Source organism: Ahaetulla prasina, chromosome 3, assembly GCF_028640845.1.
Source record: "Ahaetulla prasina isolate Xishuangbanna chromosome 3, ASM2864084v1, whole genome shotgun sequence".
NCBI lineage: Eukaryota > Metazoa > Chordata > Lepidosauria > Squamata > Colubridae > Ahaetulla > Ahaetulla prasina.
In genome coordinates this window covers 40126721-40270899 of record NC_080541.1, presented here as the reverse complement: position 1 = coordinate 40270899, position 144179 = coordinate 40126721, and the positions used below count along the sequence as shown (strand labels likewise).

The 144179-nt window shown below is 37.6% G+C and overlaps 1 long non-coding RNA gene across 1 annotated transcript; it reads left to right on the top strand.

Annotated features, from left to right (window-relative positions):
* Positions 1–49013: 49013 nt before the first annotated feature.
* Positions 49014–108754, top strand: LOC131196061 (uncharacterized). Its single transcript, XR_009154616.1, has 3 exons — positions 49014–49159; positions 104536–104601; positions 108568–108754. It is a non-coding gene; the product is annotated as an uncharacterized LOC131196061 (long non-coding RNA).
* Positions 108755–144179: the final 35425 nt, after the last annotated feature.

Sequence of the window (144179 nt, the reverse complement as noted above, 5' to 3'; positions counted from 1 at the left end):
CATTTTTAGTTTTATTGATGAATCATACTCTCATTTGGAAACCAGTTTTTAATCATATTTGTTCTTTGGCAAACAAAAACTATAAATATCTTTTAAAAATATGTTTAAATAATTAAAAAAAAATATTTCACGTAATGAGTGCATCTGTTTTGTGTAGACTATGTGCAACTAGACTATTATATGCATACTAGATCTCAGGAAGAAGGATTGTAGTAACCCTCTGTATAAGATATTTCAGTAATTTTTTCAGCTAATAAGATATCTAATAAATTAGTCAAAGAAAATCTGTTCTGTTATCAAAAAGTTTTCTTCTCTATGTGAAAAAGTCTTATATCTAATTGTCAGGACGGCTTTGCATTTTTTAAAAACGATGCTTGGGCATATGTTATGATGAAACTATCACTATCCTCCATTATAGATATTCTCTTTCATTCTGTACTTTCCCTGCCTGGTCATTTTGTAAGGAATGGTCCATAGGCTACCTATTCCTAATTTTAAAAAAAGGAAATTAACTAGGGTTGGTGATATAACTGCTAAAAGTTCTCGGTCTAACCCTCAGCTCAGTTATTATAGAGATTGGAAATTAGATGATTTCCAAAGCAAAATGGAATGAAATGAGAAAAAGAACCTATTAACTTTTCTCTCATTCTAGGTTTTTCTAGAGACAAAATTGTTGATAGGCTAAGACAGTTTACATGAAATCAAGAAACAGCCATTTAGTGATGATCTGCTGATTAAAGTGCAGGTGTATCCTTCAATCATAAACAGGTAGTAGCTGATGAAAAAAATGTGGGGCATTAATGCTTGTGAGTGCTAAGAACCAAGAAGTATTAATCTTCTTCTAATTTTTTGTAAACTGAATGCCCTTTCCTTTTGGAAGGATTCTTGTTTTTAAAAATGGACTTAATCAGTGACCGGATAACCTGTTCCAGAAAATCAGTTATATAGGAAATAAATTCATTGTGGAGATCCACAAAAGGTCCATCTATTCTCCATAGTTCTTATTTGTCCAGCTATCAAATTCTTACATAGATCCTTGTTCCTCTACACAGAATTGCATAGTATGAATTTGCACTGTGATTTTACATTCTGAAAAACAGCCCACTTTTGACTCTGGATCCAAATCTAAATCTTCACCCAGAAACTCAAATATTCAAATAATAATTTAGTAAACTCGCATGCTGTCCAACTCTCAACCACACTGAGCAGCTCACAACAATCAAATTACAATAAAATAGTTCCCTTCTTTGTGGCCATTACACATTAAAAATTGCTAGAACTTATCCCCCACCCTTTATTTGGCAGAACAAAATGAAATTTGCCAAAACAGTAACCTTCAGAAGGGTGAGATATGCCAAATGTCTCATGAAGCTTTATAATAGGCATCCAGTAAGAATCATGGATGGGGTCAACCCTGATTGGAAAAACTGTAGAATGAATAATTTGTTAGTTTCATCATCTTCATTTATCATTATATTTGCAGTGAAACATTGATAAAAAAATTCAGTATGAATGTATAGGCCTTATAAATAGTGAGCACCCATAAGTATCTAACATTCAGAAAGAGAACAAATGTATAGGCCTTATAAATAGTGAGCACCCATAAGTATCTAACATTCAGAAAGAGAACAAATAAACCTTAAATGTGAAATCTTAGTTTATCATTAATCAGAAGAAGAAGAGGAGGAGGAGGAGGAGGAGGGAGAAGGAGAAGTGGAGGAGGAGAAGGAGGAGGATAATTATTAGTACTGGCATTAGTAATAGCGCTAACTTGATTCAGTACTATTGATCTTTTTATAAAGCTAGTATGGTAAGATTGGTATCCTAAAATCAATTGGCATAGACAATTCACTTCATATTAGTATTCAATAAATGAGACAATTACAATGGAATTTATTTTATTTTTTATTTTTATTTACTTAGGAATGCTTTCAGATGAGACTTTGCAATTCTCAGAATTGTCTCTATTCAAATGCTGCTGCCTTGTTTGAAGAGTTGAATAGGCTCTTTTCTACTACTGGCTTACCCGAAACCAAAGCGAAGTTGTGCTTCTTGCCCCCATCCTGTTGTAATTTGTAGGTGACCCATTCTCCAAATAAAAAAGCAATATAGAAAGGGGGGTTTATCCCAAAGTTTGGCAACTGTGCTGGTATTATACTTACAGATTTTTAAACAAATATCAATATTGCCTTAAAATAGTATCAAACAATGCAGTCTACTTTGCTAATTTCAATACTCCACTAATTTGTTCTACTGTTATCTGTAGAGCAGATCTTGTGGTTTATTTTAGTAGTCACCAAGTTGGATACTTTTAGTAACTGGAAATCAACTAGAGTTAATTCTTGATTAGTTTTTAGAATACTGTATACCACATTTTTGTTAGTAAGTTAAATCAATCTGTGTTGCTGAAATATAATCAAGTGAGAATCTGCCTTTTTTCACCGGGAGTGCCAATAAGAAAGTATGGAAGAAGTCTGAAGGTCTTTGCCATTTGACTTTCAATTGGATGGGGAGCAGGTGAATCTTGTTGGATTTAACATTATGGAAACTTCCTATTAACAATGGCTGAAGATATGTTTGGGAAAAGAAAGTGGACAAGCATTGGTAACACCTGCTATATAGGAAAGTTCAATTTTGTTACTGTCAATGCATGAAATGGGGAATTGTGTCTCTGTTTGATAATGGAACCTACTGAAACTGTCCTTAAAATAGTTATGGTGTAGGGTTGGCATGCCTGTTGATTGAAATATCTAAATATATATATCACAAACAGTAGAAATAAAATCAACTTTGATTATATACATGCACAATCATTTCTAACATCAGTGCTCAAAATCATAAATTTGATAGCATTCAGACCTTTCAGGAGTTTATTCCTGTGTGTGAAAGTTATTAACTGATGTCATTGCCCGTGGCAAAACATTTCAAGTATTCTTTAAATCAAAACACTTGCCCACCATTACTGAAAAACTGTACATTAAAACCTTGCAATCAAATCCACTCACCCACTGTAATGCACACCAAAGCACTATATTCAGTATTAGATTCCACCTTTTTGTTGCTGTTTTGTTTTCCCTAAAGGCTGATATTAATGGCATCAGCAGAATGATGCCATAACAGTAACTGGTATCAATAATAAATTGGTTATTGGTTCATATTTTTACAGCCTATTTTAATTTTTACAAAAATGATTCAGATAATCTTTGTGTTCTACCCTGTTGGCCCTTGGTTAAGGAAAACATTATTTTATGTCAATTTTTTATGAATTTTTCAGGAAACTGAAATTGATTTACACATTTAATCTGATCTAGAAAAGAAATTATGATAAAATTTATGTATTGTTCTGAGCGGAGCACCAGTTTGAGGTAGTGGTTAAGGCATCAGACTAGAAACCAAGATACCAACAATTCTACTTCCTCCCAGGCAAAGCTAGCTGGGCGATCTTGTTATGGTCACTTCTCTTAGCCCCTAGGAAGAAGCAGTGGCAAACCTCTTCTGAAAATCTTGGCAACAAAACTGCAGGGACTTGGCAATGCAGTTACCAGGAATCAAGACTGACTCAAAGGAACAAACCAAACCAAAAATGTTCTGCATACAAGATTGATGGATTGCATGCCATCAAGTCATTGCTGACCCCTATCAACCACATGGCTAGATTTTTCTAAATAACAACTTACTCATAACCTGGCCTTTCAGGACTTCCAACAGTCCTGGTCATCCTCTTCTTTTTTTTCCTTCTACTTTTCCCAGCATTACAGCCTTCTTCAGAGAGCTAGGTCTTTGCCTAATGTCTGAAGTTGGACAATAGGAGACTTGGGGCTTATCCATTCTAGTGGTCCTATTGTCAAAATGAAGTAGCAACTACTTTCTGAGGACATAAATTATGACATCCACTTTTTCCCACATCCCCTTCCACCACAAATTCAATCACTCTGTCTGTTTTCCTGCTGCAGTTTGCAACTAGAACTGTTTCTAGTATCAACACAGTATCAACAGTAGAAACCTTCAAATTTCTAGGTTCTATCATATCGCAAGATCTCAAATGGACAGCTAACATCAAAAACATCATTAAAAAAGGACAACAAAGAATGTTCTTTCTGCGCCAACTCAGTAAGCTCAAACTGCCCAAGGAGCTGCTGATCCAATTCTACAGAGGAATTATTGAGTCTGTCATTTGCACCTCTATAACTGTCTGGTTCGGTTCTGCAACCCAACAAGAAAAACACAGACTTCAGAGGATAATTAGAACTGCAGAAAAAATAATTGCTACCAACTTGCCTTCCATTGAGGACCTGTATACTGCAAGAATCAAGAAGAGGGCCGTGAAAATATTTGCAGATCCCTCGCATCCTGGACATAAACTGTTTCAACTCCTACCCTCAAAACGACGCTATAGAGCACTGCACACCAGAACAACTAGACACAAGAACAGTTTTTCCCCGAAGGCCATCACTCTGCTAAACAAATAATTCCCTCAACACTGTCAGACTATTTACTGAATCTGCACTACTATTAATCGTTTCATAGTTCCCATCACCAATCTCTTTCCACTTATGACTGTATGACTATAACTTGTTGCTGGCAATCCTTATGATTTATATTGATATATTGATCATCAATTGTGTTGTAAATGTTGTACCTTGATGAACGTATCTTTTCTTTTATGTACACTGAGAGCATATGCACCAAGACAAATTCCTTGTGTGTCCAATCACACTTGGCCAATAAAATTCTATTCTATTCTATTCTATTCTATTCTATTCTATTCTATTCTATTCTATTCTATTCTATTCTATTCTAATGCTCCTTCAGGCTGGAGTCCTTTACTTTCTTACAGGCCACCTCCAGTGGTTGATTGTGTGCTTCACAGACAAAGAAATGTGTCCTTAACTGAGGAAATAATAGCCGTGATTTTCAAGATCTTATTTATACCAGGATTACTTAGGAATTTTCAAAATGCAAACTTTCACTGGTATGAAGAAACTTGTCCCCAGCTCCAACCTAGAATGTCACAGACATCAAGAGAAGGCAGGAAAGAGCGTGAGGGTGATGGGATACTTCAGCTGAGCAAAGAGGAGTGGTGTGTAGGGTCTAAGAGCACCAAGAGGAAGAGAGTTGCTGAGATGAGTCATCTGCTACACCTATATGTCAACTTGGGAGAGTTGGAAGACATCTAGATTAGTTCCAATAAGACAGAAGGGTACAAGGAGCTGAGGTCGCACAGTGGTTAGAATGCAGTACTGCAGGCTACTTCAGCTGACTGCTAGCTGCAGTTCAGCGGTTCAAATCTCACCAACTCAAGGTTGACTCAGCCTTCCATCCTTCCGAGGTGGGTAAAATGAGGATCCAGATTGTTGGGTACAATAGACTGACTCTGTAAACCGCTTAGAGAGGGCTGTATATAAGTCTAAATGCTATTGCTAAGGAACATTATTTTTTGCTCTATCATACCTTTATTCGGAGGAAGGGACACAGTATCTTCATCATCAATTATAAGGAAGATTTAGACTGTGTTGCATTTCCAGAGCATGCTCAAGAAAGTCACATGTATATTCATGAAAATGGATGGAGCTTTGACTGCATTTTCATAACTGTCATCTTACTTTCTTTTTCTTTTCACCTTACTCTCTGGACACCCCTGACAGATCTTTTGTGAATCAGGGGCATGACCGAGGAATGAAAAATCTTAGGATCATGTGAATCCATTTTCTTCGCTTATTTGTGCATCTCATGCTCTTCAGGCTGCCTTTTTTTTCTCTTTTCCAACATTGGTACTTCAATCTTAGAAAGTTGAAGGTTTTAGAATTTTATCTGAAGGTAGAAAAGGAGATCTAAAATCAGTCACAGCTCTGTTTTTAAATCTGGGAAGGGGTTTCTGATCTCTCTTCCTGAAATAATAGAATCTACTCTTAAAAAAAAAAGTAAATGATATATTTTTGGAAAAGAAGTAATTCGTAATGGAAATTAGTTTGAATTTTGCCTGTTGAGTTGTATTTATTGGATATACTATTAATATTTGGATGTTTACCTTTGTCTGTTATGTATTAAGAATTTTTGTTTATAACCAAGTACTGCAATTATCTGTTACAGTTTTGCTCCCACCAATAGAAAGAAGTGGGATTGTGACAGGAGGAATTTTCGGAGAGTAATTTTTCCTTACTTTCAACTTATATGGTTGGCAATATGTATTGCATTTCTTTCCACTGAAGTGTTACATAATTGAAAAATGGGACAACGATCAATATACAATACACAGCTTGCTTCTCACAAGCCTTGTGAAAGTTTAACGTTTTTTTAACATCTCAACTGAAGTTCTTTCTAGTTGTTCTACATGACAATTACACCACAGATTTTTGAAGCATCTCACTGATTTATAAAACATGTATTCTTAACAGAGAGTAATTAATTGGAAAAGAATTTTCTGTGTTTGCAAGATTTGACCTTGATGTTGCTTTTGTGGGTATCCAAGCAATTATTCCAGAACACTAAGATGGAATACAGTAGCAAGAAATAAAAAAAAAGAAATAGTTGACAATTGTAGCTTAACAGTATTACTTGGCAGGGTTCTTTTAATGAGGGAAGCCATACAATAATTAAATCCTGACATACAATTATGAAAAATATCAGGTAACAAGTCCACTACACAGTATAAAAATAAGAAAAGACATTTGCTGAAAATTTGCCTGATGCTCTGTCATCTGAGACCATTCTTTATGAGTGCAGGGTGAAGGTCAAGGAGGTATCTCAACTCCATCAATCCTTTGGACAGTTACAAATGACCTTTCACTTTCCATAAGACATTCAATATTCTGAATTGGAGGGATGCATTTTTCTGTGTTTAGAAAATGGCAAAAATGAAACCTTTCAGGCTGCATAAGGTATCTTTACATCTAAATCTTCTCAGCCGCTCATTCATTCCTGATTGGTGTTAGAATATACTGTCATATATCACACATAGCGATACCAAATTTCTTTGAGATCATTTTCTCTGTTTATTTTTATGAATCCATAGATAATAAATGCTATGCATATTTCTGTGTAAATATAATTTTCCACAAAGTAACAGGATGCTCTTTTCTTCTTTCCATCTTTTTAACCAAGGAAGGATCTTTATATAGCTAAACTCAAGTTTCTCAGTCACATTATGGCTTTCCTTGTGGAAGGATGAGCTGCTGAGGAAAAGGCAAAAGCACTTTCCTGATGTCACCACTTCAACCTTGTAAGTAACATGACTGTATCTTAGACTTTTAGGATACTATGCTACTATCCTGGGTTTCTTTGCACTTCAGAAAAGAAAGGTGTTTGGAATGATTTACTAACATTTGTTTTGACCTGTTAAGTGTTGCATATGTATCATACTGGGAAGAAAGCAAGCTGGCCAGTTCTGGGCTGCAAAAACTAGATTAACACAAACTCAGTTCTGCTATCTGGTGCTGATCCAGATGTTTACAAGTCAGACCTGGTAGCTAGAATCTTCTGTGGATCATACTTGGAGTTTTGTTTGAGGGAGACTTGTTTCCTGCATTTCTGCAGTCATGCAATCAAACTGTAGCTTAATCTTGTTTTGCTCAGAGACAGAAATACTCTCCTTTCCCACCCATGTGATCTCCCAATAGCTTATATCCTCAGGAACTATGAATATACATTACACTAGTCACATGTTAGAATGATCTGATGAACTCCCCACCAAGTGCCCAAATCATTGCTCAGTGTGCAATTTCTCCTGCACCTCATCAGATTTTGACAGTAATTTTGGTGATCAAATTATCATTTCATCTTATGAAATATTCATAAAAAAATAACCATAGTAGCATTGGTCATAAAATAGCACAGGAAGATGATCTTATGTCACATATGCTGATATTGTATTCTCTAAGGATGTGCCTTCGCTCATCTGACTTGGTTTCTGTTAACTCTGTACATCAAACAGCATTTTAAGCTAACTCCATGTTTGTGAAAAGAGAAACTCTCTAAATGATATTTTTACCATTTTCTGTCTATGAAAGAATGTGTTCACGCATTATACGTATCTTAATAGATTTGCTTTTAATAGCTTAATTTTATATGGAAAGTCAACAATTATTTGCTTTCTTCTTCTTAGTAGTTCTGAAACAGTCTTAACGCACCTCTTTATAATCTTTTTACTAAATAGAACCCATGCATCATAGACAAACTCCCATCTGAGATTATAACTTAAGGATAGGCAGAATTTGTTTCTTTGCTTTTTTTTTAAAAAAAATACATTTGTTCAAAAATATATGCATGCATTTATTTCAAAACACAGAATTTTTTCTATATAAAAATAATATTAACTACATAGTCAATTTGCTAATACTTCTATAGCTAGAATTTACAAATAGATGCTGAAATACTTAGTTCTAACAGTTTATTTTAAAAAATTGTATGGTTTTAGAATCCAGTTCTCCAGCCAAACTGTTACTTTAGATCAGTATTTAATTGAATTAGAGGTAGATATATGGGTACAATTTATGGATCCAATATTCAAGTGGCTTCTCCTTATATGAATAGAAGAAACAAATACAGATAAAGTTCCATTTTGCATTTGCTTCAATTTTCCCCATTATGGCATTTTGTTGTATGAGTTTTACAGGAATCATAGCATTGTAAGATATTACAATGGATGTAAACATACAAACTAAGAATTTTTTATTTTGCATACTCATGTGGCATAATCTAAACAATCTGAATTGAAAATAATGTCTCATTCAGTTCAAAGATGTTTACTCCGTGCAAAATTAGGTTTAGAATTAAAGTTACAATTAGCAGATAAGCTTAGAAGTACAATCATACTTATGCAGGTTGATTGTAGATAAGAAGGAAATGTAAACATAATATGAATTAGTTCAGAGTTATACAAACAGGCTTTGAGACTACATGCAATCTCTAATAGTTTTATTACCGAATAATAATCTGAACAGAGATTACATTTAAACGTATTTAATTAATTTAAAATTAAATTAAATCCGATGTTGTTTTTCTCTTGGCCTAGTCCATGCCTTTATTCTACATTGCCTATGTTGGCAATTGAAAATGGTGGCATACTAGCTATAAGTCAAGAGTGGCCAGATGCAAAAAAAGGTGCTTATATTTGAAGTAAGGAAATAGGGTAATGAATATTTTACTCCTTACCTAGTAGAATTCATTTCAGCTCCCAAAATTGTTTTGGGAGTTGAAATTGTTTCAGTTTCAAAACAAAAATAATCCTATTGTTTCCTTTTGTTATATCCAATTAATATAGTTATTACATACTCATACTTATACATATGCTTATATATTGTATAGTTATTACATGCTTATGCTTATATATACTGAGTGACAAAATAAAATAAATAAATAAAAAATAAAACTAAGATGACACACTGTACATGCTCAATATGTGTATGATTTAAAATATTTATTTTTGTATGCATGCTAAGAAATTCTTCTTTTGGGGAGAAACTATAACTCAGTGTTATATTACATACTTTGCATGGTGAAAATTTTGGATACAGTAATCAAGATCTTCAGTTAGTTCTGGAACTCTTCATAGAAAGAGAAACCCCTTCTCCAAGGAAAGTCATATTATGTCCTCTGAGAAGGATAGATATAAAGGGCTGGAATCTTGGGAGCTGAAAAGCATGAACACCTTTAATTACTGGATTACTAAGAAGACGCTGCTTGACTGGTAAATGTTAACCCATTTTATAATATTTTAAAGACAGGTAGTCCTCAATTTACAACAGTTCATTTAGTGATAGTTCAAAGTTACAACAGCACTGAAAAAAACGGCACTTTTTCACACTTACAACCATTGCAGCACCCCCATGTTCACGCGATCAAAATTCAGACCCTTGACAACTGACTAATATTTGCAGTGCAGTTGCAGTGTCCCAAGGTCACGGGATCACCTTTTGTAACCTTCTCACATGCAAAGTCAATGGGGCAACCAGGTTCACTTAATACTTGTTATTAACAACTGCAGTAATTCAAGTAACAACTATGGCAAGAAGGGTTGTAAAATGGTGCAAAACTCACTTAACAAATGTCTCACTTAGCAACAGAAATCTTTGGCTCAGTTGTAGTCATAAATCAAGGATTACATGTAGAACTTCTCTCTCTTTTTTCCTCCTATGGTCAATAATATCTTTTCATTTCTCTCTAGTTTTTCTCTTCCCTTTCTCTTCTGGTAAATACACACACACACAGACACAAATACACATATTCCTACACATACATTTGCATGTTATCACAGAAAGAAATTTCTGCAATTAATTTAAACTGGAATTGGCAAACATAAATTCACAAAATTAGAAAGATGCACATAGCATAGTATTTATGCTCTGAGTTCACAGCATGTCCCAAATAATCAAAACAGTCTATGTTACATTTAAACCAAATGTTCTACATTTATAATAAGATGTTTCAAACTAATAGTGTTTTTGGAATCAAATCTAAAACATTATGCATATTCCAAGCAGCTTCCCATTTTCTTATCAGTTCTGGAAACTATGATGTTGGTAGCCTTTATAACAGAACAATATGGCAGAAATATTGATGTGCGGTGTTTTCTCAGTCTTTATTCTTTTATTATTTCTCAAAATGCTTTCTTTCTTTCTTTCTTTCTTTCTTTCTTTCTTTCTTTCTTTCTTTCTTTCTTTCTTTCTTTCTTTCTTTCTTTCTTTCTGTGAATCATCAGGTAGGCAACAAAGAACTGCTCTGTAGTTCAGATTCTGCAAACTATGGTTTTAAAAACATTTAGTGAATAGAGAGATAATAATGTCAAGTTAAAGGAATGCCATTGTGAGCCTTTCTTTGGTTTGATCTCACCAGGGCTACTGTGAATAGTTACATAGCTTCTAAGATTGATTTCTAAAACCAGCAAATAACTAATGATAAGATTTGTTGCCTCTTTTTTAAATAATGAGTCGTGGACATGTTTAAACAAAATAGAGTAACAATAATATTGGCTTTAAGAACTAGACTGCTGCCTATCCTTCATCTGGGTCATATTTAAAGACAAGAAAAGATCCACAGAAAGCCAAAGGTAACTTGCCAGAAAAAGGAAGCAGAATTGCTATTTGTTCATATTTCATTAAAAAAAAAAAGAACATTAAGAAAACTAAAGCATGAATCAGAAACTAGTTACTTATATCCTATTGGGGCCTGTCTGCCTGCTGCTTCGCTTCCCTGCCATAGCCTTCATCATGCAGCATGGGGGGAAAATGAGCTGCTTCTACAACAAACAATGTCTTACACTTATTTCTTGGCAGCCTCTGCAATTTTTGTGATAGGAGAAACTGGAGATGGGAGGGATAATCCCCTCTATGGGTATTTCAGACCACACAAATGTTATTTGGTGACTGATAATTAGTTTTTTTTTATTGTGGGGGGGACTTCCTTTGGAAAGCAGAATGAGAGATCAACAATGTACCTGAAGGACAGGCTTCTTTGAGTATTTTCATGAAACCTTAAGCAACGTATTAACCAAGCTGATAGAGAACTGATTTACGAAGCTGATGTGATTGTATCTGTTCCCATTATGGCGATGGTGGTAGGGTTATTGTTGTTGGTGTTTTATGTAGTGGAATTTTTAATGCTATCACTTGCCCATTATCACCATGTGTGAGTTGGGCAGCCATATAAATTTGTTTAATAAACTCCATTCCCATATTCTACATATGCTCTTCTGCCCTATGTTCTCAGTTCCATACCTCACTGTTTTGAGTGGTTTCTCTCATATTCCTTTGTCTATGAATAGTGCTATTCTGGCAATCACGCGTGCTTAGAGCATGTGGGGCAGTGGAATGCACTTCAGTAGTTCTTTTCAGACATTGACCTGAATTCATGAGGTCTCACATCTCAGGAAGAAGTAGGATGCTTCTGCGAGCATGGGAAGGAATGGATCTTAAAAAAAAATTACGTTGTTCAATATCAACTAACATTGATAAAAATTGTGCATTTTAAATGTACACATTGACTTCACTTTCTTAACTACATAAAAGCTATACAACACCACACCAAACAGCATAGAAGTAAGACATGCCCATTTATGAAGTGCTAATTAATGTTTCATTCTCTGAGTGCCAGTTTTGCTATCTAGCTTATAAAGCAAGGCAGTCAAATGAAAAGTGGCATTTTAATGAAGTTACACGTGTTAATGTGGGACCCATGCCAGTATGCAAAATCAACAGGAGCCAGGCCAAGATGGCTTATTTAACTGATCACAGAACATTTATGTTGGCACATCTCCTTTATGATCGACATGGCAGTTGTTATTATAATAACATGGTCATGTGGAAATTTGCTTCTAATAATAGATATTTTATCCAAATTAAAAGAATCCACGTACATATATGGACATGCATGTGAACACACATGGCACACATAGGCAAAGTTTAGGGAAAATATTTTAAATAGTCAAATGAGAATAGAATTGCCACTATGTCTTGTGACATTAATGTTGTTCTTTTGTTCATTCTTCTGTATTCATGACCCATCCTTTCTTCATTGAATTAAGAATGCCTGATCTGATGCCCTTGCATTTTATCCTGATGAAAATCCTATGAAATTGGATGCTCTGAACAACTATGTAAATGTGAGGAGAAAATCTAAGCTCAGCCCATATGGAAACAGATATCTCAATTATTTGCTTTTATAAGGTTTAAATCTTAATTTGACATAGAATAAAACATAAATAATCCTATAGCAATTTTAAGCAGCCCCCAGGTTGATGGGAGGAGGCAAATGGGCACATCTGATGTTTTGAAAATATGTTATGAATATTCAAGAAAAGAAAAGCATTCAATTGTCCGATTATACTATTTTATTTTCTAAAATAACATAGAGATCATATTTTGAAATTTGTGTTTCTAAACAATTTAAAATTGGGTAAGGTAGGAATGGCATCAAAAGAGGTTTTCTTGGGCACACTGGTATCCTATGTTTCAGTTTGGAGATCCCAGGCATATAACATATCCATTCTTTTGAAGTCTTGATTGTCTTCGAGAATTGTCAGTTAAGCATTATTTGGTCCACTATTACTGTTTCACGTTAATGAGGCTAAATATGTACTTTACAGTATGAGAAAGCATTGGAATAGAAAATGTATTTATTCTTCATTATTCCCTTATCTCTGGCAACTACTTGTTTATGTCATTGCTAACACTCATAAAATTGTTCTGTATTACATGAAACCTTTAGATAATTCAGCTACATTATAAGATTGAAAAGTATTTTATTCAGCAAGAATTCTTATGCAGCATCTGTCTGTCTGTCTGTCTGTCTGTCTGTCTGTCTGTCTGTCTGTCTGGCTATCTAGCTATCATCCAGTTTTAGTCATCATATTACAAATAAAGATGTTGACACTTTGGGAAAAGTACAGAGAAGAGCAACTAGGATGATTAAAAGTCTGGAGACTAAAACATATGAAGAAGGATGTAGGAACTGGGTATGACTAGTCTAGAGAAAAGAAGGATTAGGGTGACATGATAGTAGTATTCCAGTATTTGAGGGACTGCCACAAAGAAGAGGCGGTCAGCTTATTTTCCAAAGCACAAGAAGCAAGACAAGAAAAAATGGATGAAAACTAAGCAAGGAGAGAAGCAACCTGGAATTAAGGAGAAACTTCTTAACAGTGAGAACAATTAATCAGGGGAACAGCTTGCCTTCAGAAGTTGTGGGTGCTTCATCAATGGAAGTTTTTAAGAAGAGACTGGATACAGGCACTTGTCTAAAATTGTATAGGGTGTCCTGCTTGAGCAGGGGGTTGGACTAGAAGAAATCTAAGGTCTCTTCCAGCTCTATTCTGATTGAAATCTATCTTTATATAATTAACAGGAAATACATTCATGGTAATTTTAACACTATAATGTAAGATTAAAATCATCAACATCAATAAAAAAGGAAATTATATACTAAAAATAATTTTATAAAAAATGACCAGATTCATTGAAAGTCTGCTGCCAACCATCCAACTTAGAATACAGCCAAGAAATGTTGAATCCATAATTTGGCAATGGTATGACAACCTGAAACAATATAAATTATTGTTTTAATTTTTGAATATATTCCTATAATAAGAAAATTGTCATTTAATTATTTATTTAATCAAATTGATATAGTCTTCCATTCCCCAAAAGGAACTCTGAACAGGGTACAACAATAAATAAAACAGCAAATATAAAACTGGTAAAAATATAAAAAAATCACATAGTAAATAACATCAAAACAAAAATACTAACCCTAGGCGAGGGTAAGATTAAAAATGGCTCCCTCAGCAACAGAGCCATCAGGACAGATCTCCAATCTTCTTAGAACCCCTGGCCTGGCAGCATAACCAGGTCTTGAGGACTTACTAAAAGTGAAAAGGGATGGAGCTAATTTTCAATCTTATTTCAGGGGGAATAAAGTTCCGTAAGGCAGGTGCCACAGCAGAGAAAGCACCTCTCCTGGGACCACCAGATGTAACTCCCTAGCTGATAGCATGTCTTCCCTGCAAGATATTATGGTGTACCATGGAAAGATGGCCCCTCAGATAACTCAGTCTAATGCTATTAAAGATTTTAAAGATTAAAACCAGCACCTTGAACTGGATCTAGAAACAAACTGGCAACCAACAGCAATAGCACTTAGACTTATATACCACTTTACAGTGCTTTACAGCCCTCTCTAGGCGGTTTACAGAATCAGAATATTGCCCCCAACAATTTGGGTCCTCATTTTACCCACCTCTGAAGGATGGAAGGCATTGAGCCTGGTGAGATTTGAACTGTCAACACTGAGCCTGGTGAGATTTGAACTGTCAAATTGCAGGCAGCTGGTAGTCAGCAGAATAGCCTACAGTAGCCTACACAGTACTGCACTCCAACCACTGTGCCACCGTAGCTCAATACAGTCCATGGAGCAGAGGAGTAAAATGCACTACCCTAGGACTGCATATAACTTCCTGCATTGCCACATTCTACACCAGCTGAAATATCTTGTTAGTTGTTAAGAGCAGCCCTATATAGAGGCATTATAGTAGTCCAGTCTGGAAGTGACAAAAGTGTGAGTGATTGTAAGCAGTCCTGGCAAATCCAGGTACAGATGTAGCTAGCACACTGGATGAAGCCATGCAAAAACTTTCTTACTAATGACTGCCATTTCATTAATCATTAGTAAAATGGAGTTGATAAGCAAGTCTAGAAGGAGTCTAGAAGGATCTCCAGATTGCACATATTTCTGTGTTTGAACAAAGCACTTGTTACCAATTAACCTCAGTCTAATATCAAAGGGAACTAATTTCATATTATTTAAAACAACCATCTGTGTCAATGTTTTTCAATTTCAGCAGTTAGTGTGAACATCAACTCCTAGAATTCTCCAGCCCATATATGATCTAACGGTTAGGACACCAGGTTAGAAAGTGTAGACTGTGTGTGTGCGTGTTTGTATACACACATATACTTCTTTCAACTTCCTAAAAATGCACTACTGCAGTGGTGGGTTGCTACTGGTTTGCCCTGGATTGCATGAACTGGCTTGTGAAAGGCTCCGCCCACCTGCCAGACACTTATGCACATGCACAGAAGCATCACGAGCATGCCCACGAGCGAACCGTTAGCGATGGGTTTTGAAACCCACCCCTGCACTACTGGCTTCGGAGCCTCAAATGTTCCCTCCAAAAATATGCAAGCTATGATGCAACTTCAGAAGAAGTTATAGAATCAAGGTTCCAACATTTGAGTAACAAGTGCTTGAGTTGCATAAGTTGTCAAGAAGCACTCCAAGATAAACCACAGTGTGTCTTACAAATTCTACAAACAGTCTAAAAACAGTCTTTTCAGAATGAATGTGATCCAATATTTTTAAGGTTCAGTTTACCAACTAATGTTAAATTTGTTTGTCTGGTTGTGTTCATTCAGTATTCTGGCTTTTCATAGAGTATCTCAAGGTGGCATACATAATACTCTTCTGTTCCCCCCCAAGTCCCCCACTCCCCCCAAACCTGTAAGGAATATCAGCTAGTGAGCATTGGCAGCTAAACTACTATACCATATTAGCTCTTTCATAATAAGTGTTATTATTACAATATGGAAACCATTCTCTGTACAAACAATATTTACCATAATTTCAATAAAGTTAGATAAATCTCAAAATGAGCTGGAAAAGGAGCAGAATTCTGAAGTTCCAGGCTCCAGCCAGTAATGAAAGCTAGAATAAATCCCTAATGATGAGCCTGAAATTGTGGGAAGTTAAATTCACCTTTCATAACAGATAATTGTGATTTGTATAATAAGAATCTCTCAAGATGGCCCTGCCAGAGAAACATATTCAATATCCTGCACAATTCATTTAAAACACTGTGATGAAATAAACATGCAAGGACCTCTCAAAATGTAAATCAACCATGGAGTTATATTAATCTTAATTGCATTTATCTTATTCTGAATACTCCAAGGGATTCTATACCATCTGTCAAGATCTTCTTTCATTTGTATCAAAACAGGATATGTTCAAATTTGCTACTGATAAAGTTTCCCTGGGAATTGTTCTGCCAAGATAAACAAGGGAATTGTAATGCAGTCTAAAAAGTCTCTTTCTTATTACTTTGAATAGACACATACAAAAAGAGTAGCGAAAATATAATTTAATGAAAGTTTTAGGACACAGAATCATCAATACACCAGATAACACTGTGGAAAAGAAAGAAAACCAGAACTCCAATTATTATAATTTTTGTCATTGACTATTTTTTTTAATAATAAGATTGTATCCTCTGAAGTAAAATACATGAGATTGTAATGACAAAATGAAGGAGAGTTGTGGCTGGTGACCCAATTCCAAAGCCTTCTTCATGGTTTTACATATTTATATTTCATGATTAGAATATCTTTATATTTCAGTATTTGAATCATATCTCTTGTACATTTTATTCCTATTATCCCAATAACAAAAGAAAACAAAATAGTAAGACTATGCTCTTTATATAAAAGGCCATCTCAAATAAGACAAAATATTTAGAACAGATTGGGATTTACTACAGAGGTGACAATTTACTATGAACATGTCCTATTGTTTTTTTAGCATCTATTTGTATTTTTGTGTTGGTTTTTAGCTTTTGATATGGTCAAATGACTATTATCAATAAGGTTTCTATTCTATTTTTTAAAAATGCTTTGGTTGTAGTTCTATTTCCACATCTAATCCATATACTTTTTCCCCCTCTTGATGCTATGTGATAGTCACCGTTTAGCTTGTGGGATCATTAGTTTTTGCTATTCAGGCATATGCACCTTTTCAGATAATTTCATTCCTAGAAACACTGCATCATAGCACTGCATCATTGCTTGGAGATTATTTCTCCATGATCTACGCCCCTAATTCTTCAGATTTGTGCTCCATTTCAACTTGGAAGAATAATATGATAATGGGAAAAGAGCAATAAAATTGAGTGCAATGGCAGCCAGGTTGCTATCCCTCCCTCCTCTTACAATCAGTGGCAGACATAGTGCAATTAAACTCACCAGGTATTTTGGGGGGGGGGGTGGAATTATTTTCCTTTTCCTTCATCCCTTTAAACAGAGAGATTTTCTGATGGGGAAAAGTATCCACTTACTTTAAGCCAGGGGTCTCCAATCTTGGTCCCTTTAAGATTTGTGGACTTCAACTCCCAGAGATCAAAGCTGGCTGAGGGACTCTGAGAGTTGAAGTTCACAAGTCTTAAAGGGACCAAGGTTGGAGATCCCTGCTTTAAGCAGTAGCAAAATGGGAAATGACTGAAATTAAATATTTTTAAAAAATATTTACTGTTTAACATCTAAATGTTACCCTCAATTCATTTTTTTTTTTTTTGCTATACTTAGAACAGAAAGTTCTGAGTATGTTATTTCCTGAATGCTGTCTTCAATGTTAACAAAAAAGGGGGAAAATTAAAACTTTTGTAATTAAATTGATTTTTAAGTAGGGCAGTGCAACATATTGCTTATACCTTTTGATTTCTGAAGAGTTTTTTACAATCTGTATAGCTATGTTTGTTTCCTAGAAATCAAGTTTTCAGGATAAATGTATTGTACATTCAGTGCAGCAAACTTCAAAGATTGTCTCTGGAATTTGGAACAATAAGCTTTTCAGTATAATTTTAACAAGAGGTAATTAAAGTAAGCAGTGATTTTGACATCTTCCATTTTGCCAGGGAGAAAAGATTCTGACATAGCCCACTTTGGAATGACTGAAGATATGTATGATGCTCAGTGTCAGCTTTCTCAAATAAGCCAGACAGAAAACACAACTATATGGACTATATCTATGTTATTGTAAGCTTACATTAATAGAATACTGCAAGTTTGAAAGAACAAACTTCCCACTTCCCACTTTTAACTTTAATTAGGGTAAGTCCTTCCTAAGGGTTCCCCCACTCCCCCCGCACCCCGGTTCCTGCATCTCTTGTCTGATGGTTTCCTAGGCAGCATCTCCTCTCTCCTTTCTTCAAGGTTATCCATGCATTCCATTACATTAGTTCAATTCCGACCATTAAAGAAAGTGTTATTGGAAGTAAAAATAAATAAATAAAGAGTACAGAGATAAGTACAGAGAAGAAAAGCAAACTCTGATTTTCATACAGCAATCTGATACTTCTCTTGGGATAAGTAATAAAATTTAAAATAATAAACATTCTCATTTAAATAAAACCTCAAGTCTATGTGTCATAAAACCTAAGTTCACAAACAATAGCTATGTTAATCTGTTGCAGCCCAAAATCAAAAGGACTCTATAACATCATCCCATACCTTTATTGTGGCATAAAATAATTGTGGGCAATTCTGTATGGGCTGATGCTGGAAATGCCATTCTCAGCTGACATGAATGCCAAAAAGGCGAAAAGGAAATGATTGAATCAAATGTCATAGCGTGCAAAACAGTTTGAATAATGTCTGAACTACTTCAATCTTAGCAATAATATTACTGTATTATTAACATATTAATTTGTAATATTACCAATAAGTTACTGGTAGCTACAATATTTGCAGTAATTATTGGTAGAAATATTACTAGCAATAATATCAGTATTACTTTTTTAAAAAAATAAAGGGAAATTTGCTAAATGTCTGTGTGCGTAGATGTATATGGCATTTTGTAAATTTATCAAAATATGAATATATTGGAATGAGCTGATACTACGTTTTTTCATTAGTGCCTGAAAACGTACTACATATCTTTTGGTGTGCACTGCATATCAAATGCAGTCAAGTTTTAATTGTTAAAAATTCAAGAAAATGAAGGAAGCATAAATGTCTACAGAGTGAACTATGTGAACAGTAGGCAAAATAGTAATGATGATGATAATGATGAAAAAAATAGGAAAAAAGCAGAGAGCAGAAAGATTGATGAAATCATGCTGAGAAATGAACCACCAACTAGAGCATGAACAGAAGATTCATATAAAACAGGTATTATATACTTCAGTGAGAACTCGGAGATTATTGTAATACTTTCTGCTCTGGTTATTTATCACAGCAAAAGATAGTTTTATTTATTTTTTCAATCTAAGATCTCAAAATGTTAATAAGAAAGAAGTTGTTATTTCAACTATAATTTTTTTCTCTTCAACTAAGAAAATATTAATTCAATCAAACCAAATTTTAACAAACTAAACAAAATGGTTTAAATCATGAATTTAACTTAATTTAATTATTTTAAAATTAATCTGATGCTGTTTCAATCTCATTCCATGCTTACCAGCACAATTCCACAAATCCAATTATTTTGAATTATTTTGCTCCTGATGTATATAGTTATCCTCAGAATTATAAGGAGCCAGAATATTTTTAACAGTGCCAATATAGGCTTTATTTTAATATTTAGGCAACTATATTAAAGCAACCCTGAGCTCCTGATTGCATTAATGCCATGATAAAAAAAAAATCCAAGCAAAGTCAATGGGGAAGCCAGATTCACTTAACAACTGTGTTACTAACTTAACAAGTACAGTGAATCACTTAACAATTGTGGCAAGAAATGTTGTAAAATAGGACAAAACTTAGTGAACAAATGTTTTACTTAGAAACAGAACTTTTGGGCTCAGCGGTGATTGTAAGTCTACAAGGACTACTGTATACTTAATACTCCTGCCTTCCCCATAACAACAACTCTGTTAGATGGGTTTGCTTTTGCTTTCATGGTGGATCAGTGAGGTATCATTGTAATAAAATATATAGATACCATGATGTTTCGAAAATTGCCTAGCAGGATGACCTGATAGCGGCTTTCCTAAGAGAACTACTAATGCCCATGATAGTATTGTTAGTGGTCTGCCTTGAGAGTACATACATACATACATATATACATACACATATATACATACACACACATACACACATATATATATATCAGGGATGAAATCTAAAAATTTTCCCTACTGGTTCTGTGGGCGTGGCTTAATTGTAAGGTGACTGAATGAATATGGTCAATAATAATAAATAATTATGGTTAATAATAACAAATGTGGTCAATAATAATAAATAATAAAAGTAATAAAGTATACAAAACTTAGGAGGCACCGGTCTACTTTCTTTAAAAATAGAGGCCCCAGTCTACCAATTGCCTTTTACTGAAAGGCACCAGTCTGCCAAGTGCCTTTTTTTGGCAGGCACCAGTCTACCTTCTTTAAGGTAGTTAAGTTCTTTGGACCCAGCTGTATTGGCGAACTATCGTCCAGTCTCCAGCCTTCGCTTTTTGGTTGTTGAGAGTGTGGTGGCATATCAGCTTCCCCAATACCTGGAGGAAACTGTCTTTCTAGACCCGTTCCAGTCCGGCTTCAGACCTGGTTACAGCACCGAGACGGCTTTGGTCGCGTTGGTGGATGACCTCTGGAGGGTTCGGGACAGGGGATGTTCCTCTGTCCTGGTCCTGTTAGATCTCTCAGCGGCTTTTGATACCATCGACCATGGTATCCTGCTGCGGCAGTTGGAGGGATTGGGAGTGGGAGGCACCGTTTATCCGTGGTTCTCGTCCTATCTCTCTGACCGTTCGCAGACGGTGTTGGCAGGGGGGCAGAGATCGACATCTAGGTCCCTCACTTGTGGGGTGCCTCAGGGGTCGGTTCTCTTGCCTCTCCTGTTCAACATCTATATGAAGCCGCTGGGTGAGGTTATCCATGGTTTCGGGGTGGATTATCATCTGTACGCTGATGATACTCAGCTGTACATTTCCACCCCGAACCACCCCAACGAAACTGTCGAGGTGATGGACCGGTGTCTTGAGGCCGTGCGGGTCTGGATGGGGAGGAACAGGCTCCAACTCAACCCTACCAAGACAGAGTGGCTGTGGGTTCCGGTGTCCTGGTACAGTCAGCTTACGCCTTCGCTGACTGTGGGGGGTGAAGTTCTGACCCCCAGGGGAAGGGTGTGCAACTTGGGCGTTCTCCTGGACGATCGGCTGTCTTTAGAAGAACATTTGACGGCCGTCGCCAGGGGACCATTCTATCAGGTTCGCCTGATGCGCCAGTTGCGCCCCTTTCTTGACCGTGACTCCTTATGCACGGTCACTCACGCCCTCGTTACCTCTCGCCTGGACTATTGCAATGCTCTCTACATGGGGCTTCCCTTGAAGAGCACCAGGAGGCTCCAGCTAGTCCAGAATGTGGCTGCGCGGGTAATTGTGGGAGCATCACGTTGCTCCCATATAACACCTATCCTGCGCGGCCTGCACTGGCTGCCGGTAGCCTTCCGGGTGCAATTCAAGGTGCTAGTGCTCACCTTTAAAGCGCTCCATGGCTTAGGACCGGGCTATTTATGAGACCGCCTTTTGCCACCGATAGCGTCCCAACGACCTGTGCGCTCCCATAGAGCGGGCCTGCTCTGCGTGCCATCAGCCAAACAGTGCCGGCTGGTGACCCCCAGGGGGAGAGCCTTCTCTGTGGCAGCACCGACCCTATGGAATGAGTTACCTCCAGGATTACGCCAACTTCCCGACCTCCATACCTTCAAGCGGGAACTGAAGACTCTGCTATTCAATCAGGCGGGACTAGCCTAAATATTATTTTAATTTAATATTTTAGTTTAATTTAATTTTAATTGAATTTTAATTGTATTAATCTATTTATAATTTTATATTCTAAGGGTTTTATATTGGTCTCTTGACCGTTTTAGTTTAAACTGGCCGGTTAAATATTTCATTTTAAATGTATTTTAAATTTGGGATCTGTATTGTGGACCTATGTGTTTTAAATAAGGCTGTACACTGCCCTGAGTCCTTCGGGAGAAGGGCGGTCTAGAAATCTAATTAATTAATTAATTAATTAATTAATTAATTAATTAATTAATTAATTAATTAATTAATTAATAAATAAATAAATAAATAAATAAAATAGAGGCACTGGTCTACTAGCTGCCTAATAATAATAATAATAATAATAATAATAATAATAATAATAATAATAATAATAATAATAATACTTTAATTTGTATACTGCCCTTCTCCCGAAGGACTCAGGGCAGTTTACAGCCAAAATAAAATACAGCAGCAACGCATACAATACTAAAAACAAACATTAAAAAGCTTATTCAATTTGGCCCCATTTTAAAATACAATCAACCCTATAAAATTAATAAAAATTTAAACCCATAAAATCAGCTAAAAAATTTAAAAATTCAAGCCAGTCCAGCAAGACGGAATAAATAAGTCTTAAGTTCGCGGCGAAAGGTCCGAAGGTCAGGTAGTTGTCGAAGTCCAGGGGGAAGTTCGTTCCACAGGCTAGGAGCCCCCACAGAGAAGGCCCTTCCCCTGGGAGCCGCCAGTCGACATTGCCTACAGCACTGATCAGCCTTTGAAGTGCCGCGGCAGTCATTTAAGGCCGTTTGCAGCTATATCACCACCGAGAGCTTCAGGGACAGAGAAGAGGAACAGCGAGGCAAGGCAGTGGGTGGGGCAGGGATTTTTGCTACTGGTTCTCCGAACTACCTGCCCCCATCGCTACCAGATCGCGTGATCCGGTCCGAACTGGGAGCATTTCACCCCAATATATATGCTCCTAGAAGCACGAAACTATAAACACCAGCCTGAAGATGACGAATGAGACTTTGTCGAAACGCCACCAAGACACTTCCAATTTTACGCGGGAGAAAACCCGAATAACCAAAGATCTACATACAAACACCCGCGAAAACCTCAGAAAACAAATATATATATAAAGAAAATAGATGAGATCTTGCTAAATTACCAAGCTTCCTGAAATGTTGGTATTCTGGCTTCAATTATTATAGTTTAGGCATTTTCAGTCAAAATATAATGTGAAAAGATGGTTTTGCTCAAATTTTCATATGATTTCAAGCAAGAATTGAATATTTGATTCAATAATCCCCACAGGCTCCCATGGGCGTTGCATCATCAGTCTCATCTTACTCAGTGTTCAAAAAAAGCTTTCCATGATGATGGAATGGCTTTCATTACAAAAATGTTGGGAGCCGCTGCCACAGAACACGGGTATCAAACTTGCGGTATCACGTTGTTATCACATGATGTATCGTGACTGTTCTGACCCACCTTAGCAGAAACAAGAAACAGATTCCTTGTCATGAAAAACCCCTTTTATTTTCCTCTTGTGAATTAATTGCATTCACCCACCAAAAAGTCCAGGCATTAGTCCTTCAAGGAATTAACTGCAGTACAGACCTTATCAGTTCCTTGTGATAATTTCAAGGCCATGAGCTCCCAGATGAAAGGCTGCAAATTAAGTTCTGACAAGCAATCTTTGTGGCACGAAATGCAATGAGCCAAAATCTTCAGAACTATGAACTGTTGTCTCCTTTCACAACCATTCCCCTTTCTTTCTATTTATTCCCCAGCCAAGGAGGGATCATTCAGCATCCACGTGTACTTTGCTTTTTGAGTCGACTCCTGTCCTCCGTTGTTGTCCTCTCCTAACTGCTCTGCGCATATGTCCATCTGGATCAGGCCCCACCTGTTCTTCCTCTTCGCTTATCTCAGCCTCCAAAGGCAACTGCCTCTCCAGTGGCTGAGAAATTTTGGATGGCCCTGGCGCTTATTTCTGCGTCTGATGCAGAGCATCCATCAGATCCTTCCCCAGACTTCAGAACTAGCTCTCCCCAACCTCCTCATCATCTGAGTCTGCCACCAGCTCCTCTGGCAGCTGGTGCGCCACAACAGTGATATTTTCCCCCTTCACAGAGATGGTGTGGGTGTGGCCTGCATGGGACGCATCCTGGCTGCAGGCTCCAGATTGATACCCCTGCCCTAGATAAATGCCACAGTAATTTCAGTTCATCATAGCCTAATAAAATAAAAAGAATTAGTTTGTCAGTCTCTGTAAGAACTTGCTTCTGGGCTGCAAGCTGAAATAAAGTTTGAATTTCAGATCAAAGAGCAATTATGATCAGAGAGCAAAAGTTGCTAACGTAGACTAGGAAAGCCATATTAATCTTGCCAGATATACATAGTTGCAAACAGCAGCCTTAGTTTGAAATTAACTTTAAAAATGAACTTGGGTGGAATGGATGCAGTCACACTCTGACTGTTGTGTCTTGCCCGCCCTCAGAGCAGCCGGGGCCTTCTTACCTGCTCCCGCACACTGAGGAATGTATGCCTCCCGGTCCCAGTCCTAGCTCCATGCCCACACAAACTGCAGAAGGAGAATCTCCCTGCCCCAGCCCTGACTCCATGCCCAGGCAAACGGAGCAGCTAGACCCCTCCCCCTCCTCCACAGCAGGTGAGCCTGAGGAGGGTTTATTACCAACAGCTGATTGGTGTGACCCTCGCATCAGAAGATTGGAGAGGCGGAGGCTACAGAGGGAAGGGAGGGGCAGGCCTTAATGAGTGCTGAGTCATGGAGCCACACCCCATGGCCTATATAAAGGATCTACTTTCTGGCAGTCTCTGAGTCAGGCAAAAGTCAAACTTATCTTGCTGAAGTCACTTACTGGTCTCCTGCCTGCTCTGAGGACTTTGCTAGGACTTTGGGCAGAGCTGCAGAGGCAAGCCTGATTCGGATTTCCCTGACCCAGCTGTCAGCGGAGGAGTGGGACACGACACTGACAGTACTAGTGTACCTGACTAATTTATGCTATTGTAGAAGATTGTGCTATCTTGCTACTTTACAACTTCATAATCTGCTTTAGTGAGCTTCACCTGACTCTCTCGGCTAATACAATCCTAAATCCCCATTTGATGTAACTTGCATTTGATCCCTTGGAAGTAGAATTTTTCCAAATGCTTTGAAGACTATACTACCATAGTAGCTACAATCACTTCCTATGCATATAATTCAAAACTAGCTGCCTTCCCTGTGGGTTCCTTTTTAGAACATTTGGATGGGTTTACTAAATATTATATTCCCCTGGAAAGTCCTCTCCTTCTTGCACTTGACCTTCACTTCACTGCTATACCTTTGACTCCCTTGCATTTCTCTAACCAGACTACACACCTACTCTGTTGGGTGTTCTGAAACGTGATTTCTGCAGGATTGCTTAGTGGCCCTTCCAACTAGCCTATAGATTTTACCCTATACCAGTGATGGCGAACTTTTTCGGCACTGAATGCCCAAACCAGAATGTGCGCATTGGGATGCCAGAAACCCAAAGACCAGCTGACCGGTGCGCATGCACATGTTAGAAGCCAGAAGAGCAGCTGGTGATGGCACATGTGCCCACAGAGAGGGCTCTGCGTGCCACCATCATGGCCCTATACATAGTAAACTGTATTGATAGTTCAACACCTTTTGATTAGAGTTGCTAGAGGCTCTAATAAATTCATGGGAAGTTATTTTGTACTCTGAATTTCACATGTATGGTTAGTAAGTTCTATTCTACAGTCAAAATTAGAACTTAGTATACATCTGCTTTGCATCATCACGACCAATGCTCTCCAAGGATTACTGGAGTTGTAAAATATCCAAAGATTTTGAAGTCTGGAAAACATAAGTATTTATTTTCTTTCTTTCTTTCTTTCTTTCTTTCTTTCTTTCTTTCTTTCTTTCTTTCTTTCTTTCTTTCTTTCTTTCTTTTCCTTCCTTTCTTCACTCCCTCCCTCCCTCCCTCCCTCCCTCCCTCCCTCCTTCCTTCCTTCCTTCCTTTCTTTTTTCTCACATTCCCAATAAAACAAAAAAACCCAAAACAAAACAATTTTTAAAAGTGAAATTTATTTACTTTTTAAACAACCCTAAACCAAACTAAAATGACTTAATTAAGAGAATTAAAATGTACTTTGTATAAGAGCCATGGTGCTACCGAGGTTAGAATGCAATAATGCAGGCTAACTCTGCCCACAGCCTGAAGTTCAATTCTGATGGGCTCAAGTTGGCTCAGCTTTCCATCCTTCCAAGGTCAATAAAATGTGGACCCAGATTGTTGGGGGCAATATGCTGTAAACCACTCAGAAAGTCCTGTAAAGCACTATTGGGCAGTATATAAGTTTAAGTGCTATTGCTATTGCTATAATTTCATCTGCTCATTAAATAAATATGTTTGGTATATTAAATTTGAAAATTTGAAAGTGGTTAATTTTGATAATGTATATAAACTCTATTAAAATCCCATTGTAATTGGAGTTATAAAATACAATACTGATATTCATATACTGAGTCTAGAACTATTTACCTTTCAGTCAAGGAATATATGATATAAGAAATTGATTTGATACCTGTTGTAAACCAATAAATCCGATTTTGCAAAACAGCAGAAATCTAAAATAACTTTCACTGGATCAGTAGAATTTAAAGGCATGGTAGATAGCTTTGGTTAAAAAACTAACACTACCAAAAAAGGGTGTTGAAAATCCTACTATATGAAGATCATATTTATTTAAATCTAGTCATCTTGCATTAGCTGTGCTTTCCTAAGCAATTATCTTTCTTAGTACAATTATCATTCCGAACAGAAATATTGATTGTGGATGTTAGGTTTTATTCATATAAAATACACACGCACACGCACATTCCAAAAATTATTCCATGTGCTGTTTCACCTTATGCCATCCCAGACCTCCATGGCACCTCTTGCATACTTGCAAGCACTCCTAGGAACCTTTCCAACTCTTCATGCATCATCACTGACTGTTGCAATTCCTCTCATATACCCCTCTGAACCTCATGCATTTTTACTGACTTTGGAAACACTTCCCAATCCACCCAGTATCTCTAATGTCACCCACATACCATTTCTGATGCACACACTCACTTACTCACTCTTCCACCCAAGAGCTTGTAGCTTCTTGCTGACTTCCTTACTGACTTTCTGCAAGGTTCCCACAAACAAAGTAAACGGGGAAGGTTACAGGAATTAGGGGGGGAGGGAAGGAAGGAAGGAAGATTTCTGATGCTCTGCCAGTTTTTAATGCTTTTTTGCCCACTTATGATCATTCTGTTTCTGTTTAGGTAAATAAATATCTCTGAAATGATGACCAAACACAGCATAGGTTGTCTAGTTCAAGGGTTTCCAACCTTGGCAACTTTAAGACTTGTGGACTTCAACTCCCAGAATTTCTCAGCCAACTTTGAAGTCCACAAGTCATAAAGTTGCCAAGGTTGGAGACCCCTGGTCTAGTTGAGTATAAAAGCTGACATTCTTCAAAGGCACTAGAATTAGTTAAAAGATCCACAGATATTAATATTTTAATAAACTGAACTTCTTATCCCTTTATATAACATCCTGGTAATACTTCAGTACTGATAGATTACAATTCCTATATCCAAATACTTAATGTATTCATATGATATATATCTCTATTACAATAAGCATCCACAACCAGTCTCTGGTAATACAGTAGGAAAATATACATATTAGTACCATAAAGTGTTTAATTGGCATCAATCCCCCCTCTCAAAATCATGCTTATTCATTCCACATATTTTTTTTGTTAGATGTAGTCTTCCTTATTTTGAAGTTCTACTAATTAAGCTATATTAATATGGCCATTTTCCTGTAGATTGAATACATTGTAGCTTGTACAATGGAACTGTCAAAAAAGGCAAGTCTAAGAAATTGCAATTTGGCTGCATCGTGGAATCCTACAAAAGTATTAAAATATGACATTTGAGAAGGAACTAGGTTTTTTGCATGTTGAGTTATAAAGCAGAATTGGAAAATTAAGCAGTCAATTGAAGCCCATTCTTTCCAAATGCAACATACACTTCTGTGGGTGTTAATTTATTCTGAAAGTACATAACTCAATTCAACAAAGTAATAAAAAGTAGCTTCATTATATCACTAGTAGAAACTTTTTTTTAAAAAAAAAGTCATAGTAGTAGCACTGTATATTTTAAATGATGTATTAATTTATTTAATATTGTAAATAATACCAAGTAGCTTTGTCCCCAGTGAATGAAACATCCTCTAAGAAATCCTATACTTTGGTCTTTCCCAGAAGATTCTTTTCTGGCAAGTCTTTGAAATATTCTCATTGGGAATAAAATAAAACAGTTACTCTTTTATCCAATTTATAGCAATTGTTGGAAATAATGTAAGTGAATTCGTCAGCATATTGCTGTTTTTTACTTTGTGCCTACCTGAAATATTTTCAGAATGGTTCACATACAATCAGTATAACCAAGGCAGTCATTTTTAGCCTGTATAAAAGGAAAATAAATTATGTGGATGAAGAAAATAAAGTGGATACTTATACTTTAACAAGTTCAAAATGCAGAATCTGATGTTATGTCTAGCTATCTAAGAAGGCATCTCAGTACAGACCTTCTTCCAGAGTATTGTTACTCTTAATGTTTGCATCCTTACAATATCATATTTTTTCTTATGACTGTTCAGAGTCCAAACTTCAATGTATGACTTGAATTGTGCAACATGTTGATCAAAGATCTAGTGTTAACATCCAAGCAATGTATTAAACTTGGTTAATTTTAATCTTGTATTGGCCTTTTTATAGTTTAATATTATATTTATAGTTGAATATATTATTAGCCAACCCATTGGGCTAATTTATGATTCACAAAATTGTGAAAAAAATCTCAAAATGAGTTTTTTTCTGATCTATTTTAATGGGTGCTTGCTGCAACCGTACTGTTTCATTTCTCATGATAGAATTATTTTATTTTTATTTATTTATTTATTTTATTTGTCATAACAGTATATATAAGCATAAGCATGAAATAACTATACAATATATAAGCATATATATAATCATAAGTATGTAATAACTATATGAAATTGGATACAATCAAAGGGAACATTAGGACAGGAACGGTAGGCACGTTGGTGCTCTTATGCACACCCCTTACAGACCTCTTATTTATTTATTTATTTATTTATTATTCGAATTTATATACCGCCCTATCTCCCAAAGGACTCAGGGCGGTTTACAGGCATATAAAACATCAATATCAATATACAAATTAAAATAATCCTTAAAAAACTTATTCTAGCGCCCGAATTATTAAAAATAGAAATATAAGTATCAAATATAAATATTAAAATCAATTTAAAACCCCTCTAAATTTAAAAATCTAAGCCAGTCCTGCACAGATGAATAAATGTGTCTTGAGCTCGCGACGGAAGGTTCGAAGGTCAGGAAGTTGACGGAGTCCTGGGGAGTTCGCTCCAGAGGGTGGGAGCCCCACAGAGAAGGCCCTTCCCTGGGCGCCGCCAACCGACACTGCCTAGCTGACGGCACCCTGAGGAGTCCCTCTGTGAGAGCGCACGGGTCGGTGAGAGGTATCTGGTCGCAGTAGGCGGTCCCGTAGATAACCCGGCCCTATGCCATGGAGCGCTTTAAAGATGGTCACCAAAACCTTGAAGCGCACCCGGAAGGCCACAGGTAGCCAGTGCAGCCTGCGCAGGATGGGTGTTATGCGGGAGCCACGAGGGGCTCCCTCTATCACCCACGCAGCCGCATTCTGAACTAACTGCAGCCTCCGGATGCCCTTCAAGGGAAGCCCCATGTAGAGAGCGTTGCAGTAATCCAGGCGAGACGTCACAAGGGCGTGAGTGACCGTGCAAAGGGCCTCCCGGTCCAGAAAGGGGCGCAACTGGCGCACCAGGCGAACCTGGTAGAACGCTCTCCTGGAGACGGCCGTCAAATGATCTTCTAGAGACAGCCGTTCATCCAGGAGGACGCTGTTGCGCACCTCTCCATCGGGGCCAATGACTCGCCACCGATGGTCAGCCGCGGATTTAGCTGACTGTACCGGGATGCCGGCATCCACAGCCACTCTGTCTTGGAGGGATTGAGCTTGAGCCTGTTTCTCCCCATCCAGACCCATACGGCCTCCAGGCACCGGGACAGCACTTCGACAGCTTCGTTGGGGTGGTCCAGCTGAAAAGTACAGCTGGGTGTCATCTGCGTACAGCTGGTACCTCACACCGAACCCACTGATGATCTCACCCAGCGGCTTCATGTAGATGTTGAACAGAAGGGGCGAGAGGATCGACCCCTGCGGCACCCCACAAGTGAGGCGCCTCGGGGCCGACCTCTGCCCCCCTGTCAACACCGACTGCGACCGGTCGGAGAGATAGGAGGAGAACCACCGATGGCGGTGCCTCCCACTCCCAATCCCTCCAACCGCGCAGCAGGATACCATGGTCGATGGTATCGAAAGCCGCTGAGAGGTCTAATAGGACCAGGGCAGAGGAACAACCTCATCCCTGGCCCTCCAGAGATCATCCACCAACGCGACCAAAGCCGTCTCCGTGCTGTAACCGGGCCGGAAACCGACTGAACGGGTCTAGATAGACAGTTTCATCCAGGTGTAAGGAAACTGATATGCCACCATACTCTCAACAACCTTCGCCAAGCGAAGGTTGGAGACCGGACGATAATTACCTAAAACAGCCGGGTCCAGGAAGGCTTCTTGAGGAGGGCCTCACCACCGCCTCTTTCAAGGCGGCCGGAAAGACACCTCCACCAAAGAAGCGCCAGAATCGCCTGAGCCAGCCTCGGTCACCTCCTGCGTGGCCAGCACCAACCAGGAGGGGCACGGGTCCAGTAAACATGTGGTGGCATTCAGCCTCCCCAACAACCTGTCCATGTCCTCGGAGCAACAGGGTCAAACTCATCCCATAAAATGTCACCAAGACCACCCTCAGCCGTCTCACCCGTATCACCGCAATCTTGGTCCAAACCATCCCGGTTGAACGATTTTATCGTATAGATAACCGTTAAACTCTCAGCACGCCCCTGCACGGGTCATCCCGCCCCCTGGTGTAGGAGGGAGCGGGTCACCCAAACAGGGCGGCTGGGCGGTTATCTGCCGATGCAATGAGGGAGGAGGCGAGCTACGCCGCTTCCTCAATGCCACTAGGTAAGTCCTAGTATAGGACTTCACTAGTGTCCGATCAGCTTCTGAACGGCTAGACCTCCAGGAACTCTCTAGGCGCCTTCTCCGCGCTCATCCTCTCAGCTCCTCGGAGAACCAAGGAGCCGGTTGGGACCCGCGCCGGTCAGAGGTCGCAAAGGCACGACACGGTCTAAGGCCCCGCCGCCCGCTCCCAGGCCGCAACAAGTTCCTCAACCGAGCCGTGAGCCAGACCTCAGGAAATGGCCCAAGCTCCGTCCGAACCCATCCGGTCCATCAGGCGCCTGGGACGGAACCAACGATCGGCTCCGTCTCCCTGCGGTGGTGAATGGCGGTCAGAAAGTCCAGGCGAAGAAGAGAGTGATCTGACCATGACAAAGGTTCAATGACTATTTCCTTTAAGTCCAGATCTCTCAACCACTGACCAGAGACAAAAATCAGGTCCAGAGTGCCACCCCCAATGTGAGTAGGGCCATCAACTACTTGGGTCAGGTCCAAGGCCGTCATGGAAGCCATGAACTCCCGAGCTGCCGTCGATGACGAGCCGGAAGATGGCAAGTTAAAGTCCCCCATGACTAAAAGTCTGGGGGTCCCAACTGCCACCCCAGCCAGCACCTCCAGGAGCTCGGGCAGGGCGGCTGTCACGCAGCAAGGAGCCAGGTACGTGACCAGCAAGCCCATCTGACACCTATGACCCCACCTCACAAAGAGGGATTCACACCGCAATCTGAGGTACAGTGGTCTCCCTCGGCTCTAGACTCTCTTAATAACAACCGCCACCCACCACCCCTACCCTGGGCCTCGGCTGATGGAATGCACGGAAACCCGTGGGCACATCTCGACCAGGGCACGCCTTCAGTGCCCAACCAGGTCTCCGTAACGCCTATAATATCCGCTGCACCCCTGAATCTGATCATGTATTAGGGGGCCTTATTGGCCACGGACCGTGCGTTGCATAACATCAGACGAAGGCCCAGGCTCTGAGGGTCTTGACCATCCGGGGACGGGAGAAGGAGGGGATCGGGCGCGATCGCCTGCAGACATCGAGCGCCCCCAAAACGATGCGGTCCCCCTTCCGCCATATCTGCCCCTCCCACTTACCGTGCAAATGGAACCACCTCACCAAAAGGAACGAATCCCCCTATAACCTCCGAACCCATTACTAAACCGCCACGAGCTGCAAGGACTGGCTCCCCACCCGCGGGCTACTCCCAATACCCGCCTAACCCTCCCACCCCCTCCCGACGGGTTCTCTCCCCACCACGAATCCTCCCCTCCCAACTCTTAAAATCCCCATTAAAACTCCCTTAAAAATTTCTTAAAACAACTAATTAAAAGCCCCTAAGCCTCCTATTTTTAGCATGCCACCTCTCGGGCTCCAAAGCCCGTCCTCAAGGTGGGCCTCGATAGTATGGAGGGCCAAACCCGCGAGAGGGGCGCCTCGCAGGGCAAGAAGGTCAGCCAGAACGTCGCATCACCAAGAAAGTCCGCAGGAGGCCCATCCTGGGCCGGTCAAGATGGTAACAGATGATACAGTGACCACAACCGTCTGTCAGTCAGTCCTGATGGGAAGCAGTCAATAGTGATCCTCGTGGGTAGAAAACAAAACCACTCATTCAGTCAGTTCGCCACCCACCTATAAATAGTCAGGTGGACTAAGGAAGAAGGAGAGGGGGCGGACCGATGGTAGAGATGTTAAACAGGCCGTCCGCCACCTTGAAGCGCCGAGGTAGGCCGCCACCGCCACCTCCGCCCGGCCGTCGTCACCAAAGCGCCCCATCGCCGCCAAGATGAGGCCACCGACATCCCCCCCCAACTAGGAAGGGACGCCAGTCACTCCACCGACGCCAGACGAAAAAGCCAGGCCGCCACCGCCGCCAGAAAACCAACAAAGGCCGACGGGGGCCCGGTAGGCCCTCCAGATCTCCACTGGGCCTCCTCCGGGGCTCCGGGGCCTCCTCGCCCCTGAAGTCGCCTGCCCTCCATCTTCCTCCACGACTGAAGCCTCCTCCATCAGGGCGGGGATCTAAGGGGCCCAAGATGTCAAAGGCCCCGCCGCCGCCGCCGCCCCCGCCGCCAAAGTGCCAAAGGGGCCGGCGGCAGCCAGGCAAGCCGCAGACCGCCCAGCAAGCCGCCCGGCTAGCTGCCAGGGCCGCCACTGCTTCCTCCCACGGGCGGGGTCCAAGGGGCCTGACATCAGTGACCCCGCCGCCGCTGCCGCCGCCGCCGCCGCCGCCAGACCGCCGAAAAGGCCGGGCGGCAAGCCGCGATCGCCGCAAGCCGGCAAGCCGCCCGCCAGCCGCCATGACCACCGCGGCAGCAGGACGCCCCGGGGCCCCCCCCACCGCCCCCCGGAGTCGCCCTGCGCCAAGTCACCCCTCCTCCGGGTGACTGGAAGCTCCTCCATCAGGTCCGGGGGCCCAAGATGTCACCAAGGCCCCCACCAGAACCGGACGGGCCCGAAAAGGCCCACTGCCGCTCCCCCGATCAGCAGGGCGGCGCCATCTTGGACATGCTCAGTAGGCCAGCCTACTCTTAGGAATGGGGTGAGGTTCAGCAGTAGACAGTTTTTGGTTAAAGCTTTGGGAATTTTGGGAAGAGACCACAGAGTCTGGTAGTGCATTCCAGGCATTAACAACTCTGTTACTGAAGTCATATTTTCTGCAATCAAGATTGGAGCAGTTCATATTAAGCTTAAATCTATTGTGTGCTCGTGTATTGTTGTGATTGAAGCTGAAGTAGTCTTCAACAGGAAGGACGTTGTAACAGATGATTCTATGAGTTAAACTCAGGTCATGTCGAAGGCAGCGGAGTTCTAAATTTTCTAAACCCAGGATTTCAAGTCTGGTGGCATAAGGTATTTTGTTGTAATCAGAGGATTGAAGAACTCTTCTTGTAAAATATTTCTGGACATGCTCAATTGTATTAATGTCCGAAATGAGATATGGGTTCCAGACAGGCGAGCTGTATTCAAGAATTGGTCTAGCGAATGTTTTATATGCTCTGGTTAGTAGTGTAGTGTTTCTGGAGAAGAAGCTACGCAAGATTAAGTTTACAACTCTTAAAGACTTTTTTGCGAAGTAGTTGCAGTGGGCTTTAAAGGGGTGGGGATCATCTACAAGGTAATGACCATCAAGCTTGTATTTAGTGTTCAGATTCTTTTTTCCAATGTGTAAGACAGAGCATTTGCTGGTTGAGATTTGGAGTTGCCAAGTTTTTGACCATTCCAACACAAAGGCAAGGTCTTTTTGAAGGGTAGCTGTATTGTTGGTAATGTTGAATAATTTAACATTGTCAGCGAAAAGAACACAATTACTTATAATATGGTCACAGAGATCATTAATGTATAATATGAAGAGTGTTGGTCTAAGAACACTGCCTTGGGGAACGCCACTATTGACAGGAACAGGATTTGATAGGGCATTGCCTATTTTGACCATTTGTTGTCTGTTTGACAGGAATGCTGTTATCCAGTTGTGGAGGGGTCCAGAGATGCCTTAGGATTTTAGTTTTAGGAGAAGTTTGTCATGTATCACAGAGCCAAAAGCTTTACAGAAGTCTATGTAAATTGCATCTATTGCTTTGCTCTTATCAAGATTTGTGGTCCATATGTTTTTGCAGTGAAGAAGTTGTAAATTACAGGATAAATTTAGCCAATTTTGTTTCTTCGCCAGAGGGATTTTTTTTTTTTTGGATTGGAGCTTTTTTATTGATATGGGTAATTTGTTTTTTCTGATTATGGTGGTTTGTGGTACATAGAGGTTAATGATTCTATTGACTTCAAGTAGGAAAACTATGTAGTGCTCTTCAGTAGTGATACAGGATGAGAATAGATTTTGCCAGTCAGATGAGAGGTTGACGTTTATAAGGTCATAGTTGGCTTTTTTGAAATTTCTAGATTGGATTACTATTATTATGACAATTTTTCTAAGGGCATATATTGAGACAAAAGTCTATCATGCTGTGGTCGCTGTTGGAAAAGAGTTCTTTTATTTGTAGTCCATAAATTGAGTTTGCGTTGTTGCAGAAGATGAGGTCAAGGCAGTTGTTGAGTCTTGTATTGTTAGTTACTAGTTGATCAAGACCTAGATTTGTAACAGCATTGTACAGAGTAGTATGGATGGGTTCAGTTGTATATTCATTTGTTATCCAGTTAATAAGAGGTAGATTGAGGTCTCCCAGGAAGATGAGAGAATATGGGCAAGAGGTGGCCCATGTTAGTAGTGTGGTTACCATCTTCGCATGTGCGATGTTGTAGTCAGGGGCTCTATAGCATAGCAAGAAGCGAAGTGTGATTAGATTAGATTAGATTAGAGTGTGATTAGAGTGGGTAACACTTTTTTCTGCCTCCAATAATTTAAAAAATATAAATTATAATAGAAATGTAAAAGAAGAAAGCTCTACCAATTATAAGGGAACTGTTTATGTCCCTTCTTTATTCCATTCCATAGTTAAAAATGCATATACCAGAGTTCATCCAACCATATCTCCAGATTTGTTGAAATTACAATTTTCAGATACAGGTGGAGGGCATCATGACTGGAAAGACTGAAAGATACGATAGCATAAGAATAGAAAAAACAACTGGAGACCAGTTGAAACCCGCAATTCTTTCTTCAGCAAAGAGAACGTAAGTCTTTCCTCTTCTAGGGGCTGGTGCAGGGGTGAAATCTAAAATTTTCCTACCAGTTCAATGGGCGTGGCTTAATTGGTGAGTGTGGCTTGGTGATCAGGTGATTGGGTGGGCATGGCCAATAACAATAAATAGTTAAAATAATAAACAAAGTACACAAAACAATAAAAGGTACCAAAAACTAACTTTCATACTTTATACACATACGAAACACAACACAACACAACAGACTCACACACAATGTAAAAGCAGCTGCACTTCATCCAAAATGGCCCCTGCAACAAGCAGGAACCTCACACAGCCACAAAAAGCTCAAAACCCAACTTTTACACTTTACACACACAACGCAACACAATACAACTGACTCACGCACACACACAAAATACCACATACAGTTTTGTGAGATTTTGTATGTTTGTGTAGCTAGAGTGAAACACTACAGAAACACACCAAATCTCAGAAAGCTGCACAAATATTTTATTTTATTATTTTATTTTATTTATATTTTTCGATAAAAACAGCTAAATTTAAAACTTCCTTAACTTTAAATTGCTATGTCCTAAAAAAACAACACCCAATTAACTATTTCTTTAAAGCTCTCCCCCCCCTCCCCCAGTTACTTATCCAATTCAAAGGACAAGACAGGCAGATTGAGTTGCTCACCAGTGAGATGGATTGCAGGCAGGCAGATTAAGTTGCTAGTTGATGCAATTGATTACAGCAGCCGAAGCAAAACAAGGCAGCGAGCGAGCCTGAAAGAAGCAGCAAGTTGCAAAGTAGGCAAGTGGGGACCGGGCAATTGAGTGGGCTTGGGCAGGGGTGGGGGAGGGATTTTTGCTACCGGTTCTCTGAACTACCTGCCCACATCGCTTCCGGATCACCTGATCTGGTCCGAACCGGGAGCATTTCATCCCTGGGCTGGTGGTTTTATATTAGAATTTAGAAGGAAGTAAATTGGCTGTTTACTTCTTTCATAAGAGATAATTAGATATCACTTTCTTCTTCTCCTTCAGACATGTAGAATATCTTCTTGCACTATGGGATACAGCTAAGCCACATTGATTCTTCTAAATTTGAAGCAGTTAGTCAAAATTCCTAAAAAGACTTTTTTCAGTTTGCCCAGTGCATCCTTAATCTAGACTACACATAGAAGGAAAAATGATTATAAAGAGGCTTAAATATGGACTACTACTTCAGTTACTGGCTGAGACTGTGGATAGTGCTCTGAAGTGTTGTTGGTTGAGTTATTAGCAAGTGATGGCAAAGTTTACACAAACAATTCTGAACACAGGAACTCAAGCAACATAGCAGATTTCCAAAAGGGCCAACATAGGAAACTATTAAACCGTTATCATCCCAATAGTTAGATTAAACATCTTCTTGTTCAATAATCATTGCAAGCTTTTCATACTAATAATATTTGATATCTTACTATCATCAATTTTCAATTTCCAAGGATAGTTTCTGGAAGAGTCCTTTTATACCAGTCCTTATTGGGCTTGAAAATTGATGATACTGTTGATTGTAATATATCAAAATTTCCCATAATCTAGAGGGTTTTTTTTAAGGCCATTACCCTGAAGAAAATATTATAACTAAATACATATTGTGTGCTTGGATGGGTGCTGTCATAATAAATGGCAAATTTAGTCACCATGGAACAGTTTACTTAGCTATTCTGTAACAGTAGAAGATTCAGTATAACAATCTTGAGAATTGAGCTCAAGATATGCACTTTTGCCAAGCATCATAACACAATCTGAACAACTATGGTTACTATTCAATGTCTATTGAAATCTTCCTTTGTAGGTCTGGCATATCATGCCTCTTTTGGCCTTGCAAAGAATCAGTGGATTACATGATGACTTGCAAGACAAGACAATCAAAACAAACCCCAGGAAAAAAAATCAAATGGAAAAAGAGAAAAAGAATGTAAAACAAGTTCTATTTAAATGTTTGTTTCTGAGAAGGCAAGCTGTATTATAGTGAACAAATGTCTCAGGTTCTCACAACAGGAAATTTAAAATTGCTCTCATGCAGGTGAGAAATTCATTTTGTCCTCTGTTTCTTTTTTATTTTGGTTCTTTAAGATCTTATGATTTTTGGATGTTTGCTTTAATACATGTTGCTTCTTGACTATCAATCATGCAAAGTTGTTTGATATGGCTCTTTTGTGCTTAGTATATATAGGAAAGCCTGGATAAAGATGATAAGTTTTTGTTTTTGTTTATTTTAGGTGGTGGGTCGTAAGGGTATCAGATACGATAAATAAAAAAGGCAAGAAAAAAATTCAGATCCATAAAAGCTAAGGCAGAGGTTCTTCATTTTGATAGGCTAGGCTAGGCTAGGCTAGGCTAGGCTAGGCTAGGCTAGGCTAGGCTAGAATAGAATAGAATAGAATAGAATAGAATAGAATAGAATAGAATAGAATAGAATAGAATAGAATTCTTTATTGACCAAGTGTAATTGGACGCACAAGAAAATTGTCTTGGTGCATATGCTCTCGGTGTACATAAAAGAAAAGATACATTCATCAAGAATCATATGGTATGACACTTAATGATAGTCATATGGAAACAGTCAATATAAATTGTAAGGATACCAGCAACAAGGTTACAGTCATGCAGTCATAAGTGGAGGAGATGGGTGATAGGAACCATGAGAAGATTAATAGTAATGCAGACTTAGAAATTAATTTGACAGTGTTGAGGGAATTATTTGTTTAGCAGAGTGATGGCATTCGGGAAAAAACTGTTCTTGTGTCTAGTTGTTCTGATGTGCAGTGCTCTATAGTGTCGTTTTGAAGGTAGGAGTTGAAACAGTTTATGTCCAGGATATGAGGAGTCTGTAAATATTTTCACAGCCCTCTTTTTGACTTGTGCAGTAGACAGGTCCTCAATAGAAGGCAGGTTGGTAGCAACTGTTTTTTCTGGAGTTCTAATTATCCTCTGAAGTCTGTGTCTGTCTTGTTGGGTTGCAGAACCAAACCAGACAGTTATAGAGGTGCAGATGACAAATTCAACAATTCCTCTGTAGAACTGTATCGGCAGCTCCTTGGGCAGTTTGAGCTTTCTGAGTTGGTGCAGAAAGAACATTCTTTGTTGTGCTTTTTTGATGACGTTTTTGATGTTGGGTGTCCATTTTAGGTCCTGAGATATGGTAGAACCTAGAAATTTGAAGGTCTCCACTGTTGATACTGTGTTGTCTAGAATTGTAAGAGGTGGTGGTATGGGAGGGTTTCTCCTAAAGTCCACCACCATTTCTACGGTTTTGAATGTGTTCAGTTCCAGATTGTTCTGGTCACACCACGAGGATTATAAAAACTCATCTGAAAATGTCAGAATATACCTGAACAGCTTAGACAATAAGTATCTGATGATTCATAGGAAGCAGAAAGTGATAAAATATATGGCTTGTAGCATCTTGGAGATTAAGGAGGGGCAGTTCATCTTTTGTTTGATTCTCATATCCCAACAAATGAATCTTTCAGGCCTTTTTCTCCATTGGTATCTATGTACCTACACACCCGCAGCATGTTTGCCAACCTCCCTCTACATGTGCATGATGGTCTTCCAAAATTGACTAAAGGATAAATTAGATAATATTAGCAATAGTTTACCATGTCCCATAGCTTGTAAGGAGGCTCCAAAGAGGCTTATGATAAAAAAAATAAGAGATGAAGAAAAAGTACCGTAAGTTAAATAGAGAAACCATATTAGGCAAAATTTTAAAATAGCCTTTCTCAATGTGTGAACTTTAACCCTCAGACGCATTGCTGAAGATTTCCCAAGTTGAAGAATACATATCTGAGAAAAGTCAGTTGAGAAGACTGATATAAAAAAAACAGAATATCTTTTGATGCTGAAAATAAAGTAAGATTGATTACAAGGAAGATGCAGAGCAGAAACCAGACATGACTCCTTCTTAATAATTGATTATTCTAGGGCGAGATTAATGCTTGGACTACCACAACTGTACAGAAGATCAAGTTGAGGAGATGAGACTCCATATATTTGCTTAGATCCGGTCTAGAAACAATTAGGAAAACCTCAGGAAAGAGGTTATACACGATTCACAAATGTAGTTATATTTCTGAATATGTGCTGACTTTAATTGTCTTATTGGGTGATTCTATATTGTCTTACTACGTAGTTCTGTCGCTCAACTGGAATGCTCCAACAACCCCATTGCCCTGTGGCACTACTGAGGGTAGCATGATATTCATTCCTTTCCCTGATTCCTTGTAAGACAGTTACATTTGTTTCTACTGAAAGAAACACCATGCGGCAACCATAGATCTGCTTCTGAGCGAGTGTCCCAGTTGGGATACTTATTCTCAAATAATTACTAGGCTCCTTCCTATTTGTACACATGGATTGCAGATGTACAAAGTCATGCTCAAAGATACAGAAGAAGAAGAAAAAGCAATCAGAATCATTGTGTTCATGTTTCGCTCACAAAAGTTAAGTATATGCAAGCATATTATTATTCAATGTTCATTTTAAGAGGGGGAAAAAGCAACACCACTTGTACATTATGGAAGGGATAAGAAGGGTAAAAAAGCCAGGCTTAACAAAATTCTGAAATTAGCTGTATTGGTGGTCCTTGCAGAATGCCCTTAGAGAGAACTTAACATCTTTGGAAAGGAACTTGATTTCCACATTGATCTTTTTATTTACAGTGTCTTGAAGTCTTCCCCATACACATGTCTTTGGCTTGTTAACAAACCTTGTCAGAGGGCAGAAAATCCATTAATCTTTGCACACAAAGTAAGAGCATTTTTTCCCCCTTTCTATAGTCTGTTTTGCTTTTCTCTGTGAAAGTGCACTGCTGTTATTACCATTTACACCAGCTCAATTTTTGGTGTAGGAAAACAAAACAAAACAAAACAAATAAACAAATTGTTTGGTTGATTTTTGTTCCTTTATCTTAATAAATGTACCCGGATATATGTGTGTGTGTGTGTGTGTGTGTGTGTGTGTGTGTGTGTGTGTGTGTGTGAGAGAGAGAGAGAGAGAGAGTGAGTATGTACGTGTGCAGTGGAGGCAGCACCTGAACAACTTTAAATGATCTTTGAAACTTAGCAGAATTGAGTCTAATAAGATAGACAACCATTTATTAATAGCCTCACCTTGGAGTGTACTTAGAGGTAAAACAGAAACTAGTAAAAATAGTATAATATTGGTATAATATGATTTTAGCACTTGGCCCAGCCAATACTTTATTTGCTATATTTTGTATTACCTACTTTTCTAAGATATTGTTGTATAAACCATAACATGTGGAATGAAGAAAGCATAATCTTTGTTTCCATCTCTTCCCTTTTCAAAATACAACAATCTTTTTTCCCCAGTGAATTTGGTTTGAAACAATTCCATATTGTTGTTATTAATCATTAATCATGCAATTGTAGCATCCATATCACTTTTTTTATTTTAAAACTTTAGTGAGGTGAATTAAATTAAGTCAACTAATTAAAACAGAATAGAGAAGGCAAAAATTATGTTTTCCTTAAAAAAACAAAATAAAGCTGGTAGTGAAGGCGCGTTCTGTGGATCTATTCAGTCCCCTGAGCATCCTGACAAATTGGAACATTCCGTTGTGCATCTTCTATAGGTCTATCTTCTATAGATGATGTCTAGAAGAATGATAAAGATGGGCAAAGTTAATTGCTCTTCTCCAGATCTCTACAGGAGGCAAAAGGGAGGGAGATGTCACATGCATCATGGAAAGTACACAAATTATTCAATTTCTATCATTTATGCAATTACATGACACACAGCATTATTGTGGTTTCTAATGAACAACTATGTATGGATTGAATTTTCATGGTATAAGAATAACTGCTTGTCCTTGCGTTCTATAACAACAACTAAGGATGCAATGAAAATAACTAGCTTAGATTTAAATAATGATTAGACAAATTTTTGGACTATTTGGCTATCAGAGATTACTAGGGTTAACTATTGCTTCTGACTGGCGTGTGGTAGGCCACTGCGAGAATAGACATTTTTTTTCTGATGTATTTTTTCTTCAAAGCCAAAGGTAGGTTTTTCCCCCCTTATACAGCTGCTTCTTTCCTTGTGTCTCATTTATGATATCTAAGTATAGTATGTTCTTAGTCTCCCTGTGTGGGATTTCACTGTATGCAAGTGAAAAATGAATATAAGAAATGCACACTGGTAAATTAGTGGTTTAACATTCACCATCTGTGTCTCACTTTTGTAAATGTGGATTCAGACACCTGGGCTCTGTTAGCTGATAACTCAGTTGGCGAAAAGGACCTATCTGGCTGTTACCCAAATTCAGATAGCTGATAAGATGAACTGAAAGAAACAAGAATAATATTAACGCATGACAAGGACACTATTTCTACAAGAAACCCTTTCTTAGTGCAAATCATTATCTATTTATATAATGATATTAGAGCCTCAACACTGAAACTGCAGGAATCCATATGCACAGAATAAATTGTTGGGCATTAGATGAAGTCATAGGACAGAGGTGATTTGTACCTGACTCTCACAAGATAGGGCTTCTTTTCCCTTGTCATTAATAAGTTTTAGGACTGTGATCTAGCAACACAGATCACAGTCTATTGGAAGATGAGTCTTTAGTTCAATCTTTCTGCAGTTTCCAAAACATCAATTAGCTATTGATGCTGCCACTAGATTTACAGTGGGGAAAACTTTTTCAGACTGACAACTATTATCAATATTAATCAATATCCATGGTGCAGCATTCTTTCTTAACTGGAATAAGAAAACAAAGGTGAATTACATGGAGTAGATATTACCTGACTCTGTCTGCCAAAATATCTGCAAAGTATCTAGAGCGCTTGTGCTGTAATAACCTTCTCTGAAAGCATCCTCAATCAAAGAGGGAGTCAAACTATTCTCCAATGCACCTGAGGGTAGAACAAGAAGCAATGGGTGGAAACTAATCAAGGAGAAGCAACTTAGAACTAAGGAGAAATTTCCTGACAGTTAGAACAATTAATCAGTGGAACAACTTGCCTGCAGACGTTGTAAATGCTCCAACACTGGAAATTTTTAAGAAAATGTTGGATAGCCATTTGTCTGAAATGGTGTAGGGTTTCCTGCCTGGGCAGGGGGTTGGACTAGAAGACCTCCAAGGTCCCTTCCAACTCTGATATTATTATTAATATAAATAGAAGCTTGTCTTCTGTCTGTATCCAAATTTAGTCTGAGGAAATAACGCTTTCTTCTCTAATACCTTTGATTTACTAGATCCTGTAACTGTTTTAAAGTTGAAGGGGGGAAACCCCTTGCAATTACAAATCTTGTGTATCACATGTGCTTTAACTCCTGCATTTGGTGGTGGTAGGGGAACAATGCACTGTTAAAGGCAAGGCAGATTCTTCAGGGTTATTTTCTATTCTAAACTAAAGCTCCACATTACTTGCAGAGCAGCATATATTTGATCTTTTGTAGAATCTACTTCAGGAGAGTTCAACTTCTGAGATTGCATTAACATTCTTCTCTGAGGATATAATAGGAGTTAATTGCATTCTCACTATAGATGCTAAAAACTTATTTGGGGGGAAAATGTAAAAAGGCATTATAGTATTTCTCTAGTGGAGTCTGAGAACCAGAAATGACAGGTTTGAAATCCTGACACCTGAAATACATGATCATGAAAGCAAACAACTTACTGAGATAGAAAAGTCTAGGGAAGCTCTTTGCAAGCACTGAATCTAAATGCAGGAACTTCTGCCAGAAATAGAATGTGGGATGTCCTCATCTAGAATGGCAGGTGGCACAGCTGGAAATGGACTTTGCAGGTGCCAAGAAACTTTGTAGTAAGGAAGATCGAGCATGTCCTGACAATGAGAAAAATGCGCAAAACAGAAATCACTTTTAAAGTGCAAGCAAATGTATGAGAAGCTGGGATTTGCACCATTTAAGATATCAATATTCTCTCTGTTCGTATGCATGCATGTGTGTGAATTCCAAAAGCAAAAAGAAAACAAAAATTTGTGCTGTCTAGTAACTCAGGGTGTATACATTTATAATCAGGCATCTATCTTTCCTTCTTCCAAAGAAAAATTGCAAAAAAAATATATATTATGTGAAGCAGGTGGTAGAAGCTTAGGAGCCATTCTATATATTTCCATTTTGTTAAAGCAGCTTTTCTAACAGTGGTTAAACAAGCTAAATCTAAAGGCTACCATGACAAAACCTGTATTTTCTGACTGCAGGCAGACCTTCCTATTTTACAGAAGCATGCTTGATGCAGAAATACATCTCTTACATCCACATGTAAGAATGCACAGATACATAAAGATACATACACATACATACTCAGACACACAAACACATCGAAGTACAAAACATATTTCTAAAAATAATATTGACCTTTTTGGGTTTTTTAAAAAAAATAATCACTGATGATGAAAAGGGAAATGAAATCTTGTCAGCATATTATATGCTGTCCAATTTTTACACACCTGAAAAAATAAGTTAGCACAAATAATTATTGTCAAGTTAACTTTACATCTAAACATATCTGCAGGTTTTAAACTGTCTCTTGCAATTTTAACTTCTCAATGAAAAATGTTTAATATACGAACCAAAAACAGTGCAGCACGAATAATTAAAGGCTTAAGTTAAATACATAGACAGTCATTTAAATTTAGATCTGCAATAACATTTACTATTATTCTCCAAGGCTTTCAGTGTGCTTGACAGAAACAAAGTACTCTGGGATTAATTTCAAGAAATGGTGCCAACTGTGTGCAATTTGCTGTAATTAAGACATGAAAGAGTACTAAATATTCAGATTAAAAGAAGCATGATGGAGCATGATAGAGAATCAAGGTGTGGCACTAAGCCAACGTAGCACAGATGCTTGTGAATTTTCTCTTCTGGGTAATATGAAAATTATTTTCTTCGTGAACTTTTCAATCCCTCAGAACTGTTTATTCATTTGCATTTCAATATTCTCAAATAAGCTGAATATTCAAAAATTAAAGATGCTTTAAAATGGCAGTGCTGATATATAAGCATAATAAGAACATTGCTAGAACAACAAAAGTCTCCTGTATTTTGTATCTTGTAACAATTACAATGCAGGGATATCGCTTTATAATTAAAACATTTTAATTAGGGAGAAAATAGGACGATAGAAGTTTGTCTTACTCCCATCTCCTGGGAGTCTCTTTTTACAAATTCAGTTACTTTCTTAATAGCTGGATATGTGTTGCAGAAGGTTACAAAAAGTGCATTAATCATTCATTGCAAAATTTTCCCTTCACAAACTTTGAGGTGGGGGCTAATGTAAAATATGTAGAACTTTTGATCATATAGAACAAGTCAGAACATGACCTTTTTGCTAATGAGAAAAGGTATACATTTTTTATCCTGTTGATGAAAAAAGCAGGCTAAAAATTGAAAGAAAAATTTCCTTATAAATAGTATAGATATTCTTGGAATGTTTTTGTTTTCACAGGCAATATGCAATCGAATTGAGCTTCCGAGCGCCCCAGCTCTTTTGCAAGCAATAGACAATATCAAAGCTAAAATGTCTGAGGTGGAGGTCTTTGACAATATGGATAAGAAGCTGAAAATATTCAGAAAAAGAGAGAGAGAGAGAGAGAGAGACAGAGAGAGAGACAGAGAGAGAACAGAAGAGAAAATGCCGTCTGATTTGGAACTGAGATTCAGCAGGTAAAACCAAACTGCAAGATGTACAGGAAAGCAATGCAAAAAGACAAGGTAATAACATATGAAAATAGTAATATTACTGCACTGTGAATTTGGCACTGCGTAATAGAATAGAAATATCAATCATATGGACAAAAGATTGCTGTAATCAAATGAACACAAAAGGTTCCCTGTCTGGCTTTAGGGGGAATTTAGAGCTGGAGAAAGCAGCTTTATCAAATAGAAATAAACACAACTGTGTTCCTTTGTTTCTGCACGCCATTGGATAGTGTGAAATATATATATTGGGAGGGGAGGCATTTCAGCTTACTGAGTTTTGCACATTTGCTTATTACAGAATTTATAAATCAAATAAAATGTGTGCAGACACACACTTATCAAACACAGGATGTTTAGCATGTGTGATGGTTAAAATTGTCTTTATGTTGCTCAACTGTCAGTATAAAAAGGTAGTAGCTCAGAAACTGATGGCTTGAGTCCTTTTGAAGACAAAGAGCTGTTCTCACATGCATAGTAACCATGCAGATTCAGAGGACAAACAGAATTTCCCATTTTGTTTTGTCAAGCATTCAAAGAGTCACTCAGGCACAGCCAATAATTTCCTTCCGATAGGTTTTGCCTGAGATGTAAAGGCCCGGCATCTGGCTTCTATGTTAAGAGGTGTTTTTCAGGAAATAGTCAATATTGAAAGGACATGGCCTCATTATCATCCTTTAGCATAACAGATCCTCCCCTATAGTAAAGTTTTGAAAGATATGATTTTTAGCAAATAAAATATTAATGAAGTCATTTGGAACGTAATGGACAGCCTGTGTCAAACCCTTAATTTTCTCTTCCACTATTCACAACATTGCTAGACACATGTTTCTGGATAAAACCCCCTAGAGGTTTGCTGCAAATTCTTTTTCAATACAACCAGATCATTGCAGATAATTGTATTACACAGGGTATTGATCCAAAATCGTTGTGCACCGGAAACATCTGAAAAAACATGATTATAGCTTTCTGTTTATTGTTTGTACATCATATAAGCAGGCTTTTGTGTGAATCACCTGTAAGAAAGGCAAGGTGGAAACATCAGAGAAATTACCTCTTTACAAGAATCTATTGATCACTTTAAATCAAAGAAGTATGTTTGACATAAGATTACCTGCCAGTTTGAACATTAGGTACACTATGTTATAGCCTGAGGCAGTTGTAAGTCTGACAAAGGGATTGTAAATAAAGCATGCAGCTGCTCGTGCCTCTGGCTTGGGATCAGCAGAGGCTCAAGTCCAAGGCATAGGTAAACTTAAAATAATTTAACCCTTTTCAACCAGCACACTATGAATTAGAAGACATTCTTCAGAGAATTGGGAACATAAATAGGCTTTATTGGTAGGAAAGGGCAAGTTCCCTAGAAAATGTACAAACCTTGATATTTATATCCATGGGTTTGTTCTGTAAAGGAAAAAAAAATAGCAGGCAGTACTTCAAATTAGCTTTATCTCAGACCAGCAAGTCAGAAGGCAGAATTCGCAGGCATAACAGCTACTTTCAAGAAATGGAATTGTTTGTAAAGCCACCTGCATTTGGGAGTTATAAAGATTAGCAGCAGTGTTCCTGCATTTATAATTTTAATTACTTGAATGGGTACATTTTGCCACCCACCCCACCCTCCCAAAAGGCAATCTTCAAACTAGCCTGAAATATGTAGATACAATATTTTATGGCATGGAATATTCCTAATGCCAAGCCCAGTTTCAGAATAAACAAGAAATCATTTAGTTTTATTCAAGCATCTAGCTTTCTTTGTATGAGTGTAGGCATCTACCAGCTGATATGCTTGTATTTTTGTGATGCTAAAATAGTTTTCTCCCCTCTTTCTTCCTTCTTGATATTTGTATTGCATTTTAAAAAATTTAATAATTGCAGTTAATCTTTCTTCTCAATTTCCTATTGCAGCCTGGAAAACATCAGCTTTCTAAACTAAATGCATTGATATTTTCATTAGGACTGCTCTCTAGTGCTGCATTTAATATAATCTCACCTCTAAACATATATAATATATTCATTTTAGATGTTTCTTGAATACAATTGTTACAGGATAGAATGCTTTTAGCACTGTATTTTTATTGAAGAGGAAAGCCACGTTTGATTGTTCCAAATATTCCTAATTGTTGACTAAATACTTTAATTTATAGTCAGCTCATCGGATAATTACAATTGTTTTAAAATATGTAAGATATTTATAAAAACTAGCCAATTTTTTTCTCTGACAAGACTGGTTATGGTCCTATCCCTTTTTTTCTGAATTAATTGAAGCCTAATTTACACATTTTGCCAGACTAATAGGATTATTAAAAGGATAATATTTGATAAACTTTGCCATATATAAAATGTGACCTTCTTAATTTTGGCTTTGATGCTTTTTCAACAAGGTTCCTCAGCATTTTCTTCCTTTTTAAGATTTGTATTATTTGCACAACCTTTACTAATAGGCTTCACTTTTGAAAATGAACCATTCTTCATTGATACATGTTTATTCTGAAATGTAATTCTATACCTCATTAAACTTGAACTACATAATTCAATAAACATTTGTATATCTGAGGCTGTATTTTTAAAAAAGCTTTTTTGTAAAAACAACAGCATCAACACCAGATCAGTCAACTGTATATCTCTGCTAAGGGACAAATATTTAAATATACACATATATATGTATATATTTCTTAGAATGTGGTCAACAAAAGAACAAAGGAAAAATGTCTTTGTCTTAAATTGCTTATTTTTTCTGAGATAGCTTGAAACATACCGCTCCAGAGTCTTTGCTCTAATGAAAGAGTGCCATCTATTGGATGACCTTGGAAGAGAATTTGTTTACAGTATGGGGTACTCTACATAATGGGGGGGGGGGATAGTGACCCAGAAGTTTTCAGTTTCTGTTTTAATTATTTACAAGGCATAGAATGGAAACAGGAAAATGAAAAGGGAGAGAGAGTTATTAATAGAAAGGTACTTTTGAAATAAAGCAAATCATGTCTACTATAAAGAAATATGAATCTAGAAATTGTATGTTTGCATGGATAATGAATTTGAAAGCAGTCAGCCACTTTTAAACTATTAAAGCTAAAACCCTACAATTATTTGCCTGGTAATTAATCGCCCTGAATTTAATTTAATTTTCTTGATCCAAACAAGAATATGACTGGTGCATCAATAACTTTAAAATAAAAATTTGGGCCTCTAAAAATCATTTTAAAATATTTTACGCCTGTTAATAACTGGGAAGCATAATGGGTTTACTTAAACCTATAAAGCACAAATTTAGATCCAGTTTCATTGAATTAACTGTGCGATTAAACAAAGAAATAAACAACAACAACAAAAAACCCCTATCATTGGCTTCTTTGGAAACTGTCTTGCTTTTTATTATCTTCCAGCCCAAGAATTTGCCAGCCTGGATGAAAAACTTCTAATGGAATCCAGCTTGAAAGCAAGTCAAGGGCAGCTAAGCAAGCAGAGAGCAGAGACAGTTTCCCAGAGCAGTAGGAAATGGCAGAGAGAGAATGCTGAAGCCTCTGAGAAAATGCATTATAGATTCTCACGAAGAATTAGTGATTACAAGTGAGTTGCTGTTTGTTTTGATGTTTCAGAAAGACTTGAAGACTAGCCAGAAGTCAGCATTAATTCTTTTAGTTCTGTGTTCAGGGTTTGTTTTGATCAGGTGATGTGTTTTGTTAATGCAATTGACTAATATATTGATTAAATGCAAGTAACTGATACTCCATTCAAAAATAACTTTCCGTTTTTTTTCTACCCAACTGATATTAACTAGCAGCCGTTTGATATTTCTCCCCACCTCTAGAAAATGTGAAAATCTGGTGTGGAAGGGAAATAGTGTTTTTTATTGTCTGTGTGCCAATGGCATTCTCATCATCTTCTTTCTTTTGGGGTCTGAAGGTTACATATGGCTCCTATTCTCTGTCTTTTTTCATTCAAGAAGCTGCCTCAAAGCAAGACGCTCCCAAATTAAAGCAAACTTAAGAGTTCGAGCTTCTAGTCAGAGTAACGAGTAACATATGAAGTTGCTAAAATGAACTCTATTTCTCCATCCTCTTTTTTTTTCTTTAAGAAAACTTTAAACTTTTAGACTTTTAAACATTTGTTAATGTTTATGAAAAAAGCTATGTTTATGATTCAGGATGCAGTTTTTATGTGACTTATGAAAGGTATGCATTTCAACAGAATGTGTTTCTCTCTTCTATATTCTAACATTAAATGCTCTGAATAATGCATTCTTTTGGTCAAGCCTGTTATATTGTGCCTCCAGTTTAAGCAGCTCAAGGATTGTTTGCATTCTTATAAAAGTAAATGTGATCTGCAAAAGTTCTAAGATATCACCAATACTTTGATGACAACAAAGTTTACTAATCTAAAACTTGTGGTAAGAAGTGAAATATTTCCCTAAGATAAACACCTCTGATTACACTGGATCAGATCACAATGGTATTAAAGTTATTGAGCAGAACCTATCAGGTAAGGCCATCAAATATCCTTAGGATCCCAGTTATAGGTCTGCATATTTGATTGAAACAGTTTCATTCATTGAAATTATGATATAAAATGCCAAGCAAACTGTTTCATCATTTACCTGGAACCTCAAGGAACAAGCTAATCATAGCAAAAGAGGTTCCCAAAACCTCTTTTCCCAAAATTTTGACAGTAATATAAATAGTACTGGCATATAAACAAGAATCTGTCATCAGGCAAAAAAAAATAAAACATAAACCGGTTTTAAAAAAGGAAAATAAATTATTTAATCACGCCTCCATCACTTAAAATTGTAAATATAATGATAAGATTGCAGTTATATAAAGTAGAGCCTATGAGATACAAGGATGAGGACAGGCTGTGCCTAGTATTCTCCCAAGATGACTGTGAGAAAGGACTAAGAAATGTTTGTAATACAATATATAAATTGTAGAAAATAGACAAAAACTGTTAAATTCTTTATCATAGACACAAATACTCACAAATATTATCATTTTGTGTCCTTTCATCCCCATTTCATGTGCAAACAATAATTTCAGGGAATAGCAAAAAAGTTGGGACAGCATTCACATGACCAGCACTTCTTGTTATGAGCTTTCTGAAAAAAAAAATTTGGCAGGATATTTCAGAGGGTGCGAGCCACTATATAAAAAGCACTATTTAGTTAACTTCACAAGGCTGATAGATACAGATTATGCATGATCAATCTTTCAGTGACTGGAGCTGTTTCGAATGCTGTGAGGGAAACAGTTTGTAATGCTGTGAAGGAAAGAACAAAAGTTTAGGATTCTATCCTATAAAATTACTGGAGCAAGAACGTTCTGGTTTTTTCCTCCTGTTACTTTTTTCCAAGAATCAGTGTCTTTTTTCTTTTCTTGTGTTAAACTACTAAGCTACTAATAACTACTGCTTATTATTTTTATTTTCTTCATCAAACAGTTGAAAACAGCATTGCTGATTTGGGATAACTGTGCTGCCAAAAGTTGGTAGTGTGGTCTAATGGCTGTTATGTGAAGTCCTAGGGCTGCAGTTTGTCCAACCAGTAGGTAAAAGGAATTGCTGAAAGGATAGATGGAGACATAAAGAGGACCAAATAAGAATGAATTCCCAAGCACATGAAGGTAGTCGAGTTATTTTTTGTCCTAAAAGTATCCCTGACAAAAGTTTTTGTCGCAATAGATCTTGAATGAGAGGAGTTAATATAAAGTGAAATTAAGGCATCATATCTTCATAATGCCATAATTTGGAAAGTGGTGCTGTTTTTGGCAGTCATGAAACAGATCTGTTATCTTCATTATAGAGAATAAAATTTAGGGATAGTTGCATATTACTGAAGAAGTACCCAACAGTATTTCACATCATTTTGCATAAACATTTCGATTTGGTTCTGCTATACAAATTGTGTTATAGTTCTTTTACGTGACATTTTCAGTCCCTTTATGAGGATTGTGCTTTATTTGTGGAACAGAAGTTAAGAGGAGAGCAAGACTTCTTAAACGTGACAACTAAAACTGTATAATCCAGGTTAGTATAATGAGCAAACAGTAAAAATAATTTTTAGATTCTTAAGAACTATGGATAATTGTGTTATATAAGGTAGAAATATAGTCAAAACCATCTGTAGTTAAGAAAGGTGCTTTTAATATTGAACCATGATAGTCAAAACTGTTTTGAAATAAAATATATAAAAGATTCTTATTAAACCTTTGCTAGCATGTTACATATTTATTTTATAAATTTGCAAGCATCCTCTTCAGGTATAATTGCAGTGGTACCTCAGTATTTATCGTTAATTGGTTCCAGGAGATGCAATCAGTACTGAAAATGTTGAGTACCAAACCAATTTTTCCCCATAAGGAATAATGTAGTGAGTCATAAAGAAGTACCAAACAAAGTACTGGGCCAAATTTTCATGTCAAAATACGTTAAGTACCAAATTCAATGAGTTTGAAAGCAATTGAATACAAAGGTACCACTGTATTAATGTAACATTTTAACTCTTCAAAGACTTGATAAGTGGCTGCCTTTTATTAAAAATATTAATGTGGCAGATTACCAAGGACCCCACTTGTTAGAGATGGTGAAAATACAGAAAGTTTCCAAGGTGCCCGATAAATTAGCTGATAAGCTGGCCACTAAAACTATTTTCCTAAAAGCTGAACAGAATTTTAAACTTTCCACACATTTTGGTTAGATGCTGATCCATGTTAAATTTCATTTGAATTGACAGGGTACTATACTTCTACCCAGATGGAAAATCTTTTCTCTATTTCACCTGGCCACAAAGCAAGAATGCATACTATCGTATCTTCTATCCCATGTTTATGTGCAATTGCAATGGCTGTGATAACATTGGCTTCACTACTTGATTGATTGCTACCAAATAGAAATGCACAAGGATTTTGTTTGATCTGAACTTCGAAGCAAACCAACCTGGTTTACATTTCTGAGACTAATACAAAGATTAGGATGTTGTTCTCCTTGGATTTTTGCACTTTTTCAAATATTCTGATATGCTACTGAGGTAAAACAAACAGCAAAATGTGCATAAAAAGACATTTAGAATAAAACATTTGCCTGTACTTCAAGATAAAATTGCATATCAAGTTTAAATGTAAATATTGTGAAAGTATATTTTTAAAAAACCAACAACACAGCTTAGTGTTGAAAGAGGATGGACAGGTTTATGAATAAACAGAAGGGGAAGTGACAGAGACTGCAAATAGGCTGGTCCGTCTATCTCTTAAAGAGGAGCAACTGACCATATTAACACAGTGAAATTATAAAGGGATGCAGCTACCAAATGGACAGTGATAGTATTTCTAGCAAGATTGGAACTCTTAAATGGGAAACAAATCCATAATAAAGGATTGAGAGTGGAGGCAGTTTCTCACTCCTGAGGAGCAAAATTCAAAAATAGACTATCATCATAGAGAAGCTAGGAAGTAAGGGAGAAAATAGAGATGTTCCTTGTGTGTGTCTGTATAAAACCCCAGAAAGACCTAATACAGCAGGTTTGGGACTGTAAAGCAATATTGAAGCAATCATTTTCCTAAGGCAGGAGAACACAAAGAACAGTCTGTCAGCATGGTAAACATTGCTAAAACGTTGAAAAAACGTGCAGATGTGGAGTATTTAAAACTTCAGGAAATAAGGGAATGAAAAATGTAGGTTAATAATCAGATAGCTCTATGGCCTTTTTTTCAGTTGTTTAGGATTTCAAAACTGGGATATGTTTGCACATGTACAAAATAAAATGTGAAGCTATCTCCTCCATGATTACCTCATTATGACTGTCTAATATGAGTACAAATAGTATTGGAAGAAAAAGTCAAGAAAACACAAAAGAAAGCAAGAATAATCCAGAATTTAGCAGCTGCACAAAGTTCAGAGGCTTTAAGATATTTAATTTGCTACTTTTTCTGATAAACTACACCAAAAATTTGAAGTGCGGGGAGTGCAGAGGAAGGAAGCCAGGCTACAACAACCCCACGATGTAAGCCTGTTACACTTGAAAGATTTGTTCAGAATGTCCAGTGGGAACCTGGAAATCGTAATAATTTGTAGTATCGATTGTGTGAAGCTATGCAGCTGGGGCCTCTAGTGAATAGACAGGAATAGACATTTTATTGATTAACTTTTACAGTCATATTTTCAAGACTCTACTGCAACATAATTTTCACTACCCAGCTTTGTCCTGCTGCATCATGAAACTTGGATTATTCTCTCTTAACATTTACCCACTTGAGGAAAACTGTATGGACTTGTCTGTTTCAGGGCTGGTCAGAGAGTGATGCATTCATTTGGTGCTGAATGCCTCATGCTTGGCTATGCTATTCACTGCATTTTACAGGGACAGTCAGAAAAAGAAAATATCATTCTGAAATATCAGATTTACAGAATTTAATTACATCTTCTAACTTTTGTCTTAATTTGTTGCTTTCCCCAGAAAACAGATATTTTTGAAGACAAATTCAAGTATCAAGTATTCCTTTGGAATATATATCAACAGGGATGATTTGTGTAAGAGTGTTTTATATGCCACATTCTGCCTGTTTAATTTTCAGTGAATTCACTGAGAGAGAGATTTTTGTGTTACATTGTCAGTTCTTTGGTTTGTTTAAATATTTGAGTCTACCTTCACAATTTCCCCATCCTGTTTAAGAAAGGAATAGATTGTGCATTATTTCCTATACCACAATTAAGAACTTACAGCAGTTATATGTTATAACTACAGCAGAGTAACCAACATTTGGTTTAACTAAAATGAAAAGCTAAACCAGGTTTAACACTGGAACTATTACGGCAAGGAAAAATTTTGCTCTGATGGTTATATTGAAATCTCTCATCTTTTTATTGAATCAGCAAGTAGCAGGTTTTTTGTTTGTTTGTTTTCTAGTTACATTGAGCATCATCTCTTCCCTCAGTGTCTTAAATCTTTACATTAGTAAACATTATAATGAACTTAGAGAAACTGACTCTTCTGTATTAACTTTTTTATTTTTGTTTGTTTATTGATGGCATTAAGCCCATCCCTAGCTTAAAAAAAAACTAAGCGTATGAACTGTGACAAATGTAAATCTGACAACTCCCATTCACAGGCTTGCCTATCACAGAAAGGAAAAGAATATTGACGGACGAGAAAAATGCAAATTCAGACATCAATTTTAGCAGTTCTTATCATGTCCAGATGGAATGAAAAGAATGGCTTTCTGCCAAACCCTGTCTTGAAATATCCCAAATTCTAACATTGTTAAGAATGTGAATATCTGCTAAAATTATGTACGGCAAATAATAATATTTATTTTAAAACTATCTCATGATTTAAATGGACATTTTCTCTAATAAATGTACACTAAGGGCAATTAATAATCTGCAAATTAAAACATACCCATAAAGAATTGAATCTTGAGCTTAGCTGAACTAGAGTGAATTCCTGCAGGGACATCTGAAGCAGTCCCAAAGTGCAAGTTAAATTAATTTCCGGCAGCTTTTGTCATCAGTTAGGTTACAAAATGTTGATATGGAGGCACTTGTCAACAACATAAGTCTTTGAAATGGAACTGTCTTAATTGCAATGATGACAGAACAATGTTTTCTAAAGTCATATACATAAACGTTTGCATTTCTACATTTCCATCACCAAAATTTCACTTTAGCATCTGCTCCCATTATATTTCACTTACTATGAGAATTACATCATGTGGTTACATCAATTAGATTACATCATGCACAATATACTTGGCTAAATATGCTTGTGAATTAACTTAATATGGAAAAATGCTTTTATTTTAAATTTGGATAAAGCTTGAAGATTAAATATTAGTACTATAATATCATAAGAATAAAAGAAATGCCTGGATGAGACCATAATAAATTTATTGCTATGGCTGACCAGATGAACCATGCTGATCCCTGCATCTGGCTTTCTCAAGAATATTGAGTCTGAACATGAAGGTTTAATTTAGCTACCATGCTAATAGCCATTAAAAGGCTTATCTGCATTATTTGTCTAATCCATTAAAAGTTTGAAGCGACATAAGATCTAAGTAAAAAATTCTTCGAAGTACTCAAAACCTAAAAGAATTAAATCAGTGTAGATGTAACTCCTAGTATAAATAAACAAATATACATTAGAAAATAGAGGAATCTATCCCAATGTACCTATACAATAAAATCGTTGAACAAAATAAAGCAACCAATCCCACCAATCAGAATAAATGAAGGGAAAAATTTAATCTAACCTACTTATTCTCCATAATATCATAAAATCTATAGTGACATGGATAACCAAGAAAACCAACTAATGGATCAGCCACAAAATGGACTCAATTACAGTGATATTGGATGTGCTATTGGGAGACTTGAAGCAGCAGGTTGGATAAAATCTACTTACCTGGTCAATAATGATAAGCACTGACTTGATCCTCCATCATCATCATCATCATCATCATCATCATCATCATCATCATCATGATCTATTCTCAGGAGATCTCTTCAACATCATTCGAAAAGCACCCATACTCTTCCTATCCTGTTTCTTTAAAGTCTTTTTAAATTTCTTTAAACCTGTTAAAGTCCAACTTTAGCTTCTATTACAGAAAAACTATTGCCTGCACACTTTTGATCTCTGCAGTACAGATATATCACAATATACAAATATATTTTCCAAAACCTTCCTTGCTTCTTTGCCAAGTGCTATCCTGGGATGTAGTTCCTGATTACTGATTCCTCTATTGTTGATGGTTGATCCTAAAAAGCAGAAATTTCCATCACCTCATTAACTTTATTGTTGGTTGTGGACCTATAGTTTGGTCTTCCCTATACCATTTTTCCACTGTGATCCTTGATTTTCATTACAAGAATTTGCAATTCATTTGTATGGGATTCCCATGGTTAGCACAATTGAAGACCCTTCTATAATCAGTTAAAATATATGTTGATTTATTTTTTGGCATTCTTTGGCTTTTGCAGCTAATGAGCAGGTATCAACAATAACGTCTCTTGCATCTTGGCCTTTTTTTAGACCCAGATTGAACATCTGGCATCTTCTTTTCTATGTAAGGCTCTAATCTATGGATAATCTTAATCATTATTTTGACAGGAGGTGAAGTTAACAATAGTTTGAATACTGTTAAGTCCTTTTTTGGTACTGCCGTGTCAATTGCTCGGTGTGTCATTCTCTAGATTTGCTAGTATAGTATGATTAACCCTTTTAGGGATTCTACCTCTCCTGTCTGCCATATTTCTATAGACATTCTATCAATTCCTGTAGCCTCTCAGTTTGTAATGATATTCTTTAATCACTGATTCCATTGTACTCAACTACTATTCTTGCTACATACTTCTTGAACTACCAAAGGAAATCATTCTTCCTTTGTTTTTTGTGTCCTGAATAGAAAAATAGTATGATCTTTTGATCAATTCCATTTCAATAAGCTGATGGCAATTGTAATGTATTACTGTAAGTTTTGGCGGGAGTTTTAGGCGGGAAATATCTCGTCTCTGATTGGATGCAGCCTCAGGCTGAAGTGTATATAAGGAGAGGTTTTTCTCCAGAGTTTTGCTGGGTCACACTATATTAAAGAGCTGTTGTCACTAACCTGGTCTCCTGCCTCGTCAATACCCAAACATAACATTGGCGACGAGGGTGGGATATTGAGGCAGAGCACCAGAACAGAGCTGAACTCACTACGAGAATCAAACCCAGCAAGGTGACGGCGAATGCAGCGATGACCGGCTACACGCCACCCACTCCGTTTGACCCTGCCCAGGAGACATGGGGAATATATATGACCCGTTTCGAAAGTTTCCTGGAGGCAAACGAGCTACAGGGAGTCTCCGACAACCGCAAACGGGCTTACTTCATAAGCCACTGTGGGTCAGCAGTCATCGCCGTCGCAGAAGCCCTAGCGGAGCCAACACCGCTACCCTCCGTATCGTGGCAGACCCTTCAGACCCTCCTGAAGAATCACTACGCACCAGCCCCGTCCAAATACGTTCGACGGTACGAGTTTGGGGAGCGCAGGCAACAAGAAGGCGAGTCTATCAGCGACTACATGGCAGCCCTGAGACAAGCCTCCAAGCATTGCAGTACCGCGATCTGGACGAAGCCAGAGCCCATGAGATGTCCAACCATGCAGCAGACACCTTACAAAAGCGACTCACGCCGATGGCGGGCGCAAAGCCGAGCACAGTCCACCACGAAGAAACCTATCGTGAGTCAACCAGCGAAGAGGAGGAAGAAGTCCACTACACGGAAAATCGACAAGGAAGACCGGAGGAATGCGGAAGTTGCGGGGGGCGACATCAGCGCCAAAGATGTAAGTTCAGGGACGCCATTTGCCGGCGGTGTGAAAGGAAGGGGCACCTGGCTCAAGTCTGCCGAGCACCCCAACCTTCCCGCCGAAAATTCAAATCGGCCAATCAGAGCGGCTCTGAGTCAGAGATGCAAACCCCACATTCCCGCCGAAATTTCAAACCAGCCAATCAGAGCGCGAGATCGGCGAGGCGACCCGCGATTGGCCAGGAAAGAAAGAGCGAAGTCAAACCGAATGACTGTTACCATAGACCACGCAGCTACCCGCATCGAAGAAAAGATCTTCACAAACCCGACAATTGAAGGCGTACCGTGCCGACTGGAAGTAGACACAGGATCAGCTATCACAATCATGTCCTGGGACACTTTTGTGAAAGCCTTGCCGCACATCGCAAAGCGCAAGCTACAGAAACAACGGCTCCGGGTGCAGGATTACCAGGGCAACCGCATCCCTGTTCGAGGGACAACGACCGTCGAGGTCAAGTACGGGACATACGAAAAGACCCTGCCCATCACGTTAGTCGAGGAACCTTGCCAAGCTTGCTGGGGCTAGACTGGTTCCGGGCGTTGGGAATGGGGTGACTGGCGCCCACCGAGCGGATGCAACCTGCAAAACGCCCTACTGGAGGAATTCGCAGACGATTCGAGGACCGTTTAGGCAAGTACAAGGGACCCCTATCTCCTTCAATTTAGACCCCAAATAGCTCCCATTAGGTTAAAGGCAAGGAGGGTTCCTTTGCACTCAAACCTAAAATCGACAAAGAGTTAGATAAATTAGTCAGCCAGGGATACTAGTGCCAGTTGACTATGCCAAATGGGAGACGCCAATCGTCACCCTATAAAACCAGACGGGTCCATAAGAATTTGCGCTGATTACAAGGCTACCTTGAACAAAGCATTGCAAAGAGCGCCTACCCAGTTCCAGTAGTGCAACACTTATTGCACTCACTAGGGCAGGGACAAGTTTTCGCCAAATTAGACTTGGCACAAGCGTACCAACAGCTACCCGTAGATGCTAGCACCGCTGAGGCCCAGACTATCGGAACGCACCGGGTGCCTTTAAGTGCACCCGGTTACAGTTCGGGTGAGTGTGGCCCGGGCTATTCCAAAATTTGATGGAGCGGCTCCTACAAGGGTTACCGAGTCGTACCCTATTTCGATGATGTGTTGGTATCAGGGAAGATTTAAGAGAACTGGGAAGCGATTAAGGAAAGTTTTGGCCATTTTAGGTCGGCAGGATTAAAAGTCAAAGCAAGCAAGTGTCAGATAGGGGTCGAATCTGTTGAATTTTGGGCTATAGAATAGACAAAAAGGATTCACCCCACTGAGAGCAAAGTCAAGGCGATAAAGAGAGCCCCAGCACCCAAAAACAAGACAGAACTCCAGGCTTTCCTGGGTCTGGTAAACTTTTACGCCGTGTTTTTAAAAGACAAGGCAACCGTTGCTGAACCGCTGCATAAATTGCTTGGAAAAAACACTGTTTGGTCGTGGGGGAAGTCAGAGAATAGAGCATTTGAGGCAGTAAAAGTTTGCTATCAAGCGATAGCCTGTTAATACAATACAACAACAGACTGCCGTTAGTATTGGTTTGTGATCGTCCCCTATGGAGTAGGAGCGGTACTTAGCCACAGACTCCCAAACGGCACTGAAGCCCCTATAGCGTTCTATTCACGAACGATGTCCCGGCTGAGAGGAATTACAGCCAGCTAGATAGGAGGCTCTCGCAATAGTGTCAGGGTGAAAAATTTCACGAATCGTTTTGGGCGAGATTTGAAATTGTCACTGATCACAGACCGCTATTGGGGTTACTGGCTGGCGACCGCCCAACGCCAGTAGCACTCTCACCTAGACTGACCAGATGGACTATTTTTTTGACCGCATACTCCTACAAGCTGCAGCATCGGCCTGGAAAGGAGCTGGGGCATGCGGACGCATTGAGCAGATGCCCATTGCCAGGGGAAATCGAGGACCCCACCCCGGGCACACCCGTTCTACTAATTGACTCTTCGGACTCGGGGCCAGTCACATCGCAGGAAGTGGCTCGGCCTCCTACCGACGTTGTTTTAAGGACTGTAATCAGTTGGGTTCAGGGATGGCCGCTGCGCGGGGCGAACGTTTCAAGGAATTTGTAAAGAAAAAAGGGGAATTGTCTGTGCAAGGGGGGTGCCTGCTCTGGGGGGATAGGGTGGTAGTTCCAGAGAAGCTGAGAAAAAAAGTTCTGGAACTCCTGCATGAGGGTCACCCAGGAATTGTGAGGATGAAGGGTTTGGCTAGGAGCTATGTCTGGTGGCCCCTAATGGACAGGGAAATCAGTGGCAGGGGTGGCGATGCCAAGTATGTCAGGAATCCAGACCACTACCACCACGGCCCCAGTTTTGGAGTGGAGAAACCCCAAGGCCCTTGGTCCCGCATACACATTGATTTTGCCGCCCTTCCACGGCCAAACATTTCTAATTGTGGTGGATGCATTCTCCAAATGGCTGGAGATCATCCTAATGAAATCCACAACCGCGGGAGCTGTCATCTCAGCACTAAAACACCTTTTCGCCACGCACGGGCTACCGGACACCCTCGTGTCCGATAACGGCCCACAGTTCACCGCAGCATTATTTGAAGGGTACCTGGCTGAAGAGGGCATCCGACATGCCCTCTCAGCGCCGTTCCACCCTGCGTCGAACGGCCTTGCTGAACGTTTTGTCCGGAGTGCGAAAGAAGCGCTATCACGAAGCGGCCCGGCGATTGGCAGGCACAAATCGACGCATTCCTAACCGTCCAACACAGGACCCCTGTGTGGCCACCGCCGCAGCCCAGCCGAGCTATTAATGGGGCGGAAGCTACGGTGCCCGCTAGACCGGCTACACCAACTACGTACAGGACGGGTTCAAAACAAAACCAGATAGAATCCGAGAGTTAAACATAGGAGACTCGTGTGGGCACATAATTACAGCGACGGCCCTAACTGGAAGAGGGGATAGTCATAGACAAACGGGCCCCAAATCTTATCTAGTGGAACTAGACGATGGCAGAATCTGGAGGCGCCACATAGATCAATTAAGAAACAGATTGAGCGATAAGGCAGAATTAGGCGAGACCAGCCCTGACTATGATTTAATTAACCCCACAGCTGACTGGAGCCGAGAACAAACAGAAATCGTAAGCAAAGAACCAAACAGAGACTTATCTGAGTCAGGCGAGGTCCAGCGACACCCTCCGGTCCCTCTAGAGGACAGCAGGTCCGAGCCGGCGAATAATCCAGGGCCGGATGGCGGGAGGAGGAGCTCAGAGGAACGAAAAGTCCCTCCGCAAGCTCGACTCAACTCCAGAAAGTGAACTGCGCAGGTCCGGGAGAGTCAGGAGACGCCCCACGTACCTGCAGGACTACGTAGAGAAGTAGTATGCAAATATGGGCAAAGTGCCTTCTGGGAGGGAAGGAGTGTAATGTATTACTGTAAGTTTTGGCGGGAGTTTTAGGCGGGAAATATCTCGTCTCTGATTGGATGCAGCCTCAGGCTGAAGTGTATATAAGGAGAGGTTTTTCTCCAGAGTTTTGCTGGGTCACACTATATTAAAGAGCTGTTGTCACTAACCTGGTCTCCTGCCTCGTCAATACCCAAACATAACAGCAATGATGTCAATGTGTAGTCAATTATTTCATTCTTCGTTGCCCAGATATTCCCTTGTTCATATTTCTTATATTTCATGTTTCCATTTTAATTCTCTCTTTGCAGCTTTCTTTTTTGTGTATGTGTGCATGGCAACATCAACAACTAGACAGTCCAAAAAATCTAATCTAGCCATGTTATAAACACCATCAGTATTCCAAAAGATTCTCAGCTCTTCTTCACTAGTATATTGAGTGCCATTCAATATACCATTATCTGGCACTATATAGTCAACCACTTATCTTGTTTATCTGTGTGGGGTTTTTTGCTAAATACAGGAATGGCTTACCATTTCTTTCATTGACACAGTATGACATGCACCTTTGCCTTTGTCACTTAAGTGATCATTCATCTCTGACATTTGTTTATAGCACTGTGCCCAGTATAGACCCCTGTTCTCTGTAACTGAACAGATGGGTGACCATCAAATCTTGGTTGACCTCGGTTGAGATTAAAACACTCCCAGTGTTCTTTCCTCACCTCTACCAGGAGCATCTTCTTCCACAGTAAGGTCCAGTAGCATAGCAGGAACTTGACAGTAATGTCACTACAGATATTCTTCAATTTATGAACATTCATTCTGTGACTGTTTGGTTATATTGTGCTGAAAAACTGAACTGATATCCCAACCTGCCTTGCAAGACAGAAAGAATGATCTAGCTGCACAAAAGCTCTGGAGCTGCTTGTCAAACCTCAGCCACACCAGCCTGCTCCCGCAAGCATTGATTCTTCTGGTTGCTTTCTCTCCCCAGCCCCACATAGGTTTCTCAGCCAATCCAGCAGGTTTGAGCAAGCATTTGTTCATTGTTGTGCTGTTTTCAGAATGCCTTTGCAAAGACTCGATGGATTTCAGAAGGTTGCACTATCTTCATAAACTTTACTGTCTTTGGAACAAGGCATTCTGAAGATGGTGCGATTTTTCTGACAGCAGTGTCTTCAGAAACTAGAAAGGAAGCTGGTTCCAAAAAGGAGACAGCAAAAGCTGAAAGTTTGGTGTTGGGAACTGAGAAAGAATGCAGCTGAGTGAATAAATGCTTGCTGGGATGGGCTGGGAGAGCTGAAGCTTCCTGAGGCCAGAATGGAACAACTTTCCACAGCCAACTCTCCATGGCCAAATCACTATGGGACAACTTACCACAGGATAATAATAATAATTTTAAAAATATTTTAACTTTTGTCATTCGTATTTCATTTTGTCCCTACTTTGGCATCCTTTCTTTAATTATTCTATTGCACAATCCTTTGATATTAGTGTATTGTCCCGCAGCGAGTTGTCATGAGGCGATTTGTCCGTGGAGAGTTTTTCCTCAGTGAGTTGTCCTAGACCTTCCTGAGGAATGGCAAGCAGCTCCAGAGCTATGTGATTCTGGGGCTGCTTGCTCCATGAAAAGCAGGGTGTAGGGTGACCAAAAAAGTATAGATGAGGGGAGATAGATGATTTGGGGGGAGAGAGAAGCTGGGCCTTTTCTTAGAGGTTTGGGACTGGGAGGGACCAAGCCTGAAATGGCTTGGATTAGTGTTGTACTTGCTTAATTGCTTCCAATTCTTGAGTCTCAACTACAGTGGGGAGTGCAGAGATTGCCATCATAAATTACTATGGTGATATCATATACTAATTTATGAACAACCTACAACAGCACTTCTAATGCCACATTTTAAAATATATGGCTCTTTGAACAGTAGATTTGCAGCTAATTCTAGTTTTTATGTTTGGCTTTTTCATTAGTTTCTTTATTTCCAGAATTATGTTTTTTCCCCCTTTCACTTAGATTAATACAGATTAGATTAGTACAGATTTCACTTAGGTGAAACCTGGCTCAAAAAACAGTAACTGTGAGAATAACCTTGGAGTCCTAGTGGATGATCACTTAAACATGAGCCAGCAGAGTGTGGCAGCAGCCCAAAAAGCTAATACAATCCTTGGTTGTAAAAACAGAGACATAGAATCAAAATTATGTGAAGTATTAGTACCACTTTATAAAGACTTAGTAAGACCACACTTGGAATACTTCGTCCCGTTTTGGTCACCACATTGCAAAAAAAGATGTCGAGACTTTGGAAAAAGTACAAAGAAGAGCAACTAAGATGATTAAAGGCCTGGAGACTAAAACATATGAACAACAGTTGCAGGATTTGGGTTTGGCTAGTCCAGAGAAACGAAGGACTTGGGAGAAGGGGCATGACAGCAGTATTCTAGTATTTGAGAACCTGCCACAAAGAGGAAGGCGTCAGTTTATTTTCCAAAGCACCAGAGGGCAGGACAAGAAACAATGGATGGAAACTAATCAAAGAGAGAATCAACCTGAAATTAAGGAGAAACGTCCTCACTGGAGATTTTTAAGAAGAGGCTAGACAGTCACTCTGAAATGGTATAGGCTCTCCTGCTTGAGCAGAGGGCTGGACTAGAAAACCTCCAAGGTCCCTTCCAGCTCTATTCTGATTGAAACATGGCTCACCATGTTCTTTTCTTCTCTCTTCCACTTTCAATTGTGGCAGAATTTATCACCGTTGTTACACAGATGGACTTAAGAGTGTATATGGATTTTATAATTGGTAAGATGCATGAACACCTTTCATTTTAAAGCATGTGTCAGATTTCTACTCATCAATTAATTTAAGACGATGTATATGTAAAAGATAAAAAGAAACTGAACAGTAATAAAACATGCAAACAAAGCAAAACAGAAACAACTTTAAAACCAATCATTTTCCTCCCATTCCTCCCAGTAAATAAAAAACAGTTGATATAATTTGAACATTTCCTAATATAGCGAAGTGTGATGAATTATACAAATAGATTGTTACACCAAAATATGTTAATGACTTTAGTTGTGTCATTTAGAATTAAAATTTCACTTGGAAATTAATCTAAATCCCATCTAGGGGAAAGGTGAAATTGATTATTTGGGGAGGATTGAAAACAATCCGATAACATCTCTGACCCATACAATATATGTCCGTGACAAACTCTGTATAAGCTAGATGGGTTTTCATCGGGGTGAAATCCCACCGGTTCGGACCAGTTCAGGCGAACCGCTAGGGATTATGGGCATCAGTTTGCCAAACCGGTAGTAATTACCCTTCCATGGCCCCATCCACACCTGCCCGGTCACCGCTCACCTCTTCCGGCTGCTCCGGAATTGAATTCCACAGAATTCAAAGTTAAATGCAGCAGAGAGAATGCTAACTTTTCTGTCTCCATTCAGAATGGAGCTGCTGCAGCCTGTGTCTTTAAGGTAGTCCCCAGGAGAGAGGAGATCAGGAGGGAACCATAAAGGGAACAGCAACTCCATTGTGAATGGAGGGAGAAAAGTTAGCATTCTCTCTGCCACAGAATTCAATGTTAAATGCAGCAGAGAGAATGCTAACTTTTCTCTCTTCATTCAGAACGGAACTGCTGCAGCCTGTGTCTTTAAGGTAGTCCCCAGGGAGAGGGATGGAGGGGAGCAGCTGGAATGGAGCCATTTTTGTCATCCATTCCTCAATCTCAGCACAGACTGAGGGAAGAATGGTAGGCAGGAGTATTCTCCTTCCAAGTTTCCTGCCATTCGCGACAAGAAGTGGCTGGGAGGGGAGGAGACAGTAAGGAGCCCCTCAATGTGAGTAATTTCGAATTGGCCATGCCATCCAGTCACATGACCTCCCCCCAACAAATCACGGCCACAGAACTGGTAGGGTTTTTTAAAAAATTTCACCCCTGGTTTTCATGTCTTCTAAATAGTGTTTATAAGCACAAAACATGGTTTGGGCCATAGTCACTTAGTATGGTCAATGTATAAATCCTGACCTACTATATGGGGAACTCATCCAATGTCTTCATTGCATTTACTGAACCTTCCCAATCACAAGTATTAGGTCCTCCCTTGCAAACTGATGGAAAAAATGTAATCATAAAAAAACCCTACTTCTTTGATTTTCATTTAATCTTGGAGTTTCTTGAACTAGGTTGGAATCATTTTTTGCAGCATAGCACCTTTTAAATTGTCCCCTCTTTGTTAAATGCATGGCAAAGAGTGAATATGGTGTTTAAGGCACATTCTATATTCTTAAAATCATTCACCCACTGAGTACAACTCTGCCTAAAGGATTTTTTTTTTTTTGGCCTGGCTGCCATACCAAAACCATAGTCTTTACAATAGCATAAAATGTGGTCTTTACATTCTGTAACTATGGCAATCATTTTATATGTTAACAAGCACACAACTTCAAAACAATTTTAAAGATACTTGGAACACAGAAAAATGCTCATTGACCTTGCAAATAATGTTTTACAAATAATTGCCTATGCTTTCCCAATTATGGGGTCCCTCATTTCTATTGACAGTGCCACTAATCCACATTCCACTATGCAGAGTCAAAAGGAAGTGCAATGGAAAGAAGGATGGATAAGGACACACTGTGGCTACTTGAAGGCTAATTGGTCCTATGAGAGCAAAGTCAGCAATATCATGATTCAAGAAATAAATTATGTGTTGCATTGAAAAGGTGGCTAACTGAAGACTTCATATAATGCCATATAAAACTGAATCTGTGTGAATAAGCATCAATCAACAAGCTTTTAGTTTTGCAGATACCTTTTGGGGGCTAATGCAGATGTTACTGACTTGATTACCAATTGTATGATTTAGTTTATATAGTGAACATCTTTTAGTAAAAGGTGCTATGCAGTAGATAAGCTACTAGGTCCTGAAAGAATGATACTGAAAGTTTTTTATCCTTTGGTCCTTAATTCTATTACTAACATCATCCCTGTCATTATCTATATTAGCAATGCAGTTATTAGAGAATTGAGATGTCTATTCTACTGATCAATAAGTATTCCTTTCACAATTAATACATGAGCTTGGGATTGGGTCCATATGAAGGGTTCTAACCCTAACTCATCAAATTAATTAATTGAAAATCAGTAAGATAAGTAAAATTTAGAATTTTTCAAGTACCATTAAATGCAGCGTAATAAATTGAGAGGTATTGTCAGAAATTTACAATCCAAACTGCAGTGGCAGCAGAAGTCTCAAAAGTTTAGGCCATATCTACCTAAAATCCTTTAAGGAATTATTTCACATCTTTTCTGATGTAGTTCATCCACTGAAATATAGTCCCTGAATTCCCCTGAGACCTAGGAATATCTGTTTGAAACTATAGGTCCAAATTACTTACGAAAGAAAGAGAAAATATAAAATTAACATAGACAGATGGACTTGTAAGAGCAAATACAAATAACCCAAATCAGGATTGATTTCTGCATAATGCGGTGGAGGAATCCCCCATTATTGATCAACTTTTAAAGCCAGTACACAGCGCTTAAAAAGATAAAGTAAGCAAGGTCAGATAATCAAAGCATTTAAATAGTAAAAACAGCAACTGCCACTGTAGACTGCTAAAGTAAATCCATAATACAAATTGCTTTAGCAAAAAAGTGGATGAGCAGCTGATCTTCCTATTGAACTTTTATACTGTTCAGTGACCACACAAGGAAACGGATTGGGAGACATGGTTTAAAGATCAATATTGAGTGAGATGTAATAGGGATTCATTCAGAACATGAAAGAATAGCAAGTATTAGAGAGTTGCGATATCTTTTCAGATGTCATCAAGAAAAGATTGTTTAGATCAGTTTAGTATGCCATGTGTGTCATAATCACATAGACATTAGTCAAATTTCTCTTTTGTTATGATTGATCCAACATGCTTCAGTAAGTTAACTGAATTTATCATAAGGAGACTTAAAAAAGCAGCTCCTGTTCAATAGTCTAACAGCCTTCATAGGTAACAAAAATACGTTCATCTCTATTTTGATTTCTTGCTTTTATAGAATATTTTCTTAGGAAAATACATTTGTAATAAATTGTATTTTATTTTTATTGTATAATTTAAAACATGTCTCCAATCAAACCTGACTTCTCAAAATTCATATTATTATATTATTCTCTGCAGATGTAGTCTTACATAAAATATCAGTCAAAATATGGGTGATTATGTCAATAAAATGGGGAGTGCTTTCTGGTTCAAGCTTTGCTGGTTAAGAAAGATTTCACTCCCAAAATTAATTTGGGACAAAGAAACTAGAAAAAATCTAAATTTGATTTAACTTAATAGTAATGAGATATATTTAAGAGATTTAATGTTAATATGATTATTCCTTATATGATGACTAGTTTTCTACTCTATCCCTTTAAAAATAACATTTAAGTCATGCCTTTTGATGTGCTTCTGATTGTCCAATTCCATAGTTGAGGAAAGTACTTGCTTCAGAGATTGCTGTGAATCTCTTATACAATCATAGAAATTGAGATTTTTCCCCCTTATGTAACTATGAAAACTGTTAATGTTTTTTTCCTGAAATATTAATAGGACTTCCTTGAATCAAACACCACATTATAGACAGATTCCAGACTGCTGACTGTGTGCTGAAAATACCTATTAAATGGCGATTTCCCCAAGTTAAACATGCTGCTTCCTACTAAATCAATGAATTGAACCTACACTCCACATTAGTATCCTTTATATGTAGGGAGCTCTTTAGAAACCCGTAAGCCACATGTGGTACTACCTAAAGTTTAAGGACCATACATAAATTGAAATATACAACAAACAAAACTCCTTTAACAGCACATACCTCACTCAAAGTCCCCAACACTGAGAGGATTTTTGTGTACATTCTAGAAATGTGATTTTTTATTATCTGTGAAAGCTGTTAGGCTATTGAGCAGGAATTGATTCATCCATGAATAACCCAAAGGCGCTTTTTCAAGAGGCAACTGGATTTTCTGGTTTTTCTTTGAAACATTTCACTTCTCATCCAAGAAGCTTCTTCAGCTCTAAGCACTTTTGGGACAACCATGACCCGGATGACTGAGAATCTCCATAGACACTCATGAATAAGAGAAGGAGGAGTTTAATAGAACTAGAAGTTAGCTAAGGGGAGATATCTCCTAAAAGGAAACCAGATTAACGCAATAGCAATAGCACTTAGATTTATATACTGCTTCATATTGCTTTACAGCCCCCTCTAAGTGGTTTACAGAATCAGTCTATTGCCCCCAACAATCTGGGTCCTCATTTTACCGACCTCGGAAGGATGGAAGGCTGAGTCAACCTTGAGCCAGGATCAACCTCCTAGCAATGAGTAGTGAGTTAGTTTGTAGTACTGCATTCTAATCACTGGGCCACCATGGCACCAGTTAAGGCAGTAACTAATGTATATATTTTCTACTAAATAAACTAATAAGTTATGGTTATTTTTTATGTTTATAAGAAACCAACACATGTATGGTTTTCTTCTTGGAAGCTCCTTGATTAGGGTCTTGTTTTTTGCCACATCCCCACCAATACTGGAAGGCAAGATACTGGGTATAAATAGGGAGCAAATCCCACACTCACCAATCCTGATGATGTATTGTACCTAGTCCTGTAATGAAACATCTGCACCCAAACAACCAAATTCAGAGAGCACCAAGCACTCTATACTTACATCATTCTATGATTATATAATTTTGTCAGAGTATTGCACTACAGGTCTGACAGGAACTTAGTAGCAACCACACGGAAGCAATGGAACTGTAAAGAGTGAGAAGGGAAGAGAATCATGGGTACTAGTGGATGTAAGAATGTTTGTTTTATTTATCATCTATAATATATTGAACTACTTAAATAAGGTCCACAAGCCAGGGATAAAACTTTCTGATAATTTGTGATATATGTAGAAATATATCCTTGGATCAGATTTAATGGACACAACCATGTGGTTTACTTGGTGTAATAGGGAAATGATTTGCCATTGCTTTTTCCTGGATGTGTGTGTATGTGTTTACTTCTCAGTCCAGTCCACCATATTGAAACGTTCTGCTAGTTACCCAAGCAACCATTAACAAAGTAGTATGTGCATTGCTGTTGATAATAAATCTCTAGGTTGAGCATAACAACATCTTCATCTATCACATTTGTTCAGACCTTCCTAAGTCACTACTATTGTATCTGATATCAATTGATAGTTTTCATATTTCCAATATAAAATAAAGTAGATCTCAAATGCAATGATGTGTCTGCTGTTATGGTACAAATTTATAATGGAAACAATGAGAGATTCCTAGTACCTGATTGTCCAGTCATTTCATATGAGCATTCCTGACTGAAGTTTGCAACAATTGATAGAAGTTTACACCCTGCTTTGCCACAATGAACAATTATTTAAGATTATTATTGGCTCTGTATTTGCACTATGAATTGCTGATTGCAGCAATTTTAGTAGTAAATTTGTGGAACAATATTCATAGTTGTCAAGAAAAGGTCATTTTATTTGCATTTGTTAGGAATCTAGAAGACCATGTTGCTTGTTTTTCCCCTTGGGATTCTTACAGTTATTGATTTGTCTACAGCCATAGGAAAAATTAATTAGAATTATATTTCACTTACTACCAGAGGCTGTATAACATAAAAATCATATATTAAAAGAAAATTAGCTGCAGCCAGCAAATGAAAACATCTACTTTTTTTCCCAGAGTGTAACTTTTTTTCTACTAGACCTTCATTACAACCATCATTTTGCTTGCAGGAACAAATCCTACTTACAAATGTTCTGAGGGAACATTTATTTTCTTTTATGTTTGCATTCAAAATTCATTGGTAGGGCACATTCCGTCTTAGTGCACTTAAAATGTTCATACATGTGATGATTATTTCATTTTCACCACAGCATGTTTGGCCGTTAGAAGTTTAGGCACAGCTTCTTTACTATAGTGCTCATTAGTCTCGCTGTCTATGAAGATGGTTAAATTTATATAGAACAAAGGTGACGAGAGACAATATTAGAATATCCAGAGTACCTGGACATTAGTATATCCAAACATGTAGGTTAGGAAAGCTTTTACTTTTCTTTTCTTTTTTTCAAATAGAGTTAAAAAGATCCAGCTGAAACGGATGAAAGACCAAAGTCTAGCATTATGTTCCCACAGCATCAAATTGAGGACCATGGAAAGCTCATAAGCAGGATATGGAAATGTGGTAGAGCCTGTACAGTGGTTGTATTGGTTGTAGTTGATGGTGTTAGAATATCTCAGCTTTGGCTTTTTATGGTTTTTATATTGGTGCTTAATTCAGCCAGAGGGAGAGCTGGGCCAGCAGGCAGGCAAGCAAGGGTGTGTGTGGGGAGAGTGCAGAGGGACTGCGGAGGCCGAGGGCTTCCCATTTTCACACCCGTTGCCACCACTGCCAGCACCACTGATGCTGCTGCGACACCAATCTCCAGGTCATTTGCAGTTCAGACTCTTCAGTAGTGGTGATGTTCAGTCCATTCTGGGGCAGTGGTATGGAGGTGGCTGTGGGGTGTGTGAATATGGGATGCACCTGACCTCCGCTGCTGCCCACTCCCACCCACCCCCACTGCCCCAAACAGCCTAAACACTACCCCCAATGAATGGCTTGCTTTGGCAGCAGTTGCAAGAGGTGTAAAAGTGGGATGTGCCTGGCCTCCACCACCTTCCTGCCACCTATCCCTCCACCATCGCCATCCTTGAATAGCCTGAACACCTCCTCCGCTATCAAGTGGCCCAAACTCCAAATGGCCCAGAACTCAATGCATCAGTAGAAGAGCAGTGGAGGTTTGTGGAAATGGGAACACTACCACTGCTGCTCTGCGCTCTGCCCACCCACTTGCTTCAATGCCCGTCCAACTCCCCTTCTGGTGATAACCCCCCAGCCACCACCATAGGTCTGCACTCTGCCTACCACTTGCTCGCCCAACTAATTGTCCCTCTGGTTGCCTGCAGTGAGTTTTCCCTGTGGCAAATTGGCTGTTTTGAGTTGTCCTGTGATGCCTTGGCAGTGGTGAGTTGGCAAAGGGGATTTGGTGGTAGTGAGCTGGCAACATGGAGCTAGCCATCCAGAGTTGTTCCAATCTGACTACAGAGTGAGATAATCTATTCTTATCATCCAAAAATGGCTGTTTGTCCATACTACTGTGATGTAGTCTGTCAGTGCAGACAATATTTTTAGTTCTCTTATTTTTAACTGACAGTCAAAACTTTCCAAAAATATATCCAGAAATAGTCTATAATTTCATTATTTCCTTTTTTAAATAAAGGAATACCATTTGCTATTTGCCAAGATCCTTGATACAAAGGAGTTTTAGGTATATTTCTGTTAGAGCAAGTTTTTTATTTAAATTCTTTAACAGTACTCAAACAGATATCATCGATACTAATAGTAAGCAAAAGCTTTTGAATTTGAATTTCAGTACTTGAAACTCTTCATTTCAATAAACTATTGAAATGAAGTAGTTGAAAGTACTGTTAAAAGTTGAAAGTAACTGAACTAAACTCTAATCTAATATTAAATCACATATTTCCAACTCAAACCAGAACCTAAAAATTCTAGAATAGTGGTTCTCAAACTTTGTTCACCTGGACCTCATTTAAATACCTTTTGTGGCCACGGACCATGGCCATGGACCCCCCAAAGACTTAAGATTTAAATCATAACATTTCTTCAAGCCTTTATGTCTCCTGTGATGACATCAGAGCTCCCCAGAGGTCCGTGGACCACAGGTTGAGCAACACTGTTCTAGAATGTTTGGAATAGTTTCAAAAGACCTCCAACTGAGCCCACAACCATCCATTACAAATTCATTTGTTTTCTTGTTAGAAACCTGTAACATTTGAAATGGTTTATACATACCACACACACTAGATCAGGCTTATTAATTTTCAAGTAAGATGCTTTATTCTTTTCTTTAATTTCATAGGTACATAGGAGTTTGCCAAGAAACATGGAACATAGAATTCAGCCTAGTATATGATATAAAAATTATGAAGCTATTAAAACATTGAGAACCTAGAATCAAATCAAATAAAAAGGCCTGGGCTAAACCAGGCCTATATGATCCTGCTTGCATTGCTTTGGGAATTATGGCCTATTCTTATTGCATACTTCAGTGAACTCTTAACACTTCAAATGAATTAGTGCATTGTATTCTGATTATATCCATGTTATTCTGTATGATAAGATTAGGTTTTTACTTATTGAAAAACAATGTTTGGTTTATATTCACTGGATCAGACATTCAATAAGTGGAAAAATGTAGACTGCAGCTCCTCATATGGTGCATATGCAACATATGTTAGCAATTAATCAAAGTACAGTCACCTCTAATTAATAGCAAAGCCGAGACCAAAGTGTAGCAGAAACAAATAATAAATGAATTGAATATATATTATGTAGACAGAGGAAAAAATATTCCAAGTTCTGCTATCTTAACAGCTGTCAGTATGGAAACAGCTGTAAGTGAAACTGCTTTGTGAAACTTTTGAAAATGTTTACAAACATAATATATGTTTAGAGGTAAATTGAATATATTAAAGCAATTGGAACCACCTGTTTATTACATTTTATTAATATATCTTGCTCTTTGAATGCCTACCTACCACTTGGGATAGCTAATACATAAAACAAATAATATATAGCAAATATAGCAAAGTCCTTATACGTATAAAATAAACAGTATCATAAAATGGACAGTTACAGTAGAAAAATAATTCAAAGCAATTGCCTATCTAAATATGAAGGTAGATGTAAGATATACTAGCATTTACAGTCGGTGAATCTGCCAAAGCAAAGTATCCCTAATTTAGAAGTGGACTTAATGAAGTTTCCTTTGCTCAGCCATATGATCCATGACTTCACCACAGCTGCCTTTCCATCAGATTTTAAGACAAATAGCAAGTTAATGTGTAGAGGAATTCTTTAAGATGTTGTGGACTAAGCAGGTTGCTGCATGTGGTGTACAGCTTCTGGTATATTTTCATAAAGAATTCAAACATTCTTTTGTTGCAGCCTTTTTATTTTTATTTTCTACTTTTTTATTGTCTCAATTTCTCCCCAAAGATCAACTCTTGACACTAACAAAAGATAATCTTTTCCACATTCATAACTTCTTAATACTCTTGTATTCCTTGATTTTTGGTTTCTACCATAATATTTTTTTAGATTTTTTAAAAAAAATTCTTTCTTTTTATGTATGTATGAATAGACTCATGCTTAAACCATATATAAAACCATGTTTCAAAGAAGAAACTTTGTAAAGTATATAATATTAGAATATGTTTATTTATTTTATTTTTATTTTTATTCTCTTTTTTTAACAAGCCATCACAGTAATTGCCTGGATTAGAACATCACTTTTTCATGGGATGGGAGGCAGGTAAAGCATTCTCCTCAGCAATTAACTAGTTTAAAGCCATAATATGTCTTCATGAAAGTAGATATATGGTACATGAGCAGAATTAAAGAACAATCGATGAGGTATGTTACTTCAATGTAACATAAACACCAATGTATGGTCCAGTCCCAACTTTTATTCTTAAAAGTTTAAACCCATCATTATACGTGAGTAAATTTGCTACTCCAATTAATTAAAATATTAGTTGAATACAATTTTGAGCAAGAGAATAACAAGGCCAAAAAATTTTTAGCCTATGAAAGCTGCCTCGGGAATTTAAAGAGAAATCCCTAAAATTTTCTCCTAAAAGAGCATTAAGTATTTGACTAAACCTATAATGAAACGGGGAGAAATGAGAATACCACTTTACTTCGACAAAGTGAAAAAGTTTGGAACTAAATAGAGTGCATCCTAGGGTATTGAATCAACTAGCTACAGTCTGGCCATAGTTTATCTTTGAGCAATCCTGAATAATTGGAACAAATACCCAATATTCAAAAATGGAGGAAAGGCAAATCCCACAAATTAAAAACAAATCAGTTTGATATCAATATCTAGGAGGATCTTAAACACAGATATGATTCTGAAAACAATGCAGTATTAACTAAAAAAACCTGACTTTATCAATAACAAATATTGCTATACCAAACCCTTACCTAACTTTTTGATTGAATAACTTATTTAGTAAATTATGAGAATGCTGTAGATCAGTGGTGGGTTTCAATTTTTTTTACTACCGGTTCTGTGGGTGTGGCTTGGTGAGCGTGGCAGGGGAAGGATACTGTAAAATATCCATTCCTTCCCCAATCCAGGGAAAGGTTACTGCAAAATCCCCATTTTCTTCTGATCAGCTGGGAGAATAGATGGGGCGGGGTCAGTCAGAATTTTTATTACCGGTTCTCCAAACTACTCAAAATTTCTGCTATCGGTTCTCCAGAACTAGTCAGAACCTGCTGAAACCCACCTTTGCTGTAAATAGAATATACCTTGACTTCAGCAAAGCATATCTGTCATAAACTACCTCATGATACATTGATCAGCAATCCAGTTAAGGGTACATTGAACAGCATTACAATCAAGTTGATAAATTATACTTGTAAACCGTACTAAAAAATCTCAGTGATTTCTGGGTTGCCTAACTTTTAATATTTTCATTGGATTTGGATAAAAAGGAAGAATTATTTTCAGATTGCAGATCATATAAAATTTGAGGGGATTAGTTAATATACTTGAAATATCATCTCTTTGAGGTATGCAGTTTCAAGAAGCAGGCATGGCAAGGATTCCAGGATTTCTTTTCATTGTTGGAGGGTAAAAGAAGAAGAATCTTGAAAGTTTTGTTTGTCCATCTTAAATGAAATAAATTCAACATGATGTTATTTTGAATTTAGTTCTTCATTTTCCTCTTTCTCGGGACTGAACAATCTTTTCTGAAAGTCTCTTCTTAATTGTTCATTCATTCATTCATCCCCCATTCCAAAGGTCAGGCCTACATTCCTTTGCATAAATGATTTTTGTAGCTTGGAGAAACAAGCTAAAAGTAACACAATGAAATCTAACAGATTTGCTCTTTGCACCAATTTGCACTTTGCAAATATCTTCATTTAGGAAATTAAAAATGTACAAACATTGAATTGGTAGTATTGATAGTAGTTGAATTATATATAGAATAGTCAGTTTCAAAAGAACCAGCAATAAAATACTATGCAAAGAAAACAAATAAATCTGAGTCAAGGTTGACTCAGCCTTCCATCCTCTATAAGGTAGGTAAAATGAGGACCCGGATTGTTGGGGGCAATAAGTTGACTTTGTATATAATATACAAATGGATGAAGACTATTGCTTGACATAGTGTAAGCTGCCCTGAGTCTTCGGAGAAGGGCGGGATATAAATGCAAATAAAAAAAATTTTTTAGAATGCATCAACAAAAGTATAATTTCCAAACTCACTGAAACTAATATTCTATTCTATTCAGCTTTGGTTGGAATTTGTCTCAAATACTGTGTCCAGTTCTGGGCTGGGTTCAGAAAAAACTGGGCCATTTGGGAGAGGGGGAAAAAAGAGAGTCAGGAGACTAGAAATTAAAATAATTGAAGAGAGACTGAAAGAGATACAGCATTATGCTTAGCCTTAAGAAAAGATGACTGTGAAAGAAACTGATAGCACTCTTCAAATACCAGAAAAAATATCTTAGGGAAGAAATCCTGTTCTCTCTTGTTTCACAATGCAGGACACAGAATAATGGATTTAAATTACAAGAACACAAATTCCACTTTAATATTGATGAGAAAAAACCTTCCTAACAGACCAAGACTATCATCCATCTCCTTTAATGTCGATTCTTGCACTGAACAGGGAATTGGACTCAATGGCCTAATGGCCACTTCTCCCTACTTTTATTATTTTATGATTATATGCTTCTCTGCAGTAAAACTGGTAAAAGCTTAAGAAACAAAAGTGAAGATGAAGATCCTTGGATTAGAAATCCTTTACTTGCAGTGCTCATATCTGTTTATGTTCCTGGTTGACAACATTCTGGCCTACATATTCAGCAAGTGCAATCCTGTAGTTGCCCTTGAAGAATAAATCAAAGAATTGGAGTAGTAAATGGTTACCTGATAATAGAGGATTTTTTATTGGTTCCCATAAATGAGTTCCTAAGGTAGAAACTAACGTTGAAAACAATTTACCATAAGGATGATTGTCAAATAAAGAATGAAGGTTAATTGACAACAGTAATGGCAAGAATCAAGGAACATAGAAAGTATTATGTACCATTGGAACTAAGAAACAATGTTCAGGTTTTTAAAGATGTAAACTTTGAATCTTCAAATCAAGAAAAAAGAAAGAAAGAAACAGGCAGGATGCAGGATGCTGAATCTCCAGAAATACATATGGGTCTCATTCTCCAAATGTCTTAAAGTCCCTTAAGACCTGGTTGTGTTCCAGGCCTAGGATTAGAGGGCTTGTAGAAACCCTGTCATGTTTTGTTTTGTTTTGTTTTTTAATATTATTGTTGTTGTTTTTCTCCAGGAATTTTGAAACATTTTGTTATATTTTCAATTGTGTTTTAAATATGATTGATATTTTATAAGCCACCCGGTCTTATTTGAATTGAATGGGCGTAACAAATCGAATAAACACAAATCAAATCAATAACTAAATAAATAATTTCCAAATCTCTGGAACTAATCATTACATTCTATTCAGTTTTGATCAAACTAAGGAAAGAATTATGGTGGATGGTGTCTCGTTACTTGAAAAAAAACCTGTATGCTATTTGGACCCATTGGTTTATGATATGAACTATCTGCTACAAATAAATATCAAGGATATCTCAGGACTAACTTTCAAGATTTATGAATCCCACAGACAAATAACTCTTCCATCTAATTTATGTGGAAATAAATTATACTTCAAGGAATATGGATGCTGAAGGAAGCTCAAGATGATGGAAGGATGTGGTGGTATTGATCTGTGGTGGTTTTCCCTGCAATCTAAAACGATTGGAGTAGGAAAGACGAATATTGCAAATGAATGTCTGGTTAGGCAATTGATGATGATGGAAGAGATTAGATTCCTGGAACAATAGTCTTAATTATCAGAATAATGGACTGCTTGTATGAGACAGACTGAAGCATGGCAAATTTGACCAGAAGGTTTTAAAATTTAATCCTTTTGGGCTTGAAGATAAGAACTCTGAAGGAAGGACTTCACATAAATACTTGAGCACTGTGGAAGGAAAAGAGAGTGATGCTATTAACCACTAAAATAAAATGTATGACCATCATACCTACTAATAGAGTACCAGAGACAAATAAATTGAGCTTGAACTCTTAGTCAAGGGAAGAAATAAGGTTCAGTAGGTATAATGGGGAACTGGTGAGATGCTTTCTGTGATTGGAACCGAGCAATTGAAGATGCAGTTGGTTCAAAAGAAACACACACAATTGAAAAGTTGCTATATTAAAAGTATCTAAGCTTGTTCAGTAATCCGATTTAATTTGCCAATATTATAGGCCAGTTTTTCTCTACTTTAGCAACTTTAAGATGTGTGGATTTCAATTCTTGGCTGGGCAATTCTGCAAGTTGAAATTCACAGACCTTAAAATTTCTAAGGCTGAGAAACACTGCTGTAGAGTGAATTTGGGTTCAAATATGTGGAGGGATGAAGACAATAAAAATGGCTGTAGGAGTCTAATATGAACCACAGTATTAGAGAGAAAACATCATTACTGCATTCCAAAACATCTTTCAAAGAATCATGAAGTGGTAGTGATGTGGGGTTTTGATAATCCTGACATCTGTTGAGAGACAAATTCTGCCAAGCATAGTCCTACCAGAAAATTCCTGACATGTTAACATTTTCTCCTTCTTCAGAGAATAGAGGAAGGCCACAGAAAATAGCTCTTCTCGGCTATTAATTGATACTAATCAATTGGGACATGTAGTCAAGAAAGTGGAAATAGCAAGGACATATTATTTGTATTTCCAGGAAACCAACTTATGTATAGTCAAATACTTTTCTTTGCTTTTTTAAACAATAAAAATGTAATAGACTGGATTTTAATAAACCTAGAAAAATGATAAGGAGAATTCATTAGAACAACAAACTAATAGAAAATGGAGCTTAAGGTGGATGGAAATTCATTAAAAAGCAAATTCATAATAACAAGCACAATTGAAAATAATTCTAATGAGGAAAAATGATGGAGAACAGCAGATGAAACCAATGTGCATTTTTACAAAGCTTTATAAAAACTTGAAAATGGGGGGGGAAAGCACATATAGAATATGAAAATAGAAACAGGTCACTAAAATGATTATAATCATGAAGTCTGAAACTGAAGGGAAAAGCTGAACTTTAGAATGAACTGAGGTTGGACAAAGATTAAAATTATTTAAAATACAAGGAACATGAAAATCAGTATACCAGCTGCTTGATGAAATAGACCAAAAAGCTAGTATATAATGAAGAAAAAGCGAGCCACTTAATTCCTATTTTTGTCAAGCCACTTTAATGAAGGACTGTGTGTTCCACCAGATAACTGAAAAGAACAGAATTACAGGACTGAAACTTGCGATTAATAGAAACATGACAATGAACTATATATTTAGTTTGAATGAATTTAATGCCCAGATGATACACAGCATTCCAGTGTGGATATGCTTTCAGCCTGATCATGGTATATAGCACAGTAGTTATGAAATATCAGCTATGTGATACAGTGACAAAAGCAAACAGCAAAAGTTAAGTTACATCAAGAGTGGAAATACTATTTTATACTACGTAAGTCATATGTACCTCCAGTATTGGGTTTCACACTTTTAAGAAGATTCAGATAAATTGAAACAGGTTTAGAGAAAAGCAACGAGAACGATCAAGGAACCAGAAATTAAACCCTGCAAAGAAAGACTGAAAGAATTGGGAATGTTTAATCTTGAGAAGAAATACACTAAGGACAATATTTGATAGAAATCTTCAAATACTGTATCTGAAAGGATACAGACAAGGGTGGAAACTTGTTCTCCGTTGTTCCAAAATTCAACCCAGACATACGAATGTAAAGTGGACTTAACTCACAGGACGTAATTCACAGATTTGAGCTGAATATTAAAAACAAATACACAGAAAAGTTTGATAGGAGAATAATTATTCTGGGAAATGGCAAATCTGTTCAAGTGGAGTCTACTCTTGTATTAAAGTGGAGCCTAGTTCTGTACTAAGCAAGGGTTTGACTAAAAATATTCCTTTCTAATATTCTCTAACTTTATGATGATATGTACACATTGTGTGAATTGAATGGAAGGACTCAACTGACGTATTTGTTAAAAATGTATTTGTACATTATTAATATGTAAACTTGATAATAGTCTGGTTTAAAATTATATAGATAAATATAAAACCATAGTACTGGGATGAGGAATACTTCAGGACCAAATTCTGCAAATTCTTTTGCGTTATTGACCTGTTGCAACAAGATAAAAGTGAGGGAGGCATGAATTGGCATTTATTTTCCTATTTTCCCTCCATGTGTTTGTCCGTCTCTCTCTCTCTCTCTCTCTATCTGTGTGTGTGTGTGTGTGTGTATGTGTGTGTGTGTGTGTGTGTGTGTGTGTATGTGTGTGTGTGTTTTAAATTAAAACGATTCCCACTCACTGAAATAAAAAAGAAGAACTCATACTATTATGCTCAAGCTCTATGTTGATATCAACTATGAAACCACAGCAGGAAAACAATGAGTTCACCCTAGCCATATACCTAGACTGGTGTCAATAAGAATCATTCTGGATGCATATTGCAAGGATCAGAAACTGTTCTTCTGCATGGATTTCCTCCCTTTGAGATTGGAACTTTGTTACTGTTAGGATCTTGGTGTTTCCTCAGCATCCCAACCCTGAGATACAAATATTTTCCATTATAGTTAACTTTGCAAGGAATGAGAGGTTTATTTTTCTATTTTTATGGGCAATATCTTAGAGTGGCATATTTAAAAAATAAATAAAAAATTAACAATCTGCAAAAAAATATTTGCCAGTCAAGATCCAAGAGAACACATGTTGAACTTACTTTTTAAAACATGCATGCTAGACGAGAAATGCTATTTCCATCTTCACTTAATTTTTTGAAAAACAGAGTACACCAGTTTGTTTGTTTGTTGCAGAATATAAGCCCCTTTTCTGATGCTTTTAAATAATCTCATAATTCTTCAAGGAGTCCCTAAAGATTTTACTGTGCTATTTATTGCTGAATATGGGCCGCGGTGTGGCTCAGGCTGTAAGAAGCCTGTTATTAAAACACAGCTGCCTGCAATTACTGCAGGTTCTAGTCCCACCAGGTCCAAGGTTGACTCAGCCTTCCATCCTTTATAAGGTAGGTAAAATGAGAACCCAGATTGTTGGGGGGGGGCAATAAGTTGACTTTGTAAATATACAAATAGAATGAGACTATTGCCTTACACACTGTAAGCCGCCCTGAGTCTTCGGAGAAGGGTGGGATATAAATGTAAACAAAAAAAAAATATAGGGGGCAGTGCTCATCTCCCTTTCAAGGCCATTGAATCAGTGCTGTCTGAAGATGTTTCCATGGAAATGTGGCTAGCATGACATCACTGAGTGTGGTTACCTTCCCAATGAAGTGGTACCTATATATTTACTTGCATTTGCATATTTCAAACTGCTAGTTTGGCAGGAGCTGGGGAAAGAATGGGACCTCACTTCATTACGCAGGTCTCAAACCCTGGTTGTCTAGCCGACAAACCCAGTGTCTTAACTACTAGGTTATCCCACCACCTTTAAGGCAACGATCCCAATTACTATGCTACTATAGCATTTTCTTTCTCTTTAAATGCAAACTTTTATGCTCAGAAAACTGTGCTCTTACAATCTAAGAAAATACAAATATTAAATATTACATTTCAGTTCACGTATTAGTTTGGGAAGTGCAAATTGAACAAATTTCTCCCATCTTTGTTCCAGGTAAATAAATTCCAGTTGGTTGCTCCAAGATGTGAGTAATTAGAGAAGCCCATCTCTATCTCTGCGCCTTATCTAACAGCATGAATAACTCCACTTCTGGTTCAGGCAGCCTCATGATTCACCGCTAAAGGCTTCGAAAGAAGGTTCTTGCTAAGAAAACCTCACAATAAAATCATTAATCCATGAGGAATTTCCTCATCTGGGACATCTGTTCAAGGAATGTCACAAACAAATGTACAGTCCATTCATAACCTGCTCTCAATTCACAACTTTATAGAAAGCAGAAGCCATTATTAAAACTTTATGATCTGAAAAAATATAACCAAATGCATTGTGCTTCCCTTGTTAATGCAGCTCTACATAAATAACTCTCTCTTTGTAAACTTATTAATGTTTGAATATTGTTTGGGCTGTGGATCTGAATATACTTTGACATACGATCAGCCTTTTCCAGTACGCATTATATTTTTCTTATGAAAAATACATAAACATAATGATATTTTTCTCATACAATCTTTTGCTATCATCCTGCCTTCATATAAGTTATGCAAAAGAGCAAGCAGATACAGACAGAGATTATATATTGCAACATATTTCTCTGCTGCTGAATTCTCATCTCCAAAGTTCGGTTACCATTATTTGGAACATGGAAGGTTGGGGAGCCAATCATTAGCATTTCACTTTCTCCCAACTAAAATAAATGGTAACATATTTAGGAGAATAGAAGCTAAATGAATATGTGTCCTCCGGAAGCCTTGCTGTTAGTATTTTCACTTTCCACCATATCTACAGAATTTTGAGGAAAACAGTGTGGGTGTGGGTATGGGTGTTTGTATCAGTCTACTATATATCTCTATCTTCTTTTTGTATTTGTATCTGTATATATCTGTATTTTATTGCTGGCTCTGATAATGACTTTTGCATTTGGATGTAAATTAATGATTCCCCCCCCCCCCACGGAGATTGAACTTTATGAAGAAACATGATCAAATATTGCACAAAAAGGCCCATAACAATCAAATGAAAAGTTCAAATAATGCACTAAAATTCTGGTGTCAGCAGAAAAAAAATATTCTGTCTTTAGAGCAAACATAGCCCCAGTTTATTTGAAAGAAAAAAGACTCTAATTTTGAAAAGGGAAGGGAAGAGACCAATGATTACAATGAACTTCATCCATTTACTAAACAGTTCTCTTAAATAAAATACTAGATATTAATAACATTGGGATTCTGCTGGAGATAAAAAACCGGGGGAAATGAGTCAAAATACTGTGTTTTGAGATAAGCCTCTATGCAAGAATACAGTATTATTTAGGAATACAGAACAAGCAGAACAAGCTAAGACTTCTGTATTCAAAAATTGTGTCAGGAGACTATAAGAAGCAATGAGAAATGGTTGGTTAAATGGAACAGATTTACCATATTCATTATATTGAGTTCTAGGATCCTACAGGATAAAGTACAAGGAAAATGTTTTACCAGTAGCATGTTGTGTAGTATCTCCCCAATGCTGTTTTGTTGTCACTGTCCTCTATTCTACCTAGCATGGCCAGTTATGAGGAATGATAAGATCTTCAATCAAGTAGGATCTGGATGCCTGCTCCAGGCCAATTCCTATGGATCAGTGGTGAAATCCAAATTTTTTTACTACCGGTTCTGTGGGTGTGGCTTGGTGGTTGTGGCATGGTGGGCATGGCAGGGGAAGGATACTGCAAAATCTCCATTCCCACCCCACTCCAGGGGAAGGATACTGCAGAATCTCCATTCCCACCCCACTCTGGGACCAGAGGTGATATTTGCCGGTTTTCCAAACTACTCAAAATTTCAGCTACCAGTTCTCCAGAACCTGTCAGAACCTGCTGGATTTCACCCCTGCTGTGGACAGTTAAATAAGTAGTTTGGGGAAGCAGCAGTAGTCCAGGAATATTGGAATCTGTTGTGAAAATGTTGCTGGAAATTATTATTGTGCATCAAAATATTTGATATGACACATCATCATCATCATCATCATCATCATCAGGTCCTGTGTAGAGCACATTGGACAGCAAGTGTTTTTCAGCAGTTTTGATCACTCACAGCATCTTCAAAATTGATATGTATTGTTAGGACATTGGCATTTTATTATGCACTAGCCACACAGACGTCTTTAAACCTTGCCTGTTTTTTTTTTTTGCTATAAAAGAAATTTCTTTCAAATCTAGATTCCAATTCATGAAAGAAAAGAGAGGAAGTTATGTTGCCATCCTGTTGCCATAGGTTATTCCCTTACCCAGGGAAAAAGAGAAGAACAAAAACATGCAATGTGATGCAAAAACTAAGGAAAATAGCAGCCATGGCCACAGTATGCATGAAAGGCCTTCAGAACATCAGAGATTATGGCAGGGAGATTTCTTGCTGCCACTTTTGCTACACTTAAATTTACCACACATAATGGAACAAGTAATAGGATTCTTTGGTATTCAGGGTATTTTAGCAACATTCTTAGCTAAAAATAATCTTTCTGCTACATATCAAGATATCCCTATTGGTAAAATTAAATTATTTTGGAGTGCAACAGTCAACTAACAAGCAGTGTTTTGAAGCTCAGTACACAGGTTGTGAGTGGTGGTGTCTTGGGGAAAAAACACACTAATGTGTGTGCAAAGAGCATATATATCTTCCTTCCACCTAGGGATAATGGGAGGACTCACCAAAATATCCTAACAAAGAACATGTTGATTGCAAGAATCTCCTGCAATTTACTTCATAGCTGAAAGAAGAAGAGGGAACATGCCTATATTTAATTTTCTATATCAAGGCCTAAAAATGCTTGTATCAATATCTGGCCAGTTGTTCTACTTTTTTTCCCCCTCTGTCATCTTAGAGTCAATAGGGGGTGTTCTGCTCCAGAATGATTGACATTCAAGAAACAGCAGAGCACACACGGAAGTCATAAACAACCAGAGATCAAAGACAGGAGGTCACATGCAAGGACCTATGGAAAACTTGGAGCCAAGACATAAATCAAGATCATAAACAGATCATCAGGAACAAGAATTTATGACTGTCAAGTTTCAGCAATGTGACATAGACCCTGAGACATATTTATAACCAGCACTTCTCTAGCCCATCCAGTGTATTGTAATGCATGTAATTCTGGAAAGTTTTTTTTCCCTCTCCTTAAATTGGATCCTAAGGTCTTCTGCCATCAGCATGCACACATATTCACTCTAGAAAAAGGAACTTTCTAGGATTCTATTTTTGATGATTCAAAGACAGCCTAGTATTTTTCTTAGTTACTCTTAGACTGCATACCATCTTGAATGTCCTCTTCTTTGGCACTTATCCTCCAAATAGACTTGGAAGACTTTTGAAAGAAAATTGTTTCTAACATGGCCCTTTCCTTCTCCAAGATCAGAGTGTAAAGTTGTGCAGGCCTACAAAGTTTTCTTATTTACTAACATTTGTGTACAGCGCTCCAATCTTTGTGGAGTCTGAATACAAGTTCAACTGACATGAAAATATATGCATAATGCAACAATCAATAAAAAGTTCAGTTGCTGGATACAATCACTGTAAGAGCCAAAGCCTGTTGAAACTGGGCCTTTCAAAGTAAGAGAGATGTCATGGACAAATACCTCTCCAGAAGAAAAGTATTCTGGAAAGTAAGGGCTAAAATGAATAAGACTTAAGATCCCCTGTATCTCATATTAGTACTGGACTCAAGTTCTGTCTAGGGGTGTCCAACAGGAGTGGGTTTACTTACCTTTACTACCAGTTTGCAACGGGAGCATGCATGCGCAGATTACCCATGATGACGTGGCAGGTGGGCAGAGCCTCCTGCCGGTTTTACTACCTATAGAACTGGACTGAACCAGGAGCAACCCACCACTGGTGTCCAATTGTCCATATGACTTGTAGACAAACTCATATGATTCTGGGGAACACTGGTTGGGGAATATTAGGAGTTGAAATCCACAAGTCTTAAAGTCGCTAAGAATGGATATAGCTGGTCTAGCTGTTCAGATTAGATGGACAGAATAATTTTATGATCCAGTTGAAAATGTGGCATAATATACTTTCCCCCTTTCTGTCAACTGTTTTATCCATTGCAACTTTTCTCCCAGGATTTTTTTCACCACCACCATAACAGTTGCACTACTTAAATGTCCTGCCGTTATATTTGAGACATAGAAATAGCGTTATCTATTGGGCTGACAGTATGCCTGGGTTTCCTCTGGTGTAATTGAGCTCCCACCATTTCATCTAGATTCGTTTTGGCATGTTACTGAGTTGAATTTTTCCATAAAACTTTGCAGAAAAATGTACAATATATTGTTCAGAGGAACCGTATAAAAATAAACAAAAATCATTGCCTTCCTGGGATTTTCTTAACAAAGGCTTTGATAGTACTGGTTAAAACAGCAATTGTGAAAAACCCTTCTGAATGCACATGCATACTTTTCCATTGAACTGTGTAGGAAAAAATATCCATATAATAATAATAATAATAATGACTGTTTTAAATTATATGCCCTTCAGTGTAACTGTATCCAGGTTTAATGGATTCTCTCTCTCTCTTTCTTTATTTCTTTCATTCTCTCTCTCTCTCCCTTTCATTTGGTAAATCCAGAGCAAGATTTATAGTCCTGTGACATTTTAAAAATACAGATGACTGCTTTGACAATTGTGGGTCAGCTGATAGGTCTGTAGCTGCAGGATTGCTTCAAAGCTCTACAGTGTGTCAGAAAAGGCAGGAGATTCTAGCCAGGGTCAAATCAGAGAAGCTGTTAGATTGAACAGTATTTTGTCCTATGGCAAAGGGAGCATGCAGAGAGCGGGGAGCTTTATGACAAATAGGGGCAGGAAGTCAGCAGCAGAAATCCTTAGGTCAATTTGACCAATGGGCAGTGAGTGTTTTCTGATCAAGAAGTAAAACATACCTGCATGAAATAGGAAAACTTACACAGAATGAAACTCAAACAGTCCTCATTTTTGATTATGGCCTACCCCAACCTGGTCACCTTCATATATGTTGAAGCCACATTTCCCAGAATTTCCAGCCAGCTTAGCCAAGGATAGAGCATGGAGAGCTAGAGTCACAAATGGGTAGAGAGTACCAGCTTGGGGAACGATACCCATCACCATGGCATACTCATTTGGCATTAAAAACATGCTCTTTTGTGTCACACATTCATCATATACTTCTGCCAGTTCTTTGTTTAAAATTATTAAGTCGTAAATTGTGTGTGTATGCATGCAAGTTGGTGTTGCAGTTTTCTTGGCGAAGTTAGTCAGAAGTGGCTTGCCATTGCCTTCTTCCTAGGGCTAAGACAGAGCCCAAGGTCACACAATTGGCTTTGTAGCCAAGGCAGTACTAGAACATATAGTCTCCCAGTTTCTAGCAAGATGTCTTAACACTACACCAAACAAACTCTCTTCAAGTCATAATGGAAACATTTTTTTTCAATATCCTTCCTGGTTTTCCCCAATATCACACTTTTAAATCACTGAATAGGCAAAAAGGATGAAAGAGGACAACTGCATAAAAAGCTATGGAATGCATACATCATCCCAAAAGAAACACCCTGTGAGATCACAATTATCTAAGGACAATACTGTCTAGAAATCATTTTGTTGCAGTATTACTGATAGGGAAAATGCATCCACAATTGCGTCTCCTTTCTTTTCTCTTAGAAATTTGTGTGTGTGTATGTGTGTGAAAGAGAGAGAAAGAGAGAGAGAGAGAGAGAGAGAAAGAGAGAGAGAGCGCATGTGTGCGAGGTGTGTTTGAAATGGAGGAGTTCTATATCTGAATAGTTAACCAAGAATGTGGATCCCAGATTATTTTAAATATATCGGTATACTTGAGATAGCAAAGGATGGCAAGAGTTAGATATGAGGTGATTGAAATAGGAGTGGTCTATGAGCATGGTTTCCCAATCCAGGAATGATGTGCATCTAATGCACAACACATAATTGTGCAAGTGTCCTCTTGGCCACAGCTGCCACCTGTTCTTCGAACAGTAGCTGCAAGTCCAGAATGATCCCCAGATTGCACATGGGTCTTATTTGGAGTAGTGCTACCCAGAACAAGAGATTGAACCAGTGAGGCCTGACACCCATTTTTTATGAGTGAGTTGCCTGGAGGAAGAAAGGCAAGGTTGAAATTTTTTAAATTGGTATCACAATTGCATTAGGTTTTTGTGTATCATCTGGGTACAACCTGTCTTCTTTTGATTCTTTTAATAAAGTTGATTTTTGTTTAAATTCTGAAGTTGCCTCCTATTACTTACCTCAACTTGGCTGAACTATAGTTTCTCAAAGTTTTAATTTACCTTTTCGTATTTAGAGTGGACACGAATTTCTCTTCAATTCTCTCCAGGTTTCTCAGAAGGCTGCTTTAGAAGGAAGAAAATGGCTTATAGTGAGGGAGGAGAAAGTAGGAGCAAGGATACTTAATTTTTTAACCACTGTTCAGCCTTGGCACAGATTACCATTGAGTTGAACAACCTCAGAAGAAGGGCTGGTTCAACCCTGAGGGCATCTTTCCCTCTTATTGTATGTTAATTATTATACATTATATAATTAGATATACTGATTGTTATATAATGTAATAAATTATAAATTATATATTATATAAAATGTTATTAATATATTAATTATATGCTACATGTAAATAATATCAGCATTCCAGAAGAATCCAACTCCAATTAAAAACTCTGAGACAGGCATTTTCTTGAAGTTCCCATTTATTAGAGTAGGTATACTGGCACAGCTGGGAAAACCTGAATCTGAGAGTTCCGGGTTTTCCCTCAGTAAATCAAAAGCCCAAATCCAGCCCCTGCACCCATCAGTCCATCACTTGATCCAATCATCATGCGTACCATCTTGAGACACTACTTCAACCACTCCTTCTCCAGAGGCAGGTCTGCCTTGACCTTGATCGAAAAGAAGAATGTTATTTTGTCTAACTACAACCCCGCTACTAAATCCCCCCTCCTAATTTCCCAAGCACAAGAAGGTGGCAGTGTGGAAGCTTCCAGCGTTAATATGGCTTCTAAAGCTGAATAATTACATATAATATATAAGAAGCAATTAATAATTATTATAAACTATATTAGGAAAGCATCCAGCTACATAATCCAACAGCTTCCTTTAGTTTGCTGCAATATTTTCTGCCATGTTAATATTTTCCGTTTCCTGTTTTTAAGTTAGCAAAAGAAATATTCCAGAAGAACATAGTGGCAATGCACTTCCATGTTGCTCCCAAGAACCTATTGATAATTTCATTAGAAAATTATTTGTCAACATGGTCATTAAGAGCTAAATGCTACTTGAAGGAATCCTCATATTTCCAACAACACCTTTATCATATTGAAAAATCATTACATCCCCCTCCCCCACAATGCAGAGTCATCTATGATGCCAGTTGGTTGAATGGTCATGCCTCCCTGAACATATTATGCCTGAGGTATCCTGCTTGAGACCAAAGGAAGAGATCACAGGGAAGAAGGGCAGCCTAAGGATTTCCACAGTAAGGACAGCTACAAAGGAGACTGAGGGATTGTATTGCTTGGTAAGCAGACTCCTTGCTCAGACTTCCTCTTAAAGTAATAAACCTCTAGCACAGACACTAGTGTCCCATTTTTCCAACATATCATGTCCAGAGGGCTATCTGGCTTCATAAATTCTTGCTTCTTGACATTGGGGGTAAAATGTATCCATCCCAAAAGAACTGTTCTAGAAATGAGCTCAAGGATAGGATAGGATAGGATAGGATAGGATAGGATAGGATAGGATAGGATAGGATAGGATAGGATAGGACAGGACAGGACAGGACAGGACAGGACAGGACAGGACAGGACAGGACAGAATAATAGAGTTGGAAAGGACCTTGAAGGTCTTCTAGTCCAACCCACTGCCTAGGCAGGAAACCTTACACCACTTTAGACAAATGGTTATCCAACATCTTAAAAATTTCCAGTGTTGGAGCATTCACAACTTCTGGAGGCAAGTTGTTCCACTGATTAATTGTTTATCTTGCATCAGTGGACCAAATATGTTGTCATTTATTGGGCTTTGTCATGGATTATCTTTTAAAACTATTGAGAAGAACTTTAAAAAATCTGGAGAAAGAAAAAAATGCATAAGCACTTCTAGCACTTCTACTTCTTGAAATAAGTCATCAGTGTGTTAAAATTGATAAGCCTCTATTTTACACTCTGGATTCCAGAGGATTTTACTATATAAAATTTTATCTATATAAGATTTTACTATATTAAATTACGTATATTATGATCTTATCTCCTAGTCTTTTTTGTTAGAAAATGGGAAATACTTTGTTTTCTAAGTTTGTATGTATGCATCACTCTATACATACTAAGTAAGTTGCATTTAGTCTAATAGTTTTAAGGTTTGCAAATTTGTTTCAAAATGTTTCAAGGTTGTTTCTCTTGCTGTAATTCTATTTTATATTATTAGGAACTTTTTCAGGTACTATCTGTCTCAGTGCAGAATATAGTAATATTTCATAAGTGTAGCAGATTTACAAGTGCTGTTTGTCAACTAGACACATGATACTGAAAAACCGCAGTATTATTCTGCTTCAGAAATCTGGCTGTAGAGAATAACACAAATATAGTTCTCAAAGCTGCAGAAAGCCTATGGTACAAACTGTGAACAGTTACAGCTAAGGAAATACACATGCTTATTGATTGATTGATATTGCATTACTTTGTAATCTATTATGTGGTAGTGTAGAGATAAAATCCTTCAGATGAGGCATTGTTTTCCCAATAATAAAGAAGAAAGCTTAATTCAACATAACAAAATTATTGATGGATGTATTTTCACACTACACTGTAAAACTGATCTTTTGCTGTTATCATAACATTTTAGTCCAAAATATTATCAATGACCTTTTTAAAAAAAATAAAAAACAAATAAACAAAAAAAGCAGGTGGAAAGCCAATTTTAATATTGAACAAAAAATGTGCTAATGTCCACCTTATGGAAGAGAATTTGTTTTATCATCAAATATGTTTTGCAAAGTAAGAATTTTATTAATATTTAAATATTTGTAACAAAAGTGTTAACCTTGGTATATAAGTGACTATAAGGTACTTTTTAGAAACTCTTTTAGTAATTTTACTTATCAGAGAACTATAATTGAACAGATATTGTGTTCCGTTCTTAGATTGTTTCCTTCCTAGCTTCTTTGAAGTGTTGGGTCTGGGCACAGTGTCTTAGAGAGTTGTTCAACCCTATTTTTTCTGTAGTGCTATTAATCTTGTAGAGACAGGAAATCTCCCACATATCTTTTCATATGCAGTTTCTGTTAATCAATCAGAGTCTTGAACAGGGGCACAGAAAATCAGTAATAGGATTTGATTAGATTGCTCCCAGATAGTTAGCTTGTCAGCTACATATTGACTTATTTTCACCATCATTTATTATGGGATAACAACTCCTTAACTCACTTCAACCTTGAATTTGTTTACATACTCAGGGTTATGCCCCCTCTGAGTATGTAAACCAATGAAGTAAACTAAGACAGGGATGATACAAATTGCCCACTATCATTTTTTTTTGTTATCACCTTGAAATATTTAAAATAAGCCTGTGTTCTATTATCAGACTACATCTACTTGCTACCCTGACCAGATTCTTCAGCAGATGGCTACTGAATGATGTATTGATGATAGTATAACTAAAAAGCATAATCAAGACAAGGTGTTCTGGAAGCTGTAAACGGGGAGGAATGGGCTTAGAGTCAAACCCAGTAGGACTAAGAGGCTATGGGTTTATTTATTTATTTATTTATTTTGTCACACAGTATATATAAGCATAAGCATGAAATAATTATACAGTATATAAGCATATATATGAGTATGAGTATGTAATAACTATATTAATTGAATATAACAAAAGGAAACAATAGGAGAGGAATGGTAGGCACGTTTGTGCTCTTATGCACGCCCCTTACAGTCCTCTTAAGAATGGGGTGAGGTCAATGGTAGATAGTTTTTGGTTGAAACTTTTGGGATTTTGGGAAGAGACCACAGAGTCAGGTAGTTTATTCCAAGCATTAACAACTCTGTTACTGAAGTCATATTTTCTGCAATCAAGATTGGAGCAGTTAACATTAAGCTTAAATCTATTGTGTGCTCGTGTATTGTTGCAATTGAAGCTGAAGTAGTCTTTGACAGGAAGGACATTGTAATAGATGATTCTATGAGTTAACTCAGGTCATGTTGAAGGTGGCGTAGTTCTAAATTTTCTAAACCCAGGATTTCAAGTCTGGTGGCATAAGGTATTTTGTTGTATTCAGAGGAGTGGAGAACTCTTCTTGTAAAATATTTCTGGACACGTTCAATTGTATTGATGTCAGAAATGTGATATGGGTTCCAAACAGTTGAGCTGTATTCAAGAATTGGTCTAGCAAATGTTTTATATGCTCTGGTTAGTAGTGTAGTGTTTTTGGAGAAGAAGCTATGCAAGATTAGGTTTACAACTTTTAAGGCCTTTTTTGTGATGTAGTTACAGTGGGCTTTGGCACTTAGACCATTTGATATGAAAACTCCAAGGTCTTTAACAGGGTGGGGATCATCTGTAAGGTAATGTCCATCAAGCTTGTACTTTAGTATTTGGGTTCTTTTTTTCCAATGTGTAAGACAGAGCATTTGCTGGTTGAAATTTGGAGTTGCCAAATTTTAGACCATTCAGATACGAAGTCAAGGTCTTTTTGGAGGATAGCTGTATTGTTGGTGGTGTTAAATAGTTCGACATCGTCAGCAAAGAGAACACAATTACTTGTAATATGGTCACAGAGATCATTAATGTATAATATGAAGAGTGTTGGTCCAAGAACGCTGCCTTGGGGAATGCCACTTTTAACAGGAACAGGATTTGATAGAGCATTCCCAATTTTGACAATTTATGTCCCTTAGTTCTGGGGACTTTCTTCCCCAGTCAAAATCTTAGCACAATTTAGGGATCCTCCTGGAGCTGCATGTCCTAGTTGAAAAGCAGGTGGTAGCCATGTCCTTGAAGGCAATAATTAGAACTGCAGAAAAAACAGTTACTATCAACCTGCCTTCCATTGAGAACCTGTATACTGCACGAGTCAAAAAGAGGGCTGTGAAAATATTTACAGACCCCTCACATCCTGGACATAAACTGTTTCAACTCCTACCCTCAAAACGGTACTGTAGAGAACTGCACACCAAAACAATTAGACATAAGAACAGTATTTTTGTGAACGCCATCACTCTGCTAAACAAATAATTCCCTCAATACTGTCAAACTATTCACTTAGTCTGCATTACTACTATTATTAGTCTTCTCATGGTTCCTATCACCCATTTCCTCCCACTTATGACTGCATGACTGTAACTTTGTTGTTTGTATGCTTACGATTTATATTGATTGTTTCCTAGTATGATTTGATTGCTTATTTGTACCCTATGACTATCATTAAATGTTGTACCTTATGATTCTTGACAAATGTATCTTTTCTTTTATGTATACCTAGAGCGTATACACCAAGACAAATTCCTTGTGTGTCCAATCACACTTGGCCAATAAAGAATTCTAGTCTAGTCTAGTCTAATCCAGTCCAGTCCAGTCCAGTCCAGTCCAGTCCAGTCCAGTCTAGTCTTGTCTATTTATATGGGGGTGCCTTGTATAACTTGTAAACTACAACTGGCCCACAATAGAGGAGCTCAGGTATTTATAGGTATTCCTTAATTTAGCAATTAAATGTCAAAGACAGAACGTTATACCAACTTGGAAGTATTCCACACTTCTAACTAAAGATTTTTTTCCCCGGGGCTTCTGGCTGTCCTGCCATTTCTCTCATGAGAACTTTGGTTCTTTGGTTCTTTTAAGATTGCCTAAGATTAAGATTAAAGGAAAGTGTTCCATCCTTCCCTGTGGCATGAAATATTGGTATGAAGTTAAATCTCCCCAGTAAAACCTAAGCAGATTCTCCTTTGGCCCGGGGTCAACAAATGCCTCAAGCTATGTGATCCTTCTCTCCTGAACTCTGCCAAACAGGTCTCTTTGTTTCAAAATAGAATTTCCCTTTGCAGGAAATGTCCCAAGAAGGATTGGTTCTCCTTGATGAATTGGAATAATGCTTGAAGGCAGGCAAGTGGTCAGTGTGGGATCATCTTCAAGTTTCTTCTGGATGTGCATGCTGAGAATAGCTGCAGCCATAACTAGAATGCAATGTGAACCATTATATCCACAGCATTCCTATCTGCCAAAAACAACATGGAGATCATGAAAAAATTTACTGACCTCCCATTGCCAAAAGATCCCTTGATTCTGCTTAAAGTCTTAAAAAAGGACATATAGGTAATCCTTGATTTCTGACCACTCATTTAATAATGACTGTTGAGATTGCCTCAGAAAAAATGCTTTGAGATCTGAACTTGTACTTATGAACATGGCAACACTTTACAGTCACATAATGCATTTCAAGCGCTTGGCAACTGGTTTGCATTTATGATCAAGCGTAGCGTCACATAATCATGATTTCCTTAGCATAACACAAAAATACTACAATTAGGGAAACTGGATTTGCTTAAGGAACAGATGATCTCCTTAATATGGTCCCCTTAACATCTGCAGTGATTTGCTTTAAGAACATGGTAACAATGGTTGTAAAATTGGGTTTAAGCATGCAGTTATTTGACTTCCAACCACACTGACATACAACCAAGTTTCCAGTCCTTATTGTGATCATAGACTGAGGACTGTTTGGATAGAAAGAAGGGCCATAAGGTATCATAAGGCCAGCATTATCAACATTAATATAGAGTCAGTTGGGATGTTATGCCTATTATAATATGTATGGGAATAATTATAATTATGGAAAAGTAAAGAAACAATTACCTAAGTAGAGAAGCTCCATCTCCTTTTAAGTAAATACATAAAGGGCTCCTTTGCACATATGGAGAGTCCCAACGAGCAGATATTCTCATACCCGAAAGTCAATGTATTGCACAATGCAGCAGCCCATAATTTTCAAATACCTTTTTTCCTGCATAGTTGAAGGCTGAAACTGTTAAAATTATTTTTTTTTAAAAAATTGGAGTAACAATTGTTGCTTAGAAAAGCAAGATGCATATTTGAGAACTTGAGTATCTCAAACTTCTCCCATAAAATTGCACTAATTTAGGTTTCTTTACAGCCTATACACTATTTAATTTGCTTTGGCAGATTAAACTTGTTCTCATGTTATGCATAGCCTGCCGACAAGTTTAAATAAACCAGTTAGGCTGGCTACAAATCAACCTTATCCAAGCAAGGATTATTATACTGACTACACAAGAACCAAATAGTAAAGTACACAGAAGAAATATTGAATTACAAATTGAAACTATCTCATGGTGAGCCAGAGATTCAAAGAAGGATTGATTTGCAAACTTTCAATTCAAAGGTCACATACTAATGAGTTATTTGCATTTGCAGATGTACATATTTTGGAATTTGCCCAATTCAATTTTTGATGTGAATAGTTGGTTATAGCAAAATGCCATAAAAATCTTTGATAATTTCTATAATTATCCCAAACTCAAGGAAAAAAAAGTAATACAATTGGATACTGAGACTGCATTCATTAGAAGTAGAATTCATTAGAATTTGCAGGACTTTCTCATCACCCAGCTAATTTCTAAATGGTATTCCTGCTGTGATGTGTGTGAGAGGAATTAAATGATAATTGTACTAAAATCAGCAAGCAAGCTCCTATTATATTTCTGATCATGAATACATCCTTTCTTTTCACTCTCTTTTTTCATGGTTGCTGGAAAAAAAAATAGTCATTTTTACCATGTCTTATTGTACATTACTTAATGCATCTTCCACCTCATTCATGAAGGTCACTTATCAGTTCCCTAACAAAAAAAAATAGGATTTTAACATCAAATTCTGCAGCATGAAAGCATGTCAGTTTTTATTGTAAGCTGGTGTGACTTTGTGTGCACATGTGTGCTGGGTGTTACTTAGTTTTTTGTCACAGGTAGTGCTGTTGATCTGTTCTATAAGGGGAACGTTGCAATCTTAGCACAAACTAAGATGCAGGCTTTTGTTAATATAATAATATAATAAAATAAAAATGATCAAAGTAGTCTATTTCTCTTAACCAGACATTGCCATGAAAGGTATGTCAGCATCTGGTCCCAAGAGAATTTCGGAGCGTAATTTAAAAAGGGAAATTTGAAATGTGCTCTCTGTTTGAATTAGAATATGGCTGCATCCAGTGTAAACACAATAGGAATTTTCTCTTGTGTTTTTTTAGGTTTGCAGGATGAGCTTTTTCAAGTGATACGTGGAGCTCTCTGCATGATGTTATAATTGAAACATTGTTGTATGTTACAAGATTCAGTTTTTGATCTCCTCTTCATAATAGTCTCTCTTTAATCTTTTTTTCTCTCTGTTGCCTCATTTTGCCTTCTGAGTGCATTACGCATGTTGAATACCATTATTGCTTTTGGTTATTAACTAGGGATGAATTTGGAAAAAGTAATTTTGTGCTGCTTGATGTAGCAGAATAAGCTGTCAAACATCATACCAGGTGACAGTGTGATGTCCTTCTATGGAGCTCGAACTCGGTATGTGTTATAGCTGGAAGGCTATAGGTAATCAGACAGGATTACCCATGGCAGCTTTATTAAATATCTGTGGAGGTCCACTGTGGCTGCCACCAGATAATATGAGCTTCCTGTATGAAACAGGAAATTATTAATAAACTGGATTGACTGTTCGGAATGCCTTTGCAAAAGTTTATCTAATTTTATTTTCTAGGGAGATGAATGTCAAGTATTAGATTTATTATTACTTAAGGTATAGGCCTTTTATGCTATGAAGTGATTACCTTTTAATTTGTTATATTTCCCCGGATGCTTGATGATATTAGCATTGGTTTAAACCAGACTGTTTCCATCCTCATTTCCAAATAAGTAAATTTTAACACATCAGAATATTCCTTCCTTCCTTCCTTCCTTCCTTTCTTCCTTCCTTCCTTCCTTCCTTCCTTCCTCCCTCCCTCCCTCCCTCCCTCCCTTCCTTCCCTCTCTTCCTCCCTTTCCTTTGCCAAAAGATTTTGCCTACCCCTTTTATACTGAATGTATTTGTGTGTGTATAGGATGTACAGCTAGTAAATATGTATGTATATTATCTAATAAGTTATTGGTGGGTGTTTAGTAGTTTTAGGGAGTAGAAAATATAGATGGGAGAATGTCTAGGCTTGCTTTTTCAAGTACATAAAGGTAGTTATATTGTATTTTTATTGACTACTCATCCATTTCGGGACACAGATATGGATTTTTGCTCCTAATGGCCTAAAATGAATCAAATCAGTGTTTGAAGGAACATGTTGTTTTGTATGAAGTTGCAAGCTGACTCAGTTCTTTATTAGAGGTCTTGCTTCTGTATCCCACTGCCATGTGAAGAAACATTTCTTTTCTATCTTCTTTAGAACAAATATTGTGCCAAAAGTCTGTAAAAGTGTTTTTTTTTTTACTAGTTTGTCCAGGTGCCTTAAAAATGCCTTCAAATTCCTTTGGTGTTGTTTTTTGAGTTATGGATTTGAAGTAAAAATGTTTCCTTATAATGTCTTTCATTGGGATTTAATTCAAGTGTAAGAAGTCAGGGAGGGTGCAGATGGAGAGATAACTGTAAGTGGAAAAGTGGACTGATAGGGCACCCTTTAACTCAAATTAATGTTATATTCCACTTGTGAAACTTTCGTCCAATTGTTAAATAAAAATATACATATGAATGAAAATTTCAGCCCAGACTTAAATAAGATAAGGATGGTGATGATTTTACCAAGCTATTGTTCTGTTTTTTCCTCTGCTACTATGAATTATATTTTATTAATTCGGTCTAACATTGGTTTACATCTCAATTTTTAAAACAATATGGCAGGATTCAGCAGTAAGCAAGATCATAAATAAAAAATGGATCAGGATGGACAGATTGTCTCTTTCTGATACTCTTTTCTATTTCTCTCAAGCAGAAGGTTGTAGTGAAGGGACTTGTAGCTATCTTCATAAGTTTGAAATTCCAAAGTAATGTTCTGAAAATAATCCAAGGATAGTCGATTGCTCTAGAACAGAAGTGTCAAACTGGTAGCCCATGGGCAAGATGCATCACGTGCAGGCCACGCCTAACCCAGCTCCACAAAGGGGAACAACATCATGAAACGTCATGTAACAGCAACATAACGCCGTACGTTTGACACGCATGCTCTAGAACCATTGTATGCCCATCCTTGTTATATTGTTTTAAAGTTGTGATTGAGAAGCAGTTTGGGAAAATATACATGATCCCATAGTATATTTAATAATTAAATTAATAATTACTGTCAATATTGGACCAAGCCATCTCATCCTTTATTCAAATGTTCATTTAGTTTGGAAACTGCTAGATGATTTATAGATTCTAGTTTTCTAGGATACACTCCAAATTGCACATCAATTGTAGCAGATAAAGAAATCATATAGTCATTTCAGGCACACCTTTATCTTCTCAGAAAGATTAAAAATGTAGCACCTAAGGTTTAGCTCTGTAAAGTTTGACAAGCACTGAAACAAAAAAGGAAGTGTAAATTTTACTAATCAAAACATCTGTACTATGCAGCCATTTACATTTTCCTATCAAGACATGAGAGAAATGTTAATTTTAGATGACTTCTTTATGACCTATAATTACTGTCATTAAGAAAGCTCTGGAGACTAACAGGGAGCTTTGACTGAAATACAGTTTGACATGTTCTATAATTAATGCCGAATTAACATGCTATATAGTATGTGCCTCAGAAGAAAAAGGGTTTTCCCCCCATCTCTTCTCCTCCCTCCCAAACAGAAAGTCAAAGAAATTGTATTCTGGTAATGATTGCCATTTTTTTTACCTAAAGCCCCCTTTTAAGACTTTCTTTACTTAGTTATAAAAGTTTACAGCATGTTTGTTTGAAGCAGAATGCATAAGGCCATTAACTTATGGCCTTTGCAGTTCCTATCCTGCCTTCCTGGATGTAAACATTGTAGGTTTAGTTTAGGTTAATTGAACATAATGTGTATTTCCAGCCTTGGTTTTTATATATTTATATATTTTACATACGATAAAATAATGATTTTTACCTAAAACCCTAAACAAGTTTTAAAAATCTAGTATATTTGAACTGGTTTTGAAATGATAAATTTGCTGTCAAATTATTTTTTTCAATACTCAGAAAACCTTTAGCCTTTTTGAGAATGATATTCCATAATCACAGATTTATTAATATACGTACCATTCTGAAGAAGTAATACAATAAAAAGGGTCCTAGCCAATATGTAAAGGTATAATAAAATAAGCCACCTGTTAGGTCAGTTTTGATTTGTCGGTTTAAGAAGCTTTTTATTATAGCAGGAAACTGCATCCTACATGGGTGGGCAATCATGATTTCATATGTAATTATTTTTTGATAATAGTTTATCATTCTGGAATCACTGGGTCCCTTCAGTTGACAGAGTCATAGGTGTATTATTCTTGATTCCAGAAATGGGCTGAACCAAATATAATATTTTAAAAATGAGTAGTGAAATGGACAGATATGCCAGCAGTTAAGAACTAAGAACTATGAAAGCAGCTATGAACTATTTAACAGCTTTTTCATTGATATATTTAATCTATCCTTGAATTGTTTCATTCCTTCATTTCATTCCTTCTGACTATGTAACACTATGTTTTGCATAACTTCTGAAGTGGGAAGTCTCTTTTCCTTAAGAAAGGTCAGTTTTAAATCATAATATATAAATTATATATATAAATGTAAATTATATATATAAATGTAAATTATATATATAAATGTAAATATTATTAAAAAATCTTGTTGCCTTTGGCTTTCTCAGTGGGGATTCCATGCTATCTTCTCCATAATCCAGATTTTCATTCAGATGAGTCTGTTTAAGGTACTGCTTATTCTATCTGCCTCATGCCCAGAATATAGTTTTTATGGTTCTTTGAACAGTCAGCCAGAGGTTTGGCCTTTTTATCCACCTATCAAGTTCTTCCCAAGGACCTGGAATAGGCAAATGTTGATGCTTGGTTGTGTTAGAAGTATGATCACAGGATGTAAGCCGTTCCAAGTAAAACTGCCTTTTTGCAATTGACTGAGGTAAATTTGTTGATTCCAATTCCAAGTGGTGTTCCAGTTGTTTTGGCATTGTCCTTGGGTGGGATTATTATTTAATCCCACCCAAGGACAAGCTGGATAGACAAGAATGGTATCTGCTGTTTTTCTCTTACATTTACACAGAAAGAGACCAGAAGAAAGCCTTGAGAGGCCTACTTTATCACATAAACAGATGGAATGGACCTTATCTTCTTCTATCTCTTTCAAACTGCCTATTTCTCCTCTGCTCCAGGATCCATCCTTGAGATCTTCTATCATTCAAATACCGAATCTTAGCTGCCTGATTTCACCACTGTCTCAGCTACAACTGAAGATGCTTCTCAGTGTTAGCTACTTCTGGGAATTATGAGAGCTGGACTTTTCTATCAGTTTGAAGACTGTCCACTGTCTTGGACTATGGTGGAGAAAGAAGTCGCAAGCTTCTGCTACTATCTACACATTGTAATAAAATTCTTGCTGCCATAGATTTATTGAGTTCATTTTGATATTGTCCAGCAGTTAAACTTATCTGGGAAGTTAAAAAACAGATATAAAATCATAAATATAATATATAGCTAAAAACATGTAAATCTAAGCCTAATATACTGTATATCTAAAACAAATTAGAAGATGTACAGAATAAAACCAATGCAAAATCATCAATTATCTAAAATATGCAACTTTTTCTTCAGCGGCACTAAAATCTAAAATTGCTAGCATATTTTTAAAGATGAGGTATTAATAAGTATGACAAGATTAAAAAATATGTCAGTAGGACAGGATCAATAAATCTATCAATGTTGGGGTTTTTTTCTCATCCAAACCTAAATTAATTTCAGGCTGTAAATATTCATACTATTCTTAATAGATACATTTTATTAGCAGCTTTCTTACAATTGAGTTTCCCCAATATGTTGCTTTATGTATAGGCAGAGGGTTTTTTTGAATATGTATATATTTATCCCCAGTTCTGGCTTTGCAAATGGCATCAGAAAATGCTAAAGTGATATCAAGTTCACAAGTAGCTTAAGATGAACAAGATAGATAAGCCTGAATAAAAATTTTGACTAAAGTAATCTCTACTTAGTTACTCCCTAACTATGTGCTAGTTGAACTTCTTTCAAGAGAACCTTCCACAATTGAAAACCATTTCTCCTATGTAAAGCTATCAAGTTGGGAAGACTTGTAAGATTATTTTAGGTATATCTGCAGCTGTCATCAAAAAAAGATAATCTTCAGGTAATTTAGGTTTGAGACTAGTTCTTCCACTTGGAATCAGATTCTGATTTTCAAAATCAGACTGGCAACCTGTGGGAATGTATAGATGATTATACATCTATATACTTAGCTTCCATTCCTAGTTCTATGTTTTAGGTAAATTAAAGTTTGCAATATTTTTTCAAAACTAGTGTTGTGTATTTCTATTGCAAAATGGAAAAGTTGTCAAAAAGTACTGTATTTTTTGAAGTATAAGACGCATCTTTTCCCAAAAAGAGGGTGAAAATCTGGGTGCATCTTATACTCAGAATGTAGCCCCGCCCAGCTTTTCAAACGGAGGCTTCAGAGTCTGAAAAAAGCATCAGAAACAAAGCTTCAGAAAAGAAACCCCCAAAGAGAGCTTCAGAAAAAAAGCCCCCAAACAGAGCTTCAGAAAAGAAGCTCCAAAACGGAGCTTCAGAAAAAAAGCCCCCAAACAGAGCTTCAGAGGCTTTTTTTCTGAAGCTGTTTTGGAGGCTTTCAGAGGCAGAAAAAAGTTTTTTCTGAAATGGAGTTTCAGAAGTTTCAGAGGCAGGAAAAAAAAAAAAGCAAGGCACAGAGCTCACAACCAAGGAACCTATTGCTAAAATTCACCTCTGAACAGCTGATTGGGGGTATTCCGGGAGGCCAATCCACCTGCCAATCAGCTTTTTTCTTATTTTCCTCCCCAAAAACTAAGGTGTGTCTTATACTCCAGTGCGTCTTATACTCTGAAAAATACGGGATATCCAAATAGGGTTGTTGCTAATATATCAAAAATTGACAGTAAGCTGATTAAAAAAAAACTTAGATTCACTTTTGTCTTTACTAACAGCACTAGATTCTCCTCCAAAAGCAACAAGCCACAAAACAGATCCTTTAGGCCTTTCTAATTCAGGGTGAAATCTCATCTGGGAAGATGAGCAGCCCATTAACAGCAGTTCTGCTTTTAAATGGTTTGATTGAGCATTGGCCTTCATCCAGTCCATTACGAGACTCTGGCCATACTAACTTTTAATAATTTATTTATTAATTTTGTGTGACTAAATAAATACTATCCATAGCAAAAAGAATATGTTTGCTGAATGCTCCTAAATTCCATTCTTAACACAGCTAAGCATCTTAACATCTTTTCTTAATTTTTTAAAAACCCTTTCAGCTGCAGATGTTTTCACTGCATTCTCCATAGAGATATCCAGTTATTTTCACTCAGGCTTGTAGTTCTGTAGAATCCAACAATGTAAATGATTTGTTAAAACTAATCCTTCCAGTATGCTTTATCTGGAATTTGTCCACATCAGCTTTTATTAACCAACCTTCTGTCCGGCTGTCCTGTTTCCTCCGGGTTTTTCTTTACAGTGTTTTCCAGTCTTGGGTTTCATAAATAATGTTGTGTCATTTGACACTTTATTGTTCAGTTTTTCTAAAGATCATTAATAAATATATTAAATAATGCATGCGCTAGTAGGGCTCTTTGGGGCACCCTGCTATTAACCTCCTTCCATGTTGAAAATTGACCGTTCATTCCTAATCTTTGTTACCTCTTAACTGATTTCTAATCCTTGACAAAACTTCACCTCTCACCCCATGACTACTCAGTTTCCTTAATAGCCTCTTGTGAGAGACTTTATCAAAGGCTTTTTGAAAGTCCAAATAAATTATATCCACCAGCTCCCTTTCATCTACTCTTTTCTTCATTCTCCCAAAGAATACTAATAGATTGAACAGAAACCACTCTCTTTTCCAGACTCTGAATTGTCTTGTCCTTGCCATATCACATATGTCTTTGGTCTTCTTATAGGTCTAACATTAATTTTATTTTTCTAATGATTTGTCTATGGGGTAGGTAACCTCATAAGTATGCAATTTCCAGAATTATTCAGAGCTGCCCCTTAGGACTGCTTTCAGGTCTGCTATTCTACTGGATCATGAGTGTCAAACTCACATCGTCACGGCTGTGTCACATGATGTATCAGGATTCCCCCGCCCTTCGCTAAACTGGACATGGGCATGGCCAGCGGAGCTGGGAGTTTGACAGCCCTGTACTAGAAGATTATTATAAACATTTTTGGTTAATATGGATAGAAATGTAGGCTTAAGATATAGGCAAACAATAAATAGGTAAGGCTGGACTGCTTACCTGAATGTCAGCCATTGGAATCCTTCTAAAGGCAATGGGACTGAAACAGACTAACCAAAGAATGACTACAGCTTTGACTCCTTAGTAAAGAAAAGTTCATGGAGTTTGTAAGCTTCTATATTAACTTCTGTAAATAAACTTCCAAGGAAATATGGATCAAATGAGGATGTTTATTTGTAACCAAATAGCATTCACTTGATGAACATTCCCAATACTATAATTAGTTTGATTTTAATCACATCTAACACCAATTGGTAGGTGAAATGCTAGGTCATCGTAAAGCAGGTATTGGAAACAAAATGTGTGTGTATATGTGTGCATTTTTCATATTGATGTTATCTTAGTAGCTAATATGGCTAGTTAAAATATTTACAGACCCCTCGCATCCTGGACATAAACTGTTTCAACTCCTACCCTCAAAACGACGCTATAGAGCACTGCACACCAGAACAACTAGACACAAGAACAGTTTTTTCCCAAAGGCCATCACTCTGCTAAACAAATAATTCCCTCAACACTGTCAAACTATTTACTGAATCTGCACTACTATTAATCTTCTCATCGTTCCCATCACCAATCTCTTTCCATTTATGACTGTATGACTATAACTTGTTTCTGGCAATCCTTATGATTTATATTGATATATTGACCATCAATTGTGTTGTAAATGTTGTACCTTGATGAACGTATCTTTTCTTTTATGTACACTGAGAGCATATGCACCAAGACAAATTCCTTGTGTGTCCAATCACACTTGGCCAATAAAAATTCTATTCTATTCTATTCTATTCTATTCTATTCTATTCTATTCTATTCTATTCTATTCTATTCTATTCTATTCTATTCTATTCTATTCTATTCTATTCTATTCTATTAACAGTGGTGGGTTGCCCCCAGTTAGAACCAGTTCTTGCAAACCGGTAGTAAAACTGGGGGGGGGAGGCTCCGCCCACTGACCCCGACGTCATCAGGAAGCTTCTGCACATGAGAGATCCCGCTGCGAACTAGTAGTAAAGGTAAGTAGAACCCACCCCTGCTAGTTAATGAAAGTAAACAGAACATTGAAAGCAGAAAGTATTGCAATCCACCCCACCCCACTTTCCAAAAGTAACTGATACGTGAAGTATCTGAGAGATATCTTTTGTAAAATCACTATATTCTCTACTTGATTATCCTTATCCCCTTTTTAACCTGCATTGTTCAGTGTTTAGAATGCAATCTAAACACTGATAGAATGCAGGATAACTTTAGAATGCAGGATAACTCTGCTCACAGCCTGGAGTTTAATCATAACTGGGGTCAAGGTTGACTCAGCTTTCCATCCTTCCAAGGTCAATAAAACGAGCACCGAGATGGTTAGGGGCAATATGCTGACTCTGTAAACCACCCAGAGAGTTTTGTAAAGTTCTATGGGGAGGTATATAAATCTAAGTGCTATTGCTATTTGCTTAACGAGATCCGCCTCTAAGCAATGTTTTGTGTTCCTTGTGTTTAAATTTATTTAGTAATTAATTTCAGAGTAGTGTGAGTACTAGGAACTCAGTACACTCAAAATAAGATTATAAAATAATGTCCATTGATCTCTGTGAGACTGAAGATCTTAAAACTTTAGTTAAAGCTGGTTTTACTACAAAAAAAAAGCTCCAAATAAAATATACAGAAAAAAGAGACAAAGGCAAAGATAATAGCTACTCAATATACCCAATTTTCTGTAGCTTTTCTGAAAAACGTCTTTACTTTTATTCCAGATCCAGTCATCCAATAGAGAAATGGCAATACTAAAACTGAAACATTGCACAACTGGGAATGCTTTGGTAAAGTAATTAAAAACACTGTTCTTTGTTATCATCTCATATTTCTTCCCAAAATTTTGTTTTATAAAGAGCAAAACTATTACTGTGTAAAGCTTACTGTCACTAATCACAGATGAACAAAGATGTGTCCAGCTATGTTAGTAGCAGAAGGAGGAATATCCCAAAGCTCAGATAATGAATTTTAGTCCTGTCTAGAGGGAAAGTTTTCTTGCCTACATTCTGGCAACTTTCCAAAGGTTGGATGGAAGAGAAGTATATCCATATGTGTACTTAAAACAAGCCAGCAAGAATTTAAATCAACCAAAGAAGGGAGACTGTTCTCCTTCCTTTCTGATGGAATAATGAGGGGGTATGCATTATTGGAGTTCTCTAAAACTTTATATTGTAAAATACCAGTAAAAGAATCTTAAACTATTTCTTCATTCATAATTATACAATTATGTACCTTCCTTGTTTTCAGGGTATGAAGTGGAAAAAATAAAGTTCATTAAAGGATGAAGTCATGTGATGTCATCATAGAAATATTTGGGCATTATTGATAAAAACCTGAATGAGAATAGGAAGTGCATAAAGGAAGTTTCTTTAGCACCAAATTAAATTTCTCATATTAGGCCATTTTTCACTCCTTCCTCTTGACCATATAAGCCAGGGCTATCAAATTCGTGGCCCGTGGGCTGGATGCGTCATGTGCTGGCCACGCCCACAGTTGGTTTAGTGAAGGGAGTAAAAGTCGTGATACGTCATGATGACGCAATGATGACACAAATTTGACACCCCTGATATAAATCAATTTAACCTAGGAAATTTCCTAAATTGGCTCCACCAGATTTCCACTGTTGGCACTAAAAACTTAATTTTGGAAAACCTGCCAAATCTGAACCTGCCAAACACTCTCATTAAATTAACAGATAGCTCTTAATACTAGTTCTCTGTATTGTCAATTACAGGTAGTACTTGACTTACAACCATTTGTTTAGTGTCCATTCAATGTTACAATTGTGCTGAAATAAGTGACTTATGACCGGTATTCAGACTTACGACTATTGCAGCATTCCCATGGTCACATGATCAAAATTTAGACCTTTGGCAATTGGCATGTATTTATAATGGGGGGTCATGTGATCTCCATATGTAACCTTCCCAGCTGACTTCAATAAGCAATGGGGAAAGCCAGATTTATTTATTTATTTATTTATTATTTAAACTTATATACCGCCCTATCTCCCAAAGGACTCAGGGCGGTTTACAGGCATATAAAAAACATCAATATACAAATTAAAATAATCATTAAAAGACTTATTCTAATGCCTATAGTTAATAATACCAATTGTTAAAAATAGAAATATAATAGATTTGCTTAACAACTGCATGATTCAGTTAAATGCAGTGATTTGCTTAACAAATGTGGCACAAAAGTTGCGAAATGGGGTACAATTCATTTAGCAACTATCCTGCTTAGCAGGGGAAATTGTAGGCTCAATTGTGGTCATATATCGAGGGTTTCCTATATTAAGTGACAGGGTGATGACTTTCATTGTATTTGCAAGTGAATAAACTTTATCACATCTAGAAATCCGTTGTTTTCTGATAGCTTTTTTCAACCTGATGTCATCCAGATGTGATAATTTGCATTTTCTGGTTTTTCCTTTGCTAGCAAATCCATTGGGGAGCAATCATTGCAGGGGGCAGAATAACACTTTTTTAATTGAATTTTTAAGTAATAAAAATATTTTTTTTTGATGAAGATGCCAATGCTAGATGTGGCCTTTTACCACATAGTGCATCAGTGTGAAAAAATAGTATGGAATGCTGCATATTGCTACTTACCTCATAGTCTATAACAGATGTGGATGACACTTGTGATATGCTTCATATAATCTATCTGTTCAACTATGGCTCCAAGGAGTAGATCATTTATATTCAGTGTCATTATATTATTGAATATCAGTTCCTTAAAAAAACTGTTTGCTATGTTTGCTGATTTCCTTGAAACAAACTGTCTGGTGAAAACAAGATGATGTTCTAGATGGCCCTATAATCTAAGTAGGTCTGACATCCAGAGATCAGGCTGAAACCAACATTTCCAGAAACAAATGAAAAGCACGTTCTAAAGTATTTGTATTTGCTTATGAGTATGGTTTCTCTTTAAACACAGGTGTTTCTAATACTCAAAGTGCCCCTTCCCCTCGAATGATTTGATATGTAATCTGCTCTGCTCATAAATAGTTGTAGCACTGCCAAATTCATATTGCAGTAACAAGAAAAAGACACATTATTTTTCTTTTGTAAATGGCTTGTCCAGATCTTAGAAACTTTGCCAGAAGCTTAGAGAGAAAAACTTGAGAGGAAACCAGTAGCTTTCCCTCCAACTTATTAACTTATAAAGTGCCTTAGTTGAGTGTTTGTTTGTAGAAAGGTTGACCGAAGCTACTCTTAAAGGCAGATGAGATGTCAATGTGAGGAACATTGTCCTCCCCCCCCCAGCTTTTGGTATTACTAATACTAGCTTGGTTCAGACATCTGGTTTTGCATTGGTCTTAAACATGTGTCCCTTACATGCAACAATTTGTTTTTTTGACCTCCAGTATCCTCATCAAAACACACCTTGCCCTTTCATTTGAACTATGCCTAGGAGCAAGCATGGGGTGTGTCTGTAGTGTCTCTGCATTAAACAAGTAAATCTGGCAACTACAAAGCCCTATTCCTTTTTTATGTTCCACATATTGTATATATGAGGGATGTAAAAACTGGCAGGGCTTTGGTTACATGGTTATGACTGCCATCTTGACATTTTTGATCACCCATGGATGCCTATATGTTTCCGTAGAATATGTGCATATTGTATGTAAGTGGGCAGGCTTTTGCCTACTAGTTTGTTCTTAAAAGCTGACTCATGGTAAGAGAATTTATCTACAGTCAGATTTAATATTTGACTGAGAATTATAGCAGCATGGAACTATGGAGCTGGAAGGATGATCTAGTCCAACTACCATGCTGTAGGTCAGTGGTAAACAACACACTAAGTATAGAAAAAAAAATTCTATTCTATCCCAAATTAACTACTCTGTTTCCCCGAAAATAAGACCCAACCGGAAAATAAGTTCTAGCATAATTTTTCAGGATGCTCATAATATAAGCCCTACCCCCAAAATAAGCCCCAGTTAAGATTGTCAGCCAGATGGATGCATTTAATACAGTATTTCCCCCAAAATAAAACCTAACCAGATAATAAGCTGTAACACGTCTTTTGGAGCAAAAATTAATATAAGACCCAATCTTATTTTTGGGAAAAAATGGTAGTTTGATCAAATGTGTCCAATTCATGGCCAGCAGATCAAATGCATCCCTGGACAGCTAGTTATGTGGCCCACAAGACCATAAACTTTTAATATTATTATGTTGTTTATATATTATTAACTATATTATATATTTTATATACAACCTAAGACAATTCCACTTCATTCAATGTAGCCCAGGCAAGTGAAAAGTTTCGACACCCATGACTTAGATATTTATGAGAGAGAGAGATTTCCACTAAGGTCTCTTGAGACGTACCCAGGATTTAAACTTAGAAAATCAAGTTTTTGATGATCATATGAAACAATTCTTCAAAGTTTGGGGAATCTTTGATTCTGCACACATCTTTTGTGTAGCATACATGGAGCAATGAAAGGAAAAGCATTACTGACTGACTGACAGACAAGGGAATACTTCCTGTACTACTGAAAATTGAAATGGATTTCCCAATGAAGGAAGCTAAGAAAGTTGTTTCGTCAGAGATCCCTTCTGCATTTCATATCAGCCCAGTCCTGGTGAAGCTGTATGATTATGAGTTTTATTTAAATAGATAAAATGGTATACTTTTTGCTCTTCAATATTTTATGAAACTTGGCATTTATATCTTAGAATCCTATTTATGTGTCTTCTACAATATTAGATTTTGAAGAACTTTTATTTGTTTTTCAGATGCAAGCAAATTACACCATTAAATCCCAGTAGTGAGAGAAGAAAATTAAGGAAGGAGTGTGTCTTACGTCTGATACTGCTTCCTCGTGTCAGAAGCAGTGAAGCTGCTGCTGAGCAGTGAACACTCAAGACTGAGAAGTAATGAAAAGAAAGAGAGAGAGAGAGAGAGTGAGTGAGTGAGAGAGAAGGAGAGGGGGGGAAACCTTTTTCTTTCAATTCCTATTTTATGCAAGCAGCTCAAGAAATACTGTGGATCTTTACTTATTATTTAGTTAATTGACTGCATGGAAAAATGTTCAGGATAATAAATCATAGTCTTTGCTGAGGTTTCTGTTTCTGTATCTGTTTTTTTGCAAAGGGATATTGTCAAGTCATTTAGTCACCATTCAAAGGGCATCTCTCATATTTGCTAGGAGAAATACAGCTATTTTTATTCTCTCTCTCTCTCTTTCCTCTCTCTCTCTCTCTCCCTGCATCCCTCCCTCTCCCTCTCCCTCTCCTTCCCCCTCTCCCTCTCCCTCTCCAAGGTAGGGGTAGTGGGGTGGTGGCAGTTATTATTAATTAAGGTTTGGAACCGAGGGAGGTCACTGTCCCGCAGATAGCCGGATGTGAGTCTCTCTTTGTGAAGTGGGGTCAGGGGATGCAGGTGGGCTTACTAATCACGTACCTGGATCCTTGCTGCGTGGCGGCAGTCCTGCCCGAGCTGCTGGAGGTGATAGCCGGGACAGCGGTTGATACCCCAGACTTATGGTTATGGGGGATTTCAACTTGCCATCGGTCGGTGAGTCATCGGCGGCAGCTCGGGAGTTCATGGCTTCCATGACGGCCTTGGACCTGACCCAGTTAGTTAATGGTCCCACTCACAATGGGGGAAACACGCTGGATCTCATCTTTGTCTCTGGACAGTGGCTGAATGATCTAGAATTAGGGGATCTAGTCATCAACCCCTTGTCATGGTCCGACCATTTGCTCCTTCGGCTCGACTTCAAAACCGCCAACCCACACCGCAGGGAGACGGAATCAATTCGTTGGTTCCATCCCAGGCGCCTGATGGACCCAGAGAGGTTTTTGACGGAGCTTGGGCCACTTCCTGAGGACCTAGCTCATGGCTCGGTGGAAGAACTAGTTGCTGCCTGGGAAAGGGCGGGGGTGGGGGCTCTGGACCGAGTCGTGCCTTTGCAGACTCTGACCCGGCATTGCTCTCGACCAGCTCCTTGGTACTCCGAGGAGCTGAGAGAGATGAAATGCTGGAAAAGACGCCTAGAGAGTGATTGGAGGGCCAGCCGTTCTGAATCTGATCGAACACTAGTTAGGTCTCATATTCAGACCTATCTAGTGGTGATAAGAGTGGCAAAACGTGAGTATTTTTCTGCTCTTATTGCATCGGCAGATAACTGCCCAGCCGCCCTGTTTAGGGTGACCCGCTCCCTACTTCATCAGGGAGCTCGGGATGATCCCTTGCAGGGACGTGCTGAGGATTTTGGACAATATATGCACAATAAAATCGCTCAGATTCGGGATGGGCTGGACTCCGATGGGGTAGATCCAGGTGGGATGACGGAGCCCGTTCTTGATGATGTTATCTGGGATGAGTTTGATTCTGTGGCTCCTGAGGACATGGACAGGATACTGGGGAGACTGAATGCGACCACAGGTTTGCTGCACCCGTGTCCCTCCTGGTTGGTACTGGCCACACAGGAGGTTACACGAGGCTGGTTACAGGGAATTGTTAATGCTTCTTTGATGGAGGGTGTCTTCCCGTCTGCCTTGAAAGAGGCAGTGGTGAGGCCCCTTCTCAAGAAGCCTTCCCTGGATCCAGCTATTTTATCGAACTATCGTCCTGTCTCCAACCTTCGTTTTGTGGTGAAGGTTGTCGAGAGTGTGGTGGCACGACAGCTTCCCCGGTACCTGGATGAAACTGTCTATCTAGACCCGTTCCAGTCCGGTTTCCGACCTGGGTACAGCACGGAGACGGCCTTGGTCGCGTTGGTGGATGATCTCTGGAGGGCTCGGGATAGGGGTTGTTCCTCTGTCCTGGTCCTATTAGATCTTTCAGTGGCTTTTGATACCATCGACCATGGTATCCTGCTGTGATGGCTGGAGAGATTGGGAGTGGGGGGCACCATTTTCGGTGGTTCTCTTCCTATCTCTCTGACCGGACGCAGACGGTGTTGACAAGGGGGCAGAGGTCGGCCACGAGGCGCCTCATGTGTGGGGTGCCACAGGGGTCGGTTCTCTCGCCTCTCCTGTTCAACATCTATATGACGCCGCTGGGTGAGATCATCCGTGATTTTGGGTGCAATATCATCAGTACGCTAATGATACTCAGCTGTATATTTCCACCCCTGACCAGCCCAACGAGGCCGTTGAAGTGATGTCCCGGTGTCTGGAGGCCGTGCGGGTCTGGATGGGGAGGAACGGTCTTTGACTCAATCCCTCCAAGACTGAGTGGCTGTGGATGCCGCATCCTGGTACAGGATTGGAGTCAAATCATTGGCCCCTATAGAGAGGGTTCGCAACTTGGGCGTTCTCCTGGATGCTCGGCTGTCATTAGAAGAACATATGACGGCCGTTGCCAGGGCAGCTTTTTATCAGGTATGCCTGATATGTCAGTTGCGCCCCTTCATAGACCGGCATTCCCTATGCACGGTCACTCATGCTCTCATGAGTGGGGGCGAGTTGGGGGCGAGTTAGTGGCCCCAAAGGAGGTGGTTCGCAACTTGGGCATCCTCCTGGATGGACGGCTGTCTTTTGATGAACACCTGGCGGCCGTCGCCAGGAGGGCCTTTTACCAGGTTCGCCTGGTTCGCCAGTTGCGTCCCTTCCTTGACCGGGATGCCTTATGCACGGTCACTCACGCTCTGGTTACGTCTAGGCTGGATTATTGCAACGCTCTCTACATGGGGCTGCCCTTGAGGTGCATCCGTCGTGAGCTCAAAACATATTTATTCATTAAAGCGGGACTGCCATAATTAGTGATGTATTTTAATTGGGTTTCTTAATATTTTTAACTTTTAACTTAAATTTTAATAATCAGCCTTTAAAATTTGCTCTTTTTAAATGTTGTTTTAAATTGTATACATCTTTGTTTTTACTCTGGCTGTACACCGCCCTGAGTCCTTCGGGAGAAGGGCGGTATAAAAATTTAATAAATAAATAAAAATAAATAAATAAAAAATCACTTCCCGCCTGGACTACTGTAACGCTCTCTACATGGGGCTCCCCTTGAAGAGCACCCGGAGGCTCCAACTGATCCAGAATGTGGCTACACGGGTAATAGAGGGAGCTACTCATGGCTCCCATATAACACCTCTCCTGCGCAAGCTGCACTGGTTGCCGGTGGTCTTCCGGGTGCAATTCAAGATGTTGGTTACCACCTTTAAAGCACTCCATGGCATAGGACCGGGCTATTTATGGGACCGCCTGCTGCCACCGATAGCCTCCCACCGACCTGTGCGCTCACACAGGGAGGGTCTCCTCAGGGTGCCGTCAGCCAAACAATGTCGGCTGGCGACCCCCAGGGGGAGAGCCTTCTCTGTGGGAGCACCTACCCTATGGAATGAGCTTCCTCTGGGGTTATGATTACTCCCTGACCTCCAGACCTTCCGAAGTGAACTCAAGACCTTTCTGTTTTACCGTGCAGGGCTGGCCTAATGCATTAAGGTTTTTAATTGGGTTTTTTTTTAATCATTTTTCTATTAATAGTTTTAAATAGGGTTAGCCAAATTGAATTAGATTTTTAAAATGTTTTTAATTCTATTTATAAAATTATTTTTTATGTTGGCTGTAAACTGCCCTGAGTCCTTTGGGAGAAGGGCGGTATAGAAATCAAATAAATTCTAATTCTAATTCTAATTCCCTGCCTCCCTCTTTCTTTCTCTCTAACAGAGAGGGAACCACCTGTTTTCTCTTTTTTTCCCCGGACATCACCTTTTTCTCTCGTTCCTTTCTTTCATATCCTTCCAAAGCAACAGGATTCCAACATGCCTACCTTTTGGCAAATGATTTCCCTTAGTATTATCAGCTGCCAGTGCTGTATGGTTTTTATATGTTTTTTGAATTATCAAATTCCAAAAGTGCAAATTTGGATGTAGACATTCTAGTAGTACATTGCATATACTGTATGGTGAATGTGAATTAGAAGTCATGCTGTTATTCTAGATTTGATGGAGAACTTGAGTTTTATCAAGAGCATGCAGGCAAAGTGGGAGTTTATTTTCATCTTGATTTCATTGTATCACAGCATAGATACAATACAATACACAGCATGTTGGCTAAACATATATTTACAATCTGGATAGACACAGGCAAATAAAAACAATTGTTGGTTTCTGTGTGAATATCCCTTCTCTGATCACCTATTTTTGTTACTGCTGCATTTTGAAAATAATCATTCTATTCTATTCATTCATTTTTCTATTCTAACTATTGCTAACATAAGAGCCAAAATGATCTTATATTAAACAACATATTTCAATAGTATTGTGAGAGTGGAAGTTTAAATTATTAAATATTACTAAAAGTACTCTGTACTTTATGCCTACATTAGGACAAGATACTTGTCCTGTTTTTTCCCTATACAATTTCTTCTTAGTTTTAATGTGATCATTTATATTTTCCACCTCTTAAAATAAGAAATGTTTTCTGTAACTGTTAATATATGTTTCCCGATGATTTTCATAATGCAAGTCATCCTGCTTTCATCCTTTGACATATACATTTGCCTGGTTAATGCCTTTAAAATAAATTTTTCCTAGAACTCAAGCCTTTTTAAAAAAATGTAACTAGGTCAGTATGCACCTAAATTTTATTATTGTATCTCCTGTTTTCCCCCCTTCCCAAAGACAAAAGTAAGTTGTGCCAAACATGTGAAAATGCATTACATTTTGATTCTTGCATTCTTCACAACAACTCCCCCAACACAGACACACACACACACACACACACTGTTAATCATTTTACAATAAACACCAATTTTGTTTCCAGATGGATTTATGAACAGATTCTTTTACACAGATATTTGAGAAAATTGTAATGAATGAAATGTGGCACACACAGTTGATCTTTAAACTTTATTCTTCTAATGTGTGAAGGAGTGGAACAAGGAAAGATGTGCAGGTGCTCAGGTTTCATGATATATATGAAAAGCAAATATTTTTCATCTTTCATAACATAATAAATGCATTCTGAAGTAAAATAATTAACAACGTTGCCATTTTCTATCATTTGTGACAAGTAGAAGTGGAAGAAAGAGTTGGGGGCAAGTGCCTAATTGTGGTTTCTAGAAAAGGAATGAGCAACTATAACAACTTTCATTAATTTAAATGAGGATTGCCCATGGCTTAATTCATAGGATGGTTGAATGGCTTACTTGATAAGAACTTTCTTAGAATGCCAACTAGTCCAACATTATATCATTCTCCAAACCGATCAAGTCAAGCTATTTGTTTTTACAAATGTTGCTTCTGTAAGTAATGAATTACTAATTCCACAATTACTTTACATGGCACTGATGATACATTGCTTGTGATTTAAAGTAAGTAATTACTAGAGTGAAAAGTTTCATTATTAAATGGTGTAATTCTTTACAAGTCATATTTTAAACTTCAATAATTTTCATGAGTGCCTCATAATAAAATATTTCTACAAATGGTTGTACATTTATCATTTGGAGAAAGAGAACATTTTTTTTTATTTTGTATGGACTTGGAAAGTTGAAAAGAAAACAAAATAAATATATATTTATTTATTGACTTTTATTTATTGCTCTGTGCCACCAAGGCTCCCCCTTGGGAGAGAGATGGTGGCTATATAAATTTAATTAATAAACTGTTCCATTACGTAGAAAATAGTAAAGGATGAAGCAAAGAATGGTGAGAATTTCAGACACCGAATCCAAGTAAAACACCTGAAACAACATATACACCTACACCTATAAATATTTCTATTCAATGCTACATTACTTGAGAGGGCTCTATTTATATTTTTGAGGTCTACATGGTTTCCATCCTTGATAAAACCCATTTTGTGTATCCAGGATGTCATCATTGTATTAACATGATCTGAAGAGATTTCTGTTCTCGCCCTTTGTTTATAACCAAATAGCAGAGGCAAAAGCGAGGGGAAATCAAAACAAAGATATCAATATGAAAGCTATCTTACATCTTGGCATAGGCTTTGACTGTATGGTCATGATCTTCATCTTGATGCTATCACTAACTGGTTTGATTAAGACTTTTTTAAATGATAAAAATCTTGATATGGTTATATTGAATTTTAGTCACCCTAATAATGTAATTAGCTTCATGGATTTTAATTACTTTTCTCTTAGTGGAACTATTGTGTTATAATAATTTTAATAGCTAGCATGTAATGTCTCATCAACTATGACTCTGTGTGTGTGTATGTGTGTGTTGTGTTCTACCTACAAATTTGAACAAAGGCCTCAACCTTTTTTCCATTATAGTTTTATATAAAATTCTTCATTTTATGTACAGCTCACTGAGGCGAACTGAAGAGAGCAAAACATGTGTTTGTTATCTATTTTAATTAATTTGTACGTTGCTTATTTGCCACAGTAAGTAAAGGTAGGTAAAAGGCAAAAGTGTCCCTGTTGGTTGTTGCCAACTAATGGGAGTGGTGCTCATCTCTGTTTCAAGACCTTTGAGCCAGTGCTGTTAGAAGGCATTTCTGTAGTCATGTGGCCAGCATGACATCACGGACAACTATTACAGTCCCACCAAAGTGGTACCTTTTTATCTGTTTGTATTTGTATGCTTTTGACCTCCTTGGCAGGAGCTGGGGCTAGGACAACCTCACTCCATCACGTGGAAATTGGGTCTCAAACCTGGGCTCCTGGCTTTCCAGCTGAATCTCTCAGAAATAAATGGTTAACTTACTAAAACAGGATCTAAAAAAAAAACCTACGTCATTGATGTGACATTTTCTTTACCTAACAATCACTTATTTATGTCATCAGAAAGGTGGTTGGTTATTATCTTCTTTGCCACTATACCACATGGTCTTAACTTGTCAGACAATAAGCCCTCTTTTAAATTTTGTGTTAATTATGAAAATAAGAAGTACATTGCATCGGGTTTAATAACATATAGAATTGTTTTGCAGATACTTGAGAAAAAGTAAATTACTTTCATAGTATAGCATAATCTATTATATAACATTAATATGCATAATAGATGGCTCTTAAAGACTAAAGGTATTATTTTGATTTAATTTTAATTAGATATATATTATCTCTTTATTATATACTGAATTACCTGTACTAGTACTGGAAGACAGTTCTATGCATAATATTAAGAAACCTATTGCAATCACAACTTTTAGATGTGAATATTGAATACTGATATCTATTCTAAACAATGTTGATAATAATATTAATTTTCTGAAAAGTTTAATTTCCATTTGATAAAAAAATTCTGTTTCTGTTTCTAGGGAACTATTATTTTAAAATTTGCTGTCATTTAGGGGATAACCTAAAGAATATAACACTGTACGTGGAGATTGCCAGCACAAAACTAGAATTTAATGTTTGGACCCAAATTTTCTCTGAAGATCTAATAGAGAAACCCAGAGATTCATTTTATCCCCACACCAAACCTATAATGTGGCTTTGGCATTTATTTATGCCTCATTAGAGCTTGTGTACCAATTTGGCCTAGCACAACCAAGTGATGTTGTCAGGATTCTATTTTAGTGCCTAGAAAATGGGGGCAAAGATATAGAAGAACAAGCTTTGGCTGAACTCTAGCAAGACTTTGTAATTGTGGATGTTAGTATCCCCCAGTTTGGAAGCCTCAATCTCCATCATTAGTCTTTGATGGGTAACAAATAAAAGTTGATGAAACTGACATGAAATTTGTGGCTGACTTGAAATTTTATGCTGGAAGAAAAGGTGGCATAAATGGCTAGGAGAGCCTTCAAACAAAATCAATTGTTGATTAACTAACAATTGAAGAACTCTGTTCTTACGATAGTTATTCATGACTTGGTCACCTCCCATTTTGACTGCTGCAATGCAATCTTCATGGGATTGTACTTGAAAATCATCTAGAAGCAGAAATCTGTCCAAAAAGCAGTGATGTGCATAGTTATAGATGCAGCTTGGTGGGTCAGTGTTATGTTATCTCCTTATAGACTACTGGGAACAATTAAAAGTTCTAGTTATCCTCTACAAAGCTTTTAAAGACCACAGACTTGGTTTATTTGTGAGATTGTCTTTCTCCAATCATAACTGCTAAGGCATGAGATTGGGGATTGCTTCAGGCACCTTCTGTGAAACAATGTCACCTAAGGAACCACATTATGAACTATCCTAGTTGCAGCAACAGACTGAGATTCCCCTGAGATTCAAATGACCCCAACTATCTTAACCTTTCCAATAGTGGCGAATAGAGGTGTAAGATGAGGCTGAAGATTCATTCTCCAAGCTTGCGGGTTGGAGAGCGTACCTTCACCCTTATCTTAGCATTTCCTAAGCCCCCAGAAATCTTGTTCTTCTTCTAGCTATTAGGCTAAATTGTGGTATAAGACATTCTAGAAATGAAATATTTTGAAATGAATATGCAATGGTTGGTTTTGATTAGTCTATTTTTCTGTTCTTGGTATTTCTTCTCTTTCGGTTTAGTTCCTTTGGTTTTATGCTTATAACACATTGCAAGCCACCCAGACTTGCTTTTGCAATCTGGGAGGCCATACAAATCAAATAAATAAGTACATTTTCCCATACAAAATGGTGTTAACCCACCCCCCAAAAATGGTGATGACATTATGAGTTTAGGATACAAGTACTGTAAATATATTTCTCAGAGCCAACTCAACAGCCAGGTGAGCCTAGATCTCTATGAACCAAGGCTAGCTTCTTATCTTAATAGATTCTTGGAATAGGCCTGGTGATAAAGCTTCTGGAAAGAGGTCAGTGGTGCTATAGGCATTAGGGCTTGCAAGTAGAAGAAATTCCTCAACATTTCACACATCTTTAAACAAAAGTTTCTGGCCTCTCCACAGCAGCTTTTTTCCCCCTAGGAGAAACAGATGATGCTAGTCAGACTTCATGTGTAGTTAATGCTCATCTTGTCTGCATTCCTCTGTCAGTCAAACCTCCAAACCCACTATCTATTCAGAAGGAGTAAAAGTATCATAAGTAAAGTATGCAGATTTGACAAGCAGAAATCAGCGCAATATACCTTGAAAATGTCCTGCTAAGCATCTTAAAACAATTTGGCATAGGACAAGGTAAGGATTATTTTAGCAGCTTACAAAGCTGGATTTGTTAAAGGAACCTTTTGGGATTTCGGTAGAAGTTTTCAACTGGCTTGCAAGATAATAAAAGTAGCTGAGCAGATGCTTAAAGAAGAACTGCAGAAGATCGTTGGATGATGGTACCACATTCTTCTGTCATCAGCTCTCAGCTCCCATTGTTGTGTGCATTTCTTCTTGTACTACAAAGCTTTTCTGTACTAAATGCACAGTGGAATCCTGAACATAAAACTGACCTTCAAATACAATAATCCCTCCATATATTTGAAATCAAAAAGAATACGGCACTGAAACAGAAATAAATTGTGATCAGCCCATTTTTTTCCTTAAAAAAAAAATAAAGCTGATTTCAATTAAAACAACCTCTGGAGGTAGAGTTATAATATAATAAACGAGTAAATGTAAGGCGTGGGAAAAGTTCAGACATTCCTTCCAGCATATTGAATCAATTAATAGCATGTACAAGGAAACCCTGATTATTTGAAAGCGAAGAGAAAAATGACTTGATTCTTTACAAGTAGTTCAGACTATTATTAGTATTCCAGATAGACTGTGTTCTAGTGAGTCCATCATAAGCTTTGATCTGTCTGCATCCACAGCTGGAAACTTTGCACCAGGCTCTGGAAGCAGCACGAAGTGACAATAGTCGCCTCAGTCAAAAAAAGTGAGGTAGTGCTTGCAAATGTTAATCAGTGGATCAAAGAATCAAAGTGAGCGAGATTCTGTCAGAGTTGAGAGAACTCTGTCTTACTTTATTTCCTTCCCCATACCCAACAATTAAAACATTCATAAGAACACTTTTCCCAGCTTACTTCTGTAACTTCTATGTCAAGCTGTGTAGTGGATATTTTATATATAGGCTCCTGCCTTTTCATCCTGGTTCCTGCATACGATATAATTCATACACTATTAAAAAAAAGCAAAAAATAGCATGTTGACAGCCTACATCATAAAATCATGGTTAGTGTAAAGCAATCTACACTAACAAGAGAACTGAATAATCTAATGAAAAAATTAATACTATCCTGAGTATGTAAGGGCTTCCCAGATGCATGTACCCTAAGATCAATATTTATTTATTTTTTTAAAAGTTTCCAACAGTTCCAATAACTTATGAGTTATTTTTAAAACTATTTAATTTATATTTTAAAGCTTTTGCAAAGCCCACAATTATAGTAATATAACACAAAGGAGAGGGAGAGAGAAGAAAAACAAACAAATGCAGATACCAATTATTAATAGAATTGTTCTACAATCAGGAGATGGAATTTATTTATTTATCCTGCACAAGACAGTACTACTTCTTCCTTTTCCCCACAACAAGCCTGAGAGAGTGACCAACTAGCCCAAAAATACCTAGTAGTAAAGGAATTGATAGATGAACCCATGGCTCTTGACTGTAAATTGCATCAATGGAATGGTCCTACTGTTCTACCGTTTCTGATGGATTCATGCCCTGTTTCAAACCAGCATTTCAGAATGTTCAGGATTAATTTGAGCATATCATTCAACCTAGATTATATGTTACACTAGCATGGGAAAAATTGCTTTATAGAATGAAGAAGAGTATAGATTCTATATAGAAAGTATATGGTAATATTTAGAGAGACTCAGGAAGATTATCTTGATGAAGCTATTGCCTAAGGCAGGGTCAGCAACCTTAAACACTCAGAGAGCCATTTGGACCCATTTTCCACAGAAAATAAAACACCGGGAGCCACAAAACCCTTCCTGTTCCTGACTATTTCCTGAACGGCCACAAAACTAGCATATGTAGTTGAATTAAAGGTTCCGTTTTCTTCTGAAACTTTTCTTTTCTTGGACTTATCCATGGTTGGCCTACCAGGAGTCGAAAAGTTCAATAAATTGCGTGTCAGCGTGTGTCACACATTGATGGTTGTGACTTATATTTTGAGCAACAGGGAGCCGCAGCAGAGGGGTGAAAGAGCCACATGCAGCTCCAGAGCTGCGGATTGCTGACCCCTGGCCTAAGGAAAAGCGAATAAAACATTTTTATCCCCCCCCCCCCGTTTTTTGGTTTGGCTAGCAGGCTTCAGGTTGACTGGGAGGAAAAATGGGGTGTGGGGGGTTGTTTTTGAGAGAGAGAGAGAGAGAGAGAGAGGGGGAGGGAGGGAGGCAGGGAAGGAAGAAAGGAAGGAGAAGAGGAAGGAAGGAGTACAAACCTGGCACTAGACACAGCTTCAGAGGATAATCCAAGGCTGGAAGGGACCTGGAGGTCATCTAGTCCAACCCAGGGGGGAAATGCTCCCGGATCAGATGGGATCACGCGATGGCGGCTGCTGATTCAGAGAACTGGTAGCAAAAATCCTTGGCCCCGCCCCCCTGCCTCTGCTGAGCCGCACCATCTGCAGAGGTTTTTTTTTTTTTACTTTTAAAAGCCGGTTTTGCTTTAGCCGAAACCTGCCTTTAGAAGTAAAAAAAAAGCCTTTGAGGATCCCGCCCCTCAGCTGAGATCGGCAGCCTTTAAACTTAAAAATTAAAATTAAAATTAAAGGCTACTCTGGGGATCTCACCTGAGTTCCTCATTAGCAGAACCTTAAAAAACATGTTTTCTGTAGAAAACATGTAGAAAAACTCCTTTTAAAGAGTCTAAGCCACTTACCTGATTACTGATCAACCTCATGGCTTTTCTCACAGCCCGAAAGCCCCAGTTTCACTTTTAGCAGGAGACAGAACTAATCTAAACTTATCTAATCTATTTCACCACTGAGTGATTAATGCTGTCTGGCTGAGGAACTCTGGGAACTGAAGTCCACAATAAAATAAAATAAAATAAAATAAAATAAAATAAAATAAAATAAAATATTTGTGCAGCTTTCTGAGATTTGGTGTGTTTCTGTAGTGTTTCACTCTAACTACACAAACACACAAAATCTCAGAAAGCTGTATGTGGTATTTTGTGTATGTGTGTGTGTGTGTTTGTCAGTTGTGTGTGTGTAAAGTGTGAAAGTTGGTTTTTGAGCTTTTTGTGGCTGTGTGAAGTGTGAAGTGCAGCTGCTTTTACATTGTGTGTGAGTCAGTTGTGTTGTGTTGTGTGTGTGTAAAGTGTGAAAGTTGGTTTTTGGTACCTCTTATTGTTTTTTATACTTTGTTTATTATTTTTATTATTTATTGTTATTGGCCACGCCCACCCAGTCATCTGACCACCAAGCCACACCCACCAATTAAGCCACGCCCACAGAACCGGTAGGGAAAATTTTTAGATTTCACCCCTGGTCCAACCCTGTTCCAGAAGGACATTGTTAGTGAGTTTCTGTCTTTTGATACCCCAGTCACATGGTTACATACCCACGCCCACCCAGTCACATGACCCCCCACCAAGCCACACCCACCAAGCTACAGCCACAGAACCGGTAGCAAAAAAATTTAGATTTTACTCCTGGTCCTGTACTGTATGCAATTCAATTTCAAAACATTTAAATTTAAATATGCAATTACCCAAGACATTACCAAATTACTCTATCAGAAAAATTTTGATCCGATCAGCAGTAAACTTCAAATACGTACTGAATTTTTATTCTAATGGGCTCAATTACATTATCTCTCTGTGACCCAGAAGAGTAGCAGTTTTCAACATTTCATCATTTCCAACTGTTTCCCATGTCTTCCTCAATAGTTCATTAGGATGCCATTGTTTTTGTCAAGTTTTGAACTCGAAGGGATATCATATTCTCTTCCTCCAATGATGGGCATGATGCCTTTCTTACCCTTTGTTTATGTTTTCAAATTATATTGTCAACCTACTAATCAAAAACTAATCACTCAATATTACAACCCCCCCACCCCAAAAAAACCAAACAAACAAATCCTGGACACCCTCTTAATGAGATAAATAGCAATCTTGTAGCTTTTAATGCCACAAATCACACAGGAAGCAACAACAGAGAGGTAAGACAGAGTCATCAATATATCAACAAGAAAAATAATTTACTAAAACAAAGCATGCGAAACAACATCTACTCAGAGGACTGTCCCAATGATCTTCCCCCATACTTGTACATTGGCAATATTACTTAATATAGTAATAATCTGCAACAGAATCACTAATAGGGTTATTTTCACTAGTTTGATGGCAAGTCGGCAGAGGTTTAACTAGATGTTCTTAGAGGCTTTGGAAAAGGCATCTATTAAATTAAATATAGATGTGAAAATAGTTATTATGCTGAAAACTTGGGTAGCAATATGCAGCTATCACTGGTTTCTTAGTTGACCATTAAACCTTCTATTTTTAGTATTGGAAATTCTAGATATTAGCAGTCAGACCGACTTTGTTAAATTGCCAGATATTCTTGACAATGTATTACAATTGCTACAATATCAAGAAAGAAATATAATTTTAAACTCAAAGCAGACATTAGATGTCATAATAGTAGTTTAGCAAGAATGCTAGATAAGTATCACAGGAAACAAACGAAGGCTGGGTCAAAACTAAGATCAGTGTGTATAGAGAATGATAGGTTTATGTCAAAGGTGGGCAGATAGACATGGACTCTGCAATAATTATACATTTGACAAAGGGCAAACAGATAAGACAAAATGATCATGCAGCTATGCTGTTACTATGATCTTTATAGTTTATTGGCTATCTGGTGGCCATGCCTTGCAATATACTCCATGCCAGTGGACTTGATGGGCAAATTCAATGGCTTTCTGGGTATATTTATTGTCAAGATCTTCACTTTTAATTAAACATCCACAGGAAAAAAAATCTGATGAGAAATTCATGCAGCATAATCAATCCTTAATTAAATTAAATTAATTAAATTATTCATACGGAGGTCAATGATTTCAATAGAATTTCCTTGCTAAGAAAAACAAACCCAATGCACAGGTATAGGATATCTGGCCTGGGAATAGTCTGTATAAAAAAAAATCTTGGAACTGTAATTGCACATAAACTGCAAATAGTGTGATATGGCTGCTAGAAATGCTAAATCACAGGTAATTGTACTATATTCTATATTTGTGTACCAAGTTCAAATCTGGGCACCACATTTTATGGATGATTAAGAGAAACTAAAAGTGGTGATGAAGAACACCTTCATCAAAAACAAAATACCTTATCCCACCAGACTTGAAATCCTAGGCTTAGAAAATTTGGAACTCCGTTGCCTTCGACAAGACCTAAGTTTAACTCATAGAATCATCTATTGTAATGTCCTTCCTGTTAAAGACTACTTCAGCTTTAATTGCAATAATACAAGAGCAACCAATAGATTTAAACTTAATGTTAACCGCTTTAATCTAGATTGCAGAAAATATGACTTCTGTAACAGAATCATCAGTGCTTGGAATGCTTTACCTGACTCTGTGGTCTCTTCCCATAATCCCAAAAGCTTCAACCAAAAACTTTCTACTATTGACCTCACCCCATTCCTAAGAGGACCATAAGGGGCGTGCATAAGAGCACAAACGTGCCTACCGTTCCTGTCCTATTGTTTTTTCTTTTTCTTCTTCTTAAATATATATATGCTTATTCCTCCTAATATTTACTCATATATATGTTTACACACTATATAATCTTTTTTGTATGATACATATATATTGTTGTGACAAAATAAATAAATAAAAATAAATAAAAATTAACAAATAGAAATTTCAAAGCAATAGAAACTGGGTCTAACAAAGAATGATAGAAGGAACTAGAAATGTTTAACCTTGGAAGTTGATCAGCAGAAAATAGCACACCAGTGGTGGGATCCTACCGGTGTAACAACAGTTCGCTGAGTGTGCGCACACCAGACGCACATTGTGTGCACATGCACACTTTGAAGAAAATTGAACTTCTGCATTGCTGAGAGCAAGAAAATAGCTGAGGAGCAGCAATCCATTCTGCTGCCCCGATTAGCTGGGCTTCGGAAGCAGAAATATAGGTAAGTATAATGCAGGGGTGGGTGGGCAGCCCCACTTCAAAGAAAGAGAGAACCGGTTCGCTCACAGCTGACAGTCAAAGCAAACAGTTCTCCCGAACTGGTCTGACCTGGCAGAATCCCACCATTTTAGCACACCTTAAATATCTGAAAGGTATTCCACCTGTTTTCTGTCATGTGAGAATGCAGAGTACAGAACAATGGATCTAAATTTCAGGAAAGCAGATTCTTGTTGCATTAAGGAAAAACTTCTTAATGGGAAGGGAAGCAATAATTGGAGGGGACCAATTATTGAGGAAGCTGGTGAGCCCCTCTTTATTGGATGTCTTCTGGAAGAAGTTGAACAGTCATCTGCCCACATTAATCTGGATTCTTTCACTGAGCAGAGGATTAAATTTAATGATCTAACTGGCCCCTAAGAACTTCACAATTTAATGAACAGGACTCTCTCTGCATGATGTCATAGACAGTTGTCCTCATTGCTTCCTCTAAAGGCTATATAAGATGGCCTTTAAAGTGCCATGTCTTTTTTTTTAGCATGATCGATTTCTGCATAAACAGAAGGGGCCTCTGGTGGCTCAGACTGCTAAGACAGTCTGTTATTAACACAGCTGCTTGCAATTACTGCAGGTTCAAGTCCCACCAGGCCCAAGGTTGACTCAGCCTTCCATCCTTTATAAGGTAGGTAAAATGAGGACCCAGATTGTTGGGGGCAATAAGTTGACTTTGTATATAATATACAAATGGATGAAGAGTATTGCTTAATATAGCGTAAGCCGCTCTGAGTCTTGGAGAAGGGCGAGATATAAATGCAAATAAAAACAAAAAAACAAAACAAAACATAAAACTTATATTTACCTAAACTTCCCTAGTCTATAGATGGCATATTCTCTATTTGTTACCCTTAGAACTATAACTGGCAGATAAACAATATCTGTTATCGCAAAATCAATGTTGTCTAAGTAAAGGAATAATAATTCTTCTATATTAAACATTGTGGAACATCTTCATGTAAATGCATCCCACTGATAGACATTTTCTTTCTTGAAATGTAATTGTTGATATTACTACTTTGCTCCCTATCTTTGATAAGGACATATATACAATCTAAAATCCTTTGACTCCAATCTTGAAAAATCCAGTCGCAGGATCAGATAATTTAGGGAATGATTTAAAGCCTTTGAATGTTACAAGCATGATTATTAATTAAGGCCTGTGATGCTTAATCTAAAATATTAAAATGATGAAATGTGTATTCTATTTTCTAGATAACTGCAATTTTTCACTCAGGGCAATAATAGAAACCCAAATTGCCAGTTAAAGGTTAATGGGAATTAAAAATGGAATGTAAAAATGGAATGGGAATGGGCATGTAAAAATGGAAATTAATATAAAAGCCCATAGGTAAGAAAAGTGTTATGTTTATGACCTTCTTAGCATAGAGAGTTAAATTGTATGAAAAGCATATCCTCAATTGGTCTTCCACCTCATAAAATGTAAAATTCATATACAAATCAAGACTTAATAAGCAATAGTCAGTTTTATCTGCCATTCATAGCTGGCTACCATTATTCCTGTTGTTAATAGCCATTTTGCTCAGTGGCTCCATAATAGTTGTAAAGATAATTTCCATCTCATAGCTGAGCTATAGTTCTTACAGTAAAAATAAGATACCATATCTCTCCTCATAAAGTCAAAATACTTGCTCATGGTACAGCCTTCATCTTGATTAAGAAATGCCAGGCCAGATGACTGAATGTGTTCCTCCTCCAGCCTGATGCTTTGCAACTGGCAGCTTAGCTCAGAAACTGCCCCTTACCTGGCTGAAAGGGAGTCCCAGCCAGATCCCAAATGGGGTTCATCAGAGATGATTACTTAATTTTGGGAAGTTGGGAGCTTCTAAATAATGGCATTCATGGATCTAGGAAAACTGCTATGAGAAGACCTGAAAACAGCTGGAATTTCTTCCTCGGGAATATATTGTGTGTGAGGAGCTTTTCTGCAAAGATCACATTACCCATAACCAATGCAAATGTCTTCTTTGCAACACTCCATCCTTACAAGAAAGCGACAGATGGAAGAATAGAATAGAACAGAACAGAACAGAACAGAACAGAACAAAATAGAATTCTTTATTGGCCAAGTGTGATTGGACATACAAGAAATTTGTCTTGGTGCATATGCTCTCAGTGTACATAAAAGAAAAGATACCTTCATCAAGAATCATAAAGTATGACATGTAATGATAGTAATAGGGTACAAATAAGCAAACAAATCATATTAGGAAACAGTGAATATAAATTGTAAGGATACCAGCAACAAGGTTGCAGTCATACAGTCATAAGTGGGAGGAGATGGGTGATAGGAACGATGAGAAGATTAATAGTAGTATAGATGTGGGAGCCCATATGCTCAGGGACTGTAAACAGAATTCTATCCAGCAGAAGCAGAAAATCTTCACCAACAAATGCTTCAAACCAACCTCAAAAAGAAGGAGAAGATATAGGTGGGTTTTTTTTTATACCAGTGTCAGCAGAACTTTTGTTATCATCATAGGACTCCTTTGGACTACCAGGATCATACTCAGGCTGTCTCAAAAATCAAGCATGCAGCTCTGATGAAGTCCTAAAAATCCAAGATTTCTCACCACTATCAATTCCCATAAAACAGGTGGAAGATTATAGCATCATCCAGATTTTCAGGAAAATTCATGTTATGATAATTACAATCAAGATCATGTAATTCACAATATGAAATCCTTCCCAAAGTTAGGCATATTACTTAACATTTATGTTAAGAGAACTCTTCTTGCATTTGGTCAGCCTACTTAAGGTGAGCACTCTGAAACTTTTGGAAGTTGAACTGCATTGTGGTATAAATAAAAGACCATAATGTTGCACATGCTGGCATCCTTCTTTTATATGATATCACCATGCAACTTTTGAAATGTTAGGATTTCGTACCATTACTTATGTAGTGAGTTAATGAGGCTTATTAGCAAATTGAAAAGAGTCACTAGATTTTTCCTATGGAAATATATATATATATATATATATATATATATATATATATATATATATATATATATATATATATATATCCTTCCCAAAGTTAGGCATATTACTTAACATTTATGTTAAGAGAACTCTTCTTGCATTTGGTCAGCCTACTTAAGGTGAGCACTCTGAAACTTTTGGAAGTTGAACTGCATTGTGGTATAAATAAAAGACCATAATGTTGCACATGCTGGCATCCTTCTTTTATATGATATCACCATGCAACTTTTGAAATGTTAGGATTTCGTACCATTACTTATGTAGTGAGTTAATGAGGCTTATTAGCAAATTGAAAATAGTCACTAGATTTTTCCTATGGAAATATATATATATATATATATATATATATATATATATATATATATATATATATATATATATGTAGGTCTTTGGTTATTCGGGTTTTCTCCACGTAAAATTGGAAGTGTCTTGGCGGCGTTTCGAAGTCTCATTCGTCATCTTCAGGCTTCAACCGTGCTTCTGGGAGCAATTTGCTCCCAGAAGCACAAGCTGAAGCCTGAAGATGACGAATGAGATTCGTCGGCGTCGCCAAGACACTTCCAATTTTACGGGAGAAAACCCGAATAACATATATATATATATATATATATATATATATATATGTATATGTATGTACTACCACTGAACAGTACTTTTAAATTGGTTCATTTTGTTGCTTCTTCTCATTCCATTTCAGCACTGTATGAAGTTAACGACATTGACATGTTTATGCTTTTCTTTTGTATGGATTCTCCCTTATGTAATAGATATGTTCAAGAGAAGAACTGCTCTGTGTGTCTGATCTTATCTCATATATATGGATATTTCAATCATTTCACTCTGCCATCAATATCTGAACCAGAAGATAAGATATAAGGAGGAAGCAGTGTCTGTTAATTGTGTTATTAACTGTGCATGATGCTATTGTTCTATTCAAGTCAATAGAGTAATATCCACTGTTGGAATTGGATGAGAAAGTTCAATTATGTCTTGGAATTGTTTTGGAGGACTCATTGGCTTTCTTAGATGCTCTTGTTGTTTTGAATTATATACCAGAGCTGTAGAAACTAACAGGAAGACAATAGAAATGGATATTGTACACAAAAGAAATTGAACAGAAGAACATTTTCTATTAATCATACAATGAGCTGAAGAACTCATCTCTCTTTGTATATTCAAAGATTAATTTTAGTTCAGGAGTCTTGACTAGAGTTTAGAAATTTGTACTAGTTAATATGCTTACTTACCATGGTGGCACAGTGGTTAGAATGCAGTACTGCAGGCTACATCTTCTGCCTGCCGGCTGCCTGCAATTTGGCAATTTGAATCTCATCAGGCTTAAGGTTGACTCAGCCTTCATCTTGATTAAGAAATGCCAGGCCAGATGACTGAATGTGTTCCTCCTCCAGCCTGATGCTTTGCAACTGGCAGCTTAGCTCAGAAACTGCCCTTACCTGGCTGAAAGGGAGTCCCAGCCAGATCCCAAATGGGGTTCATCAGAGATGATTACTTAATTTTGGGAAGTTGGGAGCTTCTAAATAATGGCATTCATGGATCTAGGAAAACTGCTATGAGAAGACCTGAAAACAGCTGGAATTTCTTCCTCGGGAATATATTGTGTGTGAGGAGCTTTTCTGCAAAGATCACATTACCCATAACCAATGCAAATGTCTTCTTTGCAACACTCCATCCTTACAAGAAAGCGACAGATGGAAGAATAGAATAGAATAGAATAGAATAGAATAGAATAGAATAGAATAGAATAGAATAGAATAGAATAGAATAGAATAGAATAGAATAGAATAGAATAGAATAGAATAGAATAGAATAGAATAGAATAGAATAGAATAGAATAGAATAGAATAGAATAGAATAGAATAGAATAGAATAGAATAGAATAGAATAGAATAGAATAGAATAGAATAGAATAGAATAGAATAGAATAGAATAGAATAGAATAGAATAGAATAGAATAGAATAGAATAGAATAGAATAGAATAGAATAGAATAGAATAGAATAGAATAGAATAGAATAGAATAGAATAGAATAGAATAGAATAGAATAGAATAGAATAGAATAGAATAGAATAGAATAGAATAGAATAGAATAGAATAGAATAGAATAGAATAGAATAGAATAGAATAGAATAGAATAGAATAGAATAGAATAGAATAGAATAGAATAGAATAGAATAGAATAGAATAGAATAGAATAGAATAGAATAGAATAGAATAGAATAGAATAGAATAGAATAGAATAGAATAGAATAGAATAGAATAGAATAGAATAGAATAGAATAGAATAGAATAGAATAGAATAGAATAGAATAGAATAGAATAGAATAGAATAGAATAGAATAGAATAGAATAGAATAGAATAGAATAGAATAGAATAGAATAGAATAGAATAGAATAGAATAGAATAGAATAGAATAGAATAGAATAGAATAGAATAGAATAGAATAGAATAGAATAGAATAGAATAGAATAGAATAGAATAGAATAGAATAGAATAGAATAGAATAGAATAGAATAGAATAGAATAGAATAGAATAGAATAGAATAGAATAGAATAGAATAGAATAGAATAGAATAGAATAGAATAGAATAGAATAGAATAGAATAGAATAGAATAGAATAGAATAGAATAGAATAGAATAGAATAGAATAGAATAGAATAGAATAGAATAGAATAGAATAGAATAGAATAGAATAGAATAGAATAGAATAGAATAGAATAGAATAGAATAGAATAGAATAGAATAGAATAGAATAGAATAGAATAGAATAGAATAGAATAGAATAGAATAGAATAGAATAGAATAGAATAGAATAGAATAGAATAGAATAGAATAGAATAGAATAGAACAGAACAGAACAGAACAGAACAGAACAGAACAGAACAGAACAGAACAGAACAGAACAGAACAGAACAGAACAGAACAGAACAGAACAGAACAGAACAGAACAGAACAGAACAGAACAGAACAGAACAGAACAGAACAGAACAGAACAGAACAAAATAGAATTCTTTATTGGCCAAGTGTGATTGGACATACAAGAAATTTGTCTTGGTGCATATGCTCTCAGTGTACATAAAAGAAAAGATACCTTCATCAAGAACCATAAAGTATGACATGTAATGATAGTAATAGGGTACAAATAAGCAAACAAATCATATTAGGAAACAGTGAATATAAATTGTAAGGATACCAGCAACAAGGTTGCAGTCATACAGTCATAAGTGGGAGGAGATGGGTGATAGGAACGATGAGAAGATTAATAGTAGTATAGATGTGGGAGCCCATATGCACAGGGACTGTAAACAGAATTCTATCCAGCAGAAGCAGAAAATCTTCACCAACAAATGCTTCAAACCAACCTCAAAAAGAAGGAGAAGATATAGGTGGGGTTTTTTTTATACCAGTGTCAGCAGAACTTTTGTTATCATCATTGGACTCCTTTGGACTACCAGGATCATACTCAGGCTGTCTCAAAAATCAAGCATGCAGCTCTGATGAAGTCCTAAAAATCCAAGATTTCTCACCACTATCAATTCCCATAAAACAGGTGGAAGATTATAGCATCATCCAGATTTTCAGGAAAATTCATGTTATGACAATTACAATCAAGATCATGTAATTCACAATATGAAATCCTTCCCAAAGTTAGGCATATTACTTAACATTTATGTTAAGAGAACTCTTCTTGCATTTGGTCAGCCTACTTAAGGTGAGCACTCTGAAACTTTTGGAAGTTGAACTGCATTGTGGTATAAATAAAAGACCATAATGTTGCACATGCTGGCATCCTTCTTTTATATGATATCACCATGCAACTTTTGAAATGTTAGGATTTCGTACCATTACTTATGTAGTGAGTTAATGAGGCTTATTAGCAAATTGAAAAGAGTCACTAGATTTTTCCTATGGAAATATATATATATATATATATATATATATATATATATATATATATATATATGTACTACCACTGAACAGTACTTTTAAATTGGTTCATTTTGTTGCTTCTTCTCGTTCCATTTCAGCACTGTATGAAGTTAACGACATTGACATGTTTATGCTTTTCTTTTGTATGGATTCTCCCTTATGTAATAGATATGTTCAAGAGAAGAACTGCTCTGTGTGTCTGATCTTATCTCATATATATGGATATTTCAATCATTTCACTCTGCCATCAATATCTGAACCAGAAGATAAGATATAAGGAGGAAGCAGTGTCTGTTAATTGTGTTATTAACTGTGCTTGATGCTATTGTTCTATTCAAGTCAATAGAGTAATATCCACTGTTGTAATTGGATGAGAAAGTTCAATTATGTCTTGGAATTGTTTTGGAGGACTCATTGGCTTTCTTAGATGCTCTTGTTGTTTTGAATTATATACCAGAGCTGTAGAAACTAACAGGAAGACAATAGAAATGGATATTGTACACAAAAGAAATTGAACAGAAGAACATTTTCTATTAATCATACAATGAGCTGAAGAACTCATCTCTCTTTGTATATTCAAAGATTAATTTTAGTTCAGGAGTCTTGACTAGAGTTTAGAAATTTGTACTAGTTAATATGCTTACTTACCATGGTGGCACAGTGGTTAGAATGCAGTACTGCAGGCTACATCTTCTGCCTGCCGACTGCCTGCAATTTGGCAATTTGAATCTCATCAGGCTTAAGGTTGACTCAGCCTTCTATCCTTCCAAGGTCGGTAAAATGAGGATCTATTGTTGTTGGGGGCAATATGCTTAGAGAGAACTGTAAAGCACTGTGAAGTGGTGCATAAGTCTAAGTGCTTTTGTTAGTGCCTGTTTACTTCTTATAATTAAGCAAACATCTGTTCACTGTATAGTATTGTATATAGCGTATGGGCATCTATCATGAAAATCATGAACATCTCAGTACATTCTGGCATAAGCAGAATAAACCAGGGTGATAAAATGTAATGGAAGCCAGTAAGATGGATCTGTTAAGGTTTCTTGGTTTGACTAATTCTTTCCAACTTTTTTTTAAAAATGGGCAGCCACAAGAAGGTAATATTATCATCTGCTTAAATTAAGAAAAAGGATGTACCCATTTCACTTTGAAAATAAAAGCAAGATTTCCATGAGGTTTAATAAAACTGGATTAGATCAGATTTCAGCTGCAGTACAAGGTATATGAAAGGCAAATTCTGTATTAAATAGATGGAAATGTGGGATTACAGTCTTTGACTTGAATAAAAAGACTATTTTCCTTGCTTTCTTTCCAGTACATTGCTACATGTATAGCAGTCCATGGTTTACAACCATTTGTTCAGCAATTATTTGAAGCTACAATGGCACTGAATTGTGGTTCAACCATTCCTTTCTCAACCAGCACGTGAAGTGTCTAGTATTAATATTTTATTTGCTATTTGTAGGAATAAATTAGGAGAGCATTTGTTGCCTTATTTTTTGGCAAATTATTTGTTATGAATATTTGTGACCCTTAATGTCATCCTAAAGAAAACAAATGGGTTTATGAATAACAAGGCATCTTTACCAGTCATATTGCTGATTTGATTCTTAAATAGATATGGTTATTATCAATCATTACAATAAAGAAAAAAAATCTAAATTGATGAGAAAAACTTGTGAATTTATGTTAAATTAAAAGAAGAAGTATGATGGAAGAAAACAATATGTTTTTGGCTACTGTAGAATTCTGCTCACCGGAATTGACTGAAATTTTAGAATACATGCAAATGCATAAAAGGATGGGTAAATTTTCTTGAACTAGAAAAGGTGCTTTTAGGAAAAAACCTGAAATGTTGCTTTGACCTTCTCTTAGTTCCTGTCACTTTCTGACAAAGTTCTTCTTTGGCAGACTGCACTGTATTGTTGCATATAACCAAGTGAAACATGTAGTTTGGTTTTTCATGCTCATTTGAAGAAATTCAAGTTAAGAATTGCCAGTCTCTTAGTCTTCATCACTGCCTACTTCAAGAATGATTCAGAGCGGATCAGAAGGTTAGATTCAATAAGACAGTTGTGTATGTGTTTGTCTGTGTGTATGTGTATGTGTGTGATAATCCTTAAAGCCTGTCTTTATGGCTGACCCTTTCACTAATCCTTACGACAGTCCTATATGATACCATGATTATCACAACATGTGGAAGTGAGCAGGGACTGAAGCTATTGCCAAGTTTAGAGCTGAGCACAGATTTTGAGAATTCTCACCCCCAGCACACTTTTAGCCATTGTGTGCTATAAAAGGATGACTGAAACATCCACCTTTCAACTCCACGTGGTTTGTGTGATAGCCATGGTGAGCTACTTTAAAGATAAATAAGAACATGCTCTTTCCTATCCTGAACATTAGTGATCGTACTGGCAATTGAGATCGAAGCATAATGAACCCTGAGGCCAAAAAATAAACAGTAACCATCTAAAGTGAACCATCAGAGAGCCAACAGCTCTTCTATTTGCCCAATTGATGCTTTTGTGGACTGAAGAAAAATACACTGTGACTGAATGACTCAGGGAACTGATAATAGGAAACAGACCCATTCACCTTTCGGTCAGTGGTTCAATTAAGTTTCAGGTTGCTGGTGACTGAAATCTGCTGGAGCTGATGAGTGTTTCATAGTCTTTTGTGAGCTGAACCATGAACACTCAAAACAAGTAAAGCTTATAGTGCAAACGTTTTTGTGAGAGCACTTCAGAAGTTGCTGAAATGAAGGGAAAACAGCACAGATCATTATGCAGATTGGGCCTTTTTAGCCAAAATCCTTGGCACTCCTAAGCAGGTTCAGACTCAGTCTTTTAAATGCAACCCCCATTATATTAGAAATAACAAAAATTACTTTTGGTCTTCTCTAGTGATGCTTCACAGCCACCCTGATGCCATACTTCAGCTTTTACCAGTTTAGCAACACTATGCTACTAATTTATAAACGACCAGCTACCATGCACATTTTGAGCTACTCTTTATTGAAGTACATTGGTGATCTCTTTTTTTATAATCACACGCAAAGGCCAAACCCCTGGAATCTTTAAACTGCTATGAGTGCTAGTATGTCTCCTGTTACTACTCAAACTGATTAAATTCCTAGGTATTTCCAACTCTATGCAGCTCGGTATAGGGTTTTGCTTCTGCTGAAGCAATGAAAAGTTGAAGTACCTTTGTTATTAACAAAGATTAGGGGGAAAAAATAAAGCTTGATTCTGAGCTTGGCGGTATTGATTTAATGCAATCAAGATAAATGCAATATGAAACCTTGTTAAAATTCTGCACCTTGAATGAATAAATAATTTAATACGGCAGCAGTTCTAGTAATTTTGACAAGGCAGTTACAGTTCCCATATGTTCTTGAGATCTCTTGAATATTTTAAATAAACATTTAATTACCACTCGGTTACTCTGAGATTTGTTATTAGAAGGCATGACAAAAGTAGAGATAAATCACAGGAACACTGAAAAGCCATTACGGTGGAATCAAGAGTAGCAACAGCCACTGTTCTTTTTCAACCTCGAGCTTCTTTCGTAAAATGAAAAAAAAAACCAACCTTAGTTTTATTGTCCACAGTGAGCAGAAAAAGTTTCATAGGAGAGCACACACCAGATTTTTGGATGGTCTGCTAAGAATTTTCTTTAAAAAGCAAAATCACAGACTATAAACCAGTGATGGAATTCAATTTTTTTTTACTACTGGTTCTGTGGGCGTGGCTTGGTGGGCGTGGTATGGCTTGGTGGGCATGGCTTGGTGAGCGTAGTAGGGGAAGGATACTGCAAAATCTACATTCCTACCACACTCCAGGGGAAAGGATATTGCAAAATCTCCATTTCCTCCCCACTCTGGGGCCAACCAGAGGTGATTTTTGCCAATTCTCCAAACTACTCAGAATTTCTGCTACTGATTCTCCAGATCCTGTAGAAGCTGCTGTATTTCACTCCTGCTATAAACTCTTTATACACTAAAGATTAGAACTGCTGATCAGTATTTGACTCTGCCATTAAACATGGTTTTGAAATATTCCCTACAATGCTGAAGCTCTGTGGATAAATGACGAGTTATAAATGCCAATTACCATCTACAAGTGCAATTTTACTTTGATCTGTGTATTGCTCTTCCATCCCGAGGACAAAGCAGTATCTTTCATAGAAAGTAGCTGGAAGTCCCCCTTTAGGTACAAAGTGTTCCATTGCAAATTGAGATTGGAGTTTTAAATCTACTTTCAAGAAGTTGACTAAATAAAATTTTGAACTCTGTATAAGTAATTACATGAGGCAAAGTTGCATAATTTGTATAACTTTAGATAATTGGTTATTGTTTTGCAGAATTATAGTGGGAGTAGATAGTTTTGCAAGGGTCTTCTTTGTTTTTTATAATATATCCACGCAATGGTAGAATCTGTTCTGTAAAATAGTTTGTGGTGTAATTGAGGGCTAAGCTATTAACCAGGAGACTAAATTCTAATCTTATACATGAAAGCTGATTTTCTCAGTTTCTCTCAGCCCAACCCCATCTTATTCGGTTGTTTACTGTGGGAAAAATTGGAGTAGGAACTTTAGATATGATAGAATTAGAGCTGCTGTGGCTGAGTGGTTAGAGTGCAGTACTGCAGATCACCAGCTGCCAACAGTTTGGCATATTGAATTTTACCAGGCTCAAAATTGATTCAGCCTTCCAGCCTTCTGAGGTCGGTAAAATGAGGTCTGAGAGTGTTGGAGGCAATATACGGACTCTCTAAACCGCTTAGAGAGAGTGTAAAGCACTATGAAGTGATATATAAGTCTAAGTGCTACTGCTATTGCGATATATATGCTGCTTTAAACTGACCCAAAAGAAAACTGGGATAATAATCTAATAAAAATCTGCAATTTTTATTAGTATTTAGTATTCAGGCATCACTCTGCATCTGGGAAGACTCTTTTTCCACTTATCTTATCTAGTTCCAGAATTTGGAGGACCAAATTAGCTTTACATCCTTGAATGAGAAAACAGCAACAGGCAATGGGAAAGAAAATGACCTGTATCCATGCAGAGCAAACTATTCCCATAGTAGTAAAAAAACTGGAAATGAATTGTGTAAGATTCAAGTACAGCACTTGAAACTGCAAAGTGAATTTGCCCTTCCTCTGAGTGAGTCATAGACCTTGTATTTCTGCTGATAAAATGTGTCTGTTCTGTGATATGCTCTCTGCCTTCTATCCTTATCCTTCAGAAGTCTGCCCCCTCAACAGCAAAATAATTGCATTGGTTATAGCCTCTAGTTAAAAATATTGTTTAGATGCAGGCTTGCATCTTTAAAGGCTTTATAATTAGTTGTATAATTACTATTTAATTGCTTCCATGTATTCAGCTTAGGGACCTGTTATTAAGAGAATCTGTCTGTTTTGGAAAAAGTATGGCCCACTAGCAGAAAACAGCTCCACGTACATTGAAAGCTACTTACAGTGAACTTAGATATAGTGAAAAATCAATTACTCTTCATTTCTCTTCAACAAGAGTGACATTTATTCAATTTATATGAGCAGAGTAAAGAAACAGAGCTCTGTTGCTCCTCTGGAAGGCTAGAAGAGCTCCCTGATCTTACATATGGGTTTTGTGATCTATATGTTAACATGATGTAGTCAGTGGTTGTGGATTTTTTTGGCATCTTCTAAAAACACGGTTCTAGGCATTTGTAGAATTACAATGAGATTTCATTAGCTACTGTAGACACAAAGAAGTAAATGTCACAAAACTATTTCTTTGCTGAGTCTGAGCCTTGAACGTTTTCAAAATGCCACAGAGGTATTAGAGCAACTCGTTCTTCTCTGCTCCCTTTTTCTTTTGGGACTGAATATGATATAAATAATCTTCTCCAACCTGGTTAGGTTATGACAAAAATGTCACCCAACCCATTGTAAAGGCATTCAGTTGGAACAAAATGCTATAAAAGATTCAGAATGATGACATTGCACTAAATTTTGATCAGCCCGGTTATATTACATGGTGCTTTATTGTTATGTTTAGAAAAGAGAAGACTGATCAATCTTATCAGTCCAGACCTATCACGACCGGCCTATCTTCAAAATTAAAACTGGGATATACAAGCATGAAATTTGCTTTAAAGTATGAACAACAGAGCTCCAGGCTACTAGCAGGACTACCTCTAAAACAAACCCAGTGCTATATAGTTTAGGGCTACTTTTATTGGAACAGCTCTAGCAGGAGAATCTTCAAGTTTGAATGTGTTTCACACATCCTCACTTTATCTTAGTGTGAAGCAGGTAGGGGCTTTCCTAAAACATTTTCTCAAGTTATTTTCTTAATCTGTGCACAAACCAGTGGTGGAATTCACACTTTTTTACTACTGGTTCTGTGGGCGTGATGTGGCTTGGTGAGTGTGGTGTGGCTTGGTGGGTGTGGCAGGGGAAGAATACTGCAAAATCTCCATTCCCACCCCACTCCAGGGGAAGGATACTGCAAAATCCACATTCCCTCCCCAATCTGTGGCCAGCCAGAAGTGGTATTTGCCGGTTCTCCAAACTACTCAAAATTTCTGCTACTGGTTCTCCAGAACCTGTCAGAACCTGCTGAATAGCACCCCTGGCACAAACCTCTCTTATCTGACCGTTGCCTTGATAGCGGCTCTTTCACTTGTTGATCAAGCTTCTTCCCTATGTACAGTTTGATCTCTTGCCATGTGGCAGGATCTGGACAGTACACTCACATGGCAATGGCCTGTCCAGTGGAATAGCAATAGCACTAAGATTTATATACTGCTTTACAGTGCTTTACAGCTCTCTCTAAGTGGTTTACAGAGTCAGCAAATTGATCCCAACAATCTGGGTCCTCATTTTACTGACCTCAGAAGGATGGAAGGCTGAGTTAACCTTGAGCCATTCAGAATTGACCTGTTGGAGTGAGCAGTGAGTTAGCCCTGCAGTACTGCATTCTAACCATTGAGCCACCATGGCTCTATATCAAATTGGTGGCCCATGGGCATGCCATGCCCACACCAGCTCCATGAATGGGGAAAACGTCACAAAATGTCACGTGATGGCAACATGACGCTGCAAGTTTGCATCCATGCTGTATATGGAATACCTTTCCACTTGAGATCCAGCACTTACTGACCCTTCTGGCCTTCTGGAAAGCTTTTAGAAGCTGGCTTTTCCAACTGAAGTGGAACTGAAGCCCAGTAAAGCTATTTGCTGATGTCTATGTATTTCGATGTTGGGAGGCAGCAAGAGTTTTTTGTAATTAATTAATTAATTAACTAATTAATTGCTGGAAGAAATCCAAGTAACTAAATAAATGTTACACCAGTAATGCCATTGAAAATATGATGTGATTCTTAACATTCTGTACATTGATATATTCTTAACATTCTGTACATTGATATATTTATAGAGCATTTTCCCCTGTCTGGCACCATAATGTCCCAGTAGTGAGCTATTTCCAGTGTTCAGCAATATAGAAATCAAAATGAATAGAAAAGCTTTCCAGGGATTAGAAATTTCCCTTCCACCTCTGGCAATAAGGATGCCTTTGAAAAAGAGCTGGAATACTCATGTTGTGAAATGAAAAGAAATGTCTGTGGCTCAGTGACATATATCTGTTTTTGTATGGAGGCAATCACAGCTTCCGGTCCCTGGAATGAGCACAATGAAAAAAAATTCTACCTGAAACCCTGGCAAGGCTTTTTCTTCATAGTTGGTCTCCACAGTAGCACGCTATATGGATTAGTAGAAGTTGCTTTCCAGCAGAAGAGTTCTTGTATCTGCCTCTGTTTCTGGGATCACACTGTTTTATTCTGCAATTCTGACTATCAGCAGTAATCCTAGAAAATTTCCAGTTAATTAAAAAAAAGAAAAAAAATAGTTTTCTCTCAGTGTTCAACTCTCTCTCCAATTCTGTTTAACATATATGTGAAACCTCTGAGTGAGGCCAGCTGCTGACATTGGCTTAAGCACCATCCATATGCTGATGATACTCAGCTATACATCTCTGCCCTGAGCAACTCAGGTGATTCTGTCAAGGTGCTTTCTTAGTGCCAAAAGGCTGTATGGGCATGAGTGTGGAAGAAATGCTTTTGTCTCAATCTTGAAAAGACTAAGTGGCTCTAGATTTTAGTGTCTTCTGTAGTGGTGATTTAACATCTTTAACTATAGCTGGGTTGACAAAGAACTATCTAGGGCAGGGATGTCAAACTTGTGTGGTCATGTTGTCGTATTGCAGCTCCCCCACCCTTCACTAAACAGGGGGTGGGCGGGTGTGACCAGTGTGTGATGCATCTGGCCCGCACTGATCCCTGATCTAGGGGATCTCTTGGACTCTTGTCTCCTGCTCAAAGAGTGGATCAAAAACATGAGGAGGAAGACCTAAATAAGGGACATTCTTCATTGTCATTCATTCCTTAATCACGTCCCCAATGGACTAGTGCAATGCATTTAGAAGTTGCAGCTGATTTAATATGCAGTGACATGTGCAGTAATGGACACACTTTGATATGCCCATATAACACCTTGCTGAATTAATTGGACTGGCTTCCAGTAGGCTTCTGGGTGGATTTGAAAGTGCTTGTTGTCTCTTTTAAAGCCCTTTATGAACCATCTATCTGTGATAGATGTCCTACTGCCTGTCCTACTAGATCTGATAGGGTAGGCATGCTCCAGGTTTTCTCAGTGAAGCAAGATTGCCTGGTGGATCCTTTGAAATATGCCTTCCCAGTCTTGGTGCCATCCCTTATGGAACAGCCTCCCTCAGATAGACAGATGGACTCAACCCCATTGATCTTCATGAAAGTAATAAAGATATATCTTAAAAAGCCAACAATAATTGCTTTTAAACAAAATTATAATCTATGATTTTGACAACATTTTAGTCAGGATATGTTTTAAAAACCCAAAGGCCTTGTGCCATTCACAATTCAAAATTCAGTAAACTAAACAAATTTGGAATCTGTTTTGGGAAGAAAAATTAGTGGGAATCAGATGATTCCGCTATCAGTTTGCTACTGAAGAATTTCAGTTTTAAACCTTTGCTTGAAATTTCTGTTCAGTCTTTTGCAGAACAATTACAAACACAAGGTGGTTGTCCTCTCAATTTCATGTTGTCATAAATTTCCAGTTTCCTGAGCTAAACAAATACAGCTGAGATGTGTTATCCCAGAGCTTTTCAGACATCAAAGAAGAAAACATCTGTATATTGAATCCCCTCCTCCTCCTCCTCCTCCTCCTCCTCCTCCTCCTCCCCCTCCTCTCTTTTGCATTTAATAGACTTTCCACTTCCAGGATGTGCTCAAATTTCCTGTCAGTTCCAACCACCTAACCTTCTGAGATAACTATGTCTTGCATTGTGATGTACAAAATATGCATCAAGAATATTAAATTGGGACATGCTCTGTTTTTAACTTTATCTTTTCAACAGAATTTTAAAAAGGAGGGGAGGGGTCTGATCAGCTGTTATTTTCCTCAGAATGTTACCACTTGTCATATTCAAGGAACATTCACTTTTTAAAATAAGCAAATACTTTAATATAGTTTGTCCTTAAAGTTTTGGGCTCCAGTCCACAGACAGTTTTAACTGTTCAAATTATAACTTGTCAACAGATTTCAATGAGTTTGTCAAGACTGACTTATTTCCATGGCTTATGTTATCAAAACTTAAGTGAAGATATTCAGATGGTAGAAGGAGATGAAGTTACAGTATCTGACCAGGATGTTCTGTTGTGTGATCCTAAATGAGAACTGCAGTTTTCTAGTAATAAGACCTCTGAACAAAATAAATCTGTATTCTAGCTAACTTTCAACTGTATAAATCACAGAATGGGGAGATCTTAGTCAAAACAAATACTATTCATGATCTGGGAGATACTATTTTAAACAGTCTCCAGGGCTGAGTATTGCTCAAGCTATTGGAGGTTTAAAATTGTATCTGCTTGTTTGTGAAGTTTTTTCTTTCTTTGTGATTGATGTTTCTTTTAGGATATTTGTGTGGAGGGACCCATTCTTAGGCAAGGAATTGCAGATTCTGCAGTTAATAGACTTGACATGCTGGGAAATTTTCTTTTTATACTTCCAACTACTCAGAAAAAATACACAGATGTCAGTGAAGGCTTACTGGTGAAACCATCCTTAGAGAGGTTACTTTTAGCTTAAATCCTATTTTGGAGTTTGTTGTTTATAGTTTTCTCGCTTCAAATCAAATGGGATTTTAGTGGAAAAGTCCCTTTCCTATGCTACTTAGGATCCCATGTTCATTTCCCATGCTCATTTAGGAGCACAAAAGAGGCCCTTTGCCCTGTCATTTAGAATAGCCGGATGGACACCTAACCAACAAGTGCAAGATTCACCCTTCTCAGGTACTGTAAATGTTGAGTGTAGGAAGAACTTCTGAAAGAGTTCTACTTGTAGTCCCTAAGGTGTTTTTTTTCAAAAGGCAACTGGATTTTCTTTGTTTTTTTTCTTGAAGACTCAATAAGCTTCTTGGATGAGAAGTGAAATGTCTTCAAGGAAAAAGAAAAAAACTCCAGTTGCCTTTTGAAAAAAACATCTTTGGGATAACCATGACTTGGATGACTGAGAATCTCCATAGATGTTCTGCTTGGAGGTTATCTGTGTGCTTTTGGAGACACTCAGTCAAAAAATTACTTAGTGTACTGTGCACAATCAGTTGCCAGCCAGATAGAAAATTGGAAAACCATTGGAAAATTCATAGGAAAACTAGAGGCTGATATCTATCCCTTTTAATCCTCAACTCTTATGCAGAGAAAAGCATTACACTGTCCAGATTCCATTTTCATGTGTCTTAAATAACAGATGGGTCTTCTAAGAGTAGTGTGGGTCCTAGCCATGAGGAAATTTTCCAACTCTTCAAGTAGATAAATGTCTCCTGATTCAGTGCATGGTGGAAGGTTTATCTCCTCAGCAAGGAAGCATTTTATAATAGGTATATGCAATAGGTATATAAAATTAAATGTAGTTTTTCCAACTGGGCTTGCCATAGGAAAAAAAAGGGTTGCCTGGATTAATAAGGGATAAATCAAGTTGTGCATAACTGAATTGCACCGAAGTCATTACAGGGAGTGAATAGGACTACATAGAATGACATCTTACCTGCTCAGTTACCACAGGTGTGAATCTTAGTGGGTATAAACTAGAAATTATATGTTTCTGGAATTTCCATTTAACATGTCATAAATATATTTAATCAGAATTTATACTGCAATATAAATATTAAAAAATCATTTTGAACTGTATGATCAAACTATTTTACCTCTAGGTAAAACAGACAGCAAACAAGTCAAATAAATAAGAAAAATATTTCCAGTTAGTCACTTTGTATATCTGTGTGTTTTTCCCCCCAGATTTTTGCATTTTATAATTTCATAAATATTTGCACTAGAATATAATTGAAATTCACTTTTTTTTCTCTGAATCTGATTTCTATGCAACATTTATGCTGGTATTTGTAAAGATATATGCTCTTTAAAATGTATTGAATACATTGTTGTTTGATACATTTTTTTTAGTCTGATATATTTGGGAAGTATATAATATAGTGATGTTGATACTAAATAGTCATTGATTCAAGGTTAAGATTTTCCTAATAATATAGAGGTAGTCCTTGACTTATGACAACAACTGAACCCAAAATTTCTGCTGCTAAGTGAGACAATTGAGTTTTGCCCTATTTTACGACATTTCTTGCCACACTTGTTAAGTGAATCACTGCAGTTGTTAAGTTAGTAACATGGTTATCAAGTGAATCAGGCTTCCCCATTGCCTTTCTTATCAGAAGGTCACAAAAGATGATCACATGGCCCTGGGACACTACAATCGTCATAAATATGGGTCAGTTCCCAATTCAACCTCTGAATTTTGATCATGTGGGAATGGGGATACTGCAACCATCATAAGTGTGAAAAAAGGTCATAAGTCACTTTTTCAGTTGCTGTAATTTCAAATGGTCCTTAAATGAACTGTTGTAAATAGGGGACTACCTCTATATGGTTTCACTGTTATAGATGGACAACCACTGATTTATTTATTTATTTATTTGATTTATATAGCTACCCATGTCATGTAAGTAAAATAGTAAGAGAAGATCCTGTTCATGCATCTAGAAATGTCACAACAAGACCATTTTTGTGGTAGTGCCTAGACTCTGGGATGCATTTTCGCCTCATTATTTATACATTTGCATCTTTTAGATGCTTATTGAAGACTTCGCTTTATTCAGGTTTCCTTTCTATAGGAATGTTGGATGAATGGCTTTTGTTTACCTTTTCTCCATTATTTTTACTGGATGTGGCTTTTATAGGCCTAAAAGGGTCCTCAGAAGTCTTCTAGTTCAACCCCTGCTCAAGGTAGGAGAGAGCAGGGGTTTGATACCATCCTGGTCAAATGGCTGTCCAGTCTATTTTTGAAAACCTCCAGAGATGGAGCATCCACAACCCTGGGAGACAAGTTGTTCCATTGATCAATTTTTCTCATTGTCAGAAAATTTATCCTTAGTTCTAGGGTGGATCTCTATTTAACAAGCTTTCACCCCATATTTCTTTTTCTTCCCTCTGGTGCTTGGGAGAATAAGCCAATCCCCTCTTCTCTGCGGCAGTTCCTCAAGTACTAGAAGACACTTATCATGTCCCATCCTAATCCTTCTCTTTGATAGGCTAGACCAGTGATGGCTAACCTTTTCCAGACCGAGTGCCCAAAGTGTGCGCCGAAACCCCCAAAATGCAATGTTGTTCCCCCGTGCATGAGCCCCACATCCCATGCATACACACATGCCCCACCACACGCCCCACCCCATGCATGTATGCATCCCCTGCAAATGCCCCCCTGCACATGCATGTATGCCCCCCACATGACCCAACTCGTGCATGCAGGCGCTCTCTGCACATGCCCCCATGCATGTGCACACATATCCCCCACCCCTGCTCCACCCCCGCACATTCCCCAAATACACTCCACACCCATGCATGCATCATTGGGCCCCTTTCATGCTCCCCGTCCCCCCATGTATGCATGGCAGAGACCCGAAGACCAGCTGGCCGATGGGAGGTGCATGTGCATGTGTTGTGAAGCTGAAATGGGGCAACGGCTTGTGTGCCCACAAAGAAGACGCTGCGTGCCACCTTTGGCACACATGCTATAGGTTCGCCATCACAGGGCTAGACATACCTAGTTACCGCAGTTTATCATTATATGATTTAGCTTCCGGATCTCTTATCATCTTTGTTGCTTTTCTCTGCCCTCTTTCTAGGTCTCAGCATCTTTCTTGTATCATGGGTTTTTTCAACCATGATGAGTTTATGTTATATTTTGCAACAGAGATTTATTTATTTGTCAATCATATACAAAAGTATAAACATAATTTGGATACATGAAAAGAGTAAGTAAAAAAGAAATATTAG